The sequence below is a fragment of the Emys orbicularis genome, chromosome 4 (genome assembly GCF_028017835.1).
Source record: "Emys orbicularis isolate rEmyOrb1 chromosome 4, rEmyOrb1.hap1, whole genome shotgun sequence".
Classification (NCBI taxonomy): domain Eukaryota; kingdom Metazoa; phylum Chordata; order Testudines; family Emydidae; genus Emys; species Emys orbicularis.
Genome location: NC_088686.1, coordinates 116,099,575 through 116,243,753, shown reverse-complemented (window position 1 = coordinate 116,243,753; position 144,179 = coordinate 116,099,575). Strand labels below are relative to the sequence as shown.

The 144,179-nt window shown below is 46.5% G+C and overlaps 3 protein-coding genes across 6 annotated transcripts in view; all 3 read right to left on the bottom strand.

Moving 5' to 3' along the window:
• Nucleotides 1–30,969: 30,969 nt before the first annotated feature.
• On the bottom strand, nucleotides 30,970–116,705 carry LSP1 (lymphocyte specific protein 1). Of its 4 annotated transcripts, none has more exons than XM_065402513.1 (11): nucleotides 116,540–116,705; nucleotides 77,102–77,254; nucleotides 70,080–70,262; nucleotides 55,413–55,641; nucleotides 54,152–54,280; nucleotides 50,291–50,334; nucleotides 49,908–49,989; nucleotides 49,301–49,438; nucleotides 47,846–47,926; nucleotides 46,816–46,930; nucleotides 30,970–32,497 (listed from the first exon to the last, which is right to left on the bottom strand). In XM_065402513.1, exons 1-10 carry the CDS (start codon nucleotides 116,617–116,619, stop codon nucleotides 46,841–46,843), a joined length of 1,209 nt encoding a protein of 402 aa, XP_065258585.1. In that variant the 5' UTR covers nucleotides 116,620–116,705; the 3' UTR covers nucleotides 30,970–32,497; nucleotides 46,816–46,840. The 4 variants fall into 4 exon arrangements, with proteins under 4 accessions (XP_065258585.1, XP_065258586.1, XP_065258589.1 ...); XM_065402514.1 differs by having other exon boundaries at nucleotides 30,970–32,494; XM_065402517.1 differs by lacking the exon at nucleotides 70,080–70,262.
• Nucleotides 116,706–120,472: 3,767 nt separating this feature from the next.
• On the bottom strand, nucleotides 120,473–126,380 carry TNNI2 (troponin I2, fast skeletal type). The gene is made up of 6 exons (XM_065403769.1): nucleotides 126,363–126,380; nucleotides 124,667–124,708; nucleotides 123,996–124,124; nucleotides 122,502–122,591; nucleotides 122,005–122,181; nucleotides 120,473–120,707 (listed from the first exon to the last, which is right to left on the bottom strand). The coding sequence occupies exons 1-6, from the start codon at nucleotides 126,378–126,380 to the stop codon at nucleotides 120,609–120,611; spliced, it is 555 nt and encodes a 184-aa protein (XP_065259841.1). The 3' UTR covers nucleotides 120,473–120,608.
• A 13,693-nt stretch (nucleotides 126,381–140,073) lies between these two features.
• LOC135878401 (uncharacterized) overlaps nucleotides 140,074–144,179 on the bottom strand; it is a 6,419-nt gene continuing 2,313 nt past the window's right edge. Inside the window, exons 3-5 of the mRNA XM_065404070.1 lie at nucleotides 142,998–143,087; nucleotides 141,329–141,513; nucleotides 140,074–141,076 (exon numbers count right to left, since the gene is read on the bottom strand). Of these exons, the coding sequence (XP_065260142.1) occupies nucleotides 140,219–141,076; nucleotides 141,329–141,513; nucleotides 142,998–143,087 (1,133 nt within the window). The 3' untranslated portion in view covers nucleotides 140,074–140,218. The remainder of the gene's footprint in view (nucleotides 141,077–141,328; nucleotides 141,514–142,997; nucleotides 143,088–144,179) is intronic.

The window sequence follows — 144,179 nt, the reverse complement described above, 5'->3', positions numbered from 1 at the left end:
CTGTAACATTGTGACAAATGGAGGTTTTCAAAGCATTTACATGTTCCCCCAAGCTTAGTGCCTTTTTACATGCAGTGATCATTGCTCATATATTAATGTACAGATGGAACATTTTAAATGCAAATGATGCTGTGTGAGTAATAATTTGTCACAAATGGAACATTTTCTGGTCTCCATCCACCTTCTTAAGAATTCCTGTGCATGCTAGCACTGCCGAGGGAAAGAGAGAAATTGAGAAGTTGTTTCACATACCTTCCTCATGAACTTCTTCAGATCGAAGCATCACGGAATGAGAGGCAATGACAAAAAGAAAATTAGAAAAAGAAACACCTGATTAAGACAGCCTCGAACTCTGTTAAATTAATGGGGAGGGTGCAAGAAAAGAGGAACTTAGATGCTATGACATGGGAGAGAGAATTAATTAAATTGATATGAATTGGCAGAGCAAGCTAAAGGTGAGCTGAAAAGATACTGGGGTGTGAAAACATGGCTAGGTGAAAAAAACAACAACATTGGTATAGATATTATTATGAGATTAGAATTGGTTGAGATTTTACCAAATTGGATTTTTGATGAAATTTTGGCCAAATGAAAACAGGATTGTACAATGTTTTTCATGATTTTTTTCCCTACATTTCTCAACTGGCTAAAAATTGGATCAATATTTTTAAAATTTTGAATTTTCAAGGTCATTTAACCTCAAAATGTTGACCAAAAATAAGTGGGGGAAAGATTGCCAACAAATTCTTGAAATTTCAAAATTTCAGAAAATTTCAACCAAGTCTAATAATTATGGAATGTTAACAATTCATTTTACTCCTGTTCCATTTGGTGTGATCCAAACTCCCGGTGAGCAAATAGGACTTTTGGATCTGCAAGGATGTCACAGTTGGGACTTGATCCAAAGCCTCTGGGATTAGGGCTGATTGATATGTTCCCTCAAAAAAAATTTTTGACAGAAAGTTTTTTTTCCTTCCTAAATGAAAATTGTTGTAAAGAGTGTCTGCTTTCCACAGAAAAAAATTATTTTTAATTGAAAACTCAAATGCCTGAAACCCAAAATACTTTGATTTAGATATCCTGGCAGGATGCCTCATGGGATTTGTAGTTTATTTTCCTCATGTCCTCATTCTCCTCTATGACGTGGGCTCCCCAGCTGGACTACATCTCCCATGATGCACAACAGCCAGGGATTCCCAGGATACAACTGCCTGCCCTCACCATGAGTGGAGACTGTGATGCAGCATAGGATATTTAGTCCAATCAGGGAGCCCAGTCTATACAGGAGAATGAAGCACTCAAACAACTCCTCCCATGAGTCACTACAATCGTATTTCCAAATTGAAATATTTTAGTTTTTCAATGAAAAAAACCTGGGTTTTGGACTAAATATTTTAATTGTTCACCAAAAATGTCAAACTTTAGATGAAAATGATTTTTTGCGGTTGTTTTCATCATTATTTTTCACAGAAATAAACCCCATTTTCTGATCAGCTCTACCATTAACATCAATGGGAATCTTTCCATTGATGTCAATAGGCTATGGACCAAGCCCTTGGACACTTAGTGTTAATGTTTCTTTCTCTACTGTCCCTTCTCTTCTGCCATCTGAGGATTCCTTCACACAAAATCCTCTTCCAAATTTGAAGAGAAAGAAATCAGAAGTCACGTCACATACCTTCCTACTGAACTTCTTCAGAACAAAAGGCAACAGAACAAAACCCAAAAAAAGGCAATAGCATATGGGAAAATAAAACAGAAAAATCCATTAGACCCTTGAAGTCTTGCAAGCTAAGACTTGGGAGGGAAAGGGTTTAGAGAAAGAGGTTATATGAAAGGAAATGAAACATCTCGGAAGAAGGCAAAACAAAGGTCAAGCAAAGGTATGAATTGGGAAACCAAAAAATAGTTAGAGGAAGCATGCTTAGAGCATAGGACCGTGCAGATTAAAGAGGGGGGAAATCAATTTCATATTAATATTTAATTCTGAAATCAAAAAAGAAGGAGAAAGTTAGGTGAGAAAGGAGAAAGGTACAAAGGTGACAAGGAAGAATCTTTTTTACTGGGCATACTTGCCTGTATTATTAACACCCTCATCTCTCTCTTTGCATGTTTGACAAGAAGTGAATAAACATGGAGTATGAATGGCACCTTCACCCACATCAGTTCATGCTTCTGGTTTTCTGCTGGCTGCTTCTCCAGTACAAGGATGGCGCTGCCACTCAGGACAGGTCAGGCAGCCGAATATTAGAGGCAGCAAGACATTTGAATTGCTCCGAGTTTTCGAAGGTGGCTGCATTAGGCTCATTTGTGGAAAAATCTCTTACCACTGCTACTGTTTCAGCTCCATCCATGTGAAATGGATGATATCCACTATGCCACAGAGGAGGCCTTGTACTGTCTTATGGGTCTACAGCTGCATCTATAGAATGTTGCTCTAAAGACGGCAAAAGCATGAGAGAAGGTTCCATCCAGCTAACAATGTTGGGAGCGCTCGTGCAGGCAGGGCTCCAGGTGGCTGCTGGTGTAACTAGCGCCGTGATGTCTAGTCCTGCTATGGGCAAATCTATACAATGCAGCCCTTAAAATGCTAGCACTTGGTCTACATTTGCAACCTCCACTGTCACTATCCCTGATGGAAATGAAGTGGTTGTAGCAACAGTGGGGAAATTGTGCCTAATGTGCACAAAACCTCTGAGAGTGATTATGGCACAGAAGGAAGGACAAGACATACCTCAGAAAACCCTTGGCAGCAAAAGCCTTTGAGCTAGAGTTGGTGTCATAACCTTGCTGAACAAATATCACCATCTCCCAAAAGGGGGTTTCTGCCTACCTTTACCGGAGAAAGCTAAAGAACTGGGGTCAAATCCTAAGAGCACCTGCAAGTCCGATTGACTTCAGCACTTCTCAGAATTTGGCCCTCAGTTCTGTCCCAGGAGGTTTTTAACATTTATCTAAATAGAGTGTAAAATAATTTCACTTAATTGGCGGAGAAATGGCTAGTGGGCACTTTCCTTGCAGTCAAATGTCTTTGGAAGAAAATAAACAAGCCAGTTTTGAAGCACAGCTGCCTAACTTGAAGGCTGGCTACGTGCAGGCAATATGCAGAATGGCTCTAGCCAACAGTGGCAATAGGACTATGTCTCAGAAATCTTCCTCTCCCCGCCATAGGAGAAAATCTTACCAGTGAAATCGCTCTGTGAAAACATGGGGAAGAGAGCCTTGCACACTCCATCTTTTTTCAAATCTCCTATATTTCTAGAGTAGCTTGTCAAATCATTGGCTGGCTAAAGGTGACCTGAAAAAAACTTATTCTTGCCAAGCTCTGAGTTTCAGCTTTTGTGTTCCTCTTAGCAACAGCTGCTGAGGTCCTTCACGTTGACGCTGGACCAAAAACATTTTTGAATTTCAAAATTTCAATGAAATATCCTGTTGAAATTTTGAAGTTCAGCGAAAAGAGCAAATTTAGCTGAAATTTTTATGATTTATATATATATTGCTAGCTGCACCTGAGGCCTGAAAGAACACAAGAATCTGCAGCACTTGCTTTCCTTACATCGCTTTATGTGATGTTGAGGTGATCAGCTCATTTAGGGGAAAGCACAGAATCTCATATTGTGAGTTGATTTTAGCAGATAGGTAAAGGAGGAAAACATTTTTCAGCTATTTTTTCCCCCCAAAATATTTGTTATATTGTTGAAGTCAATTGCAGGTTTGCCTGAGTAAGAACTGCAGTAGTTGGTCCAGGATACGTGGTATTTTAATAGAGGAGGCTCCATATGCAAATCCCAAATTTGAACAGCCCTGAACTTATTCGCAATTAATTTTTTTAATCGCTTGACAGCCCTAACAACAAGTAATTGGCTTCATCTGCAGCAAGGGAGATTTAGATTAGATTCTAGAAAAAATCTTTCCAACTATAAAGATAGTTGAGAACTGGAATAGGCTTCCAAGGGAGGTTGTGGAATCCCCGTCATTGGAGGCTTTTTAGAACAGGTTAGACAAAAACCTCTCAGAGACAGCCTAAATGTACTTGGTCCTGCCTTAACACAGGAGGATGGAGTAGATGATCTCTCAAGGTCCCTTCCAGTCCTATATTTCTATGATTCTATAATGGGAAAATTCATACCCGGCTCTAAATTTCATAGCTCTGGCACATCTCTACATGTTTGTCTCCAAAACAGTTTGGATTGATTTATTGAACAAGCATTCCAGATCACCTTTAGCAGCATGTAACAAAGAGATGGGTGACTGACAGGCAAGGAAAGAGGTGGGGTCAAGGGTCACAGAAAGAAATTACGTTCCAGTTTTTTGTTACCTTCTTCTTCGTATTCCTCTGCATTGAAATAAAAAAAAAAAAAAAGGCAGCAAAATCAACAACAAGGCGGAGCATTCCAGCACATAGACCGCAAAAGATGACATGGTGATAAAAAGCCAGTGACAACAAAGAGCCCTGTTCTTATAAAGAGCATAAAGATTTCCAAGGGGCTTGGTGTAATCATATTTAAAAGTCCATGGTCAAGTTAGAAAAATTACCACTGATTATTAAGAGGCTGATTGCACTGAGCTTATTGTGCTGAGCTTAATTAAAACTGCATGAGTAAATTGGAAAGGAAGGGTCTGATTCTAATCCAGTTCACACTGATGTAAATCAGGAGTATCTCCAAAGTAGTCAGCTGAGTTCTACTGGTGTAAAATTGTTGCGAGCAAGACAAGAATTAGGTCCAGGGAATTCTGGTTCTGTTTGACTTCACAGAACTCCACCCACCAAAGTTTTCCAGCAGGTATCAAGTTGCATATATGTCACCAGAACAAAACTTTGATGGGCGTCTCATACTCTGATACAAGACTCTGTAGATAGCGGGTTGCGGAATCAGTGGCTTCATATATATACCCTTTCATGAGTGAAACATGCAGAACCATTTCAATTAATGCAACGATTCTGTCATTGGATCTAACAGAAACATTCTGTCATTGGATCTAACAGAAACAACAGCTCAAGAGGACATACAATAGCAGAGATCCAAAGTAAGACAAATTGAAAACTGTCACCTACTTAAAGTGAAAGTGTCGAGTTTGGGTTTTCAACTGAGCACTTTCCTGAGTTGCAGCTATAAGGAAAAGGCATCTTATGCCAATGTAAAGAAAAATGATGTCTGAACTGTTCCAAAATGTGATTAAATGGCTATGAAATTTCATGCTAGGAACAGTTTTGCTCAGCTATGGTCTGATCCAAAACCCATTGAAGTCAATGGGTGACTTCCATTGATTTCAGTGAGCTTTGGATCAAGGCCTTATTTGAAATTTTGGCAAATTACATCAGTTTGATGGGGAACATCAGGTAAAGTGAGAACTAATGAGTTACTTCACTCAAACCACAGAGAAAAGGGATCATAACAGATGAACACAGGCCCCACACTGCCAGTCACCGCATTTAATCTAACATTTCACTACAGTAAGCAAAGTCAGGTTCACTAACCAATGACATGTTAGCCCAGGGGTTCTCAAACTGGGGGTCGGGACCCCGCATGGGGTCGTGAGGTTATTACATGGGGGCAGGGCCGCCGAGAGCGGGTTCGGGCCCCGGTGAAAAAAAAAATTCGGGCCCCCCAGCAAGGGCGGACTGGCTAAACAGGGCCGATGGGGGAAGGGGGGGGAGGAAGCCAGGCCCCGGGCCCCCTTCCGGACCGTCGGGCCCCGGTAATTTGTACCAGCTTCCCACCCCTCCCCCCTCGTCAGCCCTGCATGGGGGTTCGCAAGCTGTAAGCCTCCACCCCAAACCTCGCTTTCCATCCAGCATTTATAATGGTGTTAAATATATTAAAACATTTTTTTAATTTATAAGGGGGGGTCGCACTCAGAGGCTTGCTGTGTGAAAGGGGTCACCAGTACAAAAGTTTGAGAACCACTGTGTTAGCCTGTAACATGTATGATGGTGGCATCATCAACACGAACAAACATACAGCCAAATGTCATAACAAACATACAAGATATTTCACCCTGTAGGTGCACATATTCTGAGGGAGCTTCTGCATTTGAATCTATGACCTCACACAGGAAAGGGGACACAAGACAGCTGACTGCTGAGAGATCATTCCAAAAATGACAAAAATAAATATTGAATCAAGTGACCTTGAGAGAGGGAGAATTAAAAAGTGACAGAGAAGATGGGGAGAAAATATTGTATTAAAGTTTATCCTGGGCATGGAGACTCACAAGTACTTTAGCAGGTTAAAAAAAAAAAAAAACACAGAAGGGCCAATGTATATAAGAATAAAGCAGTAAGAAAAAAAATCAAAATACACAGAGGATAAGGTTGCAAATAAAAACAATCACCGGCAGATGGCAGCATCTCTACAAAAATAAAACAAATCCATCCACACCCAAACAAACATTATTTGCTGTTAACACACACATTAAAGGCCTGAATTATATATTCTCCACTGGGTGGATAACAAAGGATTATATATTTATTATGAGCCACATTCAAGTATTTTTCCAGAGCAGCCCATAGTCCACAAGCAGTCCCACTGAACTCAACAGGACCACTTATGGAGTTAAGGGTTATATAATATAAGTATGAGTATCAGAATCAGTACATTAGATAGATAGATAGATAGATAGATACCAGCTGTATCAGCATAGCTCTACTGAAGTCAAAGAAGCTACATACACACATTTACACCAGCTGGGGACTTCACCCAGAATAAATAAAAGGAAAATAATATGCAGCAGAAAAATAAAATGGAAAAGGCTGTTTAAAAACACATCAGGCTGATGTTTAAAGAATTAGAGACAAGGAGCTTTATGACTTACCCTCTACCTGATCCCTATGAAAAGAGAGAGACAGAAAGTGAGAGTTTGATCAAACTGAATTTATATTTCATCCACTCTACATTAACAATAGGTTAATGTGTTGCTTTAAACTGCGTATTTGAGCAAGATGCCACATTTACACTTAAAACACAAATAGCTCTCTCTTCCCTTCCCCCCCTCACCCAGCCAGTTGTTTTTAGGTTAATAAAATTACTACATTAAAAAAAAAATACTAATTATGGCCAGGCTTGCAAAGTCTTACTCATGTGGGTAAATGTTTGCAGGAGAGGGTTGTAGGTAATAAAAGTTGTCATTGGTTTATTGGCCAAGCCCATTTCTGAGTGATTGGACCAGGCCAGACTGTTCCCAGATCAGCAGTGGCAGGGGCTCCCTAAGTCCTGGGGTCTCTAGTGCAAGGAGGATATTTATTGCTCATTCTCCAGTGCTGCATAAGGTGTTTTAGGCTGATTCAGGGTCCTCAGTCATCACAACTTGAGTCCCCTGGCAGGCCTGATGTTCTCCCTTCCCATAATGGAACCCTACCTGGGGCACATTGCAAGGTCTATCTTCTGATTAATAGGAAACTTCCATCCACTGTTACCCTGATGCGCCCCCTCCATATACATCAGGTGCTGCATTCTGAAACTACACCAATTTATATGCCAAGCAACTTGTGTTACTGCTCCAGATTTACCCTGGTAGGGAAATTTGGGGCAGGTGCAGGCTGGGGGAAGAGCAGGTTGCATTTGGACACTTGGTGCCTTCTCAAGTGCCCATTGAAGTCAGTGAGACTCTGTCGATTGACTTCAGTGGGCAGCTCTTGGTCCTTGCAGCTGTGGGGCCCCATCTTTTACCTTCACAGGGAAACCCCAGATTGGCTTAAAATGGCTCAGCTGCACAGATTAACATGAAGACAGTTTTATTTCTACTTACACTTCCTCGGTGTCAGACATGTTGGCAGTGGGTTTCTAGATGAAGGGGAAAAGCAAGAGGCGAGTTATTAGTAACAGGGTCTCCTAAAAAAAATGCCAAAACAGAAGCAGTTGTGCTGATGTTTGAAGCTGAAAAGAAAGACAGCTGATGCCTTAGAGAGCAGCAGATCCCCACCATGACCACCATTCTTGGAACTATAGAGCTCTGTGCTGGTCAGATCAAATGAGAGGGACAGAGGAAAGGAAAAACAAGTCATCTAAAAAGATACAGCCCTTTAGCTTTGTAGCAAAGATGATTAGCATGGATGCAAAGAGCTGCAAAGAGTTCAGGTTGGGATCTGGGTGTATTTCAAAGCTTTCCAAACATCAGAGGTGTTTGGAAACAGGTCCATCCCCATCGGTCAGCTGTAATCCAGTCCTGATTCTTCTTTCACAGCTGTTTGACCCTGGTATCACACCAAAGAGTTCAATGAATTTTATAGTAGAGTAAGTGAGAGGACAATCAGATTCAAGTTTACATGGGAACTGGTAGAATAATGTACAAAAATATTGGCTCTGAGCTATTTGATGGTTGATGCCAAAAAAAAGTCAAATAAATTATTGAATGAGTAGCACCAGGTTTGAAAGTCTAGTTGAATCGTGTGAAAAATTATCCAGTAACTAATTTGGGGTATGGAAACTGGCCTGATTCATAGAGGAGACTGCTTGATTAATATTATTTGGCTGGTTGTAGTATTTATTACAGTAGGTACTCACCTCATATGATAGGTACTGAAACAAATCTAGCTATGTTATTTTTATGGTCTCCCTCACTGCAGTATTTGAGCGCCTCACCCTCTTTAAGGTATGTGTCCGCACAACATCCCTGTGAGGTTGGGAAGTGCTATCATGCCTATTTTACAGATGGGGAACAGAGGCACAGAGAGAAAGTGATTTGCACATCACCACCCACGAAGTCTGTGGCAGAGCAGGGCAGTGAACCTGGGCCGCCTGAGTCCCAGGCTAGCACTATAACCAATAGGCTGGGGTAGATGTAGCATAGGGAGTCCTGAAAAAATCAGGGGTCAGATCGGATGGCTCAGCTGATCTTTTCTGGCCCTCAAATCTATGGTGTAAATCAGTGTAGTTCCATTGACGTCAGTAGAGCTAGGCCAATTTACACTGGCTGAGGAGCTGACCCGATAGTCCTATGATTTACCAGAGGGAATGACTTCGCCAGCATTTCCTGTGAACACTGCAGAACTATTAATTCCACACACTGCTCTCTGCAGATGAAGAGATGGCTATTTTTAAGGAGTTAGCTGCCTCAAGGCGGTGGGGGGAGGGGGAGAATAGGCACTCCGGAGGGTAGGGGGCCTTTCACTCAACCTTCCTCTAAATCCATGATGGGTCTTAAATTAGAAATCAAGACACCTCCTTGCAAGAAACCCAAGCCTTGACTTTCATGACTTCATTACTTAGCCGATATATGAGAGGAGTCTTGAAGGAGCAGGCGGACTGATTTACGTCCAAGAGGAACAACTGCAGCTCAGAAGGTTTCTATTTCAGATGAGTATAATAATCCCATAGGCACTGGCCCTGCCATATAAGGGATCCTGTCCAGTTCCCAACAATAACATTGGACAGCATGAGTAAACACGCAAAAGGACTTAAATGTATATATATATATTCTGATCAGGATGGAATGCTCTTCCTGTTCATTTACTCCTTTGTCCCCTTTCCATCATCCAAACACGCCTTGAAAGTTATATCAGTCAGGTACATTTTGTATATATATCCTATATATATATCAGTACTAGAGATTTGTCTGATAAGCTCAGGTCTGGCTCCAGCTCCCCCAAGGCACAAGGAACCAGGACTTTAATCCAGGCCCACCTCCCACTAGAGAGGAATAATGATCTCTTGGGTAAGACGCTGGACTGGGACCCAGGAGCTCTGGGTTCTGTTATCTATTTATTTTTTTGGTTTTATATTGATGCCCATCACCGTAGCATGTAAGCACCTTCCACAAAAAATCAGTAGCAATTCCTAGGGGACTTCATAGGTGCTTTGGCACTTCTCCCTTTTTTGGCATCAAAACTCTGCTTAGGATAGGCGTTCCAGGTCCCAGCATGGCCACAGTCTTCTTGTGTCAGTTAATCTCTGTGCCTCTGTTGTTCATCTGTATAATGGGGGTAATCATATTTACTTTCTCCTGTCCCTCATCTATTTAGATTATAAACTCTTCAGGGCAGAGACTGTCTCTTACTGTGTGTTTGGACAGTGGCTAGCAAGATGGGTGTTTCACTCTCAGTTTGGGCCTCCAGGCACTGCCATGATACCAACCAACCAATCAATCAATAAATAAAGTACCATGCTTTATAGAGCAGGGCAACAGAGCCATTACAGAGCAAATCCTGCTACGATCCAGGGGGAATGGCCTAGAAGACCTACTATCGGCCCCTTCCAATCTAGATGATCCTGTAAGGGTTTGTGGAAATTTTGGACAATACCCCTCTTTTTCTCTGCCTGCGCTATATAAACTTGGATTTCTCTCATTTAAAGTCTGAAGATAACATAGATGTTTTAAAAGACTCACTCTCACCAATACAATGTCAATGGAATCAACAGAGTTGCAGTAGTGTATTTGGGAGGAGAATGGGGCCTTGACAGTTCTTCATGCACATTTATAATGTGAGAATTTAAGGGCTGACTTATTTTTGTGATCAGATCCAGGATGAATATTCAGTGCAGTGCAGAGGGCCTTTAAGGACCTGAGCCAAAGCCCACTGAAGACAATGGGAGTCTTTGAGACACAAAGCGAGTCTTTCTTTTAATGATTCCCACAATGAGCGCATCCTGTTGCTATTAAGCGGTTCTCCTTTAAGGACATCTCGCTGAGGTTTGGACATATCAGGTCCAAAGATTTCCATAGATTCTTCCATATTTGTTGACAGTTTAAGTGCGGAGGAAACCAATGGGATTCTACAAGGCACCTATTAGCATGCTATAAAATATGACTAGATTGTAAGCTTGACTGAGCAGGGACCACATCTTTCCATCTGTTTGTACAGTGCCTAGCACAATGAGAGCCAACGCCGGATGGGACTTCTGGGAACTAGGCAACATTAGTAAATAGATACATGAATAACAAAAATAATCATTAGTAATACAAAGAAGGCGGCATATACAGAGATGGGCCAGAATTAATTAAAAACAAGGCCCCAGATCCCAAAATCCCCAGACTCTAGGGCGGTTACAAAATCCAAACCTAGGTCTAGAACTAAAGTTCACAAATGGCCCTTAGGTTTACAATGGGCCAAAAAAATCCACAAAAATCCTGGCTCCAAATATTCCATAGTCTTGTGATATTTAGAATCTGGAATTGAATTTTCCATCTTGTGCCCCTCACCAGTTATTCTAGCCTTTATTTTTAATGACTGTTCTTATGGAGGGGTTGGTGTTAGAGTGTGCCTCACTGGGATGGAGATCCATGGTTTCTGGGTGGAGACCAATGATACCTGACAGAAGTACGTTGGTGGACACTGAGTATGGCAATCATTTGCCAAACACACTGTCAGGTTTACTCATTCCAACAAAATGAGTTGACATGTAGTGTCTTATCCTGAGATCTTGCCCAGGCAATCCCCCCTTTACCCCTCCCCGCCCCTAGTGAGGCTAATCAATGTCTTGCCTAAGAAATGACAGCACGACTGGGCCCTTCATAGCTCTCAATGAACAGAGGGCCTTATCTAGTTTCTATTAAAGTCAATGGCAAAACTTCCATTGGCTATAATGAGAGCCAAAATCACTTTACTCAACTGGCTTCACTGTATTATTCATGTAATTACTTTATGTATTAGAACAATGAATAAATGAAACTTTATGTACACCCAAATGGAATTAAATAAATAAAACAAAATATAAAACAGCAATATTTTGTGCCGCTGGGGCCTGATCCAAAGCTCATGGAAACCAACGGAAAGACTCCAGTTGGCTTTGGATCAGGCCCCTAGTGGAGATAACATTTCTCATCACAGATATCACAAAGCAAAAATACCAGCAATTTAGACTGTTCGCTTCTGAGACAGGAACTGTCTTTTATTTTATATTTGTACAGTGTCCAGCAAAATGGGGCCTGAACTTGACTCAAGTTTATGGATTAATAAATAATGATTATTAATCATTATTATTATTGATGTTGACTGTTTGGAAACAAATCTAAACATATGCAAAAAATATTGTTTTGATTATCAGTCTGCCTTCTAAAACCCAGTTTTCCCAATGCCAGGGTTTATTTTCCACACTTAATTCAAGAGCTTAAGGCCTAAATTGTTTTCTTTCTAAGTTTGTTTAACATCTTCAGGGCCTGATATCCGGGGCCTCCAGAAATTAAACTCAAGAACATGCATGCTTCATTCACCATTTACAAAGCAGAAGAATCAAATGAGTATATTTATTTCATACCCTATATGAATTATGCCCCATAAATTATTATGGGGTCAAAGTGAAGGGTAAATATTCTGTTCCTAGTCATATTAAAATGGACAAGGTGGACCATGATTCTATCTAGCAAACTTGTCTATGTCTCTTGCTCTAAACTATATGCTCCTTTTGGTCCAAATCAGTTCCTTCTTGGCTTAAAGAACTCAGCTACCATCTCCCAGGGAGCATCTTAACAGCTGAGAATGTACCCATCTGCCAGCTGACAGATTGAATTCACTCCCCTGCTCTTCAGAGGCCGTCTATGAAAATAACCCTCGTATCAATCATTCTCACTCCTTAGCCAGACACTGCCTGCCATAAAGGGATGTAAAGTAGCGAGATTATTAAAGAAAGGGGGAGAAAGAAAATGGACATGCATGGAAGACCAGACCTGGCAGGAATAACTGTCAGACGAGATGACTGGGTACAATCTATCAAGTAGCAGATGGGTATAGTTACTGGCAGGGGCTCCTGTAAATCTGACAAATCTAATAACGTTTTCTATGTATATCCTTAATTCCCTCCCCCCTTTGGTGGAATTCTTCGTCTCTGAACTATTCACTGCTTTGGAAGATAAAAGAGATTCTATTTTGGAGGCCAGAAACCAACACTCGGTATGAAAGATCCACCCTGTTCAATCTTAACACAATCAATTATGACTTGTATTGCAGTAGCACGTAGGAACCCCAGTCCTGGGCCAGGACCCATTGTGCTAAGCACTGTAAAAACACAGAACAAAATGACACTCCCTGCCCCAAAGAGTTTACAGTCTAAGTAATCTTAACCCCATCCATTTGTGCCTCTGGGCTATCTCACTCCACTGCCAGGGTTTGCTAGGAATAAGACGACTTTACAAAAAGAGAAATGAAATCCCAAGTTCCCTTCATCCCCCATTCCTGCACACATCCCATCCCTCCCCCTACATCCCATCCCACTGGATGGGAACACTGGCAAATCCTTTGACCGTACTAGGGCTTATCTACCCTGGGGTTTTACGCCAGTGCAGCTACACCAGTGCAAACCCCTAGAGTAGGACACACCGCAGTGGTGTAAAAAGTGACTTGCACCAGTGAGGCTTATCCCGCTTTGTCACCGACAGCTGGGCATCATACAGCTGCATTCACACAACACAACAATCAACAATTTAGCCACTGGTCGCCACCACAACTAGATCCATGATGTAGGTGCTCAGCACCCAAAGGGCAGGCACCCTGTTTGCTGACACCCTCCCTCCCAAACTTTCAGAGATAATTAAGGCCTCAGGGCAGGAGAAAAACACACCAGTGAGCCATCTGTGTAATAATAACCCACATGGCCCTGGGGAGGTGTGAAGAATGCAAAGTAGTCTGCAATACTCACTCCCCAGCAAGCTGGTGAAGAGGGATGAGAAAAGCAGTTTGGGCCACACATGAACATGTGGAATTTTTACATCGCTCCTCAGTTTGAAGATGTCGTCACGGACCATTTCAATATACATCTCAGTGTACTCCCATCCACAAAATGGCATCTGCTAGCCAGTGTTAGCCGACAACTCTTCTGGGATGCTAGAAACTTACCCCAGTGTCCCACACCCTCCTTGGTGTCCAAGCTGGCTCTTGGGTTTCTTCTGCTACCCTATACAATTACTGAACCACTGCTGCTGTATGTGATCACCTAGCTGACAGATCCCTGGCCAGGATGAGGCATGAGGGATGTTAGAACTATCTCATGGGTGGGAATGGAGGGAAGAAAGCACAAGTAAGAAACCATCTCTTTGTAGCACCCTCACCTCCCATCTTAATCCCCTTTTCTATTTTGATTTTGACACTCTCCTGGTTGCCCATAGAAACCACTTAGCAATATGTACCAGGAGGGCAGATCTCAGAGAGACAGCTACTGTATTTCGTGACCGTTTGAACTCACATTATCTTTGTGTAACAAAAAAAATCTCCTAGTGACATCTTTAATTTAACCTCCCCCAACACAGACACACATTTCTTTAACGGATCAGGAGGGAGTCCTTTATGTTTGTCTCTCACACTCCTTTTCTCCTTTAAGACTGAATAGTAGGCATATCCAAGCAGCAAGCTGCTTCATATTTTTACAGATACCCTTCCTGCCTTTGGACATCTCCATGAGATGTACCAATACACATCACTTCTTCTTTGCATATCCTCTCCCCCCGCCTCAGCCTTCTTGCAGGGTTGAGTTCAAAACAAAGCTCTTGGCAGTGCTTTAAACAGTCAGCTCATCCCAGGCTTTACAAAGTGTCTTTGGCACATTACTTTTTGTTTCATCACTTCAATATTCCTGACAACCTCAAAGTCATGGGAGATGCCATGTCACTTAGTTCTCATCCACAGGGCCTTGAGCTTAGGTGGAGATTTCCCCCCGATTCATAGGAATATCTGCTATATACCAGACAATCCAGATCTTCATGGACATTCTCAAGCCTCAAACAAGGTCAACAAATCCCCCTCTGAGTAGATAAGAAAAAGAATAGGTCCACTGCCCTCCTTAGTGCCTTCATCTGAGTGCCAGGGTTCTGAGGCTCAGTCTTATTCATGAGCGAGCATCATGGCCCCCATAGTGTTCCCCATTTAGATTGAGGGTCCAGTCTGCTGAGCCTCTTCTACTCACACAGACATGTCCCCTGCCTAATCTCCTTCTTACCTGAGAGGGGGAAGCTGAGAGAAGTGGTGAGCTCCCTGCCGAATGGGACGGGCTGCAGGATCTGCAAACTTCCCAAGGTGATTAAGTCCTCATGTTATAGTGACATTTGATCTTCTGGAGAAGCCGATTGGCCACCAGGCCCACAATGTCAGGCAGGGAAGGAGCAAGGGAGTGGGGGGAGGAAAAGGGAAAGAAGGTCATACCAAGTATAGGAGCAGCTGGAGGAATTGCATAGATTATGCTAAGATGGGAGGGACGTGTTTGGAGAAAAAACCCTGCAGGCTTATGTTTCTATATTTATAACCCAACCATGCAAGCAACATTTAAAGAAGGGTATCCAAGGCAAGGAAGCGACAGGCTCTCCTGCATGCACTGGAGTGCAGTTCTCATAGAAACACAGAGATAGGTGGGGTATGGTATTTAAAAGAAGTCAGTCATGGCCCTCCCACAGCACTGGCAATAACCACCACCCTCTAGGCCTAGCGGAGACCCTCTCTCTTGCTATGCTAAAGGTTTAAAAGGCTTGAGCTACATGGTGCATTTGGGATTCAGGAAGGAAATGCTGACATACCACTCTTTCGGTGTGATACTCCTCCCATTTCCACCAGCAGGAACTCAGTGGAGTGACACTGGTGTGTAATAGATCAGAAGCGTGTTTTGGGCGGGTACGTGCACAGCACTGAAAAAAATGAGCAGAAGATTCAAGCAGACACTAGGGACATGTCAAAGAGAAGTAGGGTCTTTTTAAAACATGGCGAGTGCAGTTGTTTGACCATCTCCTGGAGACACATTTCAAGTGCCTTTCATTGCAATGAGAAGAGGCTTTTAAAATGAGGGCCTCTCCCATAAATGATTGAAGCATGGCAGGCTGATTGCTGCACCCAGATCTGTGAAAGTTTGAGGGAATTAGGGGATTCCTGGGGATCCCATAGGCCCTGGAGATACAAGAACAAACTCCGACCAAAAGAGAACCCTTGGAAGGATTTGGTTTGTTGATGCACTCAGTGCAGTTGCATTAATTTGCCAGTAGAGGTTTGCAGTGCCTAATACAACCCTTGTGATACTGTTTCCATTTCACACTGCTTCAACCTCACTCTCCCCCCCCCACCCCCACCTCCCGTTGGCAGGGGTCCCCAGCAATATAGACCATGCCCTCCAGTGGGGCTGACAGCTTTAGCAGCCCTCTTTGCTATCAGCCGGTAAGAGCAGAGAAAACGTTTAGGTCAGGAGCTGTGGGGCTGCTTTTATTTTTGGCATGCATCATGGATCAATTCCTTCGCCCTCTCCCTGCCATTTGTAGGAAGTGAAGAGTCCAAACCAAGGATGTTCAGACAGGTTTTTAAGCACAAGGAGCTGGGAGCAACAAGCTGCAGCCTCTAACCATCACTCAGCACTCACCAGGTAATGTACAAAAGCAAAAATTGTGTTTTGAGCTTTTCATTCTTTAGACATAGGCTGTTTTCCCCCCTCCCCCTCTCCCTTCCCCCGAAATATATTGAAACAAGATTCTTGAGGGTTTGCTGGAAAGGAGGGAGCTCTTGCTAAAACGTGGAAAGGGCTCACATCTGTCCCCAGTGCTATTATTCTGTAATTCACATAGGGGAAGAAGGAATCTGACTAGTGTATGAGTTGGGTTGGAAACCCCACACAGTTGAGATGGGGGAATCCCTAGCAAAGGTGCACAGGTATTAGGACATATAATGTTTTTTTCCCCTCTCACAGGGCCACTGAAAGCACTAATGCAATGAACACACATTTCTGTTGCATTTTCAGCACCATTAAGCATTTTTGCTATATTTGGCTAGATCATTTGCCCCTAGGCAATCAAACGGCTGGCATTTCTCCAAGAAATACTGCCTTTGATCAAATAGTGGCTCATGGATATAATGTAAGGGAATACCACATTTTCCTCTCCCCGTCTTTTCTATGAACTGTGTATCATGTTTGGCAATGTCTAAGGGTGTGTATTTGCTAGTCTCACTTGACTAACTGCTTGCCTATTATAGTCTGTCTTTAGTGCTGACATGGCATTTTGTCCTACTCTACAGTAGAGGGCTCAGGGACTGAGGTGCATTGGTAGAGCTGTGTACAGGACAAAAACTGTACAGTGCCTGCTTGCACTGTGTCGGTCTCCGGTCAGTTGACCTAGTCCCTTATTTGGAAGCAGAGAAGGAAACTTCACTGGGTTTCACCAACAAAAACCAAGTGAAAAGAGAGAAATAAACTGGAAATCTATTGCCTTGGCTGGTATGAATCTGAGCAGCTCCATTGCCTCCATCAGCTGAGGATCTGGCCCATTTGTTTTAAGTCCTTCGGTGGAAACAAACTGAGCATCTTGCAAAAATGGGAAGCCTTCGTCTGGCTGTCCATGTACGACCTGCAAGGAAGCAAGGGCCTTTCAACCCAGCACCTGAATAACCAGGATTCCCTTTTGCTTGGCAGTTAAAACAAACATTTTGATTTAGGTTGTCATGGGGTATACAAACCACACACCAGGCCCAAAGGGGCTAAAAGGCAATACTAGGCCCAGGTAGCTCTGGCCTGCTGCACATGCTCTGGCTGGAGGAGGGAGTTAAAAGGAGCTCAGAAGCCCAGGCAAAGGGTGGTGGACAGTCTGCAGGAGAGACCAATACTTTTGTTAAGCTATTGCGTGTTTGGACTGTAGGGGCCACACCCCAAACTGAAGGAGCACATAGATAGGAAGTAGTCCATGGTGGAAGACTTAGACTCCCTGCAGGGAGGATCCTGCCCAGGTTACTTCCCACAAGACCCTGGGCTGCGGCCCAGTGGAGAGGGAGGGCCTGAATCCCTCTACCAAGCCCCACTTAAGGGCAAATGTCCAGACAGGAGTTGAGGCCAAGTCATTTCCGGTCTAGTGGCAGGAACCAGGCACCCCAACTGCGCCTCCCCCTCCCCTTCGACAGACAAGGTGCTGGAGGACAGGTGTGCTAACAGCTAGGTCACCCAACCCTCCACGCCCCCCGTCACATCGATTTTTTTTGGTGGACTGTTGATGCCGTGTCTCTCTGCATCATCTCTCTGCTTCTTGACTCACCTGTATGCTCCATGCATCTAATATCAGCTCCATGCTTCATTTTGAACATCTATTGTATCTACTCCATGCATCGTCTACTGTATCTGTTCCCTGTGGCTCTGATCCAAGTCTCATTGAAAATCAACAGTAAAATTCCCGTTGACTCAACAGGTGGAGGATCAGGTCCAATGTGGTCCATCTGCTCTGTGAAACATCTTATCAATATGCTTTCTCATGACACCCCTCTGATCACATCTCTGAGTAGCTTATGTATACACATCGTGCTATGCATGACATATCCTAATCTATGCATGATTTTTCTGTTCCTAGCATGATAAAGATTCCTAGCATGATAAAGGTTTCTTCATACATGATCAATTGGCACCAGGCATCGTCTCTCTGAAAGAGAAGTTAGCTGATTCATGCATTCTCAATTTGTTCCGTGATCATCTGGATCATGACTATATCATCTCTCTGGCTCATGCCTCATCTGTAGTTGGTATGCATTCTCTGTCTTCTCTTTGCATATCATCTCTGGCTCATGCTTTATGCCTGCTTCATAATAATAACCATATATATCTAGACTTTTTGTTTCATGGTTCATCCATCTGCTCCATATGTTATCCATGTACAAGGTGTCTATTTCTTGTTTCATCTCTTGATTCCATGCAACTGTTTCATACATCACCTATGGTATTTTCCCCATTGACCATCTCTCTGCTTTCTGTATTGCCTGCTCTGTATACTTTATTTTTGTTCTATCCACTCTTTCTTACACACATCATCTTTGCTCCTTGCACCCATCTCTCTATTCTTTGCATCATCCATGAACTGCCTGAAGAACAACATCTTGTCCTCTGTACACCATCACCAACATGAAGAATAAGCTACTGGCAACAAATTATCCTATACTTGCTAATGAATTAATTCCCCAAACAATGGAAAATGATCATTCATATCCAGTCTTACATTAGGGTCTAAGATCTATGGGACTTTAGTTAAGTGAGGTTGTGACAAGCTACGTGGCTTGTTAAACCACATCTCTATCTGTCTATAAGATGACATTAAGGAAAACAAATGTAGGTGTGACTATATCTCATGTGTGTATGTTTGAGTCACAAACAACCTAGATAAAGGACATTTTACTGCTTATCTCAAACCTTATGGAGAGGGTTTGCTGTATTTTTATATGACACAAACTTTTCTTCCAGAGCAGGATACCTGATACCAATTTTCACCTTTTATTAGGAACCAGTGCCTGAGATAGATAGATAGATTATATATATATATATATATATATATATTATATATATATAGACCGTAGGAAAATACCCATAGAATAAACTTAAGCAAACATTGCACCTCCTTTCAATAGGGAACGGTGCCAAGAGCGGTTAGTCAGGGGTATCCATAAGGAATATACTGCATCACATGCTTGCTGTGTGTAGGAGTTGGAATCAGACCTTTCCATGTGTTCCCTCTATTGGCTGACCTATTGAAGTTAATTATTCATCTCACAGATGGAGTCCAGTGTTTCTGAATTCTTATCTAAATGCTGGGAAGAAGACATCACTGATATAAAGAGAAATCTATTTCCCTTACATTTCACAATCCTTGCTCTTTAGATTACTCGGAGCACAGGTATCACCCGTCAGGCCAGTATAAACATTCAGGGACAGATTCTCTACTGTTCTCCAGCTTCTTTGTGTGCTTTCATGACACAGGAGCTGGAAAGCAGTCAAGGCCATCCAGCTGAGAAGTACCCCAGCACAGGGGGAGCTCTCAGCTAGTAAACAGCGAGCATATCCAACTCCTATAGGAGTTTTCTTCCACCACTGTATAGGGGGCTGTAGTGGGATGGACACCCCGCTCTGGCCCTGAAAGCGTTAAAAGCCAGCCCTTGGAGAGGGCTGGGGCGGAGAGCCAATAAGGAGAGGCTGGGAGGCAGCCAATCAGGGCCAGGCTTGGCCCTATAAAAGAGCTGCCGGGCCAGAAGGCGAAGAGTCTCACTCTAGCCCTGGAGTGGGAAGGGCTAGCTGCCTGAGAGGAAGGTACCTGAACTGGAGCAGTGCTGGGGAATAGGGCAAAGGGAGCTGGGGAGCTCCAGCCTGGTAAAACCCCAGGCTGCAGGCCTTGTTAAAGGCCTACAAAAGGTACTGGGGCTGCAGAGATACAGCCTGGGAATAGGCAAAGGCAGCAGGTCCTAACCCATTGCCAATGATGAGTGGCCATTACAGACTGCAGTCTGCCCCAGTGAGCGGGGGCTAGATGATGACTGGCAGTAGCCACTGAGACACGGTGGGTTTAGAGGGTTGGGGATTCCTCTGGGAGGAGAGACCCAGAGTGTGGAGGCACTGCTGGGGAAGAACCCCGAGGTAAAGGGCACCAGGGTCAAATAGGGACTCGGGGCCAGCGGCAGGTGAGACACTGGCCTGCAGAGGGTGTTCCATACGCTGGAAAAGAGCTAATTCCCAGATGACCAGCAGGAGGTTCTGCGCCGGTGAGTTTCACTTTGCTACAGGGGCACATGGCACAGCCAGTGTGTGCTCTGCTCCGGCAATCCCCAGTTGGTCTATCATCCCCTGGGGAACATGGTCAGTTGGTGTAAGATAGAGCTGCCCCAGTACAGATGGCGCTGGGTAGATACACTGTGAGACTCTAGAACTACAACCAGCTCCCCACCATTCCCACAGCTCTCAGGTTCCAGATGTAATGGCACCCACCCTAGTAATTTAGGAGAGTTATGTGAAATCCTGGAAGCAGGGATTTTTGTCCAGCTTTTGCATGCGAGAGGAAAGTTTAGCTATCGAAATTTCACAGCAAAGGCAGAAAGCAAGAAGGTCATTAACCAGCAGGAATAAATAAAGGACGCTGATCATCTACACTGATTATAAGTCCAGCAGGAGAAAACAAAGGGCTAGATCCTCAACTGGTGTAAATCAGCCTAGCTCTGTAAAAGTCAATGGAGCTATGATAATATACACCAGTTGAAGTGTTGGCCTATTGTGGCTGGTTACTCTGTTAATATTCTCAGTTGTATTTTATTTTTAGATGCATCTTTTGCATGCACCAAAATAAATAACGGGACTGGATGGATACAGGACTGGCACTAGAATATGGAGCCTTTCACCTTTAGAACCAGGTCAGGCAAAGCCAGTAGTTGTTAGCACCTGAAGGTTCTTTAGTGACTTTCATGAAATGAGTTGATGATCTAGTGAACATAAAGCCACCACCATCACCATTGCTACCCTTGCTGTCAGTCTCAGAAGAGAGGCCACAGATTGAATGAACATGGAAAATGAACTATCCTCTTGCTCCTAGAAGTGGTTCCTGTTAATCCAATTTGAGGTACATTAATGCTTAGGGGGAGTAAATGAGGAAGCTCAGATTGCTGGTGTTAGTGCTGGATAAGCAGAGGAATTCTGTCATCCTGCCATGTTTCACCAGCTCTAAAACCAAGCAAGAGAGAATTAGTTTGATTGAACTCTGAAGCTACTTTGGGGACCTCAGAAAAATCACTTCTGCCACGTTTCATTCACTATTGAAAATGGTTTTTCATTCATCTATTTAACCTGATGTCTGCGTTGATACTTGTTTGCTGCCAATCAAGGCACCTGTTGCAAAAGCACAGCATTCTCCAAGAAGCTGGTGTGGCAGCTCTGACTTGGATATTGGGATATGAAGAAAGGGTTATGTGGAGAAGCATAGATGTAAGAGAGCAAACCAAGGTGAAAGGCGTCTTGCAGACCTTGGAAAAGCCAAAAGCAACAGCAAATGGATCATGTCATGAGAACGGGAGATTGAAAGGAACTCTCTGCTGACTAATGGACAATACTATCCATTGATCACCAGAGCACCAGATGCACAGCAAAGATGGAGGAGAGATTAACTCAACAAACTTTGGACAACTCACATGGTCAGTGCAGGCACAAGACAGGGAGGTTATTTGTCAGCAGCATCGTGAGGCTTTTATCCAAGAGTGGAGAGAAGGTGTCTTGTGTTGATGATGTTGCTGCCCTCCTGGTGAGCATAGGGTTGAGTTGATATAGGTAGCAGAGAGGTTCTCTAATCACATTTTATTTGAAATGACTGACCTTTGCCCTGGTATTTCACTTTTTCAGTCACCAACAGTTTTTTTGACACTTACCACTGTGATTGTGTCTAGGTCTTACCATTTGCCTTCTTATGTCTCTGCTATGGCCACAAGCTTTTCCTCCACATACTGAATGCCATGCTCATCAGCTAATGCCAGGAGTCTCGCGCCTGCCCTTTGAGTGAAGCAGGAGAGACGCTAGCATATTAGTGACAGGGCAGGATTTGTAGCCTCTATGGGAGAATCAACATAGCATAGAGCCAGGACACATGCCCCTCTGTTTGAAATGCAATATCCACATGCCAGTACAGTCAGATTCAAGCTTCCAGCCTCTCTGGACAGTAGGTTCCATATATATGTCAATACACTAGTGCCAAGATTCAAGCTCACATTTTCCAGGTACATTGGTAACCAGCACACAGATTCACGCTTGCAGCTAAGAAACATTCTGTGATTGTGATCTCTGAGAAGAGTAGCAGCTCTGAAAGGTGAATTTAAAAAGCCCCACATTGGCTTCCCCATCTAGCATGACCATCCCAGAATATTCATCCTGGCACCAGGTCTCCATCACCCGCCTTTGAAATCTACAATAGCTTAGATGCCAAATCTTGCTAAGCAAAGTCTAGTGACTTGTGATGGTGTTACCTGATAGTAGGTCTTCATGCTACGTTTAGCCAATGGAACTTTCCATCTGTCAAAGAGGATGTTTTATTTAGAAGCACTAATCTCCCGGATTCATTTGGAACTATAAATATCAAGAAGTCACCGGTTCCCTTTCCATGCAATGTTTTAGTAACTTACCTGCCATCTCAAACTATGAAGGCCTAAAGAAAAATTAGCACTCAGCCATCTGTAGTCTTGAAACAAGGGTGGTCTATTAATTTTGTTAATTGAAACCACTGCCACTATGGGCCCAGCTAACAAGTGATGGAGGCAAGAGATAGCCAAGGTGAGTATCAATGATAAATGCAAGTTCATTAGATTAATTTTTGTTCCCATTTGTTACAATAGGCTGATGCGCCGTGATTCATTTATTCACTTTGTTGCTTCATGGTTTGATATACATAATTGTATTAAGATATAGTGGCAATAACTTCAAAGGATGTTGAAAAACTGGTGAAGGTTCAGAAAAGAACTACAAGACTGATTCATGGCCTGGAAAACACACCTTGCAATGCGTGATTTAAGAAGCTCAATCTATTTAGTTTATTTAATTTTTTTTAAAAGGTCCAGAGGTGAGCTTGGCAATTACAGGCCAGTAGGTCTAACTTCAGTACCAGGCAAATTGGTTAAAACTATAGACTCATAGACTTTAAGGCCAGAAGGGACCATCATGATCATCTAGTTCAGTGGTTTTTAAACTGTTTTTCTGGTGACCCAGTTGAAGAAAATGGTTGATGCCCGTGACCTAACAGAGCTGGGGATGAGGGGTTTAGGGTGTGGGAGGGGCTCAGGGCTGGGGCAGAGGGTTGGGGTGCTGTAGGGGGTCAGGGATCTGGGCTGGTGGTGCAGGCTCGGGGGGGTCAGGGATGAGGGGTTTGGAGTGCAGGAGGGGGCTCCAGGTTGTGGGGGGCTCAGGGCTGGGGCAGGGGATTGGGGCACGAGGTTACCTTGACCAGCTCCCAGTCAGCAGCGCAGCAGGGGTACTAAGGCAGGCTTCCTGCCTATCCTGGAACCACACTGTGCCCCAAAAGCGGCCAGCAGAAGGTCCAGCTCCTAGGCAGAGGTGCACAAGTAGCTCCACGCAGCTCTTACCCGCAGGCACCGCCCCCACTCCCGGCCAACGGGAGTGTGGAGCCTGTGCTCGGGGCGGGGGCAGCGCGCAGAGCCTCATGGCCCCCCTGCCTAGGAGCCGGACCTGCTGCTGGTCACTTCCAGGGTGCAGCATGATGTCAGAACAGGTAGGAGCTAGCCTGCCTTCACCGGGTAGCACCGCCAACAGGACTTTTAACGGCCCGATCAGTGGTGCTGACCAGAGCCACCGCGACCCAGTGCCTTACATTCCACGACTCGGTACTGGGTCGCAACCCGCAGTTTGAAAACCACTGATCTAGTCTGACCTCCTGCACATTGCAGGCCACAGAACCTCACCCACCCGCTCCTGAAATAGACCCCTAACCTCTGGCTGAGTTATTGAAGTCCTCAAATCATGATTTAAAGACTTCAAGTTACAGAGAATCTGCCATTTACACTAGTTTAAAGCTGCAAGTGACCCAGGTGGGCCCCATGCTGCAGAGAAAAGCAAAAAAACCCAGGATCTCTGCCAGTCTGACCTGAGAGAAAATTCCCTCCTGATCCCAAATATGCCAATCAGTTAGACCCTGAACATGTGAGCAAGACCCACCAGCCACACACCTGGGAAAGAATTCGCTGTAGTAACTCAGAGCCTTTCCCATCTTGTGTGTCCCATCACTGGCCATTGAAGATATTTGCAGCTCTTAGTCGCAGATCGGCTACATGCCATTGTAAGCAGTAAAGAACAGACTTATCAGACATATAGATGAACACGATTTGTTGAAGAAGAGTCAAAACGGCTTTTGTAAAGGGAAATCATGCCTCACAAATCTATTAGAATTCATTGAGGCGGTGGGGGGGGGGGGAGGGGAGGGGATGGTCAACAAACATGTGGACAAGGGTGATCCAGTAGATTTAGACTTTCAGAAATCCTTTGAAAAGGTCCTTAAGCAAAGTAAGGAGTCATGAGATAAGAGGGAAAGTCCACCCATGGATCAATAACTGGTTAAAAGACAGGAAACAAAGAGTAAAAATAAATGGTCAGTTTTCAGAACGGAGAGAGGTAAATAGTGGTGTACCCTATGGATGTGTACTGAGACCAGTGTTGTTCAACATATTCATAAATCTGGAAAAAGGGGTAAATAGTAAAGTATTTGCAGACGATTCAAAATTACTCAAGATAGTTAAGGCCAAAGCAGACTGGGAAGAGTTAAAAAGGGGATCTCACAAAACTCAGTGACTGGACAAAAAAAATGGCAGATGAAATTAAACGGTGAAAAATGCAAAGTAATGTACATTAGAAAAAATAATCCCAACTATATATAAAAAATGATGGGGTCTAAATTAGGTGTTAACACTCAAGAAAGATCTTGGAATCATTGTGGATAGTTCTCTGCAAACGTCTTCTCAATGTGCAGCAGCAGTCAAAAAAACTAACAGAATGTTAGGAACCATTAGGAAAGGGATAGATAAGACACTAAATATCATAATTTAACTCTATATAAATCCATGGTATGCCTACACCTTGAATACTGCATGCAGTTCTGGTCACCCCATCTCAAAAAAGATACATTAGAATCGGGGAAAAGTACAGAGAACAACAACAAAAATTATTAAGGGTATGAAACAGCTTCCATATGAGGAGAGATTAAAAAGATTGGGACTTTTCAGTTTGGAAAAAAGACGACGAAGGGGGGGGGAATATGATAGAGGTCATGAATGGTGTGAAGAAAGTGAGTGTTATTTACTCCTTCACATAACACAAGAACCAGGGGCCACCCAGTGAAATTAATAGGCAGCAGATTTAAAACAAACAAAAGGAAATACTTCATACAATGTATGGTCAACCTGTGAAACTCATTGCCAGGGGATGTTGTGAAGGCCAAAACTATAACAGGGGTCCAAAAAGAATTAGATAAATTCATGGAGGATAGATCCATCAATAGCTATTAGCCAAGATGGTTAGGGATGCAACCCCATGTTCTGGGTGTCCCTAGCCTCTGACTGCCAGGAGCTGGAAATGGATGACAGAGGAAGGATCACTCAGTGATTGCTTGTTCTGTTCATTCCCTCTGAAGCACCAGCCATTGGCCTCTGTCAAAAGACAGGACACTGGGCTAGATGGACCATTGCTCTGACCCAGAATCTCCGTTCTTATATAAGACACTATTAAGAAGAAACTCGATCAGTCTATGAGTTCCCACACTGGGAGAAGATCTCTGATATTAGAGGGCTTTTTAATATAGCAGATAAAGGTGTTACGAGATCCACCAGCTGGAAGTTGAAGTCAAGCTGAAATTCAAAATGGAAATACAATGACTTATGTTTTTAATAATGAAGGTAATTAACCAGTGAATGTGGTAAATGCTCCACCACTTGGTGTCTTTAAATCAAAGCTGGATGTCTTTCCCAAAGATATACTCTAGTTCAACCATAAGTTATTGGACTCAATGCAAGAATCACAGGGTGAAACTCTATGGCCTGTGTTAAAGCAGGTAGTCATATAAGATACTTGTAGCCTTAAAATCCATGAGCCAGATCCTCAGCATAGGTCTATTTACTTCAATGAAGCTATGCTGATTTATATCAGCTGAAGATCTGGCTCTGTGCATCTATAAATTGATCACCACAATCCAGTGTTAAGCATGAATTCCAAGCGACCTACAGGAAGAATGCTAGATCCAATTTCTAAAACATCGTCCTATGTAAACCAGAGATGAGGAGCACAAGTTGAAGGATCAGCAGTGGAATAGCCATTCAGGGGTATTCTCACATTCCAGCCAGTGCTGAGTGACTGGCAAACTTCCAGCAATCTTGATGTTTCAGTTTGGAATGGAAAGGTCACATACTTGTCTGAATCTTATCCAAACTTCTTTGGTGTAAAAGTTAGACTTGAAACTTGCAAGGGATGCTTTATTCAAACTGGGCCTAATCCTGTTCCCATTGAAGTCAATGCCATAACGGTCTTAAATCTTGGACTTGACGCTTAATAGTTGCTGGTTTTATTAAAACCAGAAATAACAGAGACAGACTTCATTACTGCTACTTCTGGACAAAACCTGGCAGTGCAGAGTTACTCAACATTAAGAAGATGGACATCAACTAGAATTACCCAAGGTTTTTACAAACCTCATAAAATATCTGATTACACTGTGGGATGAAGAGTTGTTTTCATTCTTGTGTAATCTGTAACCATTCATGCATGCATGCCAGAGACCTGGATTGGAGTGACAAGTTTTCCCTCTGTCTTTTACCCCGTTATTTAAAGAAAGAAAAATAGACTTTAAACTGTTTAGCATTGCAAATCCTCCATCACTTGGAGTTTTTAAACAAAGATTGGATGTCTTTCTGAAAGATACGCTCCAGCTCAACCACAGCACAACTATTCAAACAACCTTTAGTGAACTCAAGGCAAGAGTCACTGGGTGAAGTTCTAAACCCTGTGTAATCCAGGTGGTCAGACTAGATGACAGTGGTCTCTTCTAGCCTTAAAAAAAAAAATCTATGAATTCTTTATTATATATATTTTTGGCCAATGTCAGACCCACTCTTTATACAGCTAGGAGGAAAAAAGTTTATTCCAGTGGTGGTACTTAGGCTACATCTACACTACAGGGGGGGGGGGTCGATTTAAGATACGCAAATTCAGCTACGCGAATAGCGTAGCTGAATTCGACGTATCAGATCCAACTTACCCTGTTGTGAGGACGGCGGCAAAATCGACTGCCGCGGCTCCCAGTCGACGGCGCTTACTCCCACCTCCGCTGGTGGAGTAAGCGCGTCGATTCGGGGATCGATTGTCGCGTCCTGACGAGACGCGATAAGTCGATCCCCAAGAGATCGATTTCTACCCGCCGATTCAGGCGGGTAGTGTAGACCTAGCCTTAGATTCTTAGACCCAACAAAAGAGGATGATATGTCAGTATACTTGCTCTGAGAGTTTTCAAAACACTTATCCAGTACTAGTCCATTATCTGTGGGAGTTCCACTAATATTTCCAAGGAGGAAAACCTGACATTCAGACCAGATTTTCAGACACCAGCTTCCATTTCCAGAGGGTACAAGTGCAATTTTTTTTAAAAAAACAACAACCCCACAATTAATTTAACTTCGAAATCTACCTAATTCCTCTGCTTTTAGCTGTTCACTAATAGCCTGATCCAAAGCTCATTGAAGTCCGTGGGAATCTGTCCATTTCAAGGGGCTTTCAGTCAGACTCTTCACTATGTAAATTGTGGGCACGCATACGTGCAGTCACAAAACTGCACCTACAATTTTACAGCTAGAAACAGAAGCTAGTTGAAATCCAGCCCTCAGTCTTTAAGCAGAGCAAGCCCTGGAAATAGTGAATACTTGAGGATTTTCTCAAATTCTTTTCATCAGCTTTTTAGTCTATCATTTTAAACACTGCTGTAAAGGCTGAAACTAAAACACATTTCAGTACAATTTTTAATCACACACACTTGTTATTTTAGCATTGCTCACCAAAAGTGCTAGATTTGTTTCAAGAAAGCGGCACTGAAGTGGGTGTGTTTTAGTAAAAGAAGTGATCAGTCTCCTTTTCATTACACTCACCGGCTCAGTCCAGAGTTCAGATCTGGAGGTCTCACATTCCAGGTGTGGCATTCAGAGCCTAGGGTTTGATTCAAGCCTCACCTGACAGCATTCCAGGGGAATCTTGCTTGGAAATGTTAAAGCAGCACAAGAGGAGGAAGGATGGTCTTGCAGTTAAGGCACTGGACTAAGACCCGAGCCATCTCAATTCAGCTCCCAGCATAGATTGCCTGCATGACTTCAAGAAAGTCAGTTAAGCTGTGCCTCGGTTTCCCCTTATAAAAAGGAGATACTACTCTGCTACATCACCAGGGTCATTAGGATGAATTCATTAATGTCTGAGAGGATCTCAGCTGCTACAGTGACCAAGGCTATATCAACATCTAGCTAGATGGGGAGCAGTTTCATTTTATGGAACAGAGGTACATGCGACAGAAGGGCCCATTCTGTCACCTTTACTCCAATAGAAGTCAGTGGGGACCAGTCCACAGCAGCCGGAGCCTCTGGCCCTTTAATTTGCCCCTGAGCCCCGGGGCTCCCAGTCACCTCTGCAGCTGGTAGCTCCCGGGTGATTTAAAGGCCCCAGGGCTCCCTGCCTCTTCTGGTTGAGGCCCCGCCCCCACTCAGGACTCTGGCATACCGGTAAGTCCTTTAAGTTACTTTCACCCCTGGGGAGGGGGATTGTGTGCAGGGGTGAGATGTGAGGAGGAGAGTGCAGAGAGTGTTTCCCACCCTGCTTCCATTCACTCGCTACTGTACAGGTCTGGTAGTCTTAGGCAGCTTCTTGGGCCTCGCTGAGTTTCACATCAGGATCACATAGAACATTATAGGCCCCCCATCTGCCTTCAAGTCCTTTGCCTAGTTCTCAGTGACCTTGGGAGCTGGCTTCCACCACTACCAATGCTAGCTGCATATCCATACTGCAGCCCTGGGGAGAGGAGTTCTAGCAAGTATGAAAGTTAAATGAAGTACGGAAAAATTCCCAGTTTCAGGTAGTTCCTGAAAGCAACCAGAGAGTATTCAGGTCCAGTTTCTCCTGGATCTTCTTTCTCCCTCCCCATCACTAGAGATAGAAATGCTCCGGAGGAAGTGTCACACACTTTCTGGGTGTGGTGTTCTGTCCCATCTGATGGCACTAAGACCACTTAGAGAGCAAGAGAGATAAAATGCCCCACTTGTAATGCCAACAGACCCCGGTCGTCAGCAGGCAGGATCAAACCTGGGGCCTGTGGAGCTTAGTGCATGAGCTTCTACCACATGAGCTAAAGGCCAGTTGGCTTTTAGCTCGTGCCCTAGAGGCTCATGCACTAAGCTACAGAGGTCCCCGGTTCAATCCTGCCTGCTGACAACTGGGGTCTGTTGGCATTATAAGTGGGACAGAATACCACACCCAGAAGGTGTGTGGGTTACAGAAGCAGCTATGAAGTCTGTTCGTTCCTCCATTGAAGCCAGCACCTTGACCATGATAGTTGTTTCTACTGAGACCAGTTGTGACTTGAATCTGGGCCATGGAGTCTTGGGTCACAGGGGTAATTGGGCACTAACTTCCAATGATCCCAGTGGCCGTTCGTACCTTTGTGAATCTGGGCCCAAGTGTGTGGGAGGGAAGGTGAATATGCCAGAGTGTAAGTCTTGCTAAAGAGAGCCCACGTCACACAGATCTTTCAGAGTTTTGCTATGAAATCCATGGTGCTGGCACATAAAAGATGTCTCCCTGCTTCCCTACCACTCCAAAATAGAATTGAATGTTGGGCAAGGTGCCAGCTTGAGATTCCTAGAGATAAGTTCAGTGCTCTGATGAAAGCAGCATCTTAATGCCAAGCTTTATTAAAAGGATAAGGGTGTGTCAGGGCAGAGGCAGTCCCTTCTCCAGATTAAAAAAAGTTTTGGCTAAGAATGCTGGAAAGACGTCTAGTTTCAGGCTTCTATGGAGGTACTGCAAACAGAGAACATAACTGAAGAGAAGACTGGCCTTTTCCCAACCATTATTGGATAGCACTGCACGGCTTCTGCCTGTACATTCAGAGGATGGTACAGAAACTGCCAGGAAGGTAGGACTGCTAAGGCCGATTAGCTTTGGCATAGTGGCCTTTGTAGTGGGTTTGGCAACATGGTCTTCAGATGGTTCCAAATACTGACAGCCAGGGCATTTACCTGTACCAGCCTCATTCTGTCCTTCAGTGCTGCTTTGGCTTCCTGTGAAGTGATGCCACCAGTACACTAAACCTAGAGCTGGGTGCGCAACGTTTTCCAAAATTAGATTTACAGTGTTAAATTTCTGCATTTCAGCCAAAGAACTGATCATGACCATCTCTATGGACTGAGAACCAGCTTTGCTTTCTGCTCCTTCTAGAGGTCTCATTTTTAAGAAAGCAATTCTCTATGCTACAGCCACAGTCTTTTATCCACTCCCTAAATGGGATCTGATCATTTACAGATCATTTTACTCACCCGATTCCCCACTACCAGTGAAAGTCAGAAATGCTCCTACCACAGAAAACTAAGTGGCAGGATCTTTTCCTAAACCCACTAGTATTTGCTGGGCTTCTGCTCTCTTCATTTCAGAGAACCTGGGAAATTTTGCTTCTCCCAACATGTTGCTGTAGCCGGGCAGGTGGAGACTTTGGAAACAACTTTGTTGTATGAACTGGATCATTTTGACCATTAGTGAAACCCTCAGAGCCACAATTGTTACAATATCTTCCTCAGACATTTTATTAAATGCTCACACACACAAAAATAAATCCAGGACAGAATCAATTAAAGCAGAAAGCAAACGGAGGGATGAGAGAGGCCCCATAAGGCAGGGGTTCCTATCTGAGGAGAACAGAAGCAAGCTGCAGGGGGAAGAACAGAAACATTTTTAATGAGAGGAGATCAGGGATGTGCCAAAGACTGTGGGCTAGAGGACATGAAGGAGTTGACAAATTGACCCAGGAGAGTTAGTTTGCAGGGACTGGGAGCAAACCAAATCCTGTCTGTTACTGTGGAGGTCTGAGGTTTACTAATCTCCAGGGGCACTCCCCACCCCTACAACAAGCCCCTACCTCCCCAGAACACCCTTCTACCTAGGCAGCTCCAATGGGTGAAGAAAAGTGGTGAAGATTGCTGGTTTCCAAGCTGCACCAACACAGTCCACACACAGGAGCACTGGCCAAGGTTTGCTGATGCACTTTAATGGGAATATTCACACAGCTCCACTGGGGCTCATGTTAAAAAGATTAGCTCAGTGGGTTTGAGTATGTAGCAACTGGAAAAGGAACCCTCAGACTCATCAGCGGAGATCAAAAGGCAAGAGCTACTGCATGGGCTCAAACCGCAAGTCTGAGCTGCCACTGTTCACATGGGACAGTCAGTCTGGAACAGACTGGCACTGTGATTGACAGGTGAAGGGACCACCTCAGTATGGAAACAGCTGTAGAATTAGAAAAGTCTGGATTGGAATCTTGTATTCAACTGGAATAGACTAACCTGGCCTAGACATCCACACAAAGGCAGAGGAGAGGGTCAGTCATATAGGTTTTCCCCACCTCGTATTAAAGTTCACAGCAGAAGAGGCACAGGCGAAGAGATGGAAAAACAAAACAGGAGGTAAGTTTTCCCCACTTACAGAAGAACATGGTGGTTCTTTGATACATACGACATGGTCTAGGTTGCCAATACAGTTGTGGCTCCACCAGATTATGGAGGCCTGAGTAGAGGTGGTTCTAAGAATCAGTCCACCAACCTTCTCTGTTGAGCATTCCCCCTGCTTCCCCACCACACCCATTAATCTTTTTCTGTTCAGCTTTATCCCTCCTACTCCCAAAGAGTTAGTAGCTGGAGGTTTCTCATTGGTTATTGAGACACCTTCTACCCCCTGCTTGATTAGGCAAGTTGGCAGATCCTTCTCCTTGTATGTTCGAGAGATTAGAGAGGGCCAAAGTGCCTCCCATCTCCAGCATGGAAACAGAAGGGCCCAGAGGAGCCAAATACAAAACAGCAAAGAGTCATTTAGAAAGTTAAAGTGAGGAACAATAGCCAGCTGATTATGTTCCTTTCATCCATGAAAGCAGCGTGGGGTGATGCTCCCACCCGAGGATACAGCCAGGCTGTTCTGGAGCAAAGAGAAGTTGCCCACCAGGGACTGGGAGAAAGACATCCTTCAGTGATCTCCCTTATAGCAGAGGAAGCATCAGCGTTGAGTACAGGGTTGCATCTAGCCAGGACCAAGCTCTGCTGTAAAAGAAAAACAGAACAAAGGACAAAACTTACTATAGTAGTTAGTGAGAGTGATCATCTGCTCTACAGACAGTCAGCCCAAGATGCTTCCTCCCCCGTGTATCTTGAGTGTTCCTCCTGGGTTTACAGCCCCTATACCCTGGCTCAGCCAGTGTACAGGAGCTGCTTGCAACCCAGAATGGGAGCCTAGAACATCTGAGAAGACATCAAAATCACTCTCAAGGCCTCTGGATTCTGCTGCTCTGTTACTGTGACATGAGGCGATCAGCAACAGGCAGGAGACCATACACAGCAGCAAGGGTATGGAACAGGTCATGTTACCCTGGCAGAGAGAGATGCATTTCAGTGCAGTCATCTCGTCCCTAGGAGTCGTTTAGATGGTAGAGGTGATGCTGCCCCAGTCTTCCCCTCTGAGCCCAAGAAAAATACTAAAGCAAAGCTTTCCCTTAGCGACCAGCTGCAGCAACACAAGTATCAAGTTCCCTTATCTCATTCTTCCGCAAAGAACAGCTGATTCTGTGCAGTCATTCCAGCATCCCAAATTACTTCTCCATCTTGAAGTTAATGACTCTTCCACACGGATACTTCCCCTGTTTAAAGGTCAAACTAGAGACTAGGTTTGATTAAAGCTTCTCTCTAAGCACAGTAGAGCAGCATAAGAGGGATCCCAAGACCAGGCAGGTTTCAGGTTGTGCATCAGCATGAAGTACACACTTAACACTAAGAATCCCATGGACTGTGTCTCAATTTCACTTGCTTTTCCTGAAGCTTCACAGGCTATTTGGGTTCTTTGAGCAGTTCATTCCCCCTCAGTTTTATAATGAATCCTTTTAAATATCCACTGCAGTCAATAAGACCAAGCAAAGCAATGCATCTTTCTTTGCTCTCCTATTGTTCCAATACACAGCCGGGGGGGGGGGGGGGAGGAAGAGACGTATTCCTACTGAGAGGACAGATTGCTCCAGGAGAGAGCTCTCCAAAAAGCATGCAGAACTCTGAGGGGGGAGACACAGAAGGTAGATCTCATGACACAAACATGTCGTCGTCCCCCGGCCCCCCAAAATCTATGAAACAAAGGCGGCAAATTTGAAAGTGATGAAATGCATCACTCCCATTCTGCCAGAATCCATCGGTGGACTCCATTGCCATGTGGTATCACTGAGACCAAGGATTTAGTGGGATTCAAAAAAAGAATTGGATATTTACATGGATAAACAAGAATATTCAGAGTTCTAATAGCAAGGATCTTTAAAAAAAAAAATCAAGTGCATTGGAAGTGATATGAACCCAGATGCTTCAGTATATAAGCCAGCTTCTAACTATTGGGAGTAAGACTTTCACACTGGACTGATTACCTCCCAGCTGCAGGGAACCTGGCACCTTCTTCTGAAACAGCTATAAGGATTAGACAGATACAGGACTAGATGAGGCACTGCTCTCATCCAGTGTAGCAATTCCTATGGCCTAGACATCACTTTCGGGGGTTGAGGCATAGGGAAAGTCGTCAACTCTACCATGAGGTGTCACACTATTGGGAAGGAGGTGTGTTTCCACCTGCCTCCTTTTGCTTAGATCAGTTTGTTTTGTATAGCTACACAAAACAAAGGCTGGTGCCTTCCATGTCCCTGTCCCCCTCCACTTCACAAGCCATTAAAAGCTAAAGTGGCATTTTGGTTCCTTTTCGGAGAGTGGTGATACTTGTGCCATTTATACAGCGATGCTTCAAACAAAGTTTTCTAGCTTCAGAGTCAGCGACTGGCACCAGGAAACGTAAGAGCCCCAAGTTAGTCTAAACAGCAAGAAATGCCTCTGTTTTTAGCACAGCAGGCAATATTTTAGCCAGCTAGAGTTCTGTCTACTGCTGGCCATAAGAAGATTTATATAAAAATATAACGACCTACCCATGGCTACACTTCAGATATTCCCTAGATGTAGAGTGTGTTTTGCTCAAAGCAGGTTTAATGAAGGATGCCTAGGAGGTCCTACCTGCATAAGAGACATTTGCAGTGGTGTAACTACATGGATACAAAAGGGGTGCAAACCTCTTATATAGTCTATGATTCCCCTGCTCACATACACATACAAGCAAGCTAGATTGAGCATAAATCGCAGCGTAGCCATGGTGGCATAGGTTGCAGCAGCAACGGCACAGCTGTGCGGAGCACATACCCACTAGTTTCAGGCAGATTTGTACACAGCACAGTTCAGCCAGACCTCCACTGCCGCTACCCAGTGCTCCTGCTGCTACACCGCTATTTACGTGTACACAAACGAGGGAAATCACATCCCTAGCTCAGTGTTGATGTAGGACTCTGATGTGAAGTTGGGCATATGCTATTGCACCTCGCGCTAGTAAATTACCAAAGCCAACTGCACCAGAGTAAATCCACTTTACGCTGGTGCAGCATAGCTGAAGTAGGAGCTTATGCACTTGTAATTACAGCAATGTAGCTACACTCGTGCAAAGTCTAAGTCAGGCATTTTGAGGTCTTTCAGACCTCCAACCCTGGGGATGTGTGGTGGTTTGGTGTATGGAGGACTGTGTTGGAATTGCAAGCTATCATTTTAGGAGCTGGGAGAAGGCTTCCCTGATCTTGCATGCAGGTTACAGGGCTCCATAGCAAAGTGTTCCAGCAGGGTCCACAGCCAGACAGTCTACGGGAAGGCGGAGCAAGTTGTACTTCTCTGCTGTAGGGAGCTGTGTCTCTGTTTCGGGGTTCTTGTATGTTCTGAATTCTAACAAAAGTAGTGTTCTGGTGGAACCTTCCAGCAGGAGAATCTGTTCTATCCAAGTTGTGTGTGTATGCTGTGAAACAGAACAGTGGGGAATGGGATTTCTAGCCCTCTTCGGTCAAATGAGTTTCACACGTAAGAACTGCTCTTGGAATAGAACTACGCCTAATTCTAACCTTTGCTTAAAAGTGATCAGCTGCTTTGAACTTCCAGCAGTTGCCATCTCACATACACAAGTCCCCTTCAAGGCTTCCTCACAAAATGCTGTGTGGCTTTCCGCATATGCGGGCACACACACACACACAGCAATTGCCTTTTGCCTATGCTGACAAGGCACCACATCCCTTACACCTAGGGTGACCAGATGTCCCGATTTTTGGGTCTTTTTCTTATATAGGCTCCTATTACCCCCTACTCCCTGTCCCAATTTTTCATATTTGCTGTCTGGTCACCCTACTTACACCCTAGAGAACAGCCCCAGCTGTGCAGTGACAATATTTCCTGCTGAGATTCTGCTGGAATTAGGGTGGCAACTGGAGCCTGTGGGGAAGTAGACAGCCTTTATCTTTAGATTTTGCTTTAGCCCTCCCTTTTCTCCACCACTCTGCCTGCCAGGAATTTCTGTAGCAAGCAAGCAAGCAAAAGGCCAGCCTCCCAGCAGGAGTAGTTAGCCAGTGCTGAAAGACAGATTGCAAAGGCAGCCAAAGGCTGTTTAAGCCTCATGTGCGTTGAAGTGGAAACATCTGTTCTACCAATCAAAGGGTTTTGCTCAGAGTAGTTTACAAGTGAACTAAAGCTTGCACCTCTAGAGACGTTGATGCGGCATACTGCATCACCTTCCACAAGGGCCAGGACCAGGGGAGTTAGGACTCCGGGGCCCAAAACTAGAATTTTACCTACCACAAACAAGAAGCTGGCATAAGCTTGGCAGTTGCCGAAAAGGAGCAGAGCACCTGACAGCCCCAATGAACGCTCCCAGCCTCCTCCCGCTCATTCCTTCTTTCAGGACACTTGACACCATCCAGCAGTGGGAGTTGACGGATTCATTCGCTTGTGCCTCACTTCTTAGCCAAGCCAGCTCAGCAACTGTGAAGCTGGCGATAACTGGAGGAAAAGTTTAATCTGTGACACTTGGGAGCTGAAGTCTGTCATGGAGCGATAGATGGAATAAGCCAGGTGGTCGCCCTCACTCCCTACCCCAGCATAGGCTTCCCACTCTTTGCTTAACTCCTGTGGCTGCCTCTGCTGGTAATCTCTACACAAAGCAGCAATAATCGGTCATGAAGAACTTCTTTTGTTTCTAGACAGGGTCACAGAAGTTGCAGCCCAGGGTGAGGATGGGAAGAGAGCTGGGGCAGTGGAGGTTCACACAGTTTAGGGCATTGCCAGCCTCTGAGAGTGCCTGGGTGTAATCTAGGGGAAACTCAAAAGCAAGTTTTGTAGACATGGTTCCAGCTGCAGAGTTCAGACTGGGATTTCAGACAGCTCAGAGCAAGGGATCTTGTTTGATGCAGAGTTGAAGGAACTAGCAATACCATGTGACCTAAAGGCCAAATTAGAGCTAATTTTTATTGCCAGGGTTGTGGGCAGGGCCGGCTCCAGGCACCAGCTTACCAAGCTTGGGGCGGCCACTTCGGAGAGGGGCGGCACGTCCAGCTATTCGACGGACGGTCCCTCACTCCCGCTCGGAGCGAAGGACCTTCCGCCGAATTGCCGCCGCAGATCGCAATCGCGGCTTTTTTTTTTTTTGGCTGCTTGGGGCAGCCAAAACCCTGGAGCTGGCCCTGCTTGTGGGAGTAGGAAGGAAAATGCATTTTAGTGTTTGAGGCAGCACGGGACTTGCTAGCATCAGGCAGTGTGAGGATAGATGCTTGGCAAGCTTCTAACCACAGGTGCTGGAACAAGGCATGCTGCTGCATCCCCGGCTTGAAATGGTTTCCATCATATACAGGGTTTACAGTTTGGTTCAATGGCTCTCAGCAGCCCCACTTTTAACAATCTACTAACATCTCAAATCCTGACCCATAGCCCTAAACTGGTGGTCACGCATGCCCTTCTGTTGTGTGCGAGTGATGTGGAGAAATATCCATTAGACACTGGTTGTATTGAGAAGGCAGGAGGTAAAAGCACCAGTACAATGTTCCTCCCTCTCCCAGATAAAGCATTGCTTCTGAAACAGACCAGACCCCCCTGGGACAGCACTTGGAAGTTCTACAGACAGATGTTTGGGGTTTGCTGGCAGCAGACCCATCTTTGTGGCCCCATGGCAGGCACGAACAGCCCAGGAGCATGCACAGGGTTAAGCAGATCAGTTGCTGATGTCAACTCTAAGCTTTTTGTGTTTCATTTCAGGGGGTTAAAATGCTGATCACTGTAACACCACCTTATGAGCCAGCATCCCTCCATCCACAGATTCCACCTCCTGCTATACTACCGAAACCCGGGAAGGACAATCTAAGGCTCCAGAGACTCTTGAAGAAAGTTGCAAAGAAGAATGCACCACTAGCCTCCCAGCAAGCCAAATCGTTCCGGTCCAACCTCTCCCCAGTGAGCGAGGCCAGCCCAGACCTAGAGCACAGCGAGCGCTCATCTCCGCTGAAGACCCCAGAAACATCGACGCACATCACCATCCGCCTCCCTCCCCGGTTCTCCATCAAGCCAGTCATCCACCATGTCTCATCTCCTTTCCCGAAGGCCAAGCCATTCACGCTCAAAGTAACCGAGCAGAGGAGAATCTCTGAACACCTCAAGCTCTCTGTCTCTCCAGCAGCATCCCCTGTGCACAAGCAGTCCCCATGGCAACCAAAAGGGATGACAAAACCAGACACGCCCACCCAGCTACCTTCTCCACAGGCACATTGTGTATTCGTTTTCCCTGACCCTCCTGTTTCCATCTCACCTGTCATAGAAGCCCCAGTGGAGGTTACTCATGTCACCAAAGTGCATGCGCTTGTCCATAGTGTGCAGGCACCTAGAGCAAAGACCCCCTTACCAGACCAGTCGTCTACAGCCCTCAGCAGTGAGGACAGGCAGCCTTTGGCAGCCCATACTGGCAAAAGCCACTCAGAGCCGCCCGCAGGGCTGGCACCAATCACTCTGAATGCGGATGAGACTGGAGCTGCTACTCCGAAAGCAAAGGACCCCATGCTTCCCACCATGACAGCAGAGCCCCCCTACAAAACCCTTAAGTCTTCAACTCCCAGAGAGCCTGTTGGGACTGCTTTCCCCAGTCCTCGGATGCCGGATCCCCAATTCAGTAGACCAGAAACCCCAGGAAGTGACACAACAAGATCCAGAACAGAGTGGGTTCCTGAACTTCCTGAGCCACACAGCAAAAGCCTAAGGCCAATGACTCCCCATACAGCTCAGAAGCAAGATGCCACAGTGCCAGCTGACAATACAAGGGCTTTCTCCACAGAAGCAAAGGAAGATCTGGTCATTCCACCACAGCCAACATCCACCATTCCCAGTGCCAATCCGTTCCCCAAAGCTGAGTCTCCACCACCATCTGTGGATAAGGCCAGACCTCTTACAGCCAAGTTTAGCGGATGGTCTCGCCTCAAGAAGCACTTGACAGTGGAACCCGAGGGGCCTCAATTCCCAGAAACCGAGCCAGCCCAGCCTGAACAGGAGGAAGCAGGAAGTAAAGCAGAAGGCTCTCAAGGTAATGCCAGCCAAGACAACAGGCTGATTAAATCAAGGACCACCAAAATGTGGGACGCCATTTTATATCAGATGACAGCCCTCAAGAGGAGAAAGCAGCAAGAGGAAGAAAAAGGGATAAGGAAAGAGGAGGGATTCTCATTCCGGTGCCGCTTGCCCCTTCTCCACAGACCACGTTTTGATGCCCGGAAACTGAAGGAGCTGGCTTCCAAACCAATGACGAAGATCACCACCATGTTAGAGTCGAGCCTGCTCCACCACAAGACACCTGAGGAACCCAAGAATTTTAACAGGACTGCATCAGGGTGGCAGCTCAAGTGAAGCCAGCTGGATTCCACCTCGGCAACAAGCTCTCTCTCAGGCCTCCTCCAAGGTGCTGCCTGAGTTCTGAGCAGGAAAGTGCCTTTTATAGCCAGATTTTCCTGCAGCATGGAGGCCAAACGTGAGGAAAAATATAAGTAAAATCCTTCACAGACAGCAGCCTTATGCTGAGGGCTTTAGGGGGTTATGAGGACTGTACACTACATATCCGTAGTGTACATATCCGTAGTGCATGCACACACCTCCAGAGTAGCTTGAGGATCCAAGAAGAACAGCTCTATATCTATATGCAGCTTCATTTAAAATATTCCAATTGGAGATCAGGCTACAAAACCAAACAAGGGACCCAGGAAAAGCAGTGAAGTGACCTGTAGAAAACCTCCAATGTAAAGGCATCTTGTTTTTCATTCAAGAAAATCAATGGAATTTTAGATTTATTTTTAAGTGAATCCCAAACAGTGCCAGCCCAGAAACAGGACAGGTTGTGGCAATGCAAGTTGCTCCACCCTGCCCCATCTAATATTCTGCCTCCTAGGCTGTACGATCCGGTTTAAGACTAAAAGAAGGGTTCCGTTTCTAAGCCACTGAGTTCTTTGTTGGAACCCTCAGCAGTAGCTTCAATTTCTGGTCACTCAGAACTAGACTGAGATGAAATCCCTTTGCATAGAACAAGGGTGACAGGTGGTGGTATATTTCATGCTGCTCTCAAACCACACTTTACTCAGTCCAGAAAACAGAATCTCTCATTAGTTTTAGGTTTTATAATTAAATTTGATCTCCCTAAAGGTAAATTTGAGGTTGCAGGAGTTGGGGGGGGGGGGGGAAGAGAATCTTTTGTTTTGCAATGATCAGAGTTTTTCCATTCTTAAATGATTTCGAGTGCAGTTATTGGCCAGGGATTTTCAGAATGATTAGGATTTTGTTTGCTTCAGCTTTTGAGATGCCCAACTTGACATACCTTAATGGGGTCTGAGCTTCAGAGTGGGCAATCAGCAGTTTCTGAAAAAATCAGGCCCCTTTAAGGTCTCTCAGAGTGGGCATCCAAAGTCACTAGTGACTCTTGGCCATTGCACATAGGCCAATACAACAGGGATTATTTTTTTTTAAATAAATAAGAGACCAGAGGCTTAAAACAGAGTTTATAGAAAATAAAGTGGGTTTTTTCCAGAGAGATTCAAAAGCATCTTTTCTTGCACAGACCTAAAACATTTCCTATAAATGGCAGCATTTATATGGATCTATTTTGCTGGATTCAAGTGGGGAGCACTGGCCTGAAATCTAAAGATTTCCAAGCTACAGCAACCCCTACTGTCCTGGCTGTAGTTGAGAGGGGGTCAGTAGTTCCTCTCACTGCCATTTTCAAGCACGTCATGAGGAATCACACATTACACCCCTTCATGGGGTTCTCATGTGGCTTAGATATTTTTCACCAGAGCAGATCATCCTGGACATTGATAGGGATTACGAGACTATCCAGTGTCACAGTAAACAAAACGAAGATCTCAAAGCAATATAAGCCTCCAGGTTATGAGCCAGCCTCTAACTATTGGCTGTTAGGAGGAAATGATCCCTCAGGGCAGGTTATCCTATAGCTGCCTACTGCAGGGTTTCTTGCACCTTCCTCTCATTCAGCTGGAGCGGACCTTTGTCAGAGACCAGATACTGCACTGAATGGACCCTGATCTAACCCTGAGTGGCGATTCCCATCTACGGAATAGCATCCTCTGAAGCATCTGATGTTAGCCACTGTTAGGATGGCAGATTAGGAGAAAGATTAATCTGTTCAAATGTGGCAGCTCCAGTGTTCCCTTATCAGTCTGCCTGAAGGGCCTAAGCGGGCCGTTGATAGAAAGGGTACATTATAGTGACCACCTCATACAGAACAGAACATTGTTGGTCTTCCTATTAGTCACCCAGGGAAGCCTATGGCAACCAAGTGTTCTTTGGCCTCACTTAACTCGGGACAGACTAGTTAGCAACGAAGAACTAGTTTTAGCCACACTTGATCCCCTGCCACCCATGCGTCTAACATTTGTTGGGCTAAAACCTCCACAAGCTGCCTCCTCCATTCTGCGCTACAAAACAGACAGCACTGGCATGTGCTCACCCTCTGAGCTCTCTCTCTGGAGCTTTCAGTCTTCTCTCAAACCTAACCAAGCCCCATTGCAATGCACTAGGGATGTCCTAGCAGAGGTATGGCCAGAGCACGCCTTGGCAAGGCCTTACGATTGGGTTTTTTTCAACCCATCAGTTCTCAAGCACTGTAGGAAACATGGACAAATCCAAGATGGAGGCTCCTCCGCACTTTCCATGGATTGTATACATTGTATTGCGTTTATTTTTGATTGCTGCTCAGGTTTAACACATGGGTTTGTTTTGTTTGGTTTTGGGGTTTTTTGTAAATATTAAGCAGCATTACATTGAGATCTGTTTTTTCTGGCTGTTTTGGGAGTGGGTTGTTCATTTTGTTTTTAATGTTCACAGTTGTTTGCATCTCCATAGTCACCAGGCTTAGGGAGTGAGCTCACACAGGGTAAGCATGCAGCTATTTCCACTTCCCTAGTGAGGTTACCATAAGGGGGAATATTTCTGCATAGCTAATATAGGACTGGTATGTTTCGCCCCAAAGGGAAATTTGATACCTGCTTCTACCTTCTGTGCCTATGCACAGGCTAGAGAGCTGGCTGGAATTTCTCATTCCAAACAGACAGCCTTAAAAAAAAAAAACCAAAAAAAAAACCACTTTGTTTTTGTGAAGTTTAATTTCTGAGAAGAAATGAAAACTGAAAATTCTCAGTGTTGAAGAGTCAGAACTCCAGTTTTTGCCCCTGGCCATTTTCCAGTAGCAAAAACGAAGAGGGAGAAAGAGGGAAATCCCCCAAATAAGAATCTGAACAATTTCAAAAGTTTTTCCATGAAACAATTGAGAAAATAAGAATTACTTGGCAAAATATACTCCTATTTTTGGACCAGCTCTAATATGCTATACAGGTAGTTAAGATTCCACTGACACAGAAAGGTGGCTTGCTACAAGACAACATTGTACTGACCTAGGCTGAGAATGGAGGTATTTTGCTTTAATTAAAATATATGTGCAGATAGGCTGGTATTCTCAGGAGTCCAAGAGAGTTAGGTACCCAGATTCCATTGAATTTAAGTGAGATTTGGACATTTATCTCCCTTACGGTCTGTTGAAAAAATTCCAGCCTTATTTTTGGCTCAATCATTTAAAACCTTTCCCCAATTGCTATTTTGTTGTTAATTACATATTTACAGGGTGAGGATTCAGAAATGGCTCTGATTGCTCCTTAGGCCTAATCTATATACACAAAATTAATGAATTCACTTAGAGAGATGATTTTTAACCAATCTAGTTTCACCAGTACAACTTCTAGTGTGGATGTAGTTATACCTGTATAAAGGTGCTTATCCTTGTATAGTTTATTCCTCTTTCCTTATCGGAATAGCTATACTGATAAAACACACTTTTAGACCAATGTAATTACCTCAGAATTATTGGGTTTTACCACGACTATACCAGAATAGTCAAGGCAGTCTAAACTAGAAAGTTGTACAAAGCTTTAGTCAACAGAAATCTCTACTAAAACTTCAAGACAATCCTTTTAAGCAGTACCTATTTTTTCTTCAACTCTTCAAATACAGCACAAGGAACTTGTCTTCCCTAGGAAGACATAACCCAATTCATATGATGCAGAACACGACTTCACAACCAGCATAGACAGCACGCAGGTAGCGTAACAACTTGTCTGCTGATCGCAGGAAAGGTTTAGCCCTGAGCAGTTGGAACAAACACTGAACACATGTTGTCCATGTCTAAACCAACTGCAAAGTCATATTAGTTAAAGATGTATCAAGGTAAGAGTCTTAAGCAGCCTAATTTTCTAGCAAAGTCAACTCCAAATTGTTGCCAGGAAGCCTGTCTCAGGTGAAATCAAATTAAACTCAAATATAAATGGTTCAGGTCACTGATTTTTAAAACTGAAGATTGTGTTTATAAAACATACTGGTTTTGAATTTCCAGGGTGGGAAAATACATTGAGAAAGTCTCATTTTAACTCTGCATGACAAGGTTTCCAAATGCTGCCCCAGTTTTGTTTTGTTTTTTTAGTTTGTTTCAGCATAGTTGCTTTGGGACGTCATCAGCTATTTGTAGTCTCCTATAATGGCGGTCAAGAGTTCAGTCCTTCAACCAGATGCCCTTGATTGGCAGCCCTTTTGTCCGCTAGCATACAGTAGCCTCTTTCTAATGCCAAAACAAGTTTGCTTCAAAACCCAGAACCTAGAAACACAGAAAATCTATTTGTTGCCTAGTAAGAGTAACTTCACTGCAGCATAGTTGGCACACACAAAGGACACCAATTACCATTCATGGGATCTGCATTATTACCATCAAGCAGAGCAACTAACATTTATTGCAGCTGGGAGGTTAGGCCAATTTGGCAAGAAGATAACTCAGTAGTTATTGAAACTTCAACCCACATTCTGTCCTATAGTGGCAGTGACCCAGGGAACAAGGGAGGTCTCCCACAGATGAGAGGGAAGGTGCTTGCTTGGTTTACCAATTTAGAAAGGTGTACAATTGCTTGTTTTTTGCTGTGCCCCCCTCACCTCAGTGCATTTGCAACGAAGCCCAGTCTGCTGCATAGGCAAAACAACTTGCAGGGAGCTCAGTTTCCAGAATGGAAAGTAGGCTAAAGCAGGCCACATTGCATTGCTTAGCTCTACAACACAGAGAATGTCAGAGCAGAAAGCAGATACATTCAGTAAAGGAGGGCTTGTTTCTGGAACCATGGACATTGGAAAGAAGAGATCATGGATTTCCAGAGGGAACAGGAGACCTTTGGAACTGGCTGTATTAGCAATCTGCACTCCTACTACAAGCTGTCTCCTAAGAGGTAGTTGTTCAATGTATTAAGGCCTTTGTTGATCAAGGTTAGTGGACATTGTGGATAGTTCTCTGAAAACATCCACTCAATGTGCAGCAGCAGTCAAAAAAGCGAACAGAATGTTGGTAATCATTAAGAAAGGGATAGAGAATAAGACAGAAAATATCATATTGCCTCCATATATATTCATGATATGCCCACATCTTGAATACTGCATGCAGATATGGTCACCCCATCTCAAAAAAGATATATTGGAATTGGAAAAGGTTCAGAAAAGGGCAACAAAAATTATTAGGGGTATGGAACAATGGCCATATGAGGAGAGATTAAGAAGACTGGGACTTTTCAGCTTGTAAAAAAGAGACTACTAAGGGGGGGAATATGACAGCGGTCTATAAAATCATGACTGGCGTGGAGAAAGTAAATAAGGAAGTGTTATTTACTTCTCACAACACACGAACTAGGGGTCACCAAATGAAAATAGGCAGCCCTTTAAAACAAACAAGGAAGTATTTTTTCCACACAGAGTCAACCTGTGGAACTCCTTGCCAGAGGATGTTGTGAAGGCCAAGACTAACAGCGTTCAAAAGAACTAGATAAGTTCAGGGAGAATACGTCAATCAGCGACTATTAGCCAGGATGGATAGGGATGGTGTCCCTAGCCTCTGTTTGCCAGAAGCTGGGAATGGGCAACATGGGATGGATCACTTGATGATTACCTGTCCTGCTCATTCCCTCTAGGGCACCTGGCATTGGCCACTGTTGGAAGACAGTATACTGGGCTAGACCTTTGGTCTGACCCAGTATGGCTGTTCTTATGACATGTTGTGGAAAGAGAAAGGGGAACGCAATAACTAAACCTCTTCAATGTGTGGTTGAAGTTACTAAGATATGTGGTGGCAGCCAAATCAGTAACTGTACAAGCCATCACTTGGAGACCACCTCGTTTCATGAGCCTGCCAAGAGGAAGCAACTCAAAAGTGGAGGGTGCAGGGAAGAATGCTCAACACCCTGCCCTGTGACACTTTATAGTGAGCCTTCCAGTTGCTTAACGGGGCTCCCCAGGCCTCCTTGAGCAGAAAACCAGAGTGTGAAAGGGGACTGCGTGATGAGGAAGGGGGAGAGAAGTGCCAAAACAAGATCGGTAGGGAGAGGAGAGACACTCAAGACATGAAACAGTCACGGAAGCAAGCGAAAGCAGAGGTGAAGCCCAGCACCCAAAGCCATTTCAGCCTTTTTGTCTTCAAGTACCAACATTTGGAGCCAGAGAAAGACACTGAACTGCAGTACTGTGGGGCAACTGTGCCAAGCCCTCACCATTTAGAGTATTGGCTATGGCTGTCCTGGGGGAGGTCTAGTCATTGCCTGTTCGCCTTTCGAGGAGGCACTGAGTGATTCAGAGACAGGAGTCTAAATCTCCTAGACAGACTCAAACTAATGAAGTGGTTTATTTCCCTGGATGGGGAGGAAAACCCCTTTATGTGAGCTGCAGGAACTCAGATAATGAGGTTTAACCGCACCTAGGAGAGCCAAGCTCAGCAAGGCCGGGCTTGGCACATGAAAGGAGAGTACAGCAAGGAGAAACTATGGGGATTTAGAGGACAAGGTATATGATGAAAGCAGAGAGCTGAAGCAGGTTTTAGAAACGAGGAGCAGAGAGGTGGGTATGGTCACAAAGTGGCCTATAGGCCTCCACGTCTGGATACACAATCCTATGGGATGGGAATGCGTGTGGCAATTAGGGAGGGATGGAAGGAAGAGGTCCTTTTGTAAAGACTGAGCTCTACATAAAGCTTGAAAAGTCAATAAAGGTTTTATGAGAAGTCAAGTGCTGGTTTTTCCTGCGCAGAGCGTCAGACACTCAGGGTGCTTTGCCATTATCACACCACTCGAAGCGAGCTCTTTGCCCTTGAGTCTTCTACTACTGGTCACTTAAGATAGCACAGGGATATCTATTAATACAAGCATCACGGTCCTGAGAGGGTGGGGAACAGTCTCTGGGTTTCAAGTGGGCACAGATAACATCTACACTCTTTCCCCCCTGCCGTAATGTGACTAGACTGTTCCTTCTGCGCCACTTTATCTAGAAACAGGCACATTTTCACAAGATCACTCCCCCACCCCACCCGCAAGCATAGGCCTGATCCAAATGCCATTGAAGTCAATAGGAATCCTTTCATTGACCTCAATGGTCACTGGATCAGGTCCCATGAACACATTGGACACAGAGGACTTGGTCAGCTTCCATGACTCTCTGGAATGAACTCCAACTACCCCCCGCACCTGCAGTTCTTACTCTTTACAGCATAAGAGATCAGATTAAGCTATGTCTAGTTCAACCAAGGCACTTTTACTATGAGTGGGGCTGAGGTCAGTAGCTTCCATAAATAGTCTGATCTGCAAGGTAAGTTTTCTAGCTGCAGCTAACATGGGCATCCTGCTCTGCACAGCTGCTAGAAAGAATCTCTTTGTGCATGCCCTTCTTCTACCCCGAAGAGGATTGTTTGCCAAGAAGTAGGAGCCCACCCTTTGTCCATACAGTACCTTCCAACACACCCAAGTCTGGCTGGCAATGTCGAATGTATAGGCTGAAGGAACAGGTTTTACGCTTATTGTGCTGAATCGTCCTAGCTGTCCTGCCAGAGAAGTACTAGGTGGTTCTCCTACAGTCAGAGGTTGTGTCTAACCTACCTGCTTGATTGGTACTCCACACATGCTATTGCTCCGTTGCATCATCTATCAACACCTTCTTGTACTGGCCATGTCCAGTCGCTACAAACTTGTACTTCTTGCCAGAAGCGGTGGTCTGAATGGGAGAAGAGAAGTGAGGATTAGGTCCCTTCCTCAAGTGTCCATCTCCCAGCCTGTATCTCAACCAACACAAATAAGTTTCTTAAAATTTAAGAAACTTAAGAGTCAAATAAACTGAAGTCTGAGGAGCAGGTGAGGTTCTCCAACTTCAATATTTTAATGTGGCCCAGATTCCCACAAGGGGCGAGAGCGTGTTCCTACCATCTCTTTGCCTAGACAAATACATACAATAAAATAATAATGGAGATGGATAATTATTGGAACTGCCAGATAATACAACAATTTTAAAATTCATCATAACATCAATGGTAAGGTGCAGCTCAGTCAAACCTCTCCGGTAACCCCATACCAAAAGGAGAGGCAGCATCAGAGTTGAAGTTCTATGGAGCCAGGGCTATTCTCAATCTTGGGTAAGTACCTTTTAATGCATTATACCCATGCATCCTTTGAGGCCTCCACATCTTTCAGAACTAGCAGACAGCCCAGAAACAGAACCCCAGGTATCTAAGCCACTCTGCACTTTCAGAGAATTAGGCTATTTAAAAATTTTTTAAAAAGCTATTAATTAGCCCAACCTGCAGAGTTTCAATCCAAATGCAAATGATAGAGTCTGGTGGGAGGGAACCTTGGGCTTTGGTCCCAGCCCTTCGTTAAATTAGTGGGAATGTTTATTACAACAGATACGTTTAGAAAAGGAAAGCATGCCTTCCTGTCACTGCCATAGAGGATACCTCCTTTGGCCTAGGCCTATGCTTCTGTTCGTAGGCAACCTCAACCTATGCTCCAATATACAAGCATCCTTCTCCTTTCTCTACCCCTCTGACCTAAGAGGGAATTCTCTTGAACAAACTCAGCCCCAATACCATAAAGCAAGTGCTATAACAAGGACATCTAGGAAGAAGCTACTTACCTTGATGTTGCCTTCATTTTTGGGGGTACCCTTCTGTTCCCACATGCTTCGCTTATTCACAATATCTCCAGCCACAATATCCTGGGGACATAAGAATGAATCTCATCACCCTGCCACCAACACAGCTGAAAGCTGCCTTTTTTGTTCATTTCACACTGACTGAAGCCACCTGCCCAATAACTATGGTATTTGGCCATGTGATTGGGTAGAGTCACACTGGGCAGGAACATGGCTGCATACCAGGGGGCACGAGACTTCCTTTTCTTAACCATCCTCCAACATTTGGTATTTTAACAGAACACTGGATCTAAGGCCCAAGATGTAGGTTTTGTAGGGGAAAGGGTTTACAATATTAAGAAGTATTAATAGGAAAGTTTCTTTCCTAGGAAGCTTTAAGTGAAACAGTTTTCAGAGAGACATTTTTGCCTTGAGGCCTTTGCAACCTAGATGTTGCAGCATTGTGCCGGCACTTGAACCAGAAAATGCAATTCACTAGGAATGGAGAGTAGATTCTTTCCATTGTTTAAATTTACAACTTGGCTGTACCTTGGATTAGGCCCCACTGAGCCATCAATACGCAGCAACTGGGGTGGCTTCTAGTGCAGACAAGGAAACAACTGTTTCCAGCAGTTCAGTTTAACTCCATTTCAAGCCGTGATAAACAAAACCAGTTTCCTTGGTATTTGCACTATTGTGGCTGGGGCTAATCCAGGTACAGACAAAGCTTTAGTGAATTGTAGGCAGTAGAGACAGAACATCTGAAAGTTTTAACAACATGGATGTCAATAGAAGAGGGGAAGAATGAGGTTTTAACCTGACATTGCTACTCCTGATACCATTGTCCTTTCAAGTCCCTACTCCAGTGATATGCCCCTGAATAATTTGAGTAAACCCAGCCAACCATGTAGCAGGGTAAGTTTTCTTCCTGAAGTTCATGCTGTTAGACACAGGGGCAGCCCTCTGACATTAAACAAAGCATAGGCGTCGACTCAGTGGGTTCTCCGGGGCTGGAGCACCCACAGGGAAAAATTAGTGGGTGCTCTGCAGCCACTGGCAGCCAAGCTCCTCCTCCGCATCCCACCCTGAGCGTCCCGCGTCCCCGCTCCTCTGCCTACCTCCCAGCACCGCCAAACAGCTGTTTGGTGGTGTAGCAAGCTCTGGGAGGGAGGGGGAGGAGCGGGAACGTGGCACACTCAGGGGAAGAGGCGGGGCCGGGGTGGGGATTTGGGGAAGGAGTCGGAATAGGGGCAGGGAGGGGCAGAGACTTTGGGGAAGGGGTTGGAATGGGGCTGGGGCGGGACCTCATGGAAGGGGTGGAGTCAGGGTGGGGCTGGGGGCAGAGTGGGGGGTCAAGCACCCACTGGTGGGAGCAGAAGTCGGCGCCTATGAAACAAAGAGCTGTACCCCTTCTCCTGCAGTAGAGTTGGCTGGGCATATAAAGCTCAGCAGTCTTACCTTACAGGATGGCGACTTAGAGGACTGAGCTGCAACCTCTCCAGTCTCCCAGAGGTTTTTTGTGCTGGCTACAACCATGCTTGTGGTGGTAAGTTCAAGGGAAGATTGTCGGACGAGTTTCTGAACCTTCTCGGATGTCTGGAAACAAAGCAAATCAGAGTAAAAGTGTTCCGAGCACTTGCAGATTTTTATGAATAGATTCTTGGAGAAAGGAGGTTGTAAATAATCATTTCGATGGATACATTAACTACAGAGTCAAGGGACAGAAACAAACAAGAACATGGAGGCTAAGTTGAAGAACATTGTGCCCATTCAGGACAGAGGTGCAGGGAGGAGACAGCCCTCGTCTGGTGTAGTAAGATAGGAGAAAATGGCTTGTTCACATCTCTAGCGCTCCTGCTCAAAAGGCACACGATTCCTTATCCTGATGAATTAAAGAACATGGAGGGATTTAGGAAGATTAGATTCAATCCCTTCTAGCATTATTATAGCTAGCTGCTAGGGCAGTCTACAAGGACCAAAGGAGGTGAGGACTATCCAGAATAGAATAGAGCCTATATGGGGCTGGGGGTTGAGAACATGCCACCTATATGATCGAGAGCATCACCTCAATGGCATGAGTGTACTGCTCCAGTCTGTCATCAATCTTGGAAACAGGAAGTGGTGGCTGAGTCTTCTTCACGCTGTTGCTGGAGAAAGGAGGAAGTGTTATTGCCTTAAGCTCATCAGAGTGAAGTATACCCAAGCCTCTTTTGGGAAGAAGCCACTAGTTTTTCCCCACCCCCACGTCACAAATGCTGGTTCTGAAAGATGTCCAAATGACCCACTAAGCAATAGGACACTGTTCCCCATCAACCCACCAGCAGAGCCCTCCAGCATGATCACTTGGAATTGTGTCTTTGGTTCAGGTGCGGGTCTGTGTTACAGTAATACCCAAATCAAAGCCCAGTGGAGAATTACCAACAGGTCAATCAGTGGAAGGAGAATTACCTTTTCTTTATGGAGCGGTTCAGGGATTCAGTTCGGTCTGTGATCTAAGTGGGAAGAGATGAGAAAGAAGACACATCAGTTTTCCCTGCTGCCCTGAGTCCCTCATGTTAATTGGCCATAACTCAAATCAGTGAGTTCTCCCCACCCCTAATTGAGAGATTTGGGTCGTTTCAAAAGTATCTTGTTTCCTCCCACCTCCCTACCTGTACCCTGGAATGACAGAACCATCAGTCAACCCCCTTGGGTGTCCCTATAACTCCCCACTTTGCAGTCAAGAGGTGGCATCTTCAGCTGCAACAGCAATGATGGTAGATGCAGCAGACCTGATGGTGCTGGACCAACAAGTTCTGGAGGTGGCTTCAAAGTGGAGGAGCTACCAGGAAAGTGAACTTCCAGAGCATCATAGGATGAACTGCAGTGAAGAGTCAAACATCTGTATTTTAAAAAGCTTCCCCCCATGTTTCCAGCCCAGTGATTCCCCCATCTTGAAGGAAGAGTCACATCTAGGGCAGAGTGCAGGAGGAAAAGCTGCAGGACACTTGTACCTAGTCCATTCCCCACTGCAGCCGCAGCCTGATCCTGTTCTCCGAGGGTCACTAATTCATCTGGCCACAGGAGCAGCTAACATGCATGTTGGCTGCCAGTGTAAGCAGCAACCTGACCACCAAGCTTCTCTCCTCCCATCCCATCATATTCTAGCACATGGGTGACCCTGGGGCCAAGCTGCAGGGCCTCTCCACTGTAAGACTCACATAGGCTCTTGGTGATGAGTAGAATGGAAGGGGTAGGTATAAGATAAAGGTAAAGACAAGAGGGGGAAAAAGGCAGGAAAAAGAGGAAGATGGACAGAAAACGGCATCTGTGAGGGTACATAGTTTACACTGGCCGTTCCACTGCAAGGAGGCTCCAAGACAAAGGAGTGATTTAACCAGCAGAGCCTTCTGCACTGCCTAGGGAGCAGGAATACAAGGCTCAGGAGCCTTCAAGCCAGCATGTAGTACATTCCTTACTACCAGGGAGTCCTACAAAACCAAGAATCAGAAGCCCCGTGACAGTGATTCACCCTGCACACACATCTGCGTGCGGTAGGAGAACTGTGCACCATTAGCAGAGGGAGACAAGTAGTAAAAGCTGCAAAACAGAAGGGTTTTAATAGACCTTCAGAGGTTACTGACCGTTTTAACTGAGCAATAAAGCATCTGACAAGACAAACTTGTCTTCTTGGTGACTGTCCAATTGCTATGTGGATATACGCTAGATAGATTAGAAGAGGCTGTTTGTAGGCTCTATTACTTTGAACAGGGATGCATTAGGATGATTGTTTTGCTGGTTTATAGCATACTTGTTTGGGAGTTTTTTGGGAGCAGTACATATCGCATCCATTTTCTGCTCTGGAAAATTATTCCTTTATCAGCAGGGCTCAGCCTGTCAGAGCTGCAACATTTGAGAGGCTGGGGAGTGTTTGCAGTTTGAGCTCAGGACTGTGAATCCAGAGATCTGGGCTCCAAGCCTCCGTCACTCAGCCCCTTGTGCAGTCATTGGCTCCTGTGCCATGTGTGCTGCACACGACCATTCCAACCGGGCAGCACCTTACACTGGTGTGAAAGGGACAGGACAGAGAATCAGCCCTCTTGGTTCTGTTCCCAGCACAAGCAGCAAGTTAACTGGCATCTCGGGCAGGTTGTAGATCACCATCTGTGTCTGGGCTTCTGAAGAGTAGGGATAGCACATCACAACCCACATCTATTGGGTATTTACAGTAAGTTTTGTAATCCTTGGAGGAGAGGCACTATACAGGAACAAGGAATTGCTCTCGTTCCATTCCCCCACCAAGACTCCAGCATTAACACTGCTCCCACGTCCACAGACAGCTATCACAAGTACCAACCGGAGAAGTTGCATCATTTCTGCATGACACTCTAGTCACAGCCTTTCTGCACTGCTCACTTACCTGAACCCTGCTCCCCAGCCCAGACCTTCACATTGATGAATTTGCAGAACTCCTCTATTCATTTAGAGGACAGAAGGGAACATTATAAATATCTAGCTGACCTCCTGGCTCCAGGCCATAAAGAAAGTCTGTGGCAAGACTTCAGGTGCCTAGCTTCCCTTCTTCTGTGGCTGGCTACTTCATGCCTTGAGAATCCCTTCATTCCTCCATTGCTCTCATTTTTTAAAATCCCCCTTTCCTGGCCACAGAGGCCTTTGAAGTCTCAGACAGCTACTTGTTATGCTAAGACCTCACCCACCCCCCCAGGACCTCTGGATCTAACAGACACAAGCTTCAACTGCCTGAGCTAAAGGAGCGAGCTTCCCAGTCTCACGCCAGTAGTCACCACCGTGGTTAAAACTGTAAGAGCGTTTATGTCCTAATCCTATTTTTCTCCCCACAGGCCCATGTCTTTCCAAACCAGTCATGGTATGGAAGGATTCCATTCTTGGTTTCTTATGGATGAGCCAGGCTTTTAAATATATATATATATAGTTTAAACAAAATTCCTTCAACTGCTTGTGCGTAAGAACTCCTTTCTGCTTTGCAAAGATTGTGAGCACCTCTCTCCCCTGAATGAATGCGTGTACAGCCTGCTCAGTGGGGAAGCTTCCCCACCAACACCATAAAGGCCCCTTCAGAGGCAGTGGATATTTAACCCCTTCCCTGCTGTGTACGGGATTGTTCATAGCAACAGTTCCATAGGACAGTATAGGGATTTGGGGGTTGCAGTGCAAGAGAGCTTCTGTCCCTAGTACCAAAGGTAGGGTGGGATTTTTCAGAAGCACAAGCCCGATTCTGTTCTCACTGAAGTCCATGGTAAAGCTCCAGAGCTAGATTTTTTTTGGGTGCACACACCACCCATTCCCCTCTCTCAGGGCAGTGAGGGTTCTCTCTTCCTGGCTTGATAGTCTCACACACATTCCCATCACGTGTCACAATGCAAATAGACTGGGGCCAGCATCCAGGTAGTTCTATTGCTCCCCAGAAGTTTGATTTTTATTGTTAACGTTTCCTGTAACGTAACCAAGTTCTGATGCCCGTCTGAGCAGCTCCTCCGACAGTTACAGACGAAACACTCCCCTTGCTACATGTTTCTTGTCACAACACCTTTTGAAAATGACATAACTCTCCCTGGCCAGGCAACATTGAGTCACATGCAGGCAGCATGGGGTTTAAGAGCCACTAGGGGAGCACAATGCTAACAGGTGCATAAGAGACCACTCGAACGCTCAGCCATCACCCCAAAGACTAATGAAGTCTGCACGCACTGGACTCCTCACTCTCCATCCTAATCTGTGGCCAACAAGATCAATTCTGACAGGAGAAGGAAAGAGCCATTTTCCTCATACACCTACCATATCTGGATACACAGGGCTGCGTATCCACATGACATTGAGGGGAAGTGTATTGCATGGTAGGAAACAAGACAGACTATCAGTTTGATTAAACTTGTGAAGGTAGAAGATGGCCAGGCTTACTACTGCTTTGTATTATAAAAGTTCTTAGAGGCCCCAGTTGCGACCAGGGCACCATTGTGCTAGGTTCTGTACATCCCCATAGGGAGAGGCAATCCCTGCTCTCAAGAGCTGACTGCGTAAGTAGACAAGACAGACAACAGATGGAGAAAGTATTACGCCCATTTTACAAGTGAGGCATAGAGAGTAAGTGACTTCCCCAAGGTCACGGTGGAAGTCTGTGGTAGAGCTGGCAAGTGAATCCAGATCTCCTGAGGTCTTAAGTATTAGACCATCTTTCCTCCCCACTACATAGCACACCAGTCTCAGAGCAGGCCGCCAGGTCGCCTCTCGCTAAGGTTTAGGCCAGCTCTAACTGCACTTGCGATTCAGAGCACTCTTAGCAGCACGTACCGTTGTGGAACTCGTTGGGGACTGGCCATCACATTGTTCATCCTCTTCCCCTTCCACGCTGGAGGTGCTCGGTGCTTTCTGGCGTTTTTCTGGTGTCTCCGCCTCCTCATTCCTCCTCCTTTTTTTCTCCTGAATGCAAAGAATGAGCAGATCAGGAGCAAAGCTGATTAAATGCCTGCTGTAACAAGTGTCAGACCCACCCCCACAAGTGAAGCTTTGGGCAAAGATACTCTGAGCTTTCTTTCACGTGTGAAAAATTCGTTCTCCCAGTTGTCATTTTAAAAGACAACATTTTTACAGGTGCAAGGTCACAAAGTGAACTGGTGAGGTATTCTGCATGAGTTTTCACAAAGACATTTCCCACCAATTTTGCCCATCCCCCATCAGAAAGGAATATATATCCCCACTCTCAGGCAGGGGACAGGGAAAGTAACTGCATTTATTCTGAGAAGTTATGAAGCCATAACACCCCCTAATAAGAGGGATGTCATGATATATGCAATCACAGTCCATCTTAAACATTTATTACTATTAAAAGTGACACAGACAGGCTTCCATACAGCTTGAGTTCCATCTTTGTCTCCCTTGTTTACCAGGGCCACACCATGCCTGGGACTATATACAGCACAGACACCCCTAGTGGATGGAAGGCATCAATGCTGGACCCCAATTTCAGATCTATTAGTAGATCAGGCCAAGGCTTCTCAGAGCATGGGACAAAAAAAAAAAAAAGGGGGGGGGGGGGTTCTGAACACACAGGTTCTGAATTTTCTTAAGAGTCCTGTATCTGTGGCTTTGTAGGATTGGAGAAACTGACACTCCGTACTGAATGATGATGAGAGAGGGCAGAACAGATACCACAGCAGAGAACTTAGAACACAGAATTACAGGCCTTGTGGTACTTGTCAGAGCAGCACTAAGTTCTCCATTATGTGCAGTGACTGATTTTCGGGAGGGGAGGAGAGAAGAAAGGAGCCAGTAAACATGAAAGTGGCATCTACACACTTAAGTTGTGTGTAACTGGGGGTGCTTGCATAGCTGCAGCTATACCAATGCAAACTGCTGGGGTAGACGTGCTGCACCATCGTAAGGCAGGGTTTGCACTAGTGTGACCCTTGAAAGCTACTGGGATAGGTAAGTATCACAAGTACAAGCCCTGTTTGACACATTGCTGCGATGTCTACCCCACATGATGGATGGGTCCCCCATGAAGTCACAGCCATACCAAGAGAAATCACAGATCCAATATTTCTGCCCTGACCTCCTGCCCAGCTTTCTCGTCGTCCTCCTCTTCTTCTTGCTTCTGCTCTTGAATGCATTCTTCCTCAAAAAGTTGCTGAGGCTCCTCTGTCTCCAACGGCTCCTGCCTCATCTCCTCATTCTCCCCGGGAATCTCCTCCGGGCCCTCCTGATTCAGCTGGACCTGCTCCAGCTTGACTTCAGCTTCCCTCAGACAACTGTCCTCTTCCTCATAGGAGTGTCTTGGAGACCTAGAGGTGGGGAGGGGAAGAAGCCTTTGAGAAGGGAAGTGCGTGTTTCAAACCCACAGAAAATCTGGTGTCCTATACCTTTAAAACACCAGCTTTATTAGTAATGGCCCAACATACAACTGGAGTTCTAAAAATACTGTGCAAATGCAGATATACTATTTAGTGCAAGTAGGTTTTGGTTTAATGAGAAGCTAGTGCATGGCAGAACTGGTCAATAAAACAGTAAGAAGAATTACAAACGCTTTTGGGACATTTATACTAAGGCATGGATGAAATCTTTCAAAAACAGAAGGCAAATCAGGTCCACTTTTTATCATTGTTTGCATTATGGTGGCACATAAAAGCCCCAACTTAAGACAGATGCCCCACTGCACTAGGTGCTGTACAAGCAGAGCATGATGTAGCTCTTCAGGGCAGGAACTTACAGTCTAAACAGACTGAGGGTGGGAGGGGAAAAAAAACGGAGGCAGAGAGACTTGCCCAGGGTCAATGGCAGAGCTGGGAATAGGAGCCAGGACTCCTGATTCCCAGCCCAGTGTTCTGTCCACTGGCCCACATTCATTCCAGCAGCAGGAGCTGGACCCAACGCCTATTTAAGTCAATAGGATCCTTTCCATTGATTTCAGTGGGCTTTGGATCAGGCCCTAGGCTGTTTATCACATTGGTTTGGCTCCATGTACTGTACTTGATTACATGAGGCAACTTCCCTTCTGAACAACTTCTGCAGTGCAATCCAGCTTCTTCGACAGCGAACTCGGTGCTAGATACCAGATGCCAGCATTACACAGACAGGAGAGCGCTTTCACAACCTCAAGCCTCCAATTTCTCAACCTTCATGTCAGACGCAGAGTCCCATCTGAAATGGGCCTGGGGCTAAGGCTCAGCATGAGAGGAGTACAGTACAGTAATGGCAGAGGAAGACTGGTAAGAACTAAAAAGTAAATGTCACTTCTCCGTGCTACAGAATTCCTGCTCCAGTCTCAACTGCAAAGACAACAAGAAATAATGCCTCCACATTTCTAGTTCCAGCTGTATGGAGCAGGAGGAGATCCCCACCCCCTCTCCCTGAGCTCCAGAGCTGGACTTTCCCTGTCCAGCCAGGCTGTGACCAAGATCCCTTTGAATTTTGAGGCCATTTGGACTAACTTGTGTGGTCTGAGGTTGGGCAAGACTAGCTTGAGTTCAACGGGATTTCTCCCCCTTGTTCTTTTGTTCCCCAGCCACCTTCTGAGAGAATTTGATTTCTAACTACAGGACAGTCTGCATTATTCATTAGGGTACAAGAACCATTTACATACACGCACACACTCTCTACTGCCTGAATGTCTGTCCACACAGCTCCTTTTTTCGATACCATTTTTCTACCTGATTCCCCCCCCCCCCCCCCACTAGTAGAAACTAGTGGAACCACTGGAATTAAGCCAAAGGAGAATGGAAACCCAGCAACGTTAAAGCCAAACATTCAAATCTACAGTGTCAAAAGTAGGGCAAGAAAAAAAAAAAAAAAGAGGGATATTGTGCAACTTTTTTCAAAATGCCAAGATTCCAAACCGCTCTAGTCCCAAGCTAGGTACACATCCCCTCTGCCCATCTCTAAAAGGTATCCCGCAGCCAGGGGTACCCACTGCACATATCTCTTTGAAGCATTTACAAAGAGGCTCGTGGCTTGATTTTCCAGAGGCACTAAAATGACTGACACTGCAGGCCATTTGCCAGGTCACAGCAAGGTCTCAATATCTAAACTGGACACAGCTGGAATCCATTTGGCTCACTTGTGGGTCAATACTGATCAAATAGGTATTAGAGTTATAATAAAGGGTTTAGACTACTGAATGCATGCGAGTTGCTGCATGCATTAATCTTACTCTCAATAGCGGGGTTCCATACTGTAATGTAATATTGGAGCAGTTGTATTGTGAGCCTCTGATACTGTATGAATTGCTGTACAGTACTAGAAAGTGATATTAGCATGAAGAGCTGCTCTTCTACAGAAATTGTTATGACCCCGTCAAAAGAGGCTGCCCATCAATACCAGACAGGCTACGGGTGGCTCTTACAACAATTGAGGAATTGTCAACAAGAGGACAAAAGACTTATTGTTGTTCTGCTCCCCTCCCCGTGAAAGTCAGTCACGCAAGTGGACTCCTCCTATCAGCTGAGTTTGCAGCTCAAAGCATGTAGCAAGAAGGGGATAAAAACCCCCAAGCAAGAGGAACTACTAGGTATCTCTATGGTGCTGCAACTCTGGGGAGGCAAGGGCCAGGTCTACACTACAGAACCAGTATAACTAAAGTCGCTCAGGGGTTGTGAAATATCCCCACCCCTGAGAGACGTCCTTATACCGACCTAACACCCCCCCCCCATGGGCAGCACTATGTCAACGGGAGAGCGTCTCCTGTCAACATAACTACTGTCTCTCAAGGAGGTGGACTAACTACGCTGATGGGAGAAACTCTCCCATCAGTGTAGGAGCATCTTTACTTAAAATGCTGCATTGGCACAGCTGTGCCACTGTAGCACTTAAGGGTAGAACTGCCTGAGGTGTTTCTAGGCATAAGCAAGAGATCCCCAGCTCCTTAGCCTGTGTTAGCCCTACAGAACAAACAAACCAAGCTTGTGATTATAGAAAGTTTCAAAACCTAATATAGGCGCAGACTAGCATTTGCGTGTGTATGTTTGTTTGTTTGCTTGTAAATAACTCATTTCCTTTTCCTGTTTAAAAAAAATCTTCATATAGTTTGCCATAGGCCTGGCTACAAGCATTGTGACCTAAACCACAATTGACCTGGGGTAAGTGGCTGATCCTTTGGGACTAGGAATAACCGGGATATTGCTGTGATTCTTAAGTCTCAGTCCTCTATCACAGAGATACACTTACCCGGGTGGCAAGACAGACTGGAGTACCCAAGGGGACTGTCTGACTCTGTTTAAGGCGGTTAGTGTGCCTGAGGAGTTTGCACTTGGTGGAGTTGGCTGGTGAAACTAAGGTTAGAACTCATGACTACTTTGGGGTTTGTGCCCTGGTTTTGGGTGTTGGGTTGTTGTTGTTTTTTTAAACAGTCTGCCCCGAGGTTGGTACTCACACTCCTGTGAGCATTATGGTGACCACAGATACCATTCAAGTCAATGGGCATTGCAGGTACTCCCCACCACTTCAAGCCAGGCCACTGTCTATTGAGTGATTTATGGATTCATTTTACAGTTCTTCTGCTTTTAAGCCAGTCTATAGTCTTCAGTGCTTTCACACGGTCACCAACGCAAGGTCCCTTTGCACCAAGGCAGCCACCACCAGCAAGGCAGCTAAACTGCTCATTGGAATTAAGTAGATTTGGGCTTAGAAGACAGCTAGGAATGCTATGGTCCTCACTAAAGCTCTTTGCTGTACTGCTGCTGAACAAAGTTGTGTTTATGTAGCCATGCCTCAGGACTGGTCATCCGCAAGCAATGAAGCAGGGAGCTCTGGCTCTAAAAGCATAAGCACTTCTATTGCCTGAGTAGAAGGGCAGAGGTCATTAGCTTGAAAGCAGTATAGGACTTAAACCTGTATACCTGACCTAACCACTAGAGGAGAACAGAGCGCAACATTGTGTTGGCAGGGGTTCCACAGAACCAACATACAACAATCTCTGGTGAGGGGGCGTGGGCCAGCCAGGCACTGACCACAACACAAGACAGCCAACAAATGCACGCCTCTCTCCTCAGATACTAGCACATGCAACTGGTATCCAGGCAGGCAGCTGATGCTGCCAGGCCAACAATCAGATACATCAAGTCCACAGCCTGGTTGCCTTCGTTAGCCCAGGGATTGTCCCCTCACCTGAATCCAGAGTAGCTATCACCAGCCATCTCTGTACAGCAAAAAGACGGAGCGACCGAGTGGAGGTTAGGTAACAGACAGCATGTTGAGCAAGAGGTGGTAGAGGGTGAAAGGGGAAGTTGAGGAAGGATTTAGGCTCTGTTTGGAAGTGCCAGTTCTGCCAGACACAGCGAGAGGAATGAAAGGGACAATGGTTCAACCAGACTTGCCCTGCACCTTCTCTTCTGGTGAAGTCTTAGGAACTGCAAGATAAAGTGACACGTTGCTGACATTGCAGCAGCCTGGCTTCGCCCAAGGTGTTCTTCCCAACAGTTGTTCATGTGAAAGGACTAGCACAGGAGTCCCTCTAGCAGAAACAGCAGCCTGGCCCAGACTCACTGCCCTTTGCCTCCTTATTCCTAGCCCAGAGTAGGACATGGCAAGGTTTTTCAGGCAAGTAACTTACTTGGTGAAAGATACAGTTTTCGTCAACCCAGGAAAAATGTCATTTCAGGACAGCAAACTCAACAGGTGTCTGCACATATCCAGGCTCTCAATCTTTCCTTCATTGTGCCCAGGAGAGAGCATGAGTACCACTCTCTAACCTGGTAACTAAGGGTACGTCTATACTACCTGCTGGATAGTGTTCGATGTATCGGGGATCGATTTATCGCGTCTCATTTGGATGCGATAAATCGATCCCCGAATCGACGCCCGTACTCTACCTCGGCAGGAGGAGTAAGCGGAGTCGACAGGGGAGCCGTGGGAGTCGACTCGCCGCCGTGAGGACGGCTAGGTAAGTCAAACTAAGATACTTCGACTTCAGCTACGCTAATTGCATTTCTTAGTTCGAAACCCCCCCCGCTAGTGTAGCCCAGGCCTTAGGTAGGAGATGTGGATTCAAACCCCTCCTCTGAATCAGGCAGAGAGAAGATCTGAATGACGACATCTCCTACCTCCCAGCTCAGTGCTTTAATCACCAGACTAGAGACTCCTCCTCACTCTTTGTCACCATGACTATTTAGATATTTATATAATAGTGGAACAGCTTCAACAGGAGAGACTGAGAGCAACCCACCCATAACAGCCTACAGACTGGTAGTTTGGACACAGCTAGTGGGGAAGGAGAGGAAAGAAGAGAAGAAGAAAGGTCTGAGCTCAAGTCCCTGCTCCAGAGCAGGAATTCCAACTCAGGGATTCTCCCCCTGCTGTAGTTAATCCACATCCCTGAGAGTCAGTAGCTAGGTTGACAGAACAATTCTTCCATCGACCCAGCAGTCACCCTGTGTTAGTTCAGAATATTACATCTCTCCAGGAGTTTGGGTTTTTCACTGCCGATGCAAGTTCCCAGTGCACAACAGCCCTATGTCTCATATATCCGGTTTGCCCTAACCAATGGGCTGAAGGCAAAGAGACGGGGTACAAACACAAACACACTTACTCTGCTGGCCTGTAATGAACTTTTCTAATTTGCTGACAAATTCCAAACATTTTTGGAACCAAACAACATTTCCCCTGGTTTTTCAGTTTGGCGGCCACACCAGAAAAGTCAATTAACAACTCAGGTCTACTTTGGAGCTTCTCTAGCACGTTGAAGGGAGATGACAATCCTTCTTTGCATGTCTCATTCCCATAACATAGAATCATAGAATATCAGGGTTGGAAGGGACCTCAGGAGGTCATCTAGTCCAACCCCCTGCTCAAAGCAGGACCAATCTCCAGACAGATTTTTACCCCAGTTCCCTAAATGGCCCCCTCAAGGATTGAACTTGCAATTGGGTTTAGCAGGCCAATGCTCAAACCACTGAGCTATCCCTCCCCCGCTTTTTTAAACTAGTGCTCCAGGTGAGGTTTGAACTCAACCTCAGCATCACTCCACACAGGACTGCTCTATAAGTACTGTGCGCTAACCCATTGCACCACTGGAGCCCACAAAAATTATTTTTTTGTTGTTGTAACACCAACAGACCCCAGTTGCATACCAAAGTGGCACACCAGGTTTCAGGGGAGAAGGCTACAGGGTGCTGTAAACAACTGAGATCCAGCCAATCCATCCCCAGAACTGCTGGGATTCCGGGGGGGGGCGGGGAATTGTTCATATGGCAGCTTCCGCCAGCGCCTACTCTCTTCCGCCAAAAATGGAGTGGATTTAAGTACCCAGACTTGATCTCTTCACAGCAATGCTGAGAGGCTCAATTCACTGGCATTTGTAAAGTGCTCAGGTCTAAAAATATGTTCACCATTACATTTGTATTGCCATAGCATCTAGGAGTTCTAGTCATGAACCACCTCCTACTGTGCAAAACACAGAACAAGAGATGATCCCTGCCCCACAGATCTTATGCTCTAAGTAAGGTTTGCAGCACAGCCTTAAAACCACCGGCTTCTGCAGTGCCACTATCTATAAAGTAAACCCCCACCGAATGGAAGTGCACTGACCTGTCCTGTAGTAACACAGTCACCACAGGATGTGTCACGTTCAGAACTAGTCTTTTTGAAACATATTTCACCCTCATGCACTGGGTTAAGTTCAGGCCAGTACAAACAGGAATCATTTTCTAGACTGCAGTGTTCACATCACATCTAGCATCTCAGTTGGCAGGCTCCACAGAGAAGCCAAGGATTAGTCAGGCAGAGACAGAACTATGCTCCAGCTCTTCCCAGGTCAGGGCTGAGGGGGAAGCGGACATTGCCACCCTTCATATGCCATGCTGTCCCTACTAGGAGACTAAAAGCCTTTGGTCTCCAGGTCTGCTAAACCATCACCATTCACCAGCCCTACATTGGCTCAAGTTTTAAGAAAGACAGTGAGGTCAGCCACTGACCAGGCAGAAAGCATCCCAAATGCTCCTGTCTCTGAATAGAGACCAACCTCTAAGAGGATATTAGATAAAGCTACAATATATTGTATTGGACCAACATCTGTCGGAGGAAGGTACAAGCTTTGACGTGACAGAGCTCTTCTTCAGGTCTGGGGGAGGAGGCAGAGTGTCTGAGCTAAATATAAGTTGGGACATGACAGCATCACTGCTTGCCTCAAATACACACAAGATAATGCACAAAACTCAGAAATCCACCCAAAACACATTGCCACACTCATCCATTTCACCCTCACCCACAACAACTTCAATTTAACACACACATTGCCCAATCCACTGGAACAGCCATGGGTGCCAGGATGGCTCCCCAATATGCTAACCTCTTCATGGGCCACCTCAAGGAAGAATTTCTGGACAAATGCACCGCAAAACCAATAATATACCTGAGATACATCAATATTTTCCATCCTCCAGAAAGAAGATCTAAACTCCCTCAGATTTCCACCACAACTCTCTCTAGAAGACTCCCATACCAGCATCAACTTCCTGGACACCATGATCAGCTTAATCAAATCATAATACACAAGAAATCCACCAGTCACCACATTTGCCTCCACAAATCCAGCCACCACCCCAGACCACACACACACACAAAAGTTATCTACAGCCAGGCACTCATACCACAGAATTTTCTCCAAAGTCTGAGAAACACACCTTAAACACACTTAAAACCACCTTCACTAAACAAGATAGAGAGACAAGGTGGGTGAGTGCCTCACCTGCCTTGTGTAATGTCTTGGAACTAGGGTGACCAGATATAAAGTGTGAAAAATTGGGGTGAGGATGGAGGGTAATAGGTGCCTAGACAAGAAAAAGCGCCAAATATCAGGACTGTCCCTACGAAATCAGGACATCTGGTCACCCTACTTGGAACCAACAAGGATACAACAACACTGCATTCACTAAACAAGGACACTCTGCCAGAGATTGCATCATGGAAAGGACCACCCTAATACCCCAGGAGAACTTTCTTGAAGACAGGAAAGAGAAACCACTGACGGCACACCCATAGTTGTCACCTACCACCCCACACCAAAACCATATGGGATATCATTAAACAGTTACAACCCATATTTGATGGAGACCACATCCTGAAAGAAATCTTTCCCAAATCCCCTATGGCCTTCAAAACAACCCCACAACCTCATCACCAAAAGCAAGTTCCTTACAGACCAGGACACACCAACTCAAAGCGGCACCAGACCCTGCCAGAAGAGATGTAAAACCTGCAGACATCTCCACGGCTACAATGATGAATACTCCCCTCCCCCACACCTCTTTCAAAATTGATGGCTCCTACACATGCGTATCACACCACATGGTGTACCTCATCAACTGCCCCCGCAACAACTATGTGCGTGAAACAAGACAATTACTATACACTCCAGTGAGCTCACACAGAAAGGTGATAAAAGAAAAACACCGTATCATCCATATACAAACTTTTCCAAAGCAATCACTCCACAGCAGGGTGAATAAAAAAAATATATTTTTTTTTTATAAAATGCTTTTTGAGGAAAAAACCTATCTAAAGATAGTTTTAATTAAGATACATTATAGCTCAAATATCTCATCATGGAATAAGGATTATAAACTCTAATTCTATAGTATGAGACAATATATTTATGTAACGTTTAAGAAAAAAGTGTTATAATGAGTTCTAATAGTTCATGGATTAGGGACCCAATTTTATGGGGCTCCAGGGGCTTCTGTATAGATTATTTAGGTTAATCTTTCTAGCTACCCAATGGGACTCGGTATCTTCTAGACTGAGCACTATCAGAGATGCTTAGTTTTGCAGTTCTCAAACAGTGGATTTGTGTCTCCAGAGATAACATGCTTGTTAACAGCAAAAATCTTTTTAAAATAAACAAATAAATATATGGAGGTGAGAAAAAACAGTCCTCAACTCTATTGTCCCTCTGCAAATTTGTGTACAGAGTCAATCCTTTACGTCTCTCTAAAAGTGCAAAGTTTCAAAAAGTTCAATGAATAGACTATTGTTGGGGGCAGAATAGATCTGGACAAGGAGAAGATGTCGAGATAAATGTGAGAAAGGAGGGACAGGAAGTAGAAACAAAAGTGAAACTGTTTGAGCAGCATATTCCAGAAGTCTTGGTCTTTCTGAGCGTAGCCTTCATTGATTTGAGATCTACCATACCATTCTCTCACTAGAAGGGAAAACCTATAATGGCAGCAGGCCATAAAAGAGACCCAGTTTGGGAATCAGAACCATTCAAGAAATATACGTTTGCTGATGATGTTTTAAAGAAATTCACACTAGTGAACTGGTGGAAGTCACTTAAGCACTTGGATTCAGACACTGTTGAAGTCTGAATCTCACTTAACAGCAGAAGCTTCTTCTGCCAGTGTAGAAAGAATATTTTCTTCCTTTGGACTAATCCATTCCAAACTGAGAAATCGTTTGGGACCTGAAAAGGCAGGAAAGCTTGTTCTTTTTCAGATTATGAACAAACAGGAAAATGAAGGTGAAGACGACCGAGTTAGCTGCAGAAGCCAATCTTAAATTTCTCATGTTGACCTGGCTGACAGTCGATTTAATGTTTGTGTTTTTTTAATATTTCATTAAACTATTTTAGTTAAAAAAACAAACAACAAAAACAAACCTGATTTTAAAAAACCTTGAATGTTTAACTAAATTCAAAAATTCATATGCTTGTTTTGTTAAAATGTTATATGTTTGCGGTTGAAGAAAAAAAATCCAGAATACATAACACTGTTGTTTTAGTTAAATGAAACAATTTAAATGTCTGTCTGGTGATGTTCTCCTCCTAATACAGCATGGCAAGAAAATCCTCCAAATATTAATGATTGACCTGTTGAATTGGAGATAATTCACCTCCCAATGACTTCATAAATCTCTGCTTCAATTACCTTTGGTAAATGAAATAACCAATCATTCATTTTCTGATATAGCTGTAAAACTAATCTAAAAAGTTTTCAAAATAAATCACTTTAAAAATGTATAGTGTGTACCTTCTAAAAATGAAACCTACATCTATCTCGGAGTTGTGAAGAATATGTATTAAGGTTATGACAACTAAGAAGAATGCACTTTTTTGTAGAAATCCATGATTAAATTGAGTCTTTCTGACTAGTGATTTAAATTAAATACACCCTGCTCCACAGCTCACTTTTCCATACTTGTCCTCAAGGGAACAAGTATTGAACACCTATTGAACAAGTATTGCCCAACACCTTCAAAAGGCAAGTCTGTGAATTTAACTTTGCTAGACACCAAAAGCCCTGGACTTAACAGAGACACTGGTTTTTGGCTCATTATAACAATTTGTAACACACCTGCTTGTTACCCTTAATTGCCCACTTCAAACCTTTTATGCATAATCATCTAACCCCCAATTGCCCATTCCAACTGACTGCCTCCCATGTATTATCCCTTCTGCTTAAATCTGTCCTAACTTGTATTTAGGTCAGACACACTGCTTCCTTCCCCAGACCTGATGGAAAGCTCTGTGAAGGTACAAGCTTTTGAGCTACAATAAACAGAAGTTGGTCCAGTAATAAATATTCTCACTTACCTTGTCTCTAATATCCTGTGACTAACACAGCTACACCACCAAGATATTTAACAATCTCACAAAAATTATTTGAGAGCACTGACAGCAGAGGTCAAAGTCACCCCCTATGCTGGCACAGAGCCGGGGGGGGACAGCTTGCATCCCTTGATTCTGAGTGCTGGGGGCTGGCTTGACCCTCCCTGTCCCCCCTTCCCACACACGCACACACACACACACTCTAGAGCAACCCCAAGGGGTACCCTAACTTGCATCCCTGATGCAGTAGGTCACTAGATAGTATGGCACTGCAGAATAGTCAGGGCACATCACACCCCAGCTACAGCATCTATCAGTGCCTCTTGAAGAGCACCCTGTGCAGGGGGCAGAAAGTCAGCATAATGTGGTTACATTAGCACCCTTGAATCCCACCACATCACTCACACAGGTGACCAGCATGATTCAACAGCACTGGCCTCTCCCCCTTGAGCTAAAGGTGTACACGTTCACAGGTAGCACTGGTAGTACACTTAGCAAGCATGCTCGGTTGTAGGCGGTGGTGTTTTTTCAATACCCTGTTAGAAGTAGGTCACACCCCCAAGCTGAAACTGTATCAACATACATGTGTCTGAAAAGTCCCTTTCCACAAGGAAAAGTGTCTTGTAGTCAGCGTTATACTCCAGGTGAGCAGAAGCCTTTAACTAATACCCCAAGTCTCAACATTAAGGTGAGAAAAACAGCACCCCAATAATCACACCTTTGGTGCAGTGCTGCGCACTCCCAAAGTGTCCTGTGCCCGCGTGCACTGAGCAGTGGGTAAAACCCGAGCTAGACTTCAGTGGTTCCACAGTCAGCAATGTTGAAGGGTAAATCCTCCTAGGACATTAACAATGACCAAGAAGGGTGGCACCAGGCTCAGTAGTTCATAGAACCACACTCGATAGCAGGAGAGCGTATAGCCAAGACCCACTCAGAGCAGGCTGTGGGGGAATGCTAATGGTCACTTAGTGAAAACCAGACTTGTCAGAAGCCAGCATTTCTGCAATGGGATTTTATTTTAAGCTTAAGTGCTGTGGAGAGAGGGGCTGGGCAGGGGAGAGACAGAAGCTTTCTCCACTTCATATTTATTAAAACACCTTGAAATGGCAGCTATGGGCCCTGCAAGAAGTGGGCTGAAAGGTTCTCTAGTTTCACCGTGGCCTCTGCTGAAACAGCAGCAACTGCTGACTCTGCTACCCTCCTACAACAGGGGGTGGAGTCACCACCTCCCACCCAACTTTCAGCAGTGGGGAAAGATACGTCACTCTACAGCAGCAGACCTGTCCTCCCTACCGACACCCCTAGGCAGAGCCAGGTCTAACATGTTAGCTGAAATAGCCACCCATCCTACTCTGTGCTTGTTCTCACAGCAGCCTCTCTATACTGCAATTAAATACCCAGAACTGGCCCGTGTCAGCTGACTCAGGCTCATGGGGCTATCAATCTGCAGTGTAGACACCCAGACTAGGGCTAGAAAAAAGATTCTGGGACCCCATGGTGAAGAGGGTGCCAGAGCCCAGGCTCCAGCCCTAGTCCAGAGCTTTACACTGCAGTTGTAGAGCCCTGCAGCCCAAACCCAAGTCAGCGGACATAGGCCAGCCACAGGTGTTTAACTGCAGCACAGACATGCCCTAAATGTTTTACTGCCTCTGGTAACTACCTGTTCTGGATAGAGCTAGCCCAGCTAATAAGGCCTACCCCTAAAGCACAGACCTGTTTTAGAATTAAAGCCCTACACATCTGACATGTGGAATATATACCCAACATATCAAGTGCCGGAATACAAAAGGTAACGAATTTGACACCACCACTGATGTCTTACAACAAACCCACAGCCAAGCTGTCACTCTGCTGCATGCCATGGCTATTCAGAACTTCACAGCTGCAGCAAGAATCAAGTTTGGTTCCTATAGCGCCACAAGCACCGAATCCCAACACCAAAGCTAAAAGCTAGCAGTACTGGGCCTATGACACAAGTCACAGTTCCATCCAGTAGGGCACAACTCTCCCTACTTGCCAGCTCATTACAGTGGCATATGTCCATAATATGAAAAAACACCTTTCTCCCTCCCAAGGAGAGGGATCCCAGCCACAGCTCAGGAATGAGATAGAACAGTTCTCTCCACTATAGTCATATTCCTTCATTGGGGATAGCAGACACAACTGTGGAAGAACAGGGTGAAACTGGAGCACATGACATACCTGAGAGCTCACACAGGGCTTCCAACTACTCTGTGACAACATCAGCAGGAGAAGTGGAAAAGGAGATGCTTTTAGAGAGCACAACATATGAAGCAAAATGAAATTTCTACAGGTTTGTGAGGGACCTCCTCAGGTTCCCATAAATCACACCCACACTGAGTCAAACAAAGAGGAAGGCTGGTGATAACCTAGGTTACTCCTTTACTATGTCACTTCAACACCCTCCCAATAAAAATGGTATGCGCTCCAGTGCCTGGATTTAAATGCTTTCCAGCTGACAGCTGCTTGGCAACTCCCTTCACTGAGCCTCACCTGCTACAGGTGTTTGCAATTTTCCTTCCTCCAGCTACTGCAGAGCAGTCTCACCTCACACAGCCTGTGTTTGTCAAGCAAGAAACAAAGTTGCATTTTTATTTTATTTTTAACAGAGTATTGCCGGGAAGGAGCAGGCAAATAAGGTGCAACATTTCTGGTCAACAAGGATAGAAAATCCTCCCTGTTAAAGGCAAAGCAGATGTATGTCTGCTCACACACAAACACACACACAGAAGAATGGGCCTCTTCCAGCAAGAAATCTTCACAGGAGAAGAAAGGGAGGAGGGAGAGTTTGGGGGAAATGGGCCCGTTCATAACGGAGGCCCTAGTCCTGCAAGTATGATTGAAGACAATGGGATGAATGCTGTGTAAAAAGTTAAGCATGGGTGAGTGTTTGTCGGATTAGGGCCTTAAAGAGGAGGGAGGAGATGTCACTTTAGATTTTATTTAGCTAAGATGTTTGAAAAGAAATACGGCTAGAGAGACAAAGAAAGCTATATTTCTGTCTGCTTTTGATGCAATGTTAATTATGCATCTTTTCACCCTTCTGGATAAAAAGGGACTAAGATTTTAAAATCCCAGGAACATCAGACTAACAAGGGGGCTCAGACAGGATGTTCAGATCCAGATATCAGCTGTCCCCCAGGGAAGGGTTTGGATCCAGGGGTCAGCTCAGCAAGGGGATAGGGACCAGAAGCAAAATGAGGGATTTGGGGGTTTACCTATTGCTGATACTGGGTCGGACAGCGGGGCCTAGGCCCAGCCATAGCTAAAGACCTACCCTCTCAATGGGGGAGGGAGGAACCATCTCTGAGAGAGTACAGTGACAATAAACAGTCTGCAAGTGCCTTTTGAAGAATTCCCCAGGCACAGGTGTAACCTACACACCTCCTGGGTGTGGTGTTCTGTCCTATCTAGTGGCACCGAGAACACTTAGAGAAAGAGAGAGATTAATGAGTCTGCTCTATAGTCTTCGCTAAGGGCCATATGGCTTTTAGCTCATGCAGTAGCGGCTCATGCCCTTAGCTCCTGAGATCCCAGGTTCAACCGTGCCCGCCGATGACTACGGTCTGTGGGCATTACACAAGCGCTGTGTTCAGCCGCATACAATAGCCCTACGTTGTCCACTCTTTCCTGAGAGCTCCACTGCTGGGGGGGATGCTCTGAGAAGGATGTGGGGGACGATAACACGCACCATTCTGGCTGGCACCACAAGCCAGAGGCAGGACTAGGAGACTGCCATAACTTAGAACAGCTCCTTGGGCTGCCTAAGTTATGCTGGAGGTCATTTCAGCCCCTGCAGCAGCTCAGACTCAAGAGGGCATAGAAGTGGCTTAAAGCCAACTTTGTCCTCACTGCCCTTGGACTTAACCTTCTGTGCTGTGCCTCCTGGAGGTACATTACAGCACAGAATCTGCTCCAGAGCTGAGGAAAGCTGCATCTGACTCCACACATGACCAAAGTTTGGGGGCATTGGGATCTGAGCTTGTCTCTCCACAATAGCACAAATTATTGTGAGTTGAGTGTTTGCCTCTAAATTGTCAGACTAGTTCTTCCTACAGACCTAGCTCAGCCCAAACCCTCCTGCCCCCATCTCCCCACCTGGCTCTGGTCTGGGCTTGCCCTCAGAAAGATGCCACCTCCTTTGGAGGAGTCCCTTCACTGCTGTACCTTTCTTCTCTGCAAGTAGGTGCTGCTTCCTGGGCCTGTGTCCATTCCCTGGGGGATGTTCGCTCCCCCTCTTGTGTTCCCTCTGCAGCCCACCTCTGTTTGCGCTGCTCGAGCTTCTGAGACCAGTCGCTGAACCCCTCATCCTCTTCCAGCTCTGAGGTCCCTGAGGGCTTAAAGTCAAACCTGAAACACAGCAGGAGAAAGATTAGAACAGCGGCACTGCAAAGGATCAAAGTTGGTACCGATGATCCCCATGCTGGTCATGGTCCTTCCCTTTGCACTAACCTGGCTATCACAACCTTCCTCTAGTAGCTCCTCTCATACCAATAAGGGCCTGGTCTCCAGAATCTCACCCGTCCTCATTCTCCATTAAAGGAGAGGTCACAAAGCAGCCTAAACCACTTAGGAAAACACCACAGAGCAGCCACTTAGGAATTCTGGTATAAGGGGAATCTCTGAACAACACAGCAACTCCACCTCACCCCCATTCCTGAGGCAAAAGAGACAGTGACCTGTCCTCTGTTCTCCTACTGATTCCTGGCTCCTCGGATGGCCTCGTGGGGCCACAGGAAATCCCGGCATAAGCTAGAGCTGCCTTCAGGCCACCAGTGCCTTCACCCCTTCCTCTAGTCCTGCACTGAGCACAGTTTGGCCAGACCAGAGACTCTGGTGAAAACTCTTCTTAAATGCATTTAGGAACCCAGGGTCCCATTCATGTTTACCCTGCAGCTTGAGTATGCCATTTACACTAGTGCCAAGTGGGTGCAAAACACTCCCAAATGAGAATGAAAGTGCTTTGCACCCACTTGGCAGTGGTGTAAATCACAACACACATGCACAGCAATGGATGAGTGAGAGAGGAAGGATGGTCCAGTGGTTAGGGCTCCAACCTGGGACTTGGGTTCAATCCACTGCTCTGCCACAGAGTCCCTGTGTGGCCTTGGGTAAGACACTTAATATCTCTGTGCCTTGGTTTCCCATCTGTAAAATGGGGATAATAGCACTGCTCTCCCCCACAGGGGTGTTGGGAGGATAAATGCATTTCAGATGATAAGGTGTGTGGATCTGTGTTAATGGGGGGGGGGGCAGACAAGTGGCTTAGATAGACTGGTCCCCATCTGTCAATGCAAACCTACCTACGTGCCTTCTGCTTCATGCCTCATTGCCATCAATAAGGGTTCTGGGATCGGTTTGTAGACAGCAACTGTTATTGATGATGTGTGAGGCAGAACACAATCTGGCTTTGCTCTTTTGTGTCTTCCTGGACTCTTCACGGCTGGTCGCAGTTTAACAAACTTGCTCTTACCCCAGCAAAGTAAGCAGATATGGATTCAGGAGGGTAGAGCCTTGGTGCTAAGAAAACCAAGGGGAATTTTGCCATTGACTCCACTGAGAACTGGATGTGCCCCGAAGGCGGCAGGTATTGGCAGTGAATAGGTGTCATTTTCCCAGTGTCACTTTCCCATTTGGATTCATAACTGCACTTTATAGTGCTCCTGAAAACACACATGTTGGCAGTTTCCCCTCCCCCTCACCCCCCCCGGCCATGCCACCCACTGCCAATTGCTGAGCTGGCACATGCCAGCGTAGTTTGGCATGGCCAAGTGCTCATCCCTCTGCCTCTTAAAAAGCCCTGCGGGGAGGGGTGGGGGGACCAAAAGGAGCTTAACCTCTAGAAAGATTTCCTATCCTTCCACTGGTGAGGGGAAAACTCTCTCTTCACTCACCAAACAGGAAAGAAAAGAGGTGAAGAAGAACTTCTATCCAACTGCCAAGAGCCTGCAGAGCTTCATCACCCTGCTGGCATGGCGCATACAGACCACATTCCAAAGCTCTGATGCAACCCAATGGCTGTGATTTAACACGAAGACACACAAAAAGCCCAGTGCACAGTTGAGCAGTAGGTGATCGGAAGGAGGATTGGCTCCTCCAGATCACATGGCTGCCTGCTGCAGAGCAACTTTGGCCCATCTTATTCTCATTGCCTCTCCCTTTCTCCTTCACCATCTAGGCTTGTGGTGACTTCAAGTGACATACCCGAGACAAAGGATGGCCAACCCCAAATGTTAAAAAAATCACGGTCGGGCCTCGAGAAATCTTGAGATTGGCTTAAAACCAATGAGATTTTTTTAATAGATAAATGTGTGGTGGGGGGGTCTTGTTTGTTTTCTGAGTTCGGAGCCTTAGGGATTACATACATTTTCCAGCTTTTCTCTGCAACCGCGAGGGCTAGAAACTTACTTTTTAAAAATAATGAAAGCTGAGATTCTCCTATTCACGTGACTCCAGCAGCTGAGTCTTTGGGGGGGAAAATCAGCTATCACAAGCCTTGTGACAGCTGACAACAACAGACAGGCCCAGATTTAAGTACCCATAATGCCCCACATCTCCAGAAGGACCCTAGTAATACAAGGATCTTCAGTAACTGGGGTGATGTTCACTCCTGTCCCAAATCAGATGGTCAGCCAGTGGAGAAGCCAAGGATGTCTTTCAGGGTTCTTCATGATGTTTTCCCATTGAACCTTCCCATATTGACTAAGTGATACAATGACAATCTGTGATGTCACAGGTGAAAGTGGATTAGGATTTACTATTCCTGTAGTTCCTAGAGGCCCCGAGCGAGACACTATGCTCGACTGTATTCATACAAATAGTAAGAGAGTCCCTGCCACAAAAAGCTAACAATCTGAATAGACAGGGTAGGAAGTATGATTCCTGTTTTACCAATGACCAGCTAAAGCACAGACAGGGGAAGAGACTTGCCCAGGACACACAGGGAACTCTGTGGCAGAGCCAGGAAAAGACTTCAGGTCTTCCGAATCCCTGGTCAAGGCCTGTGGGAACAGTGGTCCTTGAGTGGGAAGCTCAGCCCTTAAAGGCATAGATAAAGGCCATATGCCAGTTGGGGGTAGCCAGAGCACAGCCCACTCCAGTCATTCCCTGTCATAACTATAAAGGGAAGGGTAACAGCCCTCCTGTGTACAATACTATAAAATCCCTCCTGGCCAGAGACTCCAAAATCCTTTTACCTGTAATGGGTTAAGAAGCTCAGGTAACCTGGCTGACACCTGAGCCAAAGGACCAATAAGGGGACAAGATACTTTCAAATCTTGGTGGGGGGAAGGCTTTTGTTTGTGCTCTTTGTTTGGTGGGAGTTCGCTCTTGGGACTAAGAGGGACCAGACATCAATCCAGGCTCTCCAAATCTTTCTGAACAAGTCTCTCATATTTCAAACTTGTAAGTACAGCCAGGCAAGGCGTGTTAGTTTTATCTTTGTTTTCTCAACTTGTAAATGTACCTTTTGCTAGGGTGTTTACCTCTGTTTGCTGTAACTTTGAACCTAAGGCTAGAGGGGGGTCCTCTGGGCTCTTTAAGTTTGATTACCCTGTAAAGTTATTTTCCATCCTGATTTTACAGAGATGATTTTTACCTTTTTCTTTAATTAAAAGCCTTCTTTTTAAGAACCTGATTGATTTTTCCTTGTTTTTAGATCCAAGGGGGTTGGATCTTGATCCACCAGGAGTTGGTGGGAGAAAGGAGGGGGGATGGTTAATTTCTCCTTGTTTTAAGATCCAAGGCGTTTGGATCTGTATTCACCAGGGAATTGGTGAAGAGTCTCTCAAGGCTATCCAGGGAAGGGAATTAGCACATTGGGAGTGGTGGCAGCGGACCAGATCTAAGCTGGTAGTTAAGCTTAGAAGTTTTCATGCAGGCCCCCACATCTGTACCCTAAAGTTCAGAGTGGGGAAGGAGCCTTGACATTCCCTGACCCCAATGGCCTCCTTTTGCCAAGGACAGAGACAGGGGTATGCTCCGTGGCAAATCCCCAGCAGGGGACTGGCAGGTGGTCCCCATTCCCTCTGCGATGCTCAAGAATCTGCCCCCATGTCCCGACTGCAGCCCCTTGACCTTTCTGAAATACCACCCCCAGCGCTCCGGCTGCAAAGGTTGGATGCCACTGGGCTGGAGTTTGGGGTAATTTTGATTTCACAGCCTAGTCTCCCCCTTACTCCCCTCAGAACTCAGGATCACCCAGGAGGAGAAGTAAAAGGGGTGAGAGTGGGGCTGGCATAACACTGCTCCCACACTTCAATACTAAATGGATTGGCGCCACTCCAGCATCCAGACCTACAGGGAAGCCACCACAGCTGTCTGGGGGGGAAAAAATGTAACCCGGATTTTCTTTGGGGGCTGTGCAAAGCCCCTCCCCCCAAGGAAACGATGAGGGCCTGTTTACACAAAGATGAGTTGCATGAATGGGGTGAGTCACTTTACGGGGGCGTGGTGTTTACACAAGAGAAAGCAAAGACTTATGGAAGATTAATGGCAGGCTGACCCCAGCTCAGCAAGCCAGCCCAGGTGGCCGTCAGCAGCTGCAGAAGAGGCTGGAGAGAAGGAAACGCGATTTTAGAGTGCGGCACAATAGCTCAGTGCTATCGGTGTGAGCGTATAACAAAGCAAAGAGGTCGGCTAAGGCTCATCCATAAAAGCCAGAAGTCAAGATGGCCAGCGGGCAGGTTTTGAGGGAGGATGGATTTTACTATCAAACCTCCCCGTTGTTCTGGGGCATCTGGATGTGGGATTTGGGTCCAGGCTCATCCCTACTGAAATGATACCTATAGGTTTCCCAACACTCTCCCTAACCCTCAGCACTCCATCTAGAAATATTTGCATGTGTATTTGTAAGGGGAATTGAACCCAGGACCTCTGGATCTTTATTAAAAAAAAAAAAAAAAAAAAGCACAAACTTCACTGCCTGAGCTAAGGGACTAGCTCACCTCTAGTGCCAAGCTCATAAACCTCTCTATGTTGTCTGCCCGTCAAAGCGGCACAAAGAGTCACATAATCCTAGCATGGGTTACTTTGGTCTCTATTGGCCCCGGTGGAAAGATGCCCACAAGCTTCCGATCTTTTCCCCATCCTCAAAGAGTGAGGCTAGTTCTCCTGCACTGGGGTTATTTATTTTAAATTATAAAGCATGCCTCAGACCTCTCTGCGTGACCTATCGCTTTTCTCCTCCTTCTTTGCGGGCTGATGTTTATCAACAACCTTTTAATCTGCTACTGTACACTTGGATCTTTTGTCACTCAGGCCAAAAATCTCCAAACATACCTGCCTACAATTAGGCTCCTAAATCCATATTTAGGAGCCTAAATAAAAGTGTCCTGATTTTTCAGAAAATTCTCAGCACCAACAAAGCCCACCGAAGGCAACAAAAACTGCCAGGTGCTCGGCATCTTTGACAAGCAGGCCACTTTTATTTAGGTACCTAAATATGGTTCCAGGTTCCTAAATTTAAACATTCAGGTTACAAAATTTTGGCTTTGAGCCTGATTCATTCCTCTTTTTCTAAAACACCTAAAACTCCCAGTAAAATCAATGGGAGCTTGTACTGTGCAATGAATCCCTGCCTATCAACAGAAAGAGAATGACCATGAGCCAAAGGGCAAGTCTGGGAAGGGCAGGTCTCCGCTCCGGGCCCTCCCTTAATACAGCTGGGGATTTTGTTCCTATTTATTTGTATATTGCCAGAAACTGTCAACCCCCCACTGTATCATATATGACAAATGGATCAAACACATTTTCTGTAATTACTCCCCCAAAAAGTTGCCCCCCCCCACACACCCACACCTTTTTTCTCTATTCTTCCCTTCCCTTCCTTGTTTTGCTGCGCCTTTTTCACTCTTTTCAATGGGACTACTAAAGCTAAACACACGCATAAGGCCCACTCCTGTAAAGACTTACGCAGGTGCTTAACTTTTATACATTGTGAATAGTCCCCCTTGGTGTAAATGGGACCATTCACGGGGCATAAAGTTAAGCATGTGTGCAAGTTTTTGCAGGGCAGGGCCTCTGTGTTTGCATTATTGGGGGTGCTATTTTTTTTACTGTAACTGCTGCTTTGATGCCTTGTGCAAGTCACTTAATTTTGCTGTGGCTCTAGACATCTGTAAAATAAAGATATCTGCCTCAGCAAGATGATTTGAGACTTTGTTAATGAATGTTTGTAAAGCGTTTTGTGATCCTGGTATGAAGGGTGGTCTAGAAATGCTCTCAATTAATATTATATGGCACATCTTACATTTTTAATGAAATGCGTTTCTTTTTAGAGTAGTAGAAATATTTAAATTTTCCAAATATTGATGAAATGCTTTTCACAAAGAAAGGAAACATTTTCACAAGAATTTGAAAATAAAAATCTTGAGAATTTTTTTTTAAATCCTGAAGAAAATTGAATTCTTTTCATGAAAAATTCTGCATTTTTTCACTAAAAAATTAGAGTTGTTTTCATGAATAAATTCAGATGTTTTCCTTTAATTTTTTTTCACAAACAAATTTTGATTTGTTTTCCCCATAATTTCCTCATAATTTCGTTTGCTGTTTTTGTGTTTTGATCCTGATCCTACAATCACTTATGCACATGCTCAACCATCAGTGGTGAAGTTAAGCACATGTATAAGTGGTAGCAGGATGAGGGCCTTACAGAGCTGGTTGACACTTTTTAAAAATTCAAATGAAAAATTATCACTATTTTTTTCAGTCAGCTCCACTTCTTGTCTAACTTGGGCCCTGATCCTACAAAACACTTAATATGCTTAAACAAGTTCTGTAGACTTCAACAGAACTATGCATATCCTTAACGTTAACCATGTGTTTAAACACTTTGCTGAATTGGGGTCTTATACATCAATTTAACCCTTATTGAACTCTCCTCATTTAAACTCCTAGCCCCCTGCATTTTTATCACCTAGGAAAATTAAAAACTGTCCCCCTAAAAGGGTTGTTGGCAGTAGGAATAGAACCTGGGATCTCTGAATTTTAAAGCATAAGCATCAATCTAAAAAAACCCTCCTTTGCCAACTAATCCCATCAACCTTTTGATGTGGCCCAGCCACCACTAGACAGGGACAGAGCAGCACACTGAGTGGGTCTGGGTAACACAAGCACTAGCATATAGTGAGGATTTTTAACACTAGAACAGTGCATGTTTGAAGAGTGTTCTACATTCAAGCTCATCTTACTGGTTTTCCTGGACTGGCAGCCCACTCTCTGAGAAGGAGTTGGTGTTGTTCAAGCCATCTTCTGCCTGGGACCGCTGCTGTTTCTCCCGTTCCCTTCTACGCCGCTCTCTCGCTGCCTCCTCCTCATCCTCTACACTCCACTGTGCTGTCAGCCTGTCAACCAGAAGGGAAATGCATTCTTAATGCAGGCAGCCAGTTCCAAGAGAAGCAAATGAAGGGAAAACGTCCTGGAATCTCAGAATAAAACACAGCACTGGGTGGGCCCCATTCTGTGAGCTTCACTCCTGCCAAGGAGCACTTACTTACCCTAGCAGCATGCCTGGAAGCCAAGGCACTTGTGTAAGTGCTACACAACATGAGAAAGTAGGATTGCAGAATCAGGCCTTGTATGAGAGGACTGGATTGCTTCTTAGGGGATGGGTAACAGTGTGTATGGTAGAATCATAAGAACATAAGAATGGCCATAGTGGGTCAGACCAAAGGTCCATCTAGCCCAGTATTCTGTCTTCCGACAGTGGCCAGTGCCAGGTGCCCCACAGGGAATGAACAGAACAGGTAATCATCAAGTGATCCATCCTGTCTCCCATTCCCAGCTTCTGGCAAACAGAGGCTAGGGACACCATTCCTGCCCACCCTGGCTAATAGCCATTGATGGACCTATCCTCTATTGGTGGGAGGGATAGCTCAGTCGTTTGATCATTGGCCTGCTAAACCCAGGGTTGTGAATTCAATCCTTGAGGAGGCCACTTAGAGATCTGGGGCAAAAATCAGTACTTGGTCCTGCTAGTGAAGGTAGGGGGCTGGACTCTATGACCTTTTTTTCAGGGTCCCTTCCAGTTCTATGAGATAGGTATATCTCCATATATTAATATCTAGTTCTGTTTTTGAATTTATCTAGTCTTTCACATATGAAGTGACAATATGTCCCATTCTAAATGTTTCATGGGGATGCATCCATTTCAATGAAATTTTCAATGGGAAAAAAGTCAGAACAAATCGTTTCTCATTTTGTTTCAATAAGGTAAAAACATTTCTTTTTGACTATCATTGCAAGTCATTTCATGCTGACCTTTATACTAAATATCGATTTCACTATTACATTATATTTAATACGTTATAGGTAAATATTTTACTATAATATGAAAATCAACATGAAATAAATTCAAATGATATGGTCGAAATGAAACATTTTGACTTTATCAAAACAAACCATTTGAATGGTCCCAAATTTCAATTTTTCAGAATTTTCATTCTGTGGGAAATTTCAATATTTCAGCTTTTATTTCCCATTTGGAATTTCCCCCCTCTCCCTCCCCCACCCACCGCAAAATGCTGGAATTTCCCACGGGACAGAAGTTCTAGTTTCCAACCAGCTCTGGTATCCCACAGGATGCTCAACAGCACGACTCACACTGCCTCAGTGGGGGTGCTGCTGAGAAATCCCACACTGCAGGGAAATTCTTCCTACAGCACCTGGTACCACCTACGCGATAGGTATCACCCCCACAGCCTGCCCACGCTTGCTGCGGGATAGACGTCCTGCTTTCTCGGTTTGATCATCTGGTCGTTTTCCCTGTGTGTCATCCAGCCTCAGCTGGCAGTGACTGAAAAGGGCATGTGAAAAGAGTGTATGGATCTCTGTCCAGGGGGCAGCTATTCATATCACACTGATATCATGGCAACTGATGGCCTTTCTGGCAGGCTCAACAAAAAGATCTAGCATTGGATGGCCTGGGAAACTAAATCACCTTCTAACCCCTAGGTGAGAGTTGAAGCACCTTGACAGGGCCGCATGGGGGAAGTGTGCTGCGTAGCTGTTCTGTACATGATGGTCCTGATTCAGGAAAGGACTTAAGCAAGTGCACTTAAAAGGGATTTCAGCACATGCTTAAGTGCTGTGCAGAGCAGGGATTCGTTCCATAATCTGGGCCAAAGGAAGGATTTCAGACCTCAGCTCTGTTAGTTCTGCCCCCTGCAGTAACATTAAAAGAATGACAAATATTATATATAACAACGATCCAGTTCTCGGAAATCCCAGGCCCTGAAGCGGAAAGGTTGCCCAATACTGTGAGAAATCCAAATCCAAGTTTGTGGGCCCCTGAACTCCCAGGGAGAGAGCCCTACGCAGAGCAGACCTTGACAGGTTTTCTTAATCAGCTGAGTAGTTATATTTTAATCAGAATTCCTGTGCCAAGCTGTTCTCTTGCTACAATGGTGCAGGGAATGTCGGAGGAGGGTACCTAGCGCTATCACTCAGCAGGGCTTCAGCTGTGCTCTGTACTGTTTCCTTCCTCCCTTGCATAGAAGAAAATCCTGGCTTGGCTTCTCCCAGAATGTCCCAGCCTCCAGATAATAAACCCTCTGTCAGCAGAGCGACCTCTCGGATCCCAGAGGAAACGATAAGGCCGCGGCAACTTTCCTACACTGGTGATAACATGAATTTTCACGCGGGATCCGCTCCTCCCCTTCTCGCCTCTTTCAGCACCATACTGATCTTGGCGTGAGAGGGACAAGCCATATCAGTGACCCGACCAGTCTAACTTCAGCACAGCAGAACACCAGCCCAGCCCTGCCAGACTCCTGCTTCCACAGGGTCTCAGACTACAGCTGTAATAGGGTGAGGCCTGAGTCATTCATGGCCCCTATCAGCAGGGCTCCAGCTGAAATAGCCAGGGCTCCAATCCTTTTGCTTCATTGTAGTGGTGAGTCTATCTGACCCTACCCAGTTGCTGCCAATGAGCACTCCCGCTCAGTACAAGGCGCCAGGTTAATGAGGGCTCCAGATTGAGAGCGGAATTTGAAGGGGGCAGATGTTCCCCTGGAGATATTTTTGCAAACATACATAAAGGAGAGCTTTGAGCAAAACATTGGTTTTTGATCAAAGAGCAAGGTCCTTTGTTATGTTGATGATTTGTAATGAGAGTAACATCCAGAGGCTCCAGGAGCGAGGGCCCATTGTGCTAGGTGCTGTACACACCAGAAGGCTGGTGTACATGTAAAGCTGCACCAGCTTAACTAAAGGCGTGATTGGAAAGTGATTTAGTTACACTGGTGCAAAAGGCTGTGTGGACATGCTTATTGCAGTTTAAACAAGGCTCAATTTTAAATCTTTACCTTAAATCGGTTAGGGATAGGTTTAAGCAAAACCTAAATAAACTACTCAAACCAGAATAATGTTCCCACAGGGGTTTGCACCATCTTAACTAACCTGATGCAAACGGGTGTGTAGACAGGATCATAGAGAAAGATGGCCCCTACCCCAAAGAGCTTACAATCTAAACAGACAAGACAGAGAAAGTGTGGGGATGGGAAACTGAGGCACAGTAACTTATCCAAGGATGCACAACAGGTGACTGGCAGAGCTGGGTAGAGAAACAGGTCTCCTGACTCTCAATCTACTGCCTTAGCTCTTAGACCACACTGCCTCAGAGTAATTCTTGCAAAGTGCTTTCCCCAGGCAGCTGTCAAGAGCCATCACTAAGGTGTCTCAAGCCAGGCATCCAAAATCATCAGTTACCTTTGAGAATCTTGGCCAGCATATTTGATGTTTCTTTGACTAGCTTGTTTCCCAGCCTTTTTTTGTGTGTTCTCAGACAACAATGTGTCTGAGCTCACCTCCATTTAAAGCTTCTTGCCATCCCAGTGTGGCACTACAGCACATGGCAAGCATGCCAAAGACCTCAGAGGAGTTGGCGAGGAGGACTGAAAGAGCACAGAGAGAGTGGAGATTCCAGCTCACTAGTGGGGTGTAGCAAAGTTACAGTGCACAGCCCAGCCCTGATTTCTCGTTCCCCCACCCCACCCCACCCTGCCACACACACAGGAATGGGCTTCTCCTGCCGTCACGACCCAGCACCACTGCCAGAAGGGACACTGCATTTTCTAAAAATTACATAACGTGAATTAAATTGCACCCCCCTTCTCCCATCCTGCCTCTTCCACCCTGCCCTACTCTACACAGGAACAGAGAGCATGAAGCCACGAGAAACAAGACCCAAGCAAACCCCCTTCTTCATTCATTCCACACTCATATTTACTGTTTTCTCCATAGTTCCCATAGAAACAGTTGTCTGTGGTCCTGGCAAGGAGCCAAGGTGGGATGGGGGGGGGGGAGTTAAGATATATAAATGAAGTCATTCATTAAGCTCTGCCTCAACCTCCCTTTTTTATGTGACAGAACTTGATAAGAGTCTCTGATTCAGAAAGGATCTTAACCCCGTCTGTCCTGGACTCCCCTAGTCATAAGGTGTGAGGGCCACATTTTTGCCAGAGTGAGTGGGATTTTTGGAATTCACCTGATATTCCCCAGGGGGCTGCAGTGGGACAGAATTATAACTACCCCCCCAGGGATGAACTGGAGTCTCCCGGGGGGGCTCCAGTAGAAATTGTGTGACAGTCATTTACATTATCAAATGAGCTTGGCTTGCAGCCCTCTCTGTTTCCCTCTCTGTTGGATTCTCTCTCCATGACCTCACCGGCTCACTATTCTGTCACTGCATCTTCTGAACTGGCTGTGTGGAATGTGAACGGAGGACAATAAGAACAAGAACAACCATATTGGGGGGGCGGGAGGGAGAAATTAAAATGATTGCTTGGCCCAGTTGAAAGATACCCACCAAATTCACCCTGCCAAAGGACAGCCTGGCGTATTGGCTTCTCTTCCAACTGACCCACATTGCAATTATCCCAGTGCTGAGAGCCTCTTTGCCATAAACATGTGGGTCGCTGCTTTCTATTGTGCTGCACAGTGTTCAAAGGTCCGGGGCCTCCAGCTGGAGGGAAGTGCCGTCATGCTGAAAGCCTCTCCCAGGCTTCTGTCAGGAAGAGGGGGTGTACCGAACAGTCCCAGCTGCAGCTCAGGCTGGGGTTTCTCTCTGATGTCACTTGTTTGTCAATGGCGCTGCTAAAAATGTCCCGTCTTCAAAACTTTGGAGCAGATTTGGTGAATTTCAGTGCTCAAGAAGTGTAGGGGCTGGGAGCACTGGCCAGATCCGGGCATTGCACAAGCAGGCTCTGGCCAAGCTGTCTTTACTACAGCTCTGCCAACGTGACTCCAAACTGGCCTGGATGTAACACACGTGCGCAAGCTCACTCCCTGCCATTCCAGTCCTAAGTAGGAGCTGCTAATCACACAGTGGCTTAAAGAAATGGATATTATCCACTAGACTTAGGCCTGGTTTACACTTAAAACTTCTACCCGCATAACTACATCAGTCAGGGATGTGGGGGGGGGGGAGGTAAACACCCTAGTGACACAGCTATGCTGACAAAACCCCCACTGTAGACACAACCAAAGAGCGCATAGCTAACATCATCTGGGGAGATGGTGTTCCTATACTGGCAGAAACACTCTTTCTGTCGGCATATGCTGAGTCTACACTAGGGGGCCGGGCCAGCATAGCTATGCCAATATAGGGTCTGTAGTGTAGACCTAGCCTTAGAACATACATGTTCATTACACTTGTGGGGTTTAGCCTTATGGGTAAGGATCAGAGCTGAAGGATTAGTACAGTCCATTATCTCACTGTATCCAGCCCTTCCCTCCCTTGCCCCCCAACATACAGCCAGTTTGCCTATTTTCAGTTGCAAATGTACATCACAATGAATAACCCATAGATCCAGAAATTGCACGTTAGGGACCATTTGACGTTCATCGCCTCTGAATCTCCCTTGCTTTAAATGCAGCCTTTCTACCAAACAATGTAAAGACTCTTCTGCACAGCACAGCCTCCCCCCACCCCCACCCCACCCCCTGCCATAGGCCTGCATCTTCCTCAGCGTATCCTTACACCTGGGAGTCCTAACTTTTGTGACGTCCTAACTTCTTGATGCAGAGACAGCTGCAAATATGTCCCGAGCACATGACATGAGGTCAATGTGCAGAGAAGAACCAAAGAAAAGGAGGTGGAGAAAGAGGGAAAACTTGGACAGTCTCACATACACAGTGGGTCTGAGTTTGACCTCCTTTCTACCCCATCCCCGGGGTTGCATAGGGCGTGATTGAGGCCAGGCCATGATAATACCAAAATGCATTGGAATGGATTATTTATGACTGATTAAACTGTGCTCACTTGCCATGCGGCTCTTTTGCAGTAACCTTTATGTAACCTTTATGATCCTGCCTCCCATCCCCTGCACTGTGAACCCTGGGGAAATTCAGGGATGTTCAAAGCTCAAGCTTTGACTTGGGCCAGCTGTGGGCTTGTCTACACTGGCAATTAACAGCACTACAACTTTCTCGCTCAGGGGTGTGGGAAAACACCCACCTGAGCGCAGCAAGTTGCAGCAGTGTAAAGTGCCAGTGTAAACAGTGCCCCAGCGCTGGTAGCTACGCCCCTCGTGGAGGGTTTTTTTTAGAGCGCTGCGAGAGCTCTAAAATTCTAACAATTCCGCGGCAGCGCTTTAGCATTGCCAGTGGATCCAGATCTGGAGTTCCTCTAACTCTGCTCGTTTGAGACATGGTGGCTGTTAACTCCCACTCCCCACAACCAAGGATTTCAAGGAAGGTCACGTTCCCTGGGGCATACTCCTCACCCACGCTAGAGGAAATGATAGTGGCCAGGCAGGAGAATTTCTGGCACAGCTTCTGCCGTCTTTAAGGGAAGTGCCCCAGACTCTGGGAAGCTTTTGCGTGGTTCACAGCTAAAAGGAAGTTTTGCTGGCCCAGAACCAGCTCTCAGCACTGAAGCTAATTCCAGAAAGGAAAATGAAAAACCTCCAATGGGGGCTAGACTTCAAGGATCTGTGCCAGAATTCAATACCCCTATGCAAGTGAATTCAGCATTCCTGTCTCCTGAGCTACAGTCAGGGGCGGCTCCAGGCACCAACGCAGCAAGCGAGTGCCTGGGGCGGCAAGCCGCAGGGGGCGGCATGCCGGTCGCCGTGAGGGCGGCAGTCAGGCCGCCTTCGGCGGCATGCCTACGGGAGGTCTGCCGGTCCCACGGCGAGGCCGAAGACGCAGGACTGGCAGATCACCCGCAGAAACGCCGGCGAATCCGCATGACCAGCGAACCGCCTGCCGAAGGCCGCCTGAATGCCGTGCTTGGGGCGGCAAAAAACATAGAGCCGCCCCTGGCTAGAGTGGCAGCAAGTGCTATAAAATTATTTTCTTTGGTGCCTGTGTATGTGAGGCAATCTTGTCCCCCTTCTTCCCCACCCGCATACACAAGGACCAGGGTAGGTGAAGGTAGCCTCAGGCTTTGGGATCACCTACTAGCACTCACAGCTGCAATTTATTACATATGCAGCCATACATTCTGGATGGTATTTCCAAAAATCACTCAGTGTTAACCTAACTCTGCTCCCATTGGACTCAATGGTAAAACTTCCATTGACTTCAATAGGAGCCAGGTTAGGCCAATGCTAAGTGCTTCTGAAAATACTACCCTAGAGAAGGAGGGGTGTCTGAAGCTGAAAGCAGGTGGCAATGGCAGCCCTGTGGATGTTTCCCCAGCACCCCTCCCATTAGTTTTAGCCAAGAGGGAAGGGAGAGGAAGATTCCACAGACTTATTCATGGGGTCTTCCCTTTTCCAATAAACCCATTTCTAGTGACAACCAGCAAATGTGACCTAGGTGACCCACAAGACATCCGGATAGACTAAGACCTACGTCAATCAACTGATTCCTCCTGCTGCTGACTTAATATTAAGGGTACATTTAGAATTAGTTCATAAAGGATTAATAGATGTGATAAGCATGTTATAGACATGAGTTGGCCTTGTTATAGATGGTTTTAAGGGCATCAGCAGAAGATTATAAATTATGGTTATAAGCAACCTATTGACCTGTTGGACCCTATAACAATTGATTAAACCATCCATTAATCATTTATTAATCTTTATAAATGATAAGTAAAAGTACCCTTAATACCAAATGTGACTGATCATTGTCTATGGCATGTTCTTGTGGTCTTTATCTATTCAAATAATGGGGCTTCCACTGCTTCCCTTGAGGAGATTGTTGCAGTGTGGCTATCAGACATCCCTGTTTGAAGACATGTACTGTAAGTTTTCTGCTGTTCAGTTTACTCCCATTACGGCTAGCCATACATCCCTTGGGTCAAACTAGCATCCAGCATGATTTCTCACAAGGTCCTATGATCAATGGAAATCAATGGGGGTAGGTGCCTAGGGACTTCTTCTTTTGACAGTCCCAATAGGCACCCAGCTACCTCTTTAGACGTCTAAATACCTTTTAAAACATCAGGCCCCAAGTCACTTACCCAAGGTCACCCAGGAAACCTGTAGCAGAGCAGGGAACTGAACCCAGCTCTCCAGCTAGCTCCCAACCACTGGATCATCCTTCTTCCTATGGAATGCAGGAGAAAGTGGTTTCACTCCTCAACACAAGGCACAATTTTCCCTCCGGCCGACAAAATGACTACAACAGGGGGTATCTTTAACTTAGATGACCAGACAATGGAGCCATGTTTCTTGGGAGATAGGATTCTATGACCTATGATTAATGTTGTTTAATAGCAAAGACTCAGTACAATCATTACCTACTTTGGCAGGTAGGAGTGGGTTGGATAGTATGAAGAAGATGGGGGAAACCCTGTGACAGATATCCATCTAGGCAGGGAGGCTAGTCTCCCAACCTATCCCTCAAGGGAAGAAATGTTTATTTTGGCGCTGAAAGATTAGCTCATTGTTCAGACACGCATATAAAGACATCACTGTGCTGGACCATTATTAGTTCAATTACTGGGCTGCAAAGCTCAGTATGGAGTCTTTGTTACAACGTTTAGACTAGAAGAGCACTGGGGGGGAAATGATGCATATAATTCATCCTATGCCTTTCTCTCATACCAAGCTTTTCTGCCACCCCTGTAGCTGTCCTATCTGAATCATTTCCCCCCACCCATCCTATAAATCACAGCTTTGCCTACAGGATCCAGACAGCAGGGTAGGGCCGAGCTCCCCCACACACCCCTTGAATCATCTCCAATCTCATCCCTGCTGACCTGTTTGGTGCAAGGAGCTGGGGAAAAGAAACACTGCTTGCTTAAAAGGAAAACAAAACAAAGCAAATCTTGAGACAGGGCCAGGCCAAGCAGTACAGGTAAAATAAGCAGCAGCCCAAAACTTCACCCATCTCCTGAACAGAAATTGAACCAAACTGGACTGGACTTTCCAAAGAATTGTCGTCACTGCTTCTTCTAATGATTTTTCATTTGAATGCACAGTAGCTCAGCTCAGCTCTGCATTGTGAGAAATTATCTTTACCCCAAGAGTCTATACTCTAAATCAGTGGCGGGCAACCTGTGGCCCGCGGGCCACATGCAGCCCATCAGGGTAATCTGATTGCGGGCCACAAGACATTTTGTTGACGTTGACCATCCGCAGGCATGGCCCCCCGCAGCTCCCAGTGGCTGCAGTTCGCCGTTCCCGGCCAATGGGAGCGGCGGTCAGCAAAATGCCTCGCAACCCGCAATCAGATTACCCTGATGGGCTGCATGCAGCCCAGGGCCGCAGGTTGCCCACCACTGCCTTATAACATTGCCTGCATTGTGATGCATTAACCCCCTTAGCATTGTATAGATTCTAGCATATAAACCTTGATTAGCATTGTATGTCCTATCATCCGTTAAGCCCCTTAGCACTTCATGGATTCTAGCACACAGGCCTTGTAACAGTGCATGCACTGTGGTGCATCGGCACCATTGCATCAGTTGTAGAGCATAAGTATTGCATTAGTTTGTTCTATATCACAAATTCTTTCAATCCTTCAGGAGCACCAAAATATAGACCCCTTAAGTATTCAGTCTTCATCGTCACGTGTTCTAGAGTCAAGGCCCTTCACAACCGAGTGGGTCCTAGACTTCTTTTAGATCTAGGGTTCTAGAATTCAGAACCTTTGAAAGATAATGAGGTTTTGTTTCCATTTGCAGGAGGTGAGAGCTGGATAATAAGAAATAATAATAATATATCACTTAGCTCTTGCAAGGAGGAAAATTTCACATAGATAAGGCGATAATAATAAATAATAATAATATATCACTTAGCTCTTGCAAGGAGGAAAATTTCACATAGATAAGGCAAGTATCTTGCCAGAAAGGTTCTGACAGTTTCACGAAACCCCATACATTATTTTTTGGGGAAACTCGTCTCTATAATCTCCCCACCCCAATTTCAATGGGGACCTGATTCTGCTCTCATTTACACTGGTGTAAACCAGGAGTGGCCACACAGAGGTTAATAACGTTACACCAGTTTAGAACTAGCATAAGTGAGATCAGAATGAGGCCTGATGCTTTTTATAGTACTGATGAGTCAAGAGGTTAGAATCCAGGCGCCCAACAATACTTCTTCATTCACTCATTCTACACCACTTCATTCTACAGAACTCTCCTGAGCCCTTGACACGTAGGGCAGAGATCAGCACATGCACAGCACTGAATAGCGGAGTGCAGAGAGGCAATGTGAGTGTGCTTCTCAGTTCCCAGTGGGATTTAAGGTGTGCTTCCTTTATTACTATCATTTATTTTACAGTAGCAACTAGAAGTCACAACCAAGCTCAGAGCCCCATTGTGCCAGGCACTGTACATACACACAATGAGACAGCCCCTGCCCCAAAGGGCTTACAGTTAAGACAAAGGCTGGGAGGGGATGACAGGGGCACAGAGTGGTGAAGCATTTTGCCCGTTGTCATCATGCAACCGAGCCAAGAACAGAACCAAGTGTCCTGAGATCCAGACCAGTGTCCTGTCCACTGCCTCTTCTTACTGAAAAGCTCTCTGAGATTGATTTGGCCATTTTTAGACTTGCAAACCAAACCCTTTCCCCCAACATGCTCATTGACCGCCATCAGCGGATGCTCCATCCATCCCCAGGGGTTTGCTTGCTTTACTAAGACTGTTCAGGCTTGGCAGGAATAAACCGCACTCCATGAACACTGATTTCAACGGGAGCAGAATTGGGCCCTAGATGGCCAATAGGTCTGGAGAAATCGAAGCTCTGAAGGAGGGTAAGTGGAATGATGGTAACAGAATGCAATAAAATTGACCACGCCATAGGGAGTCCCTGTACTATATGGAGCAGTAACGTTATAGTTAATGGCTAGATGCATGGCAGCTGCAGAACTTCTGATATAACAATCCAGAGTGCTAGGAAATTCTGGGAATGAATCCACATGGTGGTATTCAGGAGGGAACGCTCACATTCCTCCATTGGCGAGAGCAGGATTAGTCAGCAGGCTTCGGGGGGACAGGTGGGCAGGAAGAGTGGAATGTGGGTATCCTACGAATGCAAAGTTGCTCCGGGGAAGGGATACGGAGCCTTCCACAGCCGACCAGTGAGCTCAAATGGGGCAGGGTGTCATTCTCCCAGCCCAGGCTCCAGAGGAGAGCGTGAGGCTCTGTCTGCAAATAAAAGGATTTTGCTTGTGAGCCATCTGGCTTTCGTGCTACAAATCTATTTGCCAGCATGACGCTAATGGTTGTTGATTTAACTGCTTTAGGGGAGGCAGAGAGCTTCACAGGAGCCAAGCCTCCTGCATTCTGTTGCCAGCGTGGCCACTGACTCACTGGGCGATCCCTGACAAGTCGCTTAGCCTCAGATTCTCCATCTCTAAAATGGGGGTAACAACACTTACCTACCTCACAGAGTTAACCCGTTAATAGTTGCAAAGTGCTCCTTTGAGATCTTTTAATAAAAGGGTGCTGGATCACAACAAAGAAGACAGATTCTGGTGGGGGAGGAAGGGCGACAGATTTGCTCTCCAAGCCCTGCCTTCCTCCCAACTCCTTCATTCACAGCGAAGGAAGGGGCCTAACTGTCCATGGCCTGAAATAACAGTCAGTTCCTCTGGCAGGGCTCAGTGTTGCTCAAAGCCAAGAGAGAGCTCAGTTCTACAACATGCATGTGGGGGTGTTAGCCTCAGGGTGGGACTGTGCAGCGGACCTTCCCCTCCGCCCTTTTACAGCTTCCAAGACAATGGGTGCTGGGGAGGCTTGCAGGCCGGCTTACCCTCTCCTGTGTGGAGATGTGCACCCAGAGTGCACCCAGAGAAACACTCGCACTCCTAGACAATACTGGGTGGGGAGAGGGTAGCTGCCTCCCAGATAACATGCATCATTCCCACCCAGACAATGAGGCCTGGTATTGACACTGAGATACCAGCACAACAATATGGCCTGCCAACAGCACAGCACTAGAGTAGTACTAGAGATAGGAAGGGGGTGGAGTCACCCTGGGAATCCTAAGGATCAGGGCACACCCCTCTAGCGCTGTGTGATCCATCAGTCTGGCACACCATGCCTGCTAGTGTGTCCTGGGAGCCCAGCAGAGCCTGTGCGCAAAGCAGGCCTCAGGCCTGCTCCCAACAAATGGCATATGGACATTTCTCTCCCCCGCCCCCCACTCATTCCTCTGCCTCAGTGAGCTTGCTAAGGTGCCTGTCAGCTATGCCCCGAACGAGTGAGTAATGGTGCAAAGAGCGGGGGGGGGGGGGGGGGATGACAACAACAAAGGGACTGAAAGGGTATTGCATGAGAGGACAGGCCATTGTGTATCTGCGGGCTCTTGGGGAAAGATGGAGGCAGGGTGGAAGGCAGCGTTTTTAACCCCTAGGGCTGTACTTGTCCTCAGCAAATTGTGCTGAGATACTCAGCTGGAGCTTCTAAGTCCCCCTGCTGCTCCTAGGACCCCACCATCCAGCAACAGCTGATCCCTGACCCAGTAGCCTGATCTCCTCCCAGTTGCCTCTCCCTCTCCACCCACTGCAGTAACACTGCATGGTGTCAAGTATCAGGGGGTAGCCGTGTTAGTCTGTATCCACAAAAACAACAAGGAGTCTGGTGGCACCTTAAAAACTAACGGATTTATTTGGGCATAAGCTTTCGTGGGTAAAAAACCTCACTTCTTCACTCCATGCATCTGAAGAAGTGAGGTTTTTTACCCACGAAAGCTTATGCCCAAATAAATCTGTTGGTATTTAAGGTGCCACCAGACTCCTTGTTGTTTTTGCAGTAACACTGCCACCCCCAACTTGCTCCCTCCTCGCTCCCCAGCGGACAATTGTTTTCACCTCCCCCACTTCTTCATTGCAAGTTCTCTCCCCCACCCCCTGGTATCTAGCCCTAGATAACCTGGTGATGGGCACATAAAAAATGTGATGATAGATAGATAGATAACCTACCCCAACCCCTCCCTCCACCGCCCACTGCTGGTTCCCATCCTGATTCCAGAATCCCAGTCACAGGTGACCTGCACCCCAGTTGCTATTACCTTCCCCTCACCCCCGCACCCTCCCATAAGCTGCTTCCCTCTTCAGCCCAGAAATTCACTCCCAACCCAGCCCACCTCCCAGCCCTTCGAACACTCCCTACCCAGATCTTGTCTGGAAAGTTCAGTGCTTGGGAGAGTCAAACAAGGCAGCACCAAGAAACTGAGCATAGGGTTTTCCCCATTGCACAAACACTTGTGACCCCAGGGAAAGTTGGGGTGTTTGAGGAGGGGTAGGCAGGATAATAGGGGCGGGAAAAACAACTGAGTAGGGTGATCCTCCATCAAACAAAAAGTTCCCTCCAAGAGCTATGGAAAATGGAGATGACACCACAATCTGAGGAGCCAGTGGAATTGTGAAAATGCCTAAAACCCAGGAGAATTTAGAACAGAACCCATAGGCTGAACTGGTTCACAGAGTTCCACAATGCAGATCACAGCAGCCCTCACCTTTAATCAAGAGATACAAGCCATGGAGCCTGTAGGTACCTGGAGCAAGGATGCTTGGATCAAGATGCAGCATTGCATGTATGGACATGCAGTCTCCACAGGCTGCATCTCCATGTTAAGGTACCATCTACACTGGGCCTGAAAGTAAGGGGAGTCTAATTGAAAATTCCATACTTTGGCTTTCCTTGCAAGTACTAATGACTCCCTGGACTGATAAGATACCAAAAGAGCAATAATTCTGTATGACTGAAGACATGCCTTAGATCCTTCTCTCCACTGATAGCCTCCACATCTCTTCTTGATTCCCTGGCACTCCCCTTTTCTTGTGATGATAGTGAGAGTTCAGATTTTGATGCTTTGGAAATTATCCTTATTATTTATTGTTTGTATTGCATTTGCACCTAGGAATGCCAGTCCTGGAACAGGACTCCACTGTGCTAGGCGCTGTACAAACACAGAACCAGCCGATGATTCCTGCCCCGGAGAGTTGATCATGACTCAGTTCAAGCCTAAATCTTTTGAGTCCCTCCACACAAAGAAGGGGAAAAAATCAAACCAGGTGATATGAGAGCGGAGGCTTTTCTATTATCCCTCCTTCACACACACACACCCCTACTTCAGTTGTAATAATTAATGAAATGGCTATGGAAATCTGATTACATGAAACCATCTCAAGGTTGCTTCTCATATTCAGAAGACAGTGGAAGCTGCATCTGTCCGTGAAAGATGCTATTTAAACCACCATTGAACAGAGGCACATACAGTACAACAGGTTTATGAAGAAGTTGATTTGTAGGTTAATTAAACAGTAATATTCTGTTGTAAAACACTTGAGACTCAATAAATACAGAGAAGATAAAATTCTAGCAGGGGTGGCTAGTGAACTGAATTAATCAAAAGGACAAGCAATAGCTGCATATCTTATTGATAGGAATTCGATAGATAGATAGATAGATAGATAGATAGATAGATAGATAGATAGATAGATAGATAGATAGATAGATAGATAGATAGATCTGAAAATACAAAGTCTCATAGCAGTGCTAGGTTTTATCATTATTGTGTGCAGTGTTGTTATAGCCGTGTTGGTCCCAGGGCATTAGAGAGATGAGGTGGGTCAGGTAATATCTTTTATTGGAGCGACTTCTATTGGTGAGAGAGACAAACTTTCGAGCTTGCACAGAGCTCTTACAAGATATTAATAGAAGTTATTACCTCACCCACCTTGTCTCACAGGTATTATCATTGCTAACTTATCACAAACAAGACAAAGCAGCCTGATGTCTGATGGATGCTCTTTTGCAATCCATTGACTGATAGAGACCATACCCAACAATGGGAGATCCTAGGTACACATTGGAGAGAAGAAGAATTAGATACGCTTGTAAACTGCCTATTCTTTTTGGATGTCATTTCTAGTTAATTACAGTCACTTGCGCTGGGTATTCTCTGCAATCATCGGGCGTATCCCTGGGCTCTGTTAGCCTGATGGACGCTTTCCAGTCACCAACTTTTCAGATGCAAATGACGTGCTCCTGTCAAGTGTCTTCATGCAAAGCAACCCCCAGTATCCTCCCTTTGCCAGTGACCAGAAAAAGAGCAAGAAGGGCTTGTTTTACAATCCACCTCCAGGATGCAACAAGATACTGCTCATGGCCCTCCAGGGAACAACTGCACTCACTCTCATGCCACCCGTTGGGCATTAAGGCCTTGAGCCAAAGCCTGTACAAATTGGAACGATCATTGTTCCTGTATTTCTCCACTAGGGTCTTCACTGATAGTAAATGATGCCTATGGAAACAGCATCAGTTCATTGCCAGACACTTCTGTGGTTGACTCATGTATCTGTGGTCAGAACTTCCCCTTAAACTCTATTTTCAGCTCCCCAAATACTTGGGGTTTTCCACTGGGCCGTTTATCTATTCAAAGTTCATAGGCCTCAAGCCTTACGCTAACTTACTGAAGCTAATATCTTTCAGGACACAGGCCTGTAGGTTTCTTGCATTACTGCTGGATATAATGCAAAGCAGAATATAACGCAAAACAGTAAATATAATAGAGGCAAGCTAGCCCCTGGGCTACAGTAGCAGTGAATATTAACAATGGCAAACTAGCCCACTGGGCTACACTGGACAACACGTACATCACCACGTACTGGGTATATCACCACACAGGAGCACAGCAGTGAATAGCTTATGTGGGGCAATGGGGCCAGTGAGGGGCTTAAGTGCAGCCCACACAGTCTGAGGGGCCCATGGCTGCCCTTCTCTCTAGTATGAAGGTGCAGCCCCTTTAGGCTACTGTTCCCAGCTCCCATCATGCAGCATGGCTGGGCTGCTTGAATTTGTATTCAGCACTGTATGCTGGGATCTGTAGTCCCTGGGGGCCGCGCCTCCCTATTAAAGACAAGCATGGATGCAATCTCTTTATTCCCAGCAAATTAGATGGAAACTCGGGGCTGCTGACAAGTTGCCAATGGGTCCCTTCATTGGACACAGTTACAGAGCCCTAGTGTCAGGACTAAAAGTGGGGAAAGCCATCAGCAACCTCTTGCCTCCAACAGGCCAGTGTGGGAGAAAGCTCAGTGATTCAGCAGCATCTGAAGTCACTGGAGCTTAGTCTAGTTTTACACCAGTGTGACTAAGATCGGAGTCTGTCCCTGTGTTACCCATATACATGTGACATACCAAGAGGTGCACATGCACTATGTAGGCTTGCAGTGCAACCAGCCAGGGCTTACAGTGAACCTGGAAACTCCATTCATGTAGCAAAGCAGAATAAGAGCAATACTCCCTGGCACTGCTGTTGTATCTTGAGTCCAAGAATCTCAAAGCACGTTAGGAACGTGAATGAGTTCAGCCCCACACCAGTCCTGTGACGGAATAGGCAGAAAGAAAGTCCTGAATTGTTTAGTTGTGCAATCAGCAATTCTGCTTATAGCAAAACTTAGAACGAAGTTCTGTGTGGAAAAAAATGACTCCTCTACAGGAGGGTTTCACTGTATATGAAAAGTTCTGCACAGTGTATGGACCGTCCTCTGCCTATATCTGAGCAACCCTTCTGCCTTCTGTTGACCTCAGTGGGGTTATATCTGTGTAACCCAAGGTGAAATCCATCTCTTTTCCCACCACATGGAACAGGGACGATATATACCAGGGGTAGGCAACCTATGGCACGCGTGCCGAAGGTGGCACGTGAGCTGATTTTCAGTGGCACTCACACTGCCTGGGTCCTGGCCTCCGGACCGGGGGGGCTCTGCATTTTAATTTAATTTTAAATGAAGCTTCCTAAATATTTTAAAAACCTTATTTAATCTACATACAACAATAGTTTAGTTATATATTATAGACTTATAGAAAGAGACCTTTTAAAAACGTTAATGTATTACTGGCACACAAAACCTTAAATTAGAGTGAATAAATGAAGACTCGGCACACCACTTCTGAAAGGTTGCCGACCCCTGATATATACAAACTCCCACGCTAGAATCCAATTTAAAATCCACTTACCAAACGACCCAACTCAACCACAGTTTTAATCCCCATCTTCCATAAAATCTCCCTCTAATCTGATAAAATACCAGGGGGCAGGTACTCTTCCGAATGGGCACCTACGATCCCCATCAACATTCAGAGTAATTATGAACAGCTATTAAGAGGAGGTCTGGATTGGGGCATGTGTGAGTGCTTGGGTCATTTATCTATCTATGGAGCATGTGCAGCATGCTCATCACCCTTGTCTCCTCCAAAGAGTTTCAGCCCAGATTTGAGTTCTGGAGAAGACTGAACAGGGGAGTCTTATTTTAGCGTAACTGTTTTGCCCAGCAGCACCCAATCCTGGCCCATTCTCTGAGCCGCGTGTCCTGTCTTTGAATGCATTTGATGATTCTGTTCCACCTGCACTTGTTTACACCTTCCAACCCAGCCCCAAGCGCACTGTTACAAAATGAGATTCCATCAAATGGGGTGAGTCCCCTGAGCCAGGTTCTAAGGAGAGGAACATGTATGGGTTAGAATGGAGGTGACCATCCCCCTGTCTCTCCAAGGGGGCAATTCAATGCCAGGTGAAGTCAATGGGAATCTTTCTGTGGTCTCCTGCAGGTATTGAACTGGCCTCCAAAAAGGGTAGTACAGGAAGTCCCTGGATTGAATGGACATGAAGAACAAATTCCTCTTGCATCCAGGAAGAGAGAAGCCCTTCTGAGGTAAGGTTTAAGACTGCAGTAATGCCCGTGGGAATCCCCAAATTGAACTGGGCTTGGAGACTGGAATCCCCCCTACCCAAAAACACACACTGCAGGCAGCCACTCCCACTCAGCCGGGGACCAGCATCCACTGGGGAAGTTGTACACCCCAGGGACAATTAACATGCCCAAACTGTGGTTCAAAGGAGAGCATTAGTCTCCAGTGCTCCCATTTCCCACACCTCTAAGTCAAACTCAGCATTAAAGTAAAGAACAGAGCAGGGAGTTCCCCCTGTTGAATCTGAGCTTTTGACACCTTCCTGCATGGTTCATGATAAGCTTCCATAAATGCCTGTAATGATCTGAGTGTTAGGAACACTGAGGCAAAGGTCTAAGGAGCAAAAGTGGTGTTTCTACTCCACATTAGAAAGCAGCATGGTTACAACTGAGTGGAGTCCCAGCCTCAGTAACTGAACAGAGCAGAGTGCAGCCATCCTGCCCAGAGAGATCTGGGCTCAACATTTATTGAAAAAAGGAACCAAGGATCTTCTAACTGTCCAACAATCTGCCCTAGCGAGTACACCCAGATGCTCAGCTGGTGTAAATCAGCATCTCTGTCTCCAATGAAATCAATAGACTGATGCAGATTTACACCAGCTGAGGATCTGGCCTTTAAGGATTTCTGCCTAAAAACACGCATACATTGCACATATTCGCCTCCAAAAACTTTGCTAGACAGAGCCCCTCTCCTTCAGCTGAGACACACATAAACTCTCCAAGCCAAGAGGAAAAACCAGCAGGTTCAGGTACATATATTACAATACGGTCATGTTTAGCTATTTTAACTATGTGCTTCTGGAAAAGCCATCAGTAAGCTCAGCTCTGCCTTGCTGATATTGTTATTTGGGGTTTATTTATTTTCCCTGCTTCCAAGATGTTCTGTCTGCTTAAGAGCCCTGTTAATGAATAGGTTCAACTGATTTACATATACGTGTGCACAAATATACCACAACGGAACAATATTCTTCTCACCATGGAGCAGACACATTTCTCTCTGTGAAAGAAACAGCCCATAGAGTTTGGAATTAGTCAAATCAAATTGCCATGGTGGAAGATCAATGGACTGAGCTCCATGGAACAAAGAATCCTGCCTCTCTGCCTTTGCTAGGCAGGTACAGACTTACCTTATGAGGTTCTGTAAGCCTTGTTTGCTGGAATTCCTCCTCAGGATCGCACTGGTCATTGTGGGAGAGGTTGATCTCAGGGCAGGCTCACAGATCCTGGCTGCTAAACCTCCTTTTCCTACTTTTTTTTTCTTTTCCTTTTTTTTAAAAAAATAAATAATCCTCTCCCTCTCTTCAGGAAGTTCTGCAGCTGGTTTCCTTTTGTTTCTCTAAGCCCCCCTGTTCAGCCCCCCTCTTGTCTCCTCCACCTCTACCTCCTCCACAGCCTAGTGGAAATGTCAGAGAAAAATCTTTCGGAGAGCAGCTTTGTAGTTCGAGGCAAAGCAGGGTCCCCTCCCTGTTCCCATCTGACCGCTGAGTGAGCTCAATGCAAAGCTTAAACCTCTCCTTTGCTCTAAAGGCTATTCTTCTTCTATTTGGCTATCTGTTTCTCTCTCTCCTCTCTTACACTCCTTCTGGTTTATGCTTCTTTGTTTCTCATCTTTTTCTCTCCTTCTGTTCCCCCTCCCCCACTCCTCATTTTTCTCTCTTTTTCTTCCCTTTCCAATCTCTTTCTTTCTGCATTAACTAATTGCATAAATTAGGAACAAAAGCCACTCAGGGACACAAAACCTGATTAGAGGAAAGACAGCAGAGGACAGATTTACAACTCTTGAGCCAGATCTTGAGCTCACGTAAATCAGCAGCAAGCCATTAAAATCAATGGCGCTACTCCAGTGTGCACCAGCTGAGAATCTGACCCATAGCCTCCATAGTCTAAATCTACTCTTAAAAATTAATTGCAAGTCTCAGCAACTTGCAAAGGGGTTGCAACACTTTGTGGTTAAAAATGCGGTATCAAAGAATGAAGTGCAATGTAATCCCGCTTGCATCAGGCTGATTCAGACTACTGCATCTGAGGAGGCAGTGCAGGACTAGTAGACAGATCACTGGCCTGGGATTCAGGACAACTAGGTTCTGTTCCCATCCCTACCTCTGACTTGCTGGGTGTGCTTGGGTCAATCACTTCCACTCTCTGTACTTCAGTTTCTCCATCCATGAAATGGGGGTGATGAGACTGGGCTCCTTCATAAAGTGCTTTGCAATCTACTGAAAAAGTGCTCAATAAGAGTTAGGTGTCATTATTATGATGTCAACTGGATGGTCTTGGATAGCGCTCTGGACTATGCCTCGGAATATGACGTTCATTCTACTTCTGGCTCTGCCCCATTCCGCTGAGTGATGTTGGACAAGTTACTGTGCCTCTGTTTCCCCTCCCACCCTGAGTCTGTCTTGTCCGTTTAGATTGTAAACTCAGTGGGGCAGGGAGTTTGTGTACAGTCCTTTAGTCGGGTGTATTGATGTCCCACTGTATTACAAAGAAGAAGAGAGGACTCTGTGGGAGCATAGGGTTAGCAGCCAATAACTACTGAGATCTAATCCCATCTTTGCTATTCACTTGTTGGGTGATAGTGGGCAGGTCAAGTAACCTCTCTGCCTCAGTTTCCCCATCTGTGGAAAGGGAATCTCAACCCTGACCTCTCTAAAAGGTGTATTGTGAGAATTATAAAGTGTCCTTATTATCAGGACCAACATGTTTTGAGATTTTTACTTGCCACTCTCCCTGTATCTCATAAAATGTGCATATGTTTTCTTTGGATGAGTAATGCTGGACTATTTACGGTAGCTCGGTTGTTTGAAATGTAGATGGCTGATAACTGCCCACATAATAAATGAAGAAATATCAGTAAAGAGAAACCGCATTGAAATAAGTACAGACGGGTATTAAATGTAAAAAAAAAAAAAAAAAAAAACCACACTTTAAAAATGGGTTTCTTTGTTAATTGTTTATGTATTTACCAAACAGCCCATAGATGATGAGAAATAATAAAAGCAGCTAAGCACAGTGGTTGTTCTTGCACTGGGATCATGGATGGACTATGTGCTGGAGTATATTTATTTTACATCTCTACATTCTGTGAGGCTAGGTGGAACTAGGAGAGCAATCAGCAAAGGTCGCTAATATTCAAAAAGATAAAGGCCCAGCCCCTGCAAGCATGTATATGTGTGTTTGGCTTTAAGCAGACTCACTCCCACTGACTTCATTGGGACTGCTCACATGCTTAAAGTTAAGCACACGTCCAGGCATTTGCAGGATCAGAGCCTATGGTCACTATGAAGTCACTGGCCAAATGCCCAATGGCTTTCTGCAAGATGGAGGAGTGATGAGAGGGCCTGATCCTTCAAACTTTCATTGATTTCAATGAGGCAGGATCCAACTCTTAACATGGGGCTGACCACCCAGATGGTACCATTCTAGGGTTTTTATAAGGGGCTGGTGGTGAATGCGGGCAGAGACAAAGGGGCGATGAAGCTAACAGCGATGGCATTGCCAGAACAACTGCTGCTGAATGAAATCACAGCTCTTATTATAGCCAGAGATGCCACACAATCCGTAGCAAACTCAGGAGGGGCAGAGAGGAATGTGAAAGACTTGGGTTTGATAACTCTGGGGAGGCTGGGAGCACATGCTTGCCAAGGGAGGGGAGGTGGGCTCACCGGGAGGCATATGAGGCCAGATCCTCACTTGGTGTAAACTGGCACAGAGACATTTGCTTCAGTGGAGCTACGCTGGTTTACACCAGCTGAGGACCGAGTCCAGAGACAATTGTCTTGCCCACATCACTCCACTCAATAAACATCAGTGCCTGGTGGCAAAGAAGCCAAAGAAACAGCCCACTATTAAATATGCAAGAGTTTTCAAACCAAAACTGTTAGCCTAGAGGAGGAGGTAGAGTCCAGCGGTGCTAAAATCCTGCACCATAGTCAATTCTGCCTAGAAGCTAGACGTGGGTGCCCTTCTATAAACAACCCCCTTCCCTGCAAGGGCTCATGTCCTCAGGCACTGCAGAAGCCAAATGCAGTGGAGGATGTGGGTGTTTGCTTGCTGTATGGCAGATGGATTTCCTGAGCCAGCAGGGCATCTAGGATCAAGGAGAAGTCCATGGGATTAGCTGTCTTAAGGGAAGTGGGGCGGGGGTGAAAGGTGGCAGGGGAGATAAGATCTTTGGAATGAACTGAGGAGGGTGACTCAAAGTAACTGGAGGGTGGGGGCAGAATACACCATGATATGCAAAGGGTTGGGGGGGGGTTACACTTCCCATTGCATTATACAGGGTAAGGGAATTCCCAGGTACCACTCCCTGACTGCAAATTCTCCAGGCTGGTGTGATGTGTTTGTGATGCTCCTCCTATAGTGAAGATTAATCAACATCCCTTCCCTTTCATCTCTGTCAGAGAATGCAGGGAGATCGGAACACAGATGCCCAGCACTGGGAGGGTCACACAGGACCCCATGGACGAGGGCCACGGGAGTGCTTCTGTTTAAATGCCTGCATCTCCCAGACCCGTCTCTACAGTGTGCAAAAGGAAAATGCTAGTGATTGCACTTGGGGACGATCCATTCCCCTTGACTTAATTCAACTGGGGACACTGCAACTTTAGTGATTTTTTTTTTAATTTTTAAAATAAAGTTATGAGCAAGGGGGATCCCTACCTTACCCCCTCATAGCTCGAGATGGTTTGACCCGCCAAAGGCAACTGGGGCTGAGGGCTTGTCCTGCACAATCTGTGTAGGATCGGAGATCTCCCCCCCGCACACCACTGCCCAAGGTGGAGCATAGCTGCTTCAACGTGATTTATACTTCCATTCAAGGCAGCTAGAGGTTAGCATTAGCCATGGTCCCATCTGCCCAGCTCCTACAGCACTGCCCACATAAACCTCAGGGTGCCATTCTAGAAACAGCAGTGATGCTGCAGTAAGAAAACGACACCAACCAAAAAAAAGACGATTAATTTTCCTGCTGGAGTTTAACAAAAAATCCATCAAAGAAATCTCTGCAGGGGTGTGGTGCATTTAGCACAAGACAAGACAGGGGCAATAACACAAAGCAGTTTGCTAGTGCATAGCATGTGTCCTCTAAGCCAGAGGCTCATAAAGAACTTTCCAGCAACAGACAAAAAGGGAAGGCTTTAAAGGTGAGTGGGATGGGGGGAAGTGACTCAGTTCTGTTGCCCTGGGATGCAGGGAGGGAGTCCCAGAGAGATAGGGCTGCACCAGTTCTCATTAATGACACAATCGCTCTGCTATGTAGCACGGGTTGCAAAATCATTTTGGAGGCTAAAGTATGTCTAGGAAAAAACATGACTGCAGCAAAGAAATGCAGCCAGAGTGATTTGCTCTAGCACTGTTGCAATCAAAGGTCCCAGTCAGGGCCAGTGTTGGGCATGACCATGTAATTTAGCTACTCTAGGATCCCAATCTTTTAGGGGCACCTCCAGCCCAGCTGCCCTGCCCTGCTGTGCACCAACACAGTTTCTGGAGATCTTTTGCTTTAAGTACACCCCACACACTACTGTCTGAGAGGGCTGACACCTCCCTGGGCAGATTCTGGCTGCGTGAGCCGCACAGCACAGCTTTCAGCAGGGGAGGCTGCCCCTTTAAGTGTGCTCCCTCTGCATCCTTAGCCAGGAGCCACTCCCCCAACACAGCTCCAGCCAGGACAGTAAAATGTCTAGTGCCAGCCCAGGGCCCAGTCCTTGAAGATACTGAGCACCCTCAACTCCCAGAGATGGGAGCAGAGGGTGCTCAGCACCTGACAGGATCAGCAGGCCCAGCATTTGTGGAACGTGCCTGTTCCCAGTGATGGGATGCCAAACCCGCTGAGATCATCGGCCCTCTGCCTCGCCTTTCCACTGACTTCAACAGGCCTTGGATCAGGCCCCAGCACTGTACAGCCTGGGAGTGACTGGGTTTTTCAGCATGAGTGGAATTATTGATGGAGCAGCACGGCCTGCTTCAGAATGACTAGAAAACATGGGGATGAATTGAAAGGCACTTCATTTAGATGGAGGGACAGGAAGCCACCTTTCTGTTCCCCACAGTCTGAGGCAGCTGGCCCTGCCCAAGCCCTGGTTTCACTTAGAGCAGTCTTGAGGCTGCTCTAGCATGTGTTCTACTTCTCACGGCCCCTTGCAAGAGCACAAAATGCCCATTGTTCGGTGCGCTCAGCTACACCCCTTTTCTGTCCCTCCAGGAGGGGGGAGTGGGGCCAGGATAGGGCTGCTCTACTCCAGCAGAGGTTCCCCTTTACACAGACCATATTTCATGTCCTTTAAGGCCCCCCCTTACACCACAAGAGAAGCATAAAGGAGCTTGGGTGCTTTGGAGAATCGGGCCCTAGAACTGTAAAGGTTTCAGAGTAGCCCATTTGCTGTGTTCCCTCAGGTCCCGTGGAAGACGCGTCCTGGGCATATTTTTTCCTCCCCGTGTCTCCTTTTTAGAAGCTCTTCACGCTTGTCTCCCCTCTTCGCTGACTACACTGAGTCCATTTCCCACAGGAACTCTGGATAAAGAAATTGCACCTAACTGCATCTTCAGCGAGACCCTTGGTCAACTTCAACCTGTGCCTGGTGGTTCTTGTGTTAGCTGCCAGCTCGAATAGTCCAGTCGCAGTGATTCTCTTGGTGCCCTTTGCCGATTTCCTATACGTTGGTAATGCCCATTGGCACACCTCCACATGCCCTAACCACCAGGTAAGGCACCCCAACATGACAGGCTACCTTCAGGAGATCTCGCAGTAAGAAGGGGTGAGTGCACACCCCATGTCATTACTCTCTCTGTAATATTCCCACATGGCCACTCTGCCTCTCAAAAAGGTCATTTACATACCATCCAGCCAGTGAACCATTGCATTGGATGCTTCAGCAAAATTGGTGTTGAGAGCCCTGGTGTTGATGATATGGCAGGGAGGTGCCCTGTTTCCTAGCTGGTACAATCCTTCATACATCTTCATGTTCTACTCTCTCCATCACTACCCCTCCTTCCCCCCCTCCTCTCACTCCCCCCCTTCCATGGACCCACATTTCTCAGAAAGTCTGACAGAAGTAGGTCTCTTGGGATTATCTTTACAGCATTTGTCCTTCATCTTCGAACCTTGGCTAAATGAGAAGGGACGTGTTAATTGGAATGCCAGTCTAATGGATATGTAAGTAACCAATGGTGGGTGTGCTCTAGCCTGTGAAACAAATGTTACTTACTGATGTGTGGATCCCAATTAATACGTCCCATCTCATTTTGCTAAGGCTTGAAGATCGGTAGCCAACCACCTTAAAGGTAATCCCAGTGAAACAGGGACTTTAACAGTCTCAAATATCTGTCAAGTAGGAGCAGCCACTTATAAACTCATTGAATACACAATCAGGATTCTAGGACAAGATGGCTCATTTTGTGGGATTATATCAAGCTATTACGATTTTCAGGGCTTAATCCTATAAGAAAGAAAGGAAGAGCCAGCAGATGGTCCCTTCTCTCCCTTAAGGGACTGACGAGGTGTTGAGTTTTCTGTCACTCATTAGCAACACCCTACTAGCTGGTTTAGGAGCAGCGCTGCCAGGCCCCCGAAAAAGGCCCAGGTGCAGACTGATGGCTCTAATGAGAGCTTATGTAACTACAGGTGGGTGTGAGATGCGGGTGGTTTGCTGGTTAAAGCAGACGATGGCCAATTGGATAAAACAGATGACTGGGAGTCAGGAAGTCTGAGTTGTGTTCATGACTCCACTACATACTTGCTGGTTGGGGCAAGTCTGTACCTCAGTTTCCTCCAGTGAAAAATGGAAACAAAATTACTTACCTGTGTGATAAGCATGTTAGGTGGCTTAATTCATAAATGTCTCTAAAGCCTTGCCTGATCCTCGGATGGCAAGGGCTATAGACGTGCAAAACATTCTCATCAAGAGGCAAGGGAGTTACAGAGAGGGAAGAATCCATGGCTGTCCTCAGGATTGCCCCTGGAAGCAGAGCACTCCCGCTGGGCAAAACCCACCTCCCCTTCTGCAGCCTGAGAGGCAAAATGGTTTGTTTAGGATCACAGTGACAGACTCCTAGGAACAGCAAGTGTTTCACAGCATCCCAGCAGAGGATGCCTTGCTTAGGAGAGTCAAAGAGAAGAGCAGAGAGGGAAGGAAAGAGGACAAGGGGGGAGAGACTGAGAGAAAGATGCTGAAAAGACAAAAAAAAGTGGGCAGGGGAGAGAGTTGGTGAGACCACTGTTATTCGTATAACAGGGGCCCCAGCTGGGATCAGGGCACCCTAGTGCTAGGTGCTGTACAAGCATGTAATAAGAGACACGTCTTGTACCAGTGAGCTTACAGTTTAAGCTAGACACATTATTCAACATGCAGGGAACTAAGGCAGAGAGGCATTTGCCCAAGGTGACACAGGAAGCCTTTAGCAGAGCTGGGAACTGAACCTAGATTGTCTGAGCTCCTGTCCACTGCCTCAACCACAAGAGCATCTTCCTCTCTAGAGCCCCTTAATCACAGGGTCTGGGGCTTGGAAACAGGCTTCTGGGGGTATCTCTCAAGCCTGCAAGGCAACTGGAAAAGTCTCAGGACTTTTGGTTATGTAACACCTGCCGGCGGCATGGCCATGGGTGGTACCAGCATGAGAGGGATGATAAACAGGAGAGAAAAGGGAGGGATAGGTGCTGCCTAGGCCAAGCACAAAGAAGGCAGCCCTTAGACCACACCCCAGACAGTGTTCATTTAGACTGAGATGTTCAAAGCTGTCCTAAGGGATTGGACACCCCATTTCCAATCAAATAAACAGGAACTGAGCATCCAAATCCCCTGGGCAGTTCTGCAAACCGTCCTCAGCCTTAAACATGAGATGCACTCATTCTTTTTTTGATTACAGAAATATGAAGATGTATTTGATGCCCATTATTTTTCCAGCTGGCAAAGAAACGAGGCTATTCAGTGGTGGAGGGGGTGGTGTACAGGCGATCGGAGAAGAAACCTTCAGCCTTTTCCATTCTCCATCATAGGCAGGACTGGGTGCAATCTGCCACGCCACTGCTTTGCCGAATAGCATTCGTGCAACATATATAAGTGTCCACTGAGACCAACACATTCAACTCAATTGTGAGCTCATCCATATTTGAACCAAAATCTCCTGCTGATGCTACAGCCGGGGGAGTTAAACACTGCCATGATACTGAAATCTTCCCCTCCATTTTCTTTTCCCCCTGCTTAAATTGGTCAGTATGAAAACCAGGACCAAAGCGCCAGTGCTGGTTATTTTGAATGGGATGGTGAATCATAGACTGGAAGGCCAGAAGGGACCATTATGATCATCTAGTTCAGTGGTTCTCAACCAAGGGTACACGTACCTCTGGGGGTACGCAGAGGTCTTCCGGGGGGTACATCAGCTCATCTAGATATTTGCCTAGTTTTACAACAGGCTACACAAAAAGCACTAGTGAAGTCGGTACAAACTAAAATTTCATACAAAATCATACTGCTCTATATACTGTACACTGAAATGTAAGTACAATATTTATTTTACAATTATCTTACAATTATATGGTAAAATGAGAAAGTCAGCAATTGTTCAGTAATAGCGTGCTGTGACACTTCTGTATTTTTATGTCTGGTTTTGTAAGCAAGTAGTTTTTAAGTGAGGTGAAACTTGGGGGTATGCAAATCAGTCTCCTGAAAGGGGTACAGTAGTCCAGAAAGGATGAGAGTAGGGATGTAAATATTGTTTTAAAAGTTAGCCGTTTAAACAATTAAAATATTATTTAATCGGTTAACCGATTAAAGGGAGAGGGGCTGGGGTTGCTCCAACCGGCTGGTGCGACTGGGTCTGGGGTCAGCGGGCCGGCCTGGGGCTAGGGATCGGCGGGCCAGCACGGCTGGGGTGCTCCAGGCAGCGTGGTCCAGGGCTGAGGGCAGCGTGCCGGGTGGCCCAGGGCTGGGGGCAGAGGGCCAGACAACATAGTGGGCTGGATCCTTAGCTGGTTAAGCCAGCACCACACCACTGAAGTCAATAAAGCTACTTCAGTTTACACCAGCTGTGGAGCTGATCCGTTCTAAGTACCCATCTTTAGAACAGAGATGTCTCTGCAGTATGTCCAGGGAGCTGCCCACAGTCCCGTTACTGCTGAGTCAGTGAGGGTGTTACCCCCAGTCCCAACTCCTCGGCCTAGGAATGGCTAGCTCATTGCAGTAAGTAAAAGACCTTGATTTAACGTTTCGTAGCTCAGAGTCGTCACACACTTTTCCTGCGAGGGAGGGGGCTGCCAGCCTTCCTGCCCCTGCTTTGCACTAGATGAAATCCCCAGTGAGTCTGGAGTGGGCCTGCCCCTTGTGAGAGAGACAACTCAGACTGCTGAAGCCCAGGATTAAGGCACTCAGGCGGCTGCCTCGCACATCTGGTGTGTATTAAGACGGATAGACTGGCAAAGAAAATACACTGAGATTCCAAGCAAGAATGGTTAACCCATTCATTGCTAGGTCACTACAGGCACGCATTCCTGTAGCAGTTTTCAATGGAACTTCTGGCAGTGGGAGGCTTTGACTAAGGTACTGGGCTAGGACTCAGGAGATGTAAGTTCAAGTCTCAGCTATGCTACAGGCTTCCGAAGTGACCTTGATTAAAGTCTCTGTGTCTCAGTTCTCCATCTGGGAAAAAGGGGATCACACTTCCTCTCTCCCTTGCATATTTCGGTTCTATATTATTTGGGATAGACACTGTGTCTATGTATTACCTATATATCTATACCTTGCAGAGCACAATGGGGTGCTGATCTCAGCTGGGCCCTCTAGGTGCTACGGTCGTACAAAGTGTGAGAATAATACCAGCTTTGTACAGCCACACCATACAGGGTCCTGTATCTCAAAGTATGCACAAAGGCATCCGGGGTAGATCCCTGTGGCACATAGACCAGGTACAGCTGCCCAGGAGCAAGCGACTGGCTTGATAGTTGTTCCCAGTGGCACATGTCTGCTGGAATACCATTAAGTACTAAAATAGAGGGGCCTCTGAATTCCAGTTGTACCATACTAAATACCTCCCAGAATGTTCCTTAAGATATCCTGATTCCTTAGAGAAAACTCAAGGAAATGTTTCCCGGAGGACTAGCTCCTGCAGCAGATCCAGGGGGACACCAATAGCCATCACACTAGACGTGGGTTCGGGCACAGAAAGCCAGGCCAAGGCTAGTTGAGGCCAAAGCGAGTGTCAGCTAATGAAGTATTCCCAGGGACAGCTCAGCCCTCACGCTGTGCAACATGAGAGCAGACTCCATGACTCCCAGACAGAGGGGGCTAGCCCTAACAGAGCAGGAAGCTTTCCAGGAAGCTCACGCTGCTGAAATTGTGACTGGTGCTGCTGGAGTCCCTGCTGTGGGAAAGCTCACAGTGCTGGAGTCTGGGCTGATACCTACAGGTGCCAGCCCTAGAAGTCTCACTGTTTTTTTTTTGCTGCCCAGGGTGGAAAATGTTTTTGGCGCTGCCCTCCCTGGCTGGCTGAGAAAAAATATCTCACACACAGCCAGGCACGGAGCAACATGAGGCCCAGGGCAATCGCCCTGCTCACCCTGCTTACAGGGCCCTGCTGTGGGGAAGCTCACAAAGAGACCCAAAGCAAAATAAGGGTTTGCAATGCGTGACTTCAGGCACACATTGAATTTGTTCACTAGATAGATGGGTATTAAGGACAGAGAGATACGACAAGGAACTAAGGGTGGATTAAGGCATCAGCAGCTCTATGGCACCCCTCTCAGGAGCTCTTGGTGCACAAGGTGTGCAAGGGCAAGTCCCACAAGGAGGGAGATGTGGCCAGGACATTCCTATGCCCCAACTACTCCTGGCTTCTGGGCCAGCCCACAAGCGCTGTTGGCAGCTGGGTTCAGGCTGCTCTAACGTGTGCCAAGGGCCAAACCAGTCCCAGCCTGCCGCCCACTCAGTCCCTGCACTGAGCAGATCTCTGGCCCAGGGATGAATAGGCCCATAGCGGTTTCTTCAGAGCATGCAGTTCAGTATAGCCAAAGGCAGGGATTGTCAGGGCTAGGTGCCCAACTACATCTGAATTTCTATGGGATCTGGGCACCGACCTACCTCCTTGAGAGTCTTTTGAAAATACCAAACCAAATCTCCCCACTCCCAATGGGGTCTCTTCAGAGTGCAGCGCCCAGGCCCTCCCATCCAGAGGGAATGGGAGGAAACAAAGGAACTCGGTGACACTCAGTGAGGAGGTCACTGCTTCGAGCTCTTGGCAACAGCAGGTTCCCCTCCTGGGCTTGTTGGTCTGGTGCATGCAGTTGCTCTGAGGTGTCCTACAGGCAGAAGGCAGGGCAGGAGTAGGAGAAGGAGGAGTGCACAGAGGAGACAGCAGCCAATCTGGCGAGCATCCACAAGCAGGAGGAAAGGTGGGGGGAGGAAAAGGCAGCCATTTATGGTCCAGCCCCATTGTGAGGTACAAAGAAAGAGAGAGAGGCATCTGCTGAGTTAGAGCTGTCCAGAGGCAAGCTACAGTCCCAAGCATGGTTAGCCCACACGACTGTAGACAGGGATACCATGATGCATTACTGGGGCCTTAACCTCCTGCCACCGAATAGCAACAGCTCCCACTGGCTTCAGGGGCAGTCACTGGCACCCTGCAGCAGTTGACTTGGGCCTGTAGCTGGCTCTGAGAAGGGCAAGTTCATTTATTTGTATTATGGTAGCAGCTAGAGGCACCGACCAAGATGGTGGGCACTGTTGTGCCAGGTGCTGCCCTGCCCCAAAGTGCTTCCAATTAAGGTCACACAGGAACAGAGCCCAGGTCTCCTTGCTCTCAAGCCAACACTATCCACTGGGCCAGGTTACTTCATAGACTGATATGGGGAAGTTCATGCTGCTGAGACCCTGGATCTGGGGAAGCACAAGTGTTTAAAGTGTATTTACTCCTCACACAGAGAAGTCCTCTACTTGCCCACAGAACGGGCCCAACATGGACAGTGGCAATGTAAGTACAGCCTTGTTTGTCAGCCCTGGAAATGGAACAACCAGGGCTGCTGCAGGTCAGTATGGAAGGACATGAGTTTTAACTCCCTAGCTGCTTGCTGAACTGTCTGCCAGGGAAAGATGGGGCACCATAATTAACCACAATTAATTAAACATTAGCCAGCATTTGTGCAGCACTTTGAAGTGGTAAAGCACCATGCACAATAATTGTGCAGAATCATAATTAGGTGCATTGGCAGAGCTACTGGGGGGCGGGGGAAACAACAGGGGATGCTGTGGATCAAGAATAAGGGGCATTGGTGGGGCTGTGAGAGGGCCTGGAATAGCAAAGGTCATTACAGGTCAAACCTGAGAGTCAAAGCTGTTGGGGCCCCACGACTGGAATCCCAAGGCATGCTGCAGGTCAGGATGGAGGTGTATTGCCCTTAACTGCTTAGTTGCTAAATGACATATCAGATCCAGCTGAAAAAAGGTAGGGTGGGCCCAGTGTTCCTGGCAGACAGCTGTGATAAATCCTGAGATTCCAGGCAATGGAAGGGAAATTGCATTCACAGTTGGGAACATAAGAACAGCCATACTGGGTCAGACCAAAGGTCCATCTAACCCAGTATCCTGTCTTCTGACAGTGGCCAATGCCAGTTGCCCCAGAGGGAATGAACAGAACAGGCAATCATCCAGTGATTCATCCCCTGTCACCCATTTCCAGCTTCTGGCAGACAGAGGCTAGCGACACCATCCCTGCCCATCCTGGATAATAGCCATTGACGGACCTATCCTCCATAAACTTATCTAGTTTTTTTTTTTAACCCTATTATAGTCTTGGCCTTCACAACATCCTCTGGCAAAGAGTTACACAGGTTGACTGTGTGTTGTGTGAAGGAATACTTCCTTTTGTTTGTTTCAAACCTGCTGCCTATTAATTTCATTTGGTGATCCTAGTTCTTGTGTTATGAAAAGGAGTAAATAACACTTCCTTAATTACTTTCTCCACACCAGTCATGATTTTATAGACTTCTATCATATCCCCCTTAGTCGTCTCTTTTCCAAGCTGAAAAGTCCCAATCTTATTACTCTCTCCTCATATGGCAGCCGTTCCATACCCCTAATAATTTTTTTCACTCTTTTCTGAACCTTTTCCAATTCCAATGTATCTTTTTTGAGATGGGGCAACCACATCTGCACACAGTATTTAAGATGCGGGCGTACCATGGATTTATATAGATGCAATATGATATTTTCTGTCTTATTATCTATTCCTTTCTTAATGATTCCCAACATTCTGTTCGCTTTTTTGACTGCTGCTGCACATTGAGTGGATGTTTTCAGAGAACTCTCCACAATGACTCCAAGATCTCTTTCTTGAGTGGTAACAGCTAATTTAGACCCCATCATTTTATATGTATAGTTGGGATTATGGGCCAGGCACATTCTGGCAGCAGTGTAGGGGGTAAGGACATCTGCAGGAGGACTGATGGCTGATGGGAACAAATACATAAAACCAGTATGAGGAGATATTTTGCCCTTCTCTCAGACCCTCCCACTGAGGCTCTCAAAGTGCTTTGGGAGCATTAATGAATTAAGCTCAGAACACACTGGTGAAGGAGGTAAGTGTTACTAATGCTATCTTAACCATGAGAAACCTGAGGGATACAAAGATTACATGACTCACCCAGGGTCACATAGCCAGTAAGTAGCAGAGTTGGGAACAAAGCCACAAATCCTGTCTTCTATTTGGGCTCAGCTACTAGAACATGCTGTGCAATGGCATTCACGCTGCTTCCCTAAACAAAGACTTTCTGTAAGGCTGCCCTCTTGACCAGGGCATGGCTGGTTGTGTTAGGCAAGGGTTAAAGCTTCCACTCCCCCAAAACTTTGCCTTGAAACACAGGCTTTTCGCATTCTAGCTCTCCTTTCTGCTGCCTTATGAAATAAGCATGAGCAGAGCATGCCCCCTTGTGGCTGATGGATGCAAATGCATCACATCGCTGCCTGGGCATAAGAACAGGTGTTCAGTCCTCCCATTTTCCATGCGTCCAGACCAGCAGCAAACAGTGCTTTGTAGTTCTATGTTACAGCAGGTTTCCTGGTGCTGTAACATGTGTGCTTACAAGTCTAGACAGTGCGGTGCTACAGGCAATCAGTGCCAGCCTAACCGGTGCAATGCAACAGACAGCGCGTTCCACATTCATGGACTGAACAGAGACACTGGATTGACGGCTTATTAAAACAAACTGTAACCCACTAACAACTCCCCCAACTGTCTTCCCCTTCCTTCCTTTCCTGAAGGGGTGTTAACAGGCCACTTCACCTTGAAGGGTCCCTTGAAATAGGTGTTAACTACTTATGCTAAACAATCTGTTCAGCTTGTATTTAGCTGTGACACGTTGAGTACGTTTCCCAGACCTGAAGAAGGGCTCTGCCTAAGCTCGAAAGCTTGTCTCTCTCACCGACAGACATTGGTGCAATAAAAGATATTCACCTTGTTACCCTTACACAGTGCCCCAGCTGTTCCAGTGCCTCGCTGTCTTGTGCACTGTTAATAAGAACTCAGAGACCATCTTAACCTGGACACTGCCACCATCACTCCAGTACCATCATCACCTACTGTATGCAGCATTCAGCTCCCACCTCACCTGGGCAGTGCCATAACCATTACAGCAGCAATCTGTAAAATCTGCCAAACCGCTGTCATTTCCAGCCTGTTCCATACAATGCCACAGCCACTGCCTACCCATGCCCAGCTCTGCCACTCGCCCTCCAGCCCATACAGTGCCACCTCCCTGCAGCTGTGCCATTCCAAGACAGCCTGTGTGTTGCCAGAGCCCAGCTACTGCCAGCCCAACCTGGGGAGTGCCACTGCTTTTGCTGTCCCTACCCCTTTGCTCTGCCACACAGCTCCCCTCATTTTGCATGTGCCCCTGCCAAACTCCTTTGAGCTGAAAAGTTTAGTTCCAGAGTCTGGAACTTTTGCTCCATACTGAGGTGCACGGATCTGGGGGTTTGGTATGAGCCTGTCTCTGCTCCTAATCTTTCTCACCCCTCCACCTCTTTCCTCCCTCCCGCTCTGTCATTTTCTCTTTCATCCTCCACTCCTCCTTCTGAGGCTTCATTTTATTAAACAGCTCGCTGGGAAAATAGCAGTGCTCTGACCCACAGCTGCTAAAAGGGAAGGTGATGTATGTGTCAGGAAACTGTTTCCAGTTCATCTCCAAACAGGGAGAGAGCCCCCTGCATCCCTGCGGTGTCCCCACTCACCTTCTCCCACCCACCCTGTGTGAGACTGAAAATCCAAATCGGGCTGTCTTTTCGTGAAGATAAAAGGTGCAAAACTGGCTTTGTGTACTCCCAAGCCTTTGGAACTAAACCCTGCCTCACCACTAGGCTTGAGAGCTGCTCTCGATTTTTATACTGTCACCATTTGACTAGTTCTTTTGTCATCATAGAGCAAGGGTAGTCAATAGGCAGACTGTGGGCCAAATCTGGACCACCAGGTGCTTTTGAACTGACCCCAAAATATTTTTCTTTACTTATTATCATTATTATTTTCTCTGGAGTCTGGACCTTGACTAAACCTTGACCAAGAAATTTGGACCTTGACAAAAAATAGACACCCCGTCATAGAGACTTCCAACCTAGACTGGCCCTGAATTTTCAAGGTAAAAATGAAGCAGAAAAAAGAAGAAGAAGAATCTTTCATACCTTTTTTTTCCATCTTAAAGAAGTAAAAAGGGCCACAAGCCACTTTTTTTTAACGTCACCTTTAAATAAGATGATTCTTAAACTCAAAGGGCCAGTCACAAATTGCCCATATACATGGCACTCTTTTGTCAGAGTTAGGGTATTTTCTAGCTCTTTTTCTTATTCATTCAACTAGAACCTATTCCTTCTCCACCACCCCACCACCCCCGCCCTCCTTTCTTTGATGGAGCAGCATGCAGTTGAGTTAAATTTTTAACAGCCTCTTTGAGCATGGCTCAAAAGTTCCTCCTCCCCTCCCCCAGGAATTTGGTGCTAAGGAGTTCAAAGATAGCTCCTGAGGTATCAGTTTCCCAAGACAATCTCCTTCCAGCCTCGGATATACTTAGCAACTGTGGTAATCTTACTTAGGACTCTCCAAGTCTCCTCTAAGGGATCTGGAGAATTCAAGACAGCTGGGGATGGACGTGGCAAAGGAAGGGATGGGGCCTGCTAGCACAGCAAAGCCATCTTGAGCTAGTGACCATACATAGTCAGCCCAGGGCTCCCTGCAGCACAGGGGATAGGAGGCCAGAGAAGGAAGGGGACACTGGATGATGAGCTAGAATGGCTGATTGTGTCTATAAGAAGTTATTTTCTTGCCTCTCCCCTGAAGCTTACTAACAAGAGGAGCACCTGCCGTGCAAGCCACATATATATATATATGCGATAAGTGGCTTGTGTGGAAGGACCAGTCATGTTAGCTGCCGCAGGTTCCAAAGTGATCACTAGGAGGATGGAGGGGTATGCTACATTGAGTGACAGGGGGATCTCAGAGGTTCAGAGGTTCACATTGTGTACTGAATTATCCCAGCTTTTTGTAAGCTGTGCCCTCTCCACACAACAGCTCCCTGATCTCCCAAATCAGCCGGCTGTCCTCTTTGGGATAGGAGTACCAGCTCCCCCTGAACTACAGTGCATTATCTCTTCAGGGGCTGGCCTACTTACTCCCATCCAATCTTCAGGAAGCAGCCATTTCCCTCCCCGTCCCTCCTCTCCTCAGCAGCCATCCCTCTCTCCAGACCTCACAGGCAGAGAGGAACAGACCCCAGTGTGCGAGCTTGTCTCTCCTGGTCTTTATTCCTGCAGTCCAGTCTGCACACTAGAGCTAGCACCGGTAGAGCTGCACCTCTGCTACCGTGGAAGAACTGCCTAAACGTCTCATACCTACACCCGGCATCGTTAGATACACAGGCTGATGCACTGCCTGAAGATATGCAGGGTTAGCCAAATCCCCCTCTTCCTCCCAAATTTACACTGGCACAAGTGGCATATGTCATTCACTACCAGTACAGCTCCAGCAGCAGCAACCACAGAGGAAGCTGTAGCGTAGACACGGCTATGTAATTTTGATCACTATGTCGTCTAACCCGCCTTGAGCCCCCTCTACAGTAGAGCTTCCAGAACTGCTACCACAGATGAATTATGGGCCCCATTTTTGCTTGCGTAGCTAAGGCATTGGGGCCTGCATGCGCCAGCAGCACTGCTGGAAGCAAACAGGCTAGGTGATCCAAGCGACAATGCTGACTCCTGTTGTCTGTCTGTCCCAGAATAACAGTGTAGAACCCATGAGGGCTCTAGCTTGTGGCCCCATACATGAGGGAGTGAAAAGAGCCGGTGCTGTTGTAGTGGGACCTGTGGGCAATTTTCTGACTAGCCTTCATCTTACTCTGACCAAATTCTGCCCCACCTCCACCCGCGTCAGCTCCTCATTCACTCTCCCTCCACAAACCCTAACCCCCATGCCCCTGTTTGGCTCTCTCCATGCCCTCAGCCCTCCTCAGAGTTGTCTCAGGAGCATTGCTGTAACTTGATCAGCAGCGGGTTTAACTTGAAAGCAGACTGGGTACAGAGTGAAAGGCCGATGAGCTGAGCTAACAGCCTTCACCACTGGGTGGTAAAGACCGTCCACGCCGAACGTTGAACAAACCCCTTTTCCTACATTTTAGGAGGCGGATTTCAGGAGAGGTTGCTCACCTGGGGAAGGGGGGATAGTAGAACAACTACAGGTTAAACTAGAACTGAAGTAAACCTGGAACTGGACCTATTCCAAGGTTTGGGAGGGAAAGTGGTTATCAATTTTAAAAACAAAATTCAACTCCCCCGCACCCCTTTTTCCCCCTGTCTAATTTTTAAATTTAAAAATTTGTGACAATTTCCAAACTTGACCAGGGATGGAGGGAATCACAACAATGTCATCTGTATTTTCCCCCCATTTTTTCGTCCAAGTTTCAAAATTTGAAAAGTTTCAACCTGCACTAGTTTGTAATATTTGTGATCTCTGCCCCCTCTGTTCCTGCCTGGGAGCACAAGGGCTGAAATACCACAGAAAAGCATTCTTACTGCTATACTCCCAGTCACAACGGGGTTCCTTAACCCCATGTTCTGCGACTCAGTGGAGAGACTGTGTGAGAGCCACTGATCACATTGGCACTGCATGAGCATCCCACCAGCAATGCCTATGCTGCCAAAAACATGCCCTGGCCCCCTGCATGCAACTTGGGGAGCAGTCTCTGCAGGCAGCTTTTTCTTTGGTTGTTTCAAAGTCTTGGCCAGGAACCTAGAGGGGAACCCCACCGGAATACTGTCCTAACATTACTGCAGTCTGATTAGAAGCCTGTGCAGAGCTGCCCCCACCAAAAAAGACATATCTACACACACAAACATGGCAGGCAGAGGAATCAGTGGAAAAGCTGCACTATACCAGGGCTGTGCCACTGCCTGACTAATTACATATAGGTGCCAACTAGAATATTTGTTGCAACAATATATCACTATTTGTCTGTTCCCAGGCTCCCCCCAACCAATAGCACTGAAACCCTCAAGAGCTTTAGTGTCCCTGTGAGACAATTAACCCTTTCATTACTGGATACTGCAAAGCATGCATTGAACATGAACCCTTCTTCTCCTGATCCCCATCATCCCAAAAGTATTGAGGGGCTACAGACAGATTTTCTTTTATCGACTTCCATAAGACATTCCTTTTGTGGGTAAATGTTACATATTTTGAACACGCATTGGATATGATTTGGTGAATAATATTGTTATTGCTTTATTTTTAGAGAGGCCAGAGTCAACCCCCCGAACTTTATAGATGCTCAACATTTGAACCCAGATCTAGATGAGCCCAGGTCTAGATAACACACTGGATAAGTGTGTCTTTGTCCTTTTCTAGTAGCTAATTCACAGACAAAAACCAATTGCTACTGCTCCCAGCTGATGGACTTACTTTTTTAACCTAAATGGTAGATTGTCCGTGCTTTGGAGCTAACAGTCCAAGTTTCAGTCCCTGGTGGCAAACCAACCAGGGAGGTGTCATTATCTGGTTGCTGTTATTTTGGGGATGATGTAAGTGAACAGGGAGCTGTACAAACACACAAAATACAATATCCCTTCTCTGAGAGGCTTCCAGTCTAATTCAGACAGAGAAATATGATATATAGGGAAAGAAATCAAGACTGCAGCAACTCCCATCCAAGGCCTCACTTGTCTTTTCAATGTATTAACATCCAGTTTCTCATCCATCTACAAATATTAGCTGGGGCAAAAATGGCAGAGTTTTTTTCCACAGAGCAGAGTCAGAAAAGGGACTTTTTTTCTCTGCCCCTGGTCTTCTTCCATGAAACTCTCCCTCAGAGAAGGACACACTTCATTATGACCTTCACACGCAGCTCTAGCTCAGTAGGTGCCCTCCAGACCAGATTTATGGACAGCCTGAATATGGAGTCAAAATGCTTTGGGGAGAAAGATGAAGTGGACTATATAAGTCCCCCTCACCCAGAGTCTAAATGGGAGTCATTCCCCAGTGCCCCAAAACAGTTGCTACAGGGAGATGGAGGAATGGACAATAGAATAGCACAGCTAATAAAATCCCTCCATTCCCTCTCATGCTGGACATGTGTGCATCCTAAAGAACAGGGGCATCTGAACTTCACGGCTCCACAATGAGCCAAAAATTCAGATCCAAACACCCAAGAAGCTTCAGCCTAGCAGTGCCAAGTTTGGCCTGAGCTGCAATCTTTAGTTTGTCCCTAGAGGGGACTCTGAAGTCCAAAAGAGGCGGGAAAGGCAAAGAGTCTGATTGTCTTGCAGCCCTGTGTCCATGAATGAGGCAGAGAAAAGCTAGTGAGCCTAGTCAACAGGATCGGCTCTAGGCACCAGCAAAACAAGCACGTGCTTGGGACGGCACATTTCCAGGGGCGGCATTCCAGCCATCCTTTTTTTTCAGGGCAGTGGTGCTCTCGGAGCTGCGCCACTTAGACAGGGTGACGGTGCCGCGCCCCCGGCCACAGCGGGAAGGGGAAGCCCCAGCACCGGGATGCTGAGCTGCCAGGGCCCAGCCACTACCTGGGGAGGAGAGGGCAAGTCCTGCCAGGGAGCCAGGGCTACACCGCCTCATCTGCGCACTGGCTGCTGCACTGCCTTGTGCCACCCCTTATATCGGGGCTTCTCTGCGCGGCCGGGCGGGGGAGGGGTAAACTCCTGCAGGCGCTGGGAGACGGTGACATCACTCCCTCTGCTTCCAGCGCTGCCTGAGAGCCTCAGCCCCACCTGAGATTGGGGCGGCAAATTTTTTGCTTGGGGCAGCAAAAAACCTAGAGCCGTCCCTGCTAGTCAAGAACTTTCTAGAGCTTCCAATGGCTGGTCCCTTTTTGCGTTTCCCTCTCCTTGTGCATGCACTACCAACTGCAATGACTCTTAGCTCAAGTTCATTTGGGGCTCATTCAGCCCCTTGTTTTGCTTCTACCTTCAAGTTCTCTGGCTAACCTGTAGCCCCCTCAGAATTACGAACCAAACCATGAGGTAAATTTCAGCTACTCCCAAGGGCCTTACCTTTCAGTGTCCGTCGGGGGCTCTTCCCCCTCCTGATTCTTGCTCTCGGGGTCTCCATGGCACTCCTCAGAGTCTGACATTTTATTTCCTTGCTAACAACCTTGTCAAATTGACGGGCTCTGCAAAGAGCTCTGTAAGAGTAGAGTGTGGGCGCGCGCGCGTGCGTGTGTTCACTTTCATACCACCCTTCCTGTCCTCTAACCCAGCAACAAATGATGCCGGAAGCCTCTGAGGTTTGAGGGGGGTTGGGAGTTCTTACTCAGGTTATATTTAAGGTTTTGTTTCTATCTACTGCCTAAAAATCAGGAAGTACTAACCCGAGTTGCAGGGGAAGCATGGGGCAACAGCCACTCGTAGGGCCTGTTAGAGTAGAAAGATGTCTGAGAGACAGGCCATAACCACTCATAGTACTAAACTACTAAATGGCTGCATCTTTAAGTGGCAACATTCGATAACATCCACCTGCCAAGGATTGGTTCTGTCCGGGCCACAACGCCTTGGCCACAAAGCCACGGAAGCAGCCCTTTGCCAGAGTGCAAGACTGTCCCAGCCACTGCCACTATCATCTCCAGCATACACACTGGCCTAACCCAGAAGCCCCCTTTGCCCAAAGGTGCACTGCTAGCGGTTCCCAGGGGGGCCTTGCAACTCTGCGCAGCCTCCTTTCCCCAATCTAGCCGGGCTGTAGTGCTTGGTGGATTCCCTTGTGTGTGCTGATGCCCACATAAATGCTTTCAGGCACTCACACGAGGGTGAGGGATTACTGAAGGCAAAACCGGACAATGCTCAGAAGCAGCTGAGCGATCCAGTCCACCTAGGCTCAAAAGTTCACTTTGGGACGTTCCTGTGACAATCACAGGTAACAAACCTTTTCGTCAACAGAGCTGAGGCTGGCGTAGGCAAGGGAGCTCCTCCGTTGTTTACGTGTTGGCCAGGAAAAGACATGAACTGGATTTCTCTGTCCTGAGCGTGGGAGAGCCGCCAGGAAAAAGAAACACCTGAATCAGATTTCTGTGCCCAATTGAAATACAACCAACACAGCTGCTATGTGGAGATGCAATTGCACAAGGGTGTGCTGTGCTCAATCGGCAAGGCTCAGATTGCAGAATTGCTTAAGAAAAAAACTGTGCGGTGGAGTGCAGGGGAAGTGGCAACAGCCCCTTCCTATTACACAGATGTTCAAATTCAAATCTCCAGTAGAATATGTCCTGCCAAAACCACCCTGCCTCTCTGCTATCAGGCCTGGTACCCACCTCCTACTTATCTTGCTGACCATAGCAAGGCCTGGTTGTCTCTTCCCTCTTCAGGAGTCCTGGGTGGCCAGTCCTTCATCTTACATCTTTGGTTGGGGGGTTGTGGAGATACAATTTGATCACCTGCCATCCAGGAGAGCAGCCAAGGGGAAGGGCTAGCAAGTAGAGCCCCCCCCCAACACACATTGTTCCCCAACCACTAAGGGCACCCTGAAAGTTCCCCAGCTCCTGAGCTTGGGTTTATGGGGTGCCATATGCCCTGAGACACAGTGCAGAGTTTCTGTAATGGAAGAACTCCCTGCCCTCTCCCAGGAGATATTGGGGGTTTGGAGAGGGGTAACTGCCCTTCGCTGAAGCTAATAGAAGATGGGGGACTGGTTTAGCTTGTGCCCCTTGCAGAGCCAGGGAGGGAGCCATCGAGCCCACAAGGGAGTGGGATAGGGAAGTGGCTAGAACTCACCTCATTCCCTCTGCAGCAATGATAGTAAAAGAGGTTGCAGGGCTCAAAGCGAGGAGGAAAGGAGGGAGAGAAGCCAGCTGGTGTTTGGATTTCCCTGCTCCCCAAACATCTTCTCGGAGCAGAAACCAGGCTGCTCCCAGCAGTGGGAGAGGGAGATGTCACCTGGCTCAGCTAGATATGGGCTCTGAGTACCAGGGCCGCCCAGAGGATTCAAGGGGCCTGGGGCAAAGCAATTTTGGGGGGCCCTTCTATAAAAAAAAGTTGCAATACCATAGAATACTATATTCTCGTGGGGGGCCCTGTGGGGCCTGGGGCAAATTGCCCCACTTGCCCCCCCTCTGGGCAGCCCTGCTGAGTACAACCTCCAGGAGGGGAAAAAACATGGAACAGATTTCTGGATTGAGCTATGCAGGGTTCTGCCTCTCTTCTTGTAGAAGAAGAGGAAACGAGAGAACCTGGAGGGGGAACCAGCGGCTGGCAGTAGAGCACACTGCACCCATTTCCTTCCTATGGCCTCTCTCACTGCACTAATCCCCTGAACTCTTTCTCAACCTGCTCATGCAACAAGCATCTTCTCCAGCAACCCCGAAGCAGCTCAAAAAACACAGCTATCACCAAGGTGCTTTCCCCACTAGGCCTGGCTAGGTGGTGGGAGGCAAAGGGGGTTATGTTTGCTCTGGGTGGCAGCTTAGTTTTAATTGAGCTCCATCCAACGCCCATAATGGGCCCAATTCTCCTCCCATTGAAGAGAGTGGAAGTTTTGCCACTGACTTCAATGGGGGTTTGCCTGCTGAGAAAAGATTTCTGGTTTTAGATAAGCAGAGCTTGCAGATAGATGTGAACCAGCCCAACAAGAAACCTCTTATCCATCTTATCCTATAGATAAGTATACAAGGAATGTTCCTTCCCTTGCCTTATCTGTTCTGTCATGGTATCTTACAGGGGTGGACACATGAATGGGCACTTATTAATTACTAAAGATTCCTCAGGATGCTATCAAGATGTGGCAGATCAAAGGAAAGATGTTTAGGAGGGAAGAGGGTCTCAATTTTAGGCATAGCCTAGTGCGATACGCAGTTATAATCTCATTACAGCTCTAGTCTGAAAAGGTAATTATGGTCTAAAAAGTGATAGGGAAGAAGAAAATAAGTGGCCTCCTGATGTTTCATATTTATTCTTTCACTGGTTCCCACAGCTATTTCCTAAGGTTACAAGACCTCCTAGCTCCTGCCATTGAAGACTTAATCTGGTGAAAATCAACGGAGGGTTCTTTCTACTTTGAACACCATCAGCAACAAGAGAGAGTCTGGAATCAGGACACAGTGAGACACTTGTCCTGGATGGATAAACAATGAAAATGCAGTTCTAACTTCACCTGCCAACAGCAATTGAGAGTAGAGTGGGTTCTCTAACCTATGCCCTAAGGCATGGGAGCAGCTCCAAGAGATAAAAAAGGTGCAATTTTTACTGGTGAATTTTCTGATAATAGCCCCCAATGTTTAAAGCAGTTGACAGCCTGTGGGCCAGACTCTGATCTCAGTTACGCCTGTATAAATCCAGAGTAACTCCATTGACTTTGATCTCTCTCTTATACAGCACTTTTCATCTGTAAATGTCAATGCATTTTACAAAGGAGGAGATAATCTTAGCCCCATTTTACAAATGGAGAAACTGAGGCATGGAGATGAAGTAACTTGCCCAAATAGGCCAGTGGCAGAGCTGGGAACAGAACCTAGGTCTCTCAAGTCCTAGTCCAGTGTGCTAGCCATTAGTCTGCACTGACTCATTAGTTATCCCATCAGGGCTTCAAGGTACTGGTTTTGGCACGCCAACAAGACTCTTACTAGCCAATAGGGTCACAGTAATGGGTAAGGCCATAATTCATGCAGTTTGATCATCTGCAGTTCTAAAGTATAATAGCCCCTCCCACCTCAGGAAATAAGTGGTCATGTGACACAAAGTAAATTCATACCTTGCTCTCCAAGGCTTAAAAATTCAACCATACTTTCAAAGCTTTATTTACACAGTTAAGATCACTTTGATACACCGGATCCTACAAAATTACAGGGTTAAACTGCATTTGATTTCAGTTCATGCCACTAGCATTGTTTCAAAATGTAATTACGACATTGCATGATTTAAGACAGTTGTTTCCATAGCAACAGTAGGGGGTGGGGCTGAAAGTAGGTCTTGTGTCTTGGATTGCTTTGTGAAATGTGACCTTGGGCTCAGGAAGTTTAGCCCTAAACAACGCTGCTAGAGAGCTGGTTTGAAAAATAGGTGGCAGGAGAGATGGAGGAGGAGAAATTTGGAAATTGACTAGATACCAGGATTACAGTTAACAGCTGCGTGGGATTTAGGATTCACTAGTCTCAAACATCTTCTTCCTGCCCTCCATGCCAGACTTCTCCTCGATGTTCTTCCTCCAGTCACCCACATCACGCAGATCCTTCTCCTGTTGGCATTAGGGGGAAAAAAACATGGAAGTACTGACAATGCTGGGTGGTATTCACGCCCATCCTTGTATTCTTTAGCTAACATCCATCCCAGTGTAGCATAGATACCACCTGGGATTCCAGTTAGCAAACCTATCTAATATCCCTAAGGGGTGAGATTCACCCCTGTGCAGAGGACTAGATCAAAGCTTATGCCCCACAAACCATATTTTGAAGAACTTGATTGGGATTTAAGTGATGTCTAGGCCTTGTGCTCGTCCTTAGTTCAGGGGTGAAATGCACCCCTAATGCTTTTCATCCCACAGTGCTTTCCAAACCATCCATACAGAGATTGTTTCACCCACTGTTGAAATGCAGCCCCCTCTGATGTGGAATGAGGCCATTTCTTTAACAGTGCAGAGCAGATCGGAACAACAGTTTGGGTCAGGAAGTGAAGAAGAGTTTATCTAATATGAGGAATTTAGGTTAGCAGGATATTACCCCGAACTGGAAGTTGATCGGGACTCTAGAGATATATCACAAAATCATAGGCAGCAGGGCCAGGAGAGAGCATTTGGATGATCTAAGTCTGAATTTTGCAGGTCTGCTCACTATGACATTCTTGCTAATGTCACCTAATCTGTAACTGGAGTGGAATATCCTCCCCTAGATACCAAGCATGAATGGGCAAAGTAAAATAGTTTGACACAAAGCTCTTAATCCACCCACAGATGGGGAGGCCATTAAAATCTAGAGTTTTACCACTTGGTAGTAAAAATGTATGGCAGTGAGAGAATCCCAAACCATCTCCCACTGTGTGGCTTTGGGCCACAGCTATGTGTACATCCTCATGACAGCTGGGAGGATTTAGAGATAGGAGGAAAATAGGGAAATGACCATGTGGCAGAGACAGGGCCACTCTCAGGATGTTAGAAAAGGCTAGAGCAGCCCAGTGTCAAGTGCAAACAATACAAAGGTTGGATAGCAGAAGTACATAAGGCAAGTGACTGGGAGACCGCAGCCTTTTCTGAGCAGCCAGGGTCTTTGGTCCAGAGATCCACTGGCCAACTGGTCCGCGTGTGTGTTACAGGTACCCTGTGCGCCCAACCCACAAGGAGGACAGTCTACTACGGCTGCAGGTGGGGAGCCAAGCGCTTTAGCTTAAGCTGTTGTAGCTCATGCTTTTAGCTCTGGAGGTCCCCAGTTTAGTCCCCAGTGCGTTGGTCAAGATGTGGCTGTCACACCAGTACACAGGGAAGTCTGATTTCCAGCTAATAATGCCTGGATCCTATTACAATAGGGGAAGTTGCGTGGTACCTTCTCAGTGTCCTCCTTCTTGACCTGCTTCAGGTTAGCGCGAAGGTCCATGCAGACCTTGTGTTTGGAGCCCAGCAGGGCACGCAGCATAGCGTCAGCAGACATGCGGACCCTACGCAGGGGTGGCCTCTTGAACTTGCCCCTCAGGTCAAACAGTTTCTGGCTCAAGTCTTCAAGCTACAAAAAGAAAGAGGAGATGGGGAGAGAGGAGAAAATGATGTGAGATGGACCCATAGCAGAAGACGAATGGACAGGCGCACACACAAGTACATATAGTGTGATAGAAAGGAAACGCCATCTATGAAGGCAAAGGATTAGTTTGACAAAGCTTAGGCAAGCACGGAAGACATGGGCATTTGGGAGAGTGGGCAGGTACAGGGACGGTGGGGTAGGAGCACAGGCAGCAGATACATGCTGTAGAGAGGGACAAAGCGTGGGGCTGGGCACACTCCACTGATCTCCACATCAGCAGCGATGGGAGTGCCAGGGAAGATTACCTCTTTGGTGGTTTTCTGTAACTTAGCCTCAGTGTCATATCTTTCCTCATCCACCACCTCTACCTTGGCATGAAGCTTTTTGCATAGCTCCTGCAGAGAAAGAGAAAAGGATGTGGGCCATTGGAAAGCGTGTGACTCACACTGCCTACCCTTTCCACAACTTCCTCCAGTTCTGTAAGAGCTCAGCTCAGGTGCGGCTCCGTACTTGGGACGCGTCTGAACCAGTTCCCGGTCTCTCTGTTCCACCTGCTTTCTAAGGCTCCAGCAGCTTAACACAATTGACAAGTTGGCTTATCCATCGGTTGGGAGTTCCCCTGGCACAAGGGAATTCCCAGGTTGCACATGGCCACTATAGCCAGCCCCTAGCCAGCCTCTCCTCTGCCCACTGGCCCCAGTAGGCATGTCAGGAGCATGACTGAGGCAAATGGGTGTGGTCAGAGCGCTGCTGCTGGAATGACCCCTTGGCAGCTCTAGGCTGCTTCTCAGGGCCACACTTCCGCCAAGGGGGCAGGTTCAGGAGAGGCAGAAAAGAGGCTTTCAAGCCATTTTTTCCTCCCCCAGCTCAGCTGGCCAAGCTCTGCTCTAGTGCAGCTCAGAAACGAGTCCAAATATTGCTCCATGTGGCTTTGCATCGGGCTTTTGCATTTAAACGTCCTCAACTGTAACTGATTTCCAGTCAAAGATCCAAATACAATAGTGCTGGAAATGTCTGGTGCCCACCCCCTAGGGAAAGTCGTGCATTTAACTGAGTAGTATAGAATGCTCTCAAGCAAGCCAAGAGAATTCCCCTGTGCCCCTCATGCGGGAATGATGAGTTGTCTTAACATGGAGTCTTTGGGGGAACCTGGAGGACTCCTTTCTCCTCCACCTTAAAGAAAGATTGCATTGGGCAGGAGGATCTGTTGTATAAATGCAACCTAGTATGACTGTGAGTTGAAAGGCCCCAAACAAAATCAACTTGATACCTCACCTCTGAGTTCATGATCAAAACTATTGGACATATGGAAACAGCTGAGCAAGGTTCCTTCTCCAACGTTTTGAGTGGTACATTCAGAGTTGACCAGCCTACTTTAGAAATTTTTTAAAAGCCAGAATCCATTTCTGGACCCACAAGTTTTCATCTCTACTTTGTGGGGGAGAGAACACCTCAAATGCACTGTAGAGCCAGGACTTCACCTCTCACTGGCTACTATGCCAGAAGTGGAGCAGAGGATGTAGAACATGGGTGCTCAAATTGTGAGTCATTACCACCAGGGGGCGTATGAGGAGATGACAGGGGGTCACAACCACCTGCCTTTCCTAAATTCCCAAACAGCAGGCACGTCCCTGCTCAGTCACAAGGGTTTCATGGGATTGAAAAGGTTGAGAAGCACCAATTTAGGGAAATGGGCAGTGTGTTGGGTTCAGTTGGAAGAGCCATATATGTGGGGTAAGGCAGAACCCTAAACCTTTCTGCTCTTGCGTAGGAGAAGATGGAAGAGACAAAGCTGTTACCTGCAACTCCTGCATGGAGTGTGGGAGTGACAAAGGAGGACAGTGCTCGGCAAGGTAATTGGCCTTTTCTGCTTCTTTAGCTGCTGTTTCTTTCTCTAGGAGAGTAGCAGCAATCTGGAGCATAACACTCTGGAGGGGAAAAAAAAGAACACAAATCCAGTTACTTGTGTGAGTGAGTAGCAATGGGGAGGGAGGGAGCTCACAGCTACTCCAACCCCAGTATTCTCAGCAGGAATCACTGAAGAAGTGCTCACCGCAGGGGGGTCATGGACACTCCAGTCCAACTTGTTGCCCACAGGAGTTGCTTCTTGTAGGAGATGGCATAGGAGTGCTGGATGTGGGGAGCACACAGCTACTCCCGGGACCAGCTTCTTTCAGCAAGAGACCCCAACCATAGGGAATGTTGTAGGAGCAGTGATTTGGGAAGCTTTGGGCTACCCCAGCCATTGGCCGGCCTGGAGGAGGATTCACCAATGATGGGGAACTTTCAGCTGTTCCAGTCCCAGCAGGAGGCACTGTCTGGAATGGGATAGGAGGGAGCACCAATTTTGGGAGCTCCTGGTTTTTGCAATCAGGGGGCAGATGCAGGAGCACTGGCTGGCTCAAGAATGGACAGTAGGATGGTTGTGGACAAATCCCATACTTCATGCAAGATCAGGAATAGTACGTACCTTCAGATGCTGCCGGCGGGCAGTGATTGCCCTCTTCCTTTTCTACAGGTGGGAAGAAAGAAAGACAAGGCAGGTTCACCACATGCTTCCTCCCCACCCCTTCCCATATAATGCTAATGACAGTTTTAGCATCTATATTCCTCCCCAGAGCCTGCCCAGAATGGGAAGCAAGAGAAGAACTGCACCCACAGAACAAAGGGATCTGGCATCAAGCCCCCACCCAAATCCTTAGCAACTGGTCTCCAAACTAGAAGACACTGACAATTTGCTGCAATCCATATATGCCAGCAGAGCTCAGCACAGATCTTCCCTGCTAACCCCAGTATTGCCAACTCTAAGCATTCAGCAAATATGAGTCAAACCTCAAATCCTGATTGGCTTAGAAATCATGAGCGTTCTTTTTAAAAATAATAGAGTGGGGCCCTTTCCATTCCCCCTCCGGTTTTGGACCCCTGTAGGGGTCACATGTTCTAGCTTTTCTCTGCAGCCAAGAGAGCTAGGAATGTGTGCACTTTAAAAACTGAAAGCTGAGATTGTAATCCCAGGACTCCAGGAGGTGGAACTTTAAGAACACCGAATATTGTGAGACTCATCAAAATTATGAGAGATGGCAACTTTGTTAAAAAGTCAATAGTACTAAAGGGCCAGTGAATGGAATGCAGGGGAGAGAAGCGCGGAGGAGGTAGCATGTTAGAATTAATCCCACTTCCCAACTCATCCCTGGCCTAGCAGTTAATTATCTTTCTATTTACGGCTTTAAGGCTGACTGGGGAGACAGGGCTGTGGGATGAGAGGATTCCTCATCACAGGAGTATGAGCACAGCAGTGGAGCTGCGCATGCAGGGAAGCACCTATATTCATCACTCCAAGGGGACAGGCAGAGCAGCAGGAGACAGGACAAAAGCCAGATTTACCTTCCACAGCTCCCCCTCACTCCCCCTCACCCTTGCAGGAAGGAAGGGTGGGACATAACCAGCTTTGTCGCTGCAGAAGAGTGAGAAAAGCACTGGGACTATGGGAGTGGGGAAGCCAGATTCATTGCTCCATGAGGAAGAGCAAAGCCAAAGGGGGCCGTGGGAGCTGCCAGGCAGGAGGCAGGCATGGAGGCAGGCATCAACAATACTGCAGCAATACACTCCGTTACCTTGTGTGCATTGAGCTGGCCATGAACCTATGCCCCGACCCCTTGTTTGTGACCGCACCTTGGTTACCTGACTATCGTTTGGGCAGGGAGGATAGTGACAATAAAGGAATTGCTCTCATAAGAACATAAGAACATAAGAAAGGCCGTACTGGGTCAGACCAAAGGTCCATCAAGCCCAGTATCTGTCTACCGACAGTGGCCAATGCCAGGTGCCCCAGAGGAAGTGAACCTAACAGGCAATGATCAAGTGATCTCTCTCCTGCCATCCATCTCCATCCTCTGACGAACAGAGGCTAGGGACACCATTCTTACCCATCCTGGCTAATAGCCATTTATGGACTTAGCCACCATGAATTTATCCAGTCCCCTTTTAAACATTGTTATAGTCCTAGCCTTCACAACCTCCTCAGGTAAGGAGTTCCACAAGTTGACTGTGCGCTGCGTGAAGAAGAACTTCCTTTTATTTGTTTTAAACCTGCTGCCTATTAATTTCATTTGGTGACCCCTAGTTCTTGTATTATGGGAATAAGTAAATAACTTTTCCTTATCCACTTTCTCAACATCACTCATGATTTTATATACCTCTATCATGTCCCCCCTTAGTCTTCTCTTTTCCAAACTGAAGAGTCCTAGCCTCTTTAATCTTTCCTCATATGGGACCCTCTCTAAACCCTTAATCATTTTAGTTGCTCTTTTCTGAACCTTTTCTAGTGCTAGAATATCTTTTTTGAGGTGAGGAGACCACATCTGTACACAGTATTCGAGATGTGGGCGAACCATGGATTTATATAAGGGCAATAATATATTCTCAGTCTTATTCTCTATCCCCTTTTTAATGATTCCTAACATCCTGTTTGCTTTTTTGACCGCCTCTGCACACTGCGTGGACATCTTTAGAGAACTAAAGACAAGAGTCTAGGACAAGACAAGAGTCTAGGTCCAAGTTTCACACATTGGCCAATACCCTGATGTTGCAGAGGAAAGTGAGAATCCCTCCCCCATTAAGCACTTGGGCAATCAGGTAATGCTGCCCATGGGGATGGGGCTGCAGGAGTCCAGGAGACATGTCGAGAGTAGCTTTTGCATTGGGCCTTTTTTTTTTTTTTTTTTAAATTAATATGAAAAAGAAATCCTCACTGAGTAATTTAAATGTCTTTCAAATGGATACAAAGCACCAAACTTTGTTCATTTCCAGGCTACATGGGCTAGCAGAAATATTCTATTTACACAAGCCACAAGCTCTGTCCCACACTGCACTGCATCTGTTTCCTGAGCATTTCATCATAGAGACTGTGTGCATCTGAGTGTGGTTGGGGTGGGGGAAATACACACATTTGATGTGCATTTGTGGAGGAGGGGAAGAAGCATTCTGTGCTTTATGGAGCGGGGGGAGGAAGAGGATAAAAAACGGTAGCTCGGTAGATAATTATTTACATTTCAATTGCACCTTTCATCCGGAAAGAGTGCAGAGCCCACTATGGAATATGTAAAGATCATTTCATCATGGCAGAAAGGCAACCACCTCTGAGGTGCAATGCAGCAGTAGATTAGCTGCACACAGCATCTTAGAACAGCTGAAGAACACCCTACACACAACTGAAAGTGCAGAGGGAGAATTAGAGAGGTGAGTTATTATGACTTCAGCTAGAATTTGACCAGGATGTTGGTGCTAAAACTTTTACTTTGAAAAGAATTGCCCAGGGATTTCCTTCAAACTTGATTTCAATGGGTGTTAGCTTAAGTAATGACTGACTGAAAACTGGGTAAGGACCTCATGATTTGATCTGATGGGTGAGCAGAACCTAGGTTTTGCCTGGCATCTGAAAGGCAGCACCCCCAGAACCAGAGTGTCCCCCATCCCTGTGTTGTGGCATTGGTGCAAGAGGGAATCAAACCATCACCATGCAGTGCTTAGGTTTCCTTGGAGTTCTCCCCTATCCAAGTAATTACAGACCCCATCCTATGTCGCTTAGGAGATTGGCCAAGGTTCCACCGTGAAGCGACACACAGAGCAGGGTATTCTGGACGATGCTCACAGAACCAGCATCAAGCCTTGCGGTGAATTGCTTCCACTCCTCTACTTTACTATGGGGCAATTCATCCCGATACTGAGTCCGTAACAGCTCTCTGGACAAAATCCACCCCAGCTCAAGGCCTATGCATCACATATGCCTCAAAAAAACAGGGGTAGAATTTCACCCAGAGTGAGTCAGAGACAAGCCAGACACAGCAGAAGGAACAGGTAGATTCTACAGGGAGGGAGGAATTCTTCTGAGGGGATTCCACATGTGCCCCTCCCCATCCAGGCTTACACTGCCGATGGGACTCTTCAAAATCCTTCATAGCCATTCCCAGGCTGGCCAGAGAGTTGAGCACAGCATGACACAAAGGCCTGATCCTGTTCTAACTGGAGTCAAGAGGCGTTTCTAAGCGGGCAGCCTCATGCTAACCCAGAGTCAGGTCACAGAGAATCACCTTCAAAAAGGGATTAGACAAGGATTGGTGGGTGCAAAGGGATCAACATCATGCGCCACAGGCAGCTGAGCCAGAGAGGATGCACCTTCGCGGCCATTCCTGTCTCTATAATTGCCTCTGTTGCTGTAGAAGCTACGCGGCTAATGGACCACGAACACCTTCCACTCAGCTGGGGCAGCAGGTACATCTTCCACAGCACCATCTTGTGATCAGCTGGGGAAGCAAGGATGCTCTTGGGGGAAATCCAACCTGCAAACTACAGCCAAGAAACACACCTCCTCCAAAACACTATCTCCTGCCTTTCAGCTGCTGAGCACTTGTCCTTTTAAACCTTTTTAGTTTGCGTATTTAGTTAGGTGAGTTTTATAGATCCACATTTCCTTCCAGGAGCTGGTCTTTTTAACAAGATAACACAAAGCCAAATGTGATACTATCCCCATGCAACATTACTAAGAAAAAAATCCCAGAGAGAGAGAGACTTACTTCTTCACTGTTCAGGGAGAAAGAGATAGAAAAAGGGAGGGAGGGAGGAAAGGAGAGAAAAAAGGAGATTAGTATCAGAACCAAAAACAAGAGACGGAATTTAGAAACAAAAGTTGGCACTTATTTTAAAGACTAAAAAGCAAACCAATGCCATCATGTTAGAGACAAAACCAGAAACTTACTCTGACATCTTGGTTTAGTGGATTTAGAACCTGCAATTAAAAAGAAGTGTAACAATTATTTGTGTTCAAAGTGAATTTCTTGGATTAATCAGAAAAGGACAGTTTCATCATAAAGAGGAACCGGTTTGTGCTTGTTTTCCAACTTCCGCAAAATCCAGTTTCCCAGAGAAGCAGGCTGTGAGTTATGGAGAGGTGCCAATCATGTTCTCACCCCAAACCAGGGAAACTGCAGCACCCGGAGTCTTTTGGATTGGACAAAATGCTTAGGGAACATGACAGCCATGGCAAAAAGTCCTCGTGTGTGAAAGGACCCCTGCAGCCGCCCCCGGCTTCCACCTTCTTTGATCATCCAGGCACCCCTTTTCTCACCAAGCGCACTATGAGAACACACTATGGTGGGCTGCCTGTTGACTCATCATGTACTTATTTTATAAACACTGTAGGGCAGGGAATTGAACCCAAATCCCTTCCTCATTACAGGCTTCCCGAGTGGCCTTGGCAAGTCACAATCTCTCTGGGCCTCGATTCCCCACTTTTTACAACGGGGATAATAGCACGTCTCTACCTCTCCGGGGCATCGTGGAAATAAATCCATGAAAGATGTGAGGCACTCAGTGACTACACGGATGGGGAGCCATAGATGGGAAGGTCAAGGCACCGTGTTTTCATTGGGTGTGTACAGCACTGAGCACAATCAGGTACCAAGCTGCTACGGCAACATAAATAATACATCATAGATTGTGCCTGCTAATCCCAGAATGCAGCTCTTTGTAGATTTGGGAGGGCTGGGGAAGGGTGGAAGGAGTTAATTTGGACAAAGGAAGAGATAAAGGTCAAGGGGGCGGCGTAGAAAGCCACGCTGATCTCCTCAAGGAAACTTTATCCTGGAAAATGTGCGGGGGCCATCCCGTAACTGGGGAGAAAGTGCTTCTAAAAATGGTCAGGGCAGCTCACAAGGAGCTCCAGCTGTCTCCTTGGGCTGCAGCCTTTCCCGGTGCCAGCCCTCATGAGTCAGGGAGGTCAAGGCAACGCAGTGGCAACCACAAGAGGCAACAATACAGACAAGAGACTTGGCATCTGAGGAATGTGGGAGCTCCAGGCAGGTTATTTTTAAATAAAATTCTCCCTGCTCTTTTTAATGGCATCTTAAATGGCAAGTGGAAAGGAAGCCGGACAAGAAGAGCCTCACATTCTCTTCTATTTGACTAACTATATTAGCATCTGCTCCCTGCAGCCTTAACTTGCCTGTTTAACACATGGCATGCAAAAATCGACAGCAAATCAGAACTCTCTACTGGGAGACCAAGCTAGAGGGTTCCATACTCTGCAGAACTATTCAGCGTGGAAGAAACCCCTAGCACCAGATCATCAACTGGGGTAAATCAGAGTAGCTGATGGAGTTATGCTGATTTATACCACCTGATGATTTGGCCCCTATAGCCTTGGGAACTAGATCCAAGGTCAGATTTAAGCATTGTGGGTCTTTGCTTTTCCTTTAACTTGGTTACGTGAGCAAAAGCAATTGACTAGGGGACTGATAGAATCAAATATCGAGGGCATACCTGCAGTAAACAGGATGGACCATTTCAGATGTGATCAATAAATACAACAGACATACCTGAGAAAGCTCAGGCTGACTGAACTACTGGAGCTGGGGTGCCAGGTTAATTGGAGCTTTAAAGCTTTCCCCACCTCAGCTGTGCCAGCAAAAGTCCAGACACATCAGCACTTATCTCAAACTCAAAAAGCAAGTTCCATTCCCCCTGACTCCTGTAACAGCAAGCTGGGTCAGTAAGAGACATGCAAAGGGCTCACCTAAGTCCCAAGGAGAAAAACAGACAGCACTGGTGGAAGGACAGGATCAACTGGCAAGCCACAGGCAGCTGGCTTAGGGAGGAGGTATAAATGGGTTTCTTCGAAGGCTCAGCAGAAAAGCCACCTACTCTTTAAGGGCATGGAGATCTCCTCAGACCAATGACGTGCGAGGGTCCAGAAATACAGAGCACCTCCCTTGGCTAAAGCAGTCGATCCAGCCAGCATTCAAGGCGTCTTGCAGGAGAGAGAAGCTGCAGTGACTCAGGGAGTCTCTACAGGGGAGGGAGATGGAGGTTTACAACTTTGTGGCAGGAGGGGGGGCAACTCTGGTGAATTGCAGTGATCATGGAGGAAGGAACTCTTCATTAGCAGCATTGATAAAGGCACAGCATTTGCGTGGCTCAAAGGCAAGAACATTCCTCCTTTGGATGCTCACTCATATTGTGGTGAACCCCCCTCCTGTGCATGAGGCTCAGCAGTTTCATTACCCCATCGAGGTGTCCCAGGTGGCCAGGAGTGGAGCTCAGACAAAACTTTCCAAGCAAGGCGTGGGGGAAGGTGGTTAGGGGCAGGTTCAATGTCATGGCCCACTAACATCAGAGTCAGAAAAGAGAGGGCTCTGGCAGGCAGATCAGGACTGCAAAGGCCTAGGACCAGCTGTTACCTTAACAGAGGCCATGTCTACCCTACAGCGGCTAGAGCACCATAGTGTAGACCCTTCCCATATCAACAGAAGGAGGGTTTCCGTCAACGTAGTTAATCCAGTAGAACTCTTCCATTGACTTACCCATGTCTACACCAGGGGTTAGGTCAACCCAACTACAGCACTCAGGGCACAACATTTTTCAAAGCCCCGAGCGGCATAGCCAGGTTGATCTAATTCAGGGGTCGGCAACCTTTCAGAAGTGGTGTGCCGAGTCTTCGTTTATTCATTCTAATTTAAGGTTTCGCGTGCCAGTCATACATTTTAACATTTTTAGAAGGTCTCTTTCTATAAGTCTATAATATATAACTAAACTATTGTTGTATGTAAAGTAAATAAGGTTTTTAAAATGTTTAAGAAGTTTCATTTAAAATTAAATTAAAATGCAGAGCCCCCCGGACCGGTGGCCAGGACCCAGGCAGTGTGAGTGCCAATGAAAATCAGCTCGCGTGCCGCCTTCGGCACACAGGCCATAGGTTGCCTATCCCTGATCTAATTTTTAAGTGTAGGCCAGGCCTAAGTGCGAATTAGGGCTGTAAGGCCTGGTCTACATTACAAAGTTAGGTCGACACAAGCCACCTTGCATTGACCTAGTTGTGCATAGGTCTACACTTACATTTGTCTCCCACCGATGTAAGAGCCCTGTTCTTGCCACACAGTAACACCACCTCCCCAAGCAGTGCTGAGCCAAGGTTGATGTACTGAGGTCAATGCAGTGTGAGCGTAGACGCTGAATTACCTATGGTGACTAGAACAGTCTTCCTAACACGGACCACTCTGGTCACAATTGTTACTCCACTGCCCAGGGTCACGGAGACCGGAAGCCCACTCCACTCCACTTTAAAACTCAGTGATTTTTTGAAATACCTTTTCCTGATTGCTGAGCTTGGTGAGTACACTTAGCAGCTCTCCATTGTTGTGTGCACCACAACAGCTACATGCTCCAGACGCAATCCAGCCTGGAGTAGACATGAGATATGGGATCTTCTGGACCTGTGGGGAGAAGAGGTTGTGGAGGCACAGCTCCAAACCAACCATAGGAATGTTGACATCTACGAGCAGATTGCATGGAGGATGCAGGAGAAGGGGTACAACGGGAACCAGCAGCAGTGCCGCCTGGAAGACAAAGAACTGCACAGGCATACCAGAAGGTCAGGAAGGCCAACCATTGATCCAGTGCCAAGCCACAGACCTGACACTTTTACAAAGAGCTGCCTGCCATCCTTGGCGGAGACCCAACCACAACCCCGCACACCACTGTGGATACTTCTGAGGAGCCCAAGTCACAGGCCCCTGCTATGAACAGTGAGGATGAGCAGGAGGAAAAAGGAGGATGGGGGACCTGCAACTGGGGGGTTCCACCTATGCCATGAGCCATGACCTGTTTGAGGCTCCACTGCAGTCCCAGCAGTCAAGCACAGATAAGCCCATTGCAGGGGTAGGAAGCTCAGATAAGTGTGTAAATTTATTCTCCATTACAAGGATGTACTGACAGTACCCCCCCCTACTTAACAGGACACAGCTATCAACTTTTCATGACTTTACGCAGACTAGAAGAGGTAGCGGTACAGCAGAGACAGGTTGAGTTATCTGCTTTACATTCCCCTGTAGAGGTAGGCATGGGGGACCATGCGGAGCAGTTTGTTTACATACACAGGGATGTCCCTTGAATCTTCCGGAGAGATCTTAATAGAACTTTCACGCAGGTACTCTGCAATCCTCTCCTGAAGGCTTCTAGAGACGGCTGCCTTAGTTCTTCCTCCGTGGTGGGACACTTTCCCACACCCGTTGGTAATAACTTCGGCAGGCACCATTGCAGTACACAGGCTAGCAGTGTACAGACCCAGCTGGCTTTGGAATTCCAGCAGTAACTGTGTTCTCTGTGCCTTTATTACCCTCAGGAGTGAGATCAGCTAAAATCACCACCGCCTGTGGAGAACGGTGCTAGCATTCATTGCCACTGCCCTAGACTCCCACATCTACTTACATGCAACCGAGCAATTCCTTCCTCATTTCCCTCACCCCAGCAGGCCACACTCAGCACAGCTGGTCCTGTGAGCAGCACCACGCACAAGCACTCTGAAGCAGAAGTGTCAATAAGCATGTCTTGCTTAAAACTTTAGGGGAGCGAGGGAAGGAAATTCTAAACCTGAACGTTCACTTTCCATTGTGACCATACTGACAATGGCACCCCTGTGGGTTTTATCGGCAGCCGTTGTGGCCTTGAGGAGTCAGCAAAAGTTTGTAGTGTAGACATGGCCTAAGAAGCCTGCAGTTTACATTCACTCCCTACCACCATCTCCCCTTCCCGGCCGCCTGCAGTTGTAGCATGTGAAACAGTGGTCCCCAAGCATACAATGTGATTAGTTTCACCTTCAATTTCACATGATCAAAATCGACAAGCCCTCCATCCCTTCTGCACATGGTGCTTCAACACGAGAAGCATTTTTAAAAAGCAAACCAAAGAGGGGGCTAAATAAAACCCATCCTTTATAGTTTTACAAAATGAATAATCCCAACCTGTACCAGAGAAAATAAAGATATTTCAGTAGTTCTGGGGGCTCATCTCAGTAGCATGCTTGTGGCTGGCTGAATTCATCCACGTTCACGCTGGTGGGTATATTCAAGGGCCCCAAAGAGCTACCTCTTGCAGATCTCTTCTAGCAACCCACGCACACACACCCACGCACACACACATAGGTTATTGGCCAAATTCCCACCTTGGAAGAAACTATCAGGCTTTTGGCAACACAACATGGACAGGGCCGTTACTGTCTTTTTTCAGGTAGTCTGCTGTGGGCATCAAAACGGATACAGTTTTTTCCTCTAGCAGCCCAAGGGAGGGTGTGAGCATGGCAGAACTGCACTGCACAGTGGGAAACAGAGGGGTGGGAGGAGAGGCATTAGAATACTAGCCCCGGTGAAGTAAATAGCAACATTCTTCCCAACTATAATGAGGTCAGGATTTCTTTCTGCTCCTTAGCACTCTTCACCCATCGATCGCAAGGCACATTAAAAAGGAGGACTAGTGTCAGAGTCTTCATGTTACAGACGAAGAAAAGGAGACGCACAGAGGTGAAGTGACTTGCCCACGGTCACAAAGTAAGAATTAGAAATCAGGGTCCTAGATTCCCATTCCCGTATCTGCTCTACCTCATTCTGCTCCCCCCCACACTCCAACTCCACTGGTGTTTCAAGGCCAATACAAAGTCAGCTCTGGCATCATCTTTAAAATAAGTAAGCCTTTAGCAGCAAGCAGCAGGCTCACTGCTGCAGACTTCCTGTTCTGCTACCTTCTAGCATCAGAGCAGCCACAGATGCTGTTGCCTGCAGCACGGCAGATAAACAGAAAGCCCAGAGTGTGAAGGGCCAATTTCTCACCTTAGCAGCAAATGAGTTTTGCCCCTCGCAAGAAGTGAAATTTTCAATGGCAACACCCCCCCTCCCCACCCAGCAACCCTTTTGTGGGATAGAGGTGAGAAGGAGCGATTCTGTAACATCAGGGACTAGACCATCAGTAGTTGTAAACCGGTGCAGCTCCACTAGTCAATGGACCTATGCCAATTTACACCAGCTGAGGATCTGACGCCATGGCTGTAATCCACCTCCGGGCTCTTGGAAATACATAGAAAGATTTTTAGCTCATCAGAAGCCTCTTGCTGATGGGAGGAAGGAGATGCACACTATTATGTGCTCTTGGTACTGCCACTCTCATTCCATGAGCAAGCACGTGTGTAAAATTACATCCCTGTTTTCATAACCTTGGCCAGGAAGTTCTTTCTTTGTGGGGGAAGGGACTCTTTTCCTTTGCACTATTATTTCTATTATGGTAGTACCTAGGAAGACGAAGGATCAGGGCCCCATGTAAACTAGACTCTGTGCAAACAAGTCAAAGATAGCCCCTGCTATCAGAGCTTCTCTGCTACACGGAAGCACAACTCAATTGCTGAATAGTACTGCAAGTCAAGTTTACTTTAAAAAGAGACTCACACTAAAACGTCATGTGAAGAAAATATGTGAAGACAAACTTGGCTTTTACAGGTTTCAGAGTGGTAGCCGTGTTAGTCTGTATCAGCAAAAAGAACGAGGAGTCCTTGTGGCACCTTAGAGACTAACAAATTTATTTGAGCATAAGCTTTTGTGGGCATAGTCTCTAAGGTGCCACAAGGACTCCTCGTTCTTTTGGCTTTTACAGTGCATGCATCACGGTTGGAAAGGTGACTACTTTTTGCCATCTGCTGGTAGAACAGCAGCATAGCAGAGGTTCACTTCCTTTCTCTCCTCCCAGCTCCGCCACCCCCTCATTTCCTTCCCCTGGGAATGGCCCTCGTTCACAGGAGCCAAGAGAGCAGAGTGTATGTTTTGGTTTAATAGCCAAATTGGACACTGGCGGTAACGTACCCTTCCGAGGCCTAACAATAATTGGAGCCCTACTCAAATAGCTGCTGCAACTCACACTGCTCAGGTAGGCCCTGCGTTAGAAAACAACCAGCCTTGCAGGGATGTTGACAAGCACCAATCTGAATTTGGAGCACACGTCCCATTGACTTTCATACTTATTTTTACATGCAGTTTGATAATGGAGAAGCTGCTGGACTTGTCCTAGGAAACTGTGGCCTCTCTGCAAGCCAGTTTCCTTATAGACTTATTTCTCTGCCACAATGTTGTTACTAAGGCCATTTGTCAGGAAATGACAGTAGCTATTGCTGATGCTATTATCTGTTCCGGCTGCTTATTCCACCCACACAGCCCAATCCCACTTCTAATGATGTCCATGGGCGTTTTGACATTATCTTCCACGGGAGCAGGATCTAAAGTAGTTATCTGGCCCGTTACCAGCATATTTATCTTCAACACCCCTGTGACTAGGGACATACTATTATCCCCCTCTTACCGATAAGAAACTGAGGAACAGTGAAACTAAGTAATCTGAAGTCTGACAAGAAGTCTGGTGCAGGGCAGAGAATCAAACCCAGGTCTTTCAAGTCTAAGACTAGCACTGTATCCAGTAGATCACCCTTCCTCATAGGATCAGATCCATTCCCCTTTGGCTCTATCTACACTGACATCGTTCCATCAAGTGTCCTCATCGCCGCAGCTCCAGCAACGGAAGTGATGATGGGAGCACCAGTTTAGACAGAGCACCAGCATTTTACTCTGTGCTCAGAATGGGCCTAGTGAATGTGGAGTTTATGACGCTTATAGCTATCGGCATCCTGCCTACAGTAGTGGCTATCAGCCGTGGAGATGAACTGGTGGCAACGTGACTGGGAAAAGTGACAAAAAAATCGGACTGTAGGTAAGGTCTACATGACGGAAGGGGCTACTACGGAGGAGTGTAATATTGCCAGCAAAGAGACAGACTTGGTCTACACTGAAAAGTTACATCTGCATAGCTACATCAGTCAGGGATGTGAAAAAAACGTATCTCTGACCAATGGCGCCATGCTGACAGAACCCCCAATGTAGACACAGCTATGTCGACAGAAGCCTTTCTGTCAATACAGTTAACTTCATTTGGGGAGGTGGTGTTCCTACATTGACTGAAAAACTCCTGTGGCTGGAGGCTGCATCTATACTAGGGGGGTATACTGGCATAGCTAAGCCAACATAGCAATGACTAGGGCCCTACCAAATTCATGGCTGTGAAAAACGTGTCATGGCCCGTGAAATCTGGTCTTTTGTGTACTTTTACCCTATACCATTCAGATTTCACGGGAGAAACTAGCATTTCTCAAACTGGGGGTCTCAACCCAAAAGAGAGTCACGGGGGGGGGGGGGGAGGAGAGGGGAGGGGAAGGTGTCACAAGGTTATTGTAAGGGGGGTTGTGGTTTTGCCACCCTTACTTCTGCACTGCCTTCTGGGTGGCTAGAGAGCGGCGGTTGCTGGCCAGGTGCCCAGCTCTGAAGGCAGCGCCCCACCAGCAGCAGTGCAGAAGTAAGAATGGCAATACCATGCCATGACACCCTTACTTCTGCACCTGCTGCCTTCAGAGGTGGGTGGCCAGAGAGTGGCGGCTGCTGGCTGAGGGCCCAGCTCTGCAGGCAGCAGCCCAGAAGTAAGGGTGACAATACCGTACCATGCCAGGCCATCCTTCCTTCTGGGCTGCTGCTGGTGGCTCTGCCTGCAGAGCTGGACTGCTGGCCAGCAGCTGCCACTTTCCAGCTGCCCAACTCTGAAGGCAGCGCCACCACCAGCAGCAGTGCAGAAGTAAAGGTGGCAATCCCTTCACTTCCCTACAATAACTTTGTGACCTGACCCCCCCCAAAATCCCTTTTGGATTGGGACCCCCACAGTTACAACACCATGAAATCTCAGATTTAAATAGCTGAAATCATGAAATTGACTATTTTTAAAATTCTATAACCGTGAAATTGACCAAAATGGACCGTGAATTTGGTAGGACCCTAGCAATGATGGTATAGCCTCTGTAGTGTAGATACACCCACAACTTCCTGGGAGGAATATCTGCTCCTGCTGCTTCAATTCTTCTGCAAGAGGCTGTTTTTCAGAGATTTTTCCTTAGGAATGAAAAAGAAAGAGAACAGTAGCATTTCTAAATAGGTGGTTTCCCGCATCGGGCTACAGCAGCCCTTTAGCAAAACAGGTTAACGGCATTGCTTCTGTTCTTCCTATCACCAGCTAGGCAAGCCGCATTTCCCAAAGTTAAACCAGTCTTTATTATTGTCTCCAAGGACTCTACTGCAAGCTCTTCAACTAAACAACATTCTTGCTGCACGCAAAACTACACAGTTCAGCAACAAATTGCCCACAAGCCCTACAAATAGTTGCTTGGCACTAGGAGTGATGCCCAGAACTGGTGGGTTACCCAATTCACTTCCACAGCACCCAGTACAGTTCCTACACCCACTGCAATACACAAGAGTCCTAAGCCTGCTCCACACCGTTCCCAGAGTTCAAGGGTGCCTTGTATGTTGGCCAAGCTGAAAGAGAAGTATCAGAGTCCACATAGGCAAGACGGGTATGGACTTTTATTAAGAGTTTTGTTACTGCTTTACACTTTCAACTGTTGGCCTGAAAGGTTAAGGAGAGCTGAGGTCATAGAACCTGATGGTCCCGTCACTTTGTTGTTTTAATAAAGTAGTGTAGTATTTTTGAATCACAGGGGGAATCAAACAGTCCTATTCACCCTCAGACCATGGGGCCAGAAGTTCCAGTGAAAGGTTTAGATTAGCCAGTGGGTTAGTATGATAACAAAGCCACTAGGCTACTTCCTTTGTAACCTTGGGTGAGATCAGAGGTCCCGGGCCTCTGGGAGGTTTCCCTTAGAGCAGGCAGCCAAGAAGTGCAAGGTGGAACTCCAGCAAGCTCCTTATGTTCTGTACAAATAATCAGAGAGGCTCAAATTGGAAGCCAAGGCAAGGAGGAAACCCAACAAGTGTCAGGAAAATCAAACAGCCAGTCAGAGTGATGATGTTCAAGTGTGAGAAAGGGCACCAGTTTCTGACTGAAGAAGAGCAATACTTAGCTAGAGACTGAAGGAGGAGAAGATCCATGCAGAAACTTAGTGAAAATGTAAGGAAACTCTGATCCTTCAGAGAGGAGCTTTGCTCTGAGTTAGAGGAGAAGCCACCTGCTGCCAGAGGACACGAAAGCCACCCTGACCAGGAGCAGACACGTGAAACTTCAGGAAGAGATGGAGTTTCCATGGAGCTGGTGAACTGGTACAACACCCCCAGAATGATGAATGTGACCGTGGCTCCAGGAACAGCTCAGCCCGGTCTCCTCCTGTCTGAAGTTTAGACAAGACCTGGGCACACCACAGAGGATCTGCCCAATAATCCAGAGATTTGACTACTGCACTGTTGTCCTGGGCTCTCAGGAATCCACATGTAGATGTTGCTAGGAGATGGTGGGAGACTAAGCCGACTGGCATACATTAACCAATCACCCACTGCCATTGCTGTTACCCTTGTCCTCCCGCCCCCATCTTTTTTCTCACCTCCCGCATCTTCTCATCTTTTCTATTATTAGACTGTAAGCACTTAGGGCACAGGGGCTGTATCTTCTACTTGAAAGCACTTTGCACACTACAGGCGCTCCATGTGTGTCATGTAGTAATTAATCCAATGTGGCACCAGAAGACACTAGTTTAATGTCCTTCATAACCAAACCAAAGTCTGGTTATCACAGTCCCAAAGGGTGCTCTGATGCCAGAATTGCTACCTGTTTTCAGGTGTTAACATGTTCTCTTTACCCAAATTATAACCCTTCCCCCCGACCCCTAAAACAGTTGAGAGAATTGGCTATAGACACGGTGCCTTCCATAAGAACCTAGCTATGATCCCCAGTAGGGAGAGGTCTAATGACCCAGTGGTCATTAGAAACACCTGTCCAGAATCACTGAACAATCCTATGTCTTACCCCTAACCCTGCTTTACAGAGAGTCAACTCAGGACCTTGCTGACACACACCTTGGTGTGCCTTGAGGTTTCCTCCCAGTAATCCTTGTCCAGATTGACTTGTGAAGCATTACACGGATTGAGAGACCTTCCCACACTCCATTTCTGCTGCACTATGGCCACAGCAGCGACTGCCCAGGATAGCCACCTGCCTTGCACACAGCTTCTAGAGCATGCACCAGCATTGTCCTCTTTCCATATGGAACAGCTACAGTCACCACGTTAAGGGAGATGAAGGCTATTTTTTTTTTTTGGGCTGCCTCGGGTTCCACTTCAGGGCTAGTACTGAGCAGTTACAGCACTCCGTCCCTCGCCGCATTGTCCTTTTAAGTCCATGCTACCTTCCGGGACATGGAATGCTTCAAGCGCTCCATGTCCACATCTCCAGGCTGCAGAGACCTCTCCAGGCCCACCAGCATATCCCGATGGCACTCACGGATGTTCAGCGGGTACCTGGCCCTCACAAACTCATAAGCTGCCATCAGCCTCATATTATGCTTCACCATCAGGTACTGGATGACACAGGTAGGGGCCAGGGAATAGCCATCCAGACAGTGGATGAGAACCCGCTTCCTTTTCTCCAAAGAGGCTTCAATGCACTCATTGATGTCCCAGAAGCAAGGCTCCCTCAGGGCAGGACATTCCCCATTCAGGGGGCCCTGGATGTCCACCTTGAGGCGGGACCAGCTGTGCCGGAGCCCTCCTCGGCTGCATGTGCATGGAATGACACTCAGGCTGCAGTTGCTGGGCAGGCTGCTCATGTCGATGATGCTGTCGATGTTGTTCCTGCACAGCACCCTCCCGCAGTAGGCCGCATTGAGGTTCCCCAGGTAGATGCAGTCCATCACCCTGGCGATGACGGGCTCCGAGAAGTTGAAGTATTCCGGTCCTCCTGGCTTTGGGTCACTGGGCTCCTCAGGCTTCGCACCCCCCCTCTGGCTGTAGTTGCGGGACTTCTTGGAGCTGGAGCAGGACAGAGGGTTGGAATCCAGCTCGGCGCTGCTGTTCCAAGATGGCGGAGAGAACAGGGAAAACCGGCTGGAGGATTTGGCTTTGGTGAGTGGACCCACTGGACTGGACAAGGTAGAACTAGAGGAAGAATTGGATCTAGAGGCACAGAAAAGGGACGCCCGCTCCAGAGACCCTGTGCTGCTGGCAGTTCCACCACTGTGAGCCTGCTCCATCTGCAAGACAAAGAGACTGGTTAGACTGCTGGCACCCTGTTCTCTCAGACCTTCACGGGCAGCCGGAGCAGCAGAGGGGCCAGAGATGGCAGTAGGCCCAGCCAAGCAGCCAAGATATCAAACTGCCACAGGAGCAGATTACACTAGAGGCCTTAAAAGCCTCAAAAATGTCTATGCCCAGACATCTAACTAGCCAGTTACCCTTGTATCAGACAGAGCACATGCCACAACCACACCCAAATCACTCCTCACCTGAGCCTGCAGACTCCTCCGCCACCCCTGGGACACCAGGCCATCAGAGTGACCATCCCCATCCGATGAGAGCGAAAAGCAGAGCGTTCGATGTTTCCTAGTGGGCAGCTGGGGTGCAGGGGATACATTGTCAGGCTTTCGATTGAGCGCTTCATTCCTATTCATCATCAAGTTTGGACAAGAGCCTGCAGGGATAGAGAAAGCGACCCATGCACAGAAAGTGCTTTCATCACAAAGACCTGCCTTGTCGAGAGACAGGGCTCTGTGCATCTTAATAAGCCTTTCCTCAACATTCCCTTTAATGTTCTGCTGTTGCTGCAGGAATAATGAGATTCCTTGAGAGAAGAGCTTGAACCAATTATGGGAAGAGCATTTTAGCTGGAGATTCAGAGGGACTCAGAAGCTACAGTGAAACCTTTCAGTCCATTTGTCAGGGTGCTTGCGGTTTTCCCACTTTGTGGAAGGCGAAACAATGAAATATTGAGCTTGGAGTCCATTTGTTTCCAGAGCGTTTCATTACAGACCCAATGGCTCCTGACAACCCTTAGTTACATAGAGGCTAGTGCTTAGTAGCTTTACTGTGCAGTACCACGCATCTCTAAAAGCACTAGCGCTAATCAATCCTCACATCCCTGTAAGGCAAGTTTTAAAGGAGAAGAGGAAACGGAGGCCAAGAGGTGAAAGGACTTGTCACGCAAGCCACAGAAAAGCTCAATGAGCCAAAACTTTGTGCCACACTTACTACCCCTCCCCACCAAATGCTCTACTCCACATGGAAGCAGCAACAAATGAAGCTGACAGAGCAGTTTCACTCTCCCCCACATGTAGAGCACAGAGATTACAGAGGGAATGAAGGGAGGCTAGGCTACAGGAGGGAGAGAAGAAGCCCCAACTCACCCTACTGCATGTAGCTCTCTCTAATTATGTTAATGCACAGCTGGTTAGGGAGTGTGGAACCTGAGTAACAGAACCCTCTGAACGTCAGCCTCCCACCTACCAGATGTTCTAATCAGAGCCAGCACTAGAAGCCATACGTTTCTAGCACCCAGCCCTGTGCTGAGAACTTACCATGCTAAGAAACTGAGATATAATTACATACTCTTCAACTACAGAGTTCAGCAGAAAGCACTCCCAAAAACCTCGCTCCAACAGGTTAACAGTTAGGTTTTCCAATCCAAGACCATGGACTTTAAGAAGCACTGACCATGCATTCACCAATCTGTGCCCACACAGAGAGGTGTGTGTGTGTGTGTGTCTGTGTCTGTGTCAGAGGCGGTCTCTGCCCCAAAGAGCTTACAAACGAAAGAGGCAAGCGTCTGAACAGAACATGCAGGACGCACAGATTTAGATCCCAGTAGGCTTAAATGATTAACATTTTAAAGCCCGTTCCTGCCTCCCACCCCCGAACCACTGACATAAAGCTTTCTGGGTCATGAAGCCACTAAGAAATAACAGCAGGGCTATTCGTCTGGAAACCCTCTATACATCTTTAAGAAGGGAGCAATAGCCTAGCTGCACTCCACACAAAACCCCAAGGCCAGTCACTTCCCTGCTAACCAGTTGCTCCTCAATATTTGTTTTGCAGCTCTCCATGGTTCCTCAGGAGCTGTGTAAAAGCCAGGTTTAAAAATAGGCAGCCGCTTGGAACATCTCATACGCCTACACCCACCTGTGCAGTGCTGGGAGAGAGCCACCGAGGAGGAGAGCTGCAAGGAGCTGGGCATCTTCAAGGTTTTCTGAAGGTGCTTTACAATCAAGCCTGGAAAATTGAGAAGGACATGCATATTAGCAAGGGCATTGCAAGTGACCTGATGTATCAGGGCAAAACCCCACTTTATTTAGAGTATTTCCAAGTATAGACCCACAGGACAGACAGCAACTGCTCACAAGCATCCTGCCACGGCCTATGACTAAGCACCATCTAAATAGGTACAGTACAGTCCCGGCTATGCCACATATACAGGTAATGTTCTGCTGGCCAGCAACTCCTCGCTGTGCTGTACAAACCACAAATCCAGAGCGCAGATGCTTCCAAGTACCAATGGCCTGGCAACCTGCTTCCACTCTGATCAGGGCTTAGAAGACGCAGTGCAGGCAACAGAGATCACTGGGCCAATTCTTCAATTAGCTGAAACCCACCCACCTCCCATGCCAGAGATCTTAAAATAATCAGGTTTGTACTGAATTTACTCCACAACATCCTAAAACCAGCTTCCCCGGAATAACGTGCTTATTACAGAGTCCCTCCCTAAAGCACACATTTAAGTTGTCGCCAGTTTCCAGCTAACTTCAGAATCAGACAACACAAACACTATTTTCAGACAATCTTCACACCTCTCCTGAGGCCAGCAAGTGTGACGCTTTGGCTTCCACTCCATCCATGATAGATCCCCTTGTTTCTAGTATTATGGTGCCTCAAAACAGCAGCTGATCACCATACATCAGACATGACATGTTACCCTGTTGCACTTGGGTATGGCAAGTGATGGGCAGCCTTAGAGAAGAGCTCTCCCCTCACACCCACACAGCTGTATCAAGCCTTGGGAGTCTGCTACCTCTGCACAGGCAGATCCCCCACTGCGATCACAGGGGTCACTGTGTGTCATGTACATACAAACTTATGCTAGTTTAGCTTAACTGGTGCAAACCCCATATGTGGGCATTCTTAGGCCAGGATTCTGCAAACACTTCTGTATGTGGTACACTTCACTATGGTCAAGTCCTGTTGACTTCAAGTACTTAAAGTTAAGCACATGCTTAAGAATTTGCAGAAGAGTTCCACATAACTTTGTTCCTAAGAGACTACAAGTTTATTTCAGTTTACCTTAAACTAAAATAAGAGTGTCCACAC

Bases quoted from the DNA above. Each gene is read 5' to 3' on its own strand.
- TNNI2 (XM_065403769.1), bottom strand. The intron at 122,592-123,995 runs GTAACAGCTTTG...CTTTCTCTGCAG, and splicing joins ACTCCATGCAGGAGTTGCAG to GAGCTATGCAAAAAGCTTCA. The intron at 120,708-122,004 runs GTACCACGCAAC...TAATGCCAACAG, and splicing joins AGAAGGAGGACACTGAGAAG to GAGAAGGATCTGCGTGATGT.
- LSP1 (XM_065402513.1), bottom strand. From the start codon at position 116,619: ATGTCAGACTCTGAGGAGTGCCATGGAGACCCCGAGAGCAAGAATCAG. The intron at 50,335-54,151 runs GTACGTGCTGCT...CTTCCCACTTAG, and splicing joins CCCCAACGAGTTCCACAACG to ATCACAGACCGAACTGAATC. The intron at 47,927-49,300 runs GTAAGACTGCTG...TTATGTCCCCAG, and splicing joins CTAAGTCGCCATCCTGTAAG to GATATTGTGGCTGGAGATAT.